Raw genomic sequence first — 122,150 nt, 5'->3', positions numbered from 1 at the left:
GCCACAGACGCCACAGGTTCTGTAACGCTCAAGCGGCCTGCCCTTAGCTAAGCCACCTGATCAAAGGTCCCCCTCCGACTAGACGCACACTTTTCCTGAAGGAAGGACAGGCACTGGCTGCTTTTCCTCTCTGGTTCCCTTGCTGGCAAGCTGACACATGCTCATAACCTAAATTGGTCAGAGATTTTTCTTTTCCATTGCCGAGGGCGCAGTGCAGCAGCCCTAGGATTTTCGCACACACCTCAGTCCTGGGGGGCTGGCCGAGGGGCTGGGGCGGGCAGCCGGCACCCTCCCGTGTGCCACGGGAGCAGACCCGCGGATTACTAACGCCACCTTCCTGAGATGCTGCCTCTGCTTCCAAAGCACTTTCACATCCATTATCCCATTTAATCCTCCCAGCAACTGAAGAAGAGGCGAGGCAGGCGGCATCGTCTCTACTTTAAAGATAAACAGAGTGGGCTCGGCAGTGAAGTGGTTTTTCCCAAGGACCCGTGAGAACACAGGGCCTGGAACACTAGTGATTCGAGGCTCCTGCAGTCTCTGCTGTGGACAGAGCAGCCGGGGAGGCCTTACACCCACCTGCTCCCACACCAGAACTGGCTCCGGGGCTCCACGGAGCTGCCAGAGAACCGGAGTCAAAGCTAGGCAAGAGAGAAGGAAGGAGCAAAAGGCTTTATTGATAAATATGCAGATATGTCTGTACACAGGGACCTGTTATGGGCCATGACCAGGCTGCAGACCCCCCACCGCTTGGGTTACAGCCAGGAGATGGCCCTGTGCAGACCCCTGCCATGACAGCACAGCCTTCCGGCCACCAGCCTGCCCCATCTCTGCCAATTGTGCCGGGGGGCAGGGAGAGGCAGAGGCCGGCCTCGGGCTCCCTGCCCCTGGGGCTCACAAGCCATCCCCTCCCCTCCAGGGGATTGGCACCGGGCCCAGGGCAGAGTCAGGGAGTGGGGGCAGGGGAAGGGGACAGCAGCTGCTTCAGACCCTGAGCAGAAAACCGGAGTGAGCACAGCCGGCAGCACCAGACGACAGATCTGGGCTCCAGGCGCCTCCGGGCTGGCCCTTGTGGCTCGAACCTGCTGCGGGAGAGAGGCAGGGTGGAACACCCCAGTTTGCCCTTCCTCTGACAAGGTTGGCAAAGCCTGTGTGAGGCAGCACTGCTTCCTGGGTGTGGGGCGCTGGTGGCCCACGGTGCCCCTGGGAGGCAGGGTCCCTTCACAGCTTGCCCAGCAGCCATCTGGCGGGAGGCGCCCTTGAGGAAAGTAACAGCACTTGGAGGCAGCAGCAGGGTGGGGGGACCTGGTGCCCAGCCGGGAGGCCTCTCAGCCCTGCGGAGGCCTCCTCGGCCTCTCCTCCCAGGGTCCGTGGGCTCATCAGTCCTGGGGTGGTGGGGGCTGGTTGATGATGACCTGGATGACAAAATCTTTCTGGATCTTGGTTTCCTGGAGTCGTGTGCGGTCTGTGAGCAGCTTCCCAGAGAAGAACCATCGCTGCCAGGACGGCTCGATGCCCTCCTGGGTGTGCAGTTGCCTCTTGAGCTGCCCCACCGTGTCGGGCAGGCTGGCGCTGAGCCTCACGTCCTTGCCTGTGGAGAGGCGCACCTTTAATGGGAACTCGCGGCGCACGCTGGGCGTGGGCTCGGGGGGCTCCAGGCTCTCCTCCTCAGTGTGCTCCAGCAACAGGTTCACAGGTGGTGACAGGCAGTAGATGGGCAGCTGGTAGCGATTGCCCAGCTCGTCGTAGCATTCACAGAGGGTGCCTGTGGGAAAAGCAGGGCAATCAGAGTCTGCCGGGGAACCCCAAAATTCCTATGTCGAAGCCCTAACCCCCAATGCTACTGTATTTGAGGATGGGAGCCTATCTGGGAGTAATTAAGGTTGAATGAAGTCATACAGTGGTGCACTGATCCAACAGGATTAGTAGCTTTATAAGAGACACTCAGGCATGCTCTCTCCCCACCACGTGAGGACATAGCAAGCAGATGGCCATCTACAAGCCAAGAAGAAGGCCCTCACCAAAACTCACATCAGCTGGCACCTAGATCTTGGGCTTCCCGGCCTCCAGAACGGTGAGACATGAATTTCTGTTGTTTAATAAGCTATCCAATCTGTGGTATTCTGTTGTAGCAGCCCGAGCAAACTAGTACACCTGTCATGGCCACCCCACAGTCCCCGAACCCTCCCCTACAGCCAAGTGTCCCTTGGACATACAGATGGGAGGAGTTCAAGGTACACTCGGGAAGATGTGGGCTGGCCTTCGGGCTCTACCAGGTACTAGCTTGTTCAATTCTGGCAAACTGCATCACTTTCCATGTTCTCATTCAACAACTCTCCCCTGCGTGTATGTGCTGGGTGCTGGGGTTACAAGGGGGAATGAAAAAGCACAGGTCTGCTCTTCACGGCTTATACCTTGGTGGGCCCCAGTTTCCTTCCTGGACTATGTATTGCACGTAGTTAATATATTTACCGTGCCTTGAGCACCTAATGAGTGCTGGGACTGGACTAAAGGATGTTCCGTGTATCTTTCTGAGTCCTAACAACCATCCTATTAGGTGGGTATCCCCCTTCATAGTTATAAGTTCCTGAGACTTTAAATTTGAGAAGCTCCCTTCTCAGGAGCACACTACTGGAAACAGAGACATTTGTTAAAACCCACGTCTGTGACTCTAGAGTTCCACTGGTACCCTCTACTTTACATGGCTCCATAAAACCGTTAGGAACTTAAATGAGATAATACAGTAGAAGCTTCTCGCTCAGTACCGAGCACATAATAATGCCCAACACAGAAGGTTAGTACCTCAGATGTTCTGAGATCCCGAAGTACCTCAGCAACTCTAGCTTGCTCCCATCACACTGCTCTGAGGTTTGTTGGTGCCTTTCTACCTCTTCATTAGACAAACAGGGACCGTGTCTCATTTTTCCTTGCGTCCCCACTCCTGGCCCATGCTCAGTAAGGGTTGCCTGAATGGACAAGCAAATAGCCACCCCGGCCACCTAGAAGCTCGGAGAAAAACTCCCGATGTGTGGCTGGCCACCGGCTCTCCTCCACCCTGAGCAGCCTGGTGGCCCCCACTCCAGCGGGGATAAAGCCCGGCCCTGCTCACTCACCATGAGGCAGGGTGATGCTGGCTCCGTCCAGGATGGCCTGAGCCAGCTCATGGTCATTGGCCTCGGCTGCATAGGCGGCGGCCTTGAGGGCGTCCCAGATCTCCTTGCGGCCCTCGAAGGCAGGTGCTGTGTCCCAGAACTCGTCCCGTTTGCTCCGCAGCTGCCCGTCGGTCATGGGGTAGTCACTCTTCCACTTCAGCCGCTCTTTCTTCAGGGGCTCGTTGCGCCCTGGGCAGGACAGAAGGGACAGGCTGAGCACCTCCAAAGCCAGGCTGCGGCCAGCCCTCTCGCCCACCCCTCACCCGTCAGCAATCTCCCAACCCTCCCCAGCAGTGGCTCCTGAACACCAGGGCCGTTTCCCACCATCAGGGAAGAGTCTGGAAACCGCACACGCCCAACCTGGGGATGTAAACTATTTTTGTCAGCAGAACATACAGTGCCTGCTATTGTTGTTTTCAGTAACTGGACCCTTTGATTATAAAGGAGTACATGTTTGGAATTTTAAAAAATCTGTAAAGAATGTTGATGTGTGATAATAAAAACTGCTCTCATTTATGGAGCCAGTTTGTGCCAGATCACAGGGCAGGCCCTTTAGTCCCACTGTTCATCTGATCCTCAAAACCCAGCAGAGGGGGAAAAGACCCAGAGGGCCTATCGTCTGCCTGAGGCCACACAAATACCGATTTAACACAAAACTTTCGTTTTTTTTTAATTTATTTTTTTAATTTTTTGGAGAGAGAGAGCACACGTGTGTGTGCACACAAATAGGGAGGGGGAGGGGAGAGGGAGAAAGAGAGAGAGAATCCCACACAGGCTCCATGGAGCCTTACGTGGGGCTCTACCCCACAACCGTGAGATCAGGACCTGAGCTGAAATTAAGAGTCGGACATTTAACCGACTGAGTCACCCAGGCGGCCAACACAAGGCTTTCTGATCGCCGAGGCCACCCTCTCACTGCCGTCTGTACCTTGCTGCCGCTGGGGAAAAAAAATTACTCAAGACTTCCACTATTCAGAAATAACCACTGTGGACACCTAAACGTATTTCCTTTTCCCCATTTTTCTCAACACAGTTGTGTGCATATTATTAAATTTCGTTTTTATATTCGTTGTTATGGAAAGGACCTAACAGTTGTTTATGCCAATATACTTTACATTACATTTAAATACTGTCAACATATACTCCCATGATTAAAAATGATAAACTGCAATGTCTTGTTATTAATGTTCTAGCATACAGTTACAAAAAGCGTATTTTTTTTTTTAAACCATAACCAACCAACCAAAAATCCCCCTGCAGCATCTGAAGAAGAAAACAATTCTGTTAAGTGTCATTTTTCTTGTTACCTAGCCCCAAGTGACTTCCAAGACAAGTCAAGACTGTGGGCAGAACCATCTCTCAGAGGCTTTGGGAGGCTCAGACATCTCAAAGCTGAAGGCAGAATAATCCACAGGAAGAAGATCTCAATCACTCAGCTCCCTCGATAAAACTCATATCCTACAGGCGAGGCACAGAACCAGAGCTGGGGTCTGCCCCCAGGCCACCCCCTCGGGCTGGGGCAGGAGAGGGCTCCTCGGGGACGACCAAGCCATCCATTCCCTACCAATTGTATGAAAGAACCCCATGCGAGCACTGTATTTATATATATTATCCTGGTTCAGCTTCACAATAGCCTTAGGCGCTAGGTGTTCATAGCTATTTCACAGATGATGGGACAGGCAGAGAGATCAAATGACTTGCCTGAGGTCACACAGTAAGTGACAGAGTGAGGATTCCACCTCAGGTCAGACTGAATCCACAAACGGCCCTCCTGCGGGTTTGCTGGCTACCAGCTACCAGCACAGACAGAAAACTCTGAAAGCCAGACATTTACTTTAAAGTGCTCCTGGGTTAGCAGAAGGAAATGCAAATCCTTTGTGGGAAAACAACTTTAAGCCAGGCCTCAAAGAATTCCCAGGATAAAGGTCCAAGGAAAATAAATGACAAGGTCATAGTTGTTTTTGTTGTGTCATTTTTAAAACTCACAACATACAACAAGGCAATATTAGCCTTGTTAGCACAAACAGTAGATGGAAGAATCAGATGGACAAAGATTTCAGATATGGGATTTATCAGACACAGACTATGAAATACCAAGTTTAAGAAATAAGTGAGTCTTGGGGCGCCTGGGTGGCGAAGTCGGTTAAGCGTCTGACTTTTGATTTTGGCTCAGGTCATGATCTCACAGTTCCAAGAGTTCGAGCCCTGCTTCAGGCTCTGCACTGATGGCGGGGAACCTGCTTGGGATTCTGCTTCTCTCTCTGCCTCCCCCCATCCCCGACCCTGCCCCCCAACTCATGCTCCCCATCTCTCTCAAAATAAATAAAAAAAAATAAGTGAGTCTTAAAAATATGAACAGGGAAAAAGAGATTATAAAGAATGACCAAGAGGAAATTAAAAGAACCATACAGGACTTCTAGAACTGAAAAACATAATACTTGAAATTTACATGGTCTAACATTTATTTTTAAATATTAAAAAAAAAATGTTTAAGGTCCACTTATTTTTGAGAGAGAAATAGAGCATGAGTGAGGGAAGGGCAGAGAGAGAGGGAGACACAGAATCCAATGCAGGCTCCAGGCTCCGAGCTGTCAGCACAGGGCTGGATGCTGGGCTTGAACTCACGGACTGTGAGATCATGACCTGAGCCAAAGTCGGATACTTAACTGACTGAGCCACACACACGCCCCCATGGTCTAATATTTTAAATCAGAATTTCCAGAAGGATACAACAGGAAGAATGAGGATGAAACAATATTCAAAGAGATCGTAAAAATGTCCATTTTCCTCTAAACTGGAGGAAATTCCTCACTGGGAATTCCTAACTGGGAGGGGTTCCCCCACCCCCTGCCCCAAAGGAACTTGGCAAGCTGATTCTAAAGTTTATATAGAAAAACAAAGCCACTGCTAGCGTAGACTGAGGTGAGAACCTGCATTACCATTACCAACACTAATTATAAAACTATAGTGGGTGCAGGACTGGAACAGGGACAGACAAATGGGCCAACAGGATAGAATAGAGAGCCCAGAAATAGACCCAGGCATATACAGAAACATGATTAAAATGAGAAGGAACATTGCAGATGGGGTGTGTGTGTAAGATGGATGTGAAATAAATCTATATATTGCTTTCTGCTCCTGGTTTCTGATAATATTTGGTCTTTCACCTGGCTCCTAATATACAGCTCCAAAACCTTTATAATGTCCTGAGTGACAGGAATGTCTGATATAGAGCTCCTAAATCCCTTAGAATTTCCTGGGTAATACAAGTGTCTTTTGTTCTAATGAGGCAGCTCTTGGTAAGCTCCATGAAAAGCTTGGAACTTGAAGCCCTGCTTCCACATTCTCTGGTGAGGGGAGAGGGGCCATAAATTGAGTTAATAATTGGCCACACCTGTGATGAAGCCTCCACAAAACCCCCAAAAGTATGGGGTTTGGAGAGCTTCCAGACTGGTAAACACATCCATGTGCTGGAAGCATGGTAGACCCCAATTCTGGAACAAAAGTTCCTATGCTCAGGACATTTCCCGACCTCCCCTCATGTATCTCTATCTGTTTATTCAGTTGTATCCTTTAAAATGTCCTTTGTAATAAATCAGCAGTACTAAGTAAACTGTTTTCCTGGGTTCTGTGAGCCGCTCTAGCAAATTCTTGAACACAGGGAGAGGGTCATGGGAACCTCTGATTTGCAGTCAAGTTGGGCATTAAGTTGTGGGTAACCTGGGGACCCACTACTTACTGAAGCTGGGGGCAGTCTTGTGGGATTGATCCCTCATCCTGTGAGGTCTGCACCAACTCTGGGTAGTGTCACAATTGAATAGAACAGTAGGACGTGAGTTGGTGTCCACAGAGAACTGGAGAATTTCTTGGTGTGGGAAAAACACCCACAAAACTGGCATCAGAAGTACTCTACGTGAGTAGAGGAGAAATGCAGGTGATTTTTCTTTACAATGAACTACTGATAAACGGTGTTAGGACTACAGGTTCTCCATACAGGAAACGATGAGACAGAATCCCTACCTCACACCAGCCACAGACATCAAAACCGGATCAATCAGAGGCTTAAGTGTGAAAGAGAAAGGAGGCACTGGAGAGACAGGTTACAGTTTTGTCCAAACATTATTTGTGGAAGTTTGGCCCAGAGTTGTTTTAGCCTGGATCAAAGAAATAGCTCTGCTTCATGATTTCTGACCCCTTCTCTCTCTAGTCCTTTAGCAAGAACTTTGATCAACCAGGATTCACAGTCATGCAGTGACACCCTGGGGTGTGGGACCTCTGGGGTGTGGGACTTCTGACCCTCTACTTGGTGACATGATTGTCTTTTTAACTTCTTAAGCCAATTTTTACAATTTTCCTATCTCCTTCCTCTTTGCCAGATGTCACTCCTTACTGTTCTCCATCTACCTGTGGCTCCTATGGGTCCAGGTCAGGTCCAGCTAACGAGCTCCTAATCTGCCAAGGGTTGAGAAAGCTTTTCAGTACTTTCAAAATCGAGAGCATCTGGTTCTAAGAAAGAGGCTTCCTAAAGAAGAAAGTGACTAGGCTCCAGGACATCTGTTGTTCCGGCTCAGATGCCCTCCCCCCCCCCCCCCCCCCATCAAATGGTCAGGTTTTGGCTCTTTTCCCGACAACTGAGTTTGCTGGACTGGTGATACCAGTACACCTGAAGTATTACCGTGTACACATGCCTCTCACTGTCTCCTTAAAATAAAAATAGCCCCGTGGCGTCCCCTTTCAAAGTCGTCACCTGAGGGATGCTTTGCTCACATACCTGGCTTTCAGAGTCCCCTCCCCTGCACACAGGCAGCAGAATGCTTTCCAACTATCATAGACCCACCCGCAGATGGACACGACGCAAGTGCGCATCTGCAACTGTTAATAGCACCTGCAGTCATCTGGGCTGCAACGATTTAAAAATTCCTCACCTTGTACGTTGGTTCTTTCAGGCTGAAAACACTAGAAAATATGAGAATGGGGTAGGGGGTGATGGTGGGAACAGGGAGCGTGGATGTAAGGAAAGGACAGCAGGAGCCAATAGTTGCCTTTGCATCTGTCATGGCACTTTGGAGCCAGTAGGGGGCAGCCACAGCACCTCTAGGCCAGGTGCTGGCTCCCTTCAACAGTGAGTCAAATACAGCATAAAAATACCCAGCAAAATTCTCCAGGCCCAAGGCAAGCATGGGTAAGAGACATGCCAAAATGTCTGGATCCCTACAATCTGATGCTTATAAATTTAGGCAAAGATACAGACAAAAACCTAAAAGGAAGCTTTTAACCCAAACATAAAAGCAAATTGATGATGAATATTTTTAATTTCAGTTACTTAAAAAAAAAACACGATGTTTTATAGTCAGTTGAGTCAAAAACATTGGGCAGTAGACAGGGTGTGAACACTCTCATATGCTACACAAATTGGTATAAACTTTCTGGAGGGCATTTGGTATGGTACCAAAAAACTCAAAAATGTGCCTCCTTTTGGCTCAGAGATTTGGTTTCTAAGAATGTATGCTAAGAAAATAATTACAAGTGTGTGGCGAAGGTTTATCCACGGAGCCGTTTCACTCGACACAGTTTTAAACAGGGAAAGTTCAAAACAAGCTCAATGCACGCCAGCAGGAGAAAGGCTAAAGAAAACCTGCGCATTCTGTAGCAGCCACTCTGTGATGCTGAGTAATGTGGAGAAGTGTCCACAAAACAGCGAAAAAAGTTTACAGAACAGCAAGTGCTCTATGCTCCAGCTTTTGCTTCTAAAAAAGAGTATGAGAAATTATGTATATTAAAAAGAATGGGAGGAAATACACCAAAATGTTAACAGTAGTTCTAGCTGATTGGCATAGTGAAAAAGAAATTTTTTTTGCTTCTATCTTCCAAGTTTTTCACAACAGGCATTTATGAGTTTGGTAATAATAATACAGTGGAAGGTGTTAACAAAGAAAAAAGGTATGTAAAGTTCCAGGGAGCAGCCACAGAAAAGTAGGAAGAGTCTGGGAAGTTGAGTGAGGGGTTTTGGTGGTGGTGGGGGGGTGGGGTGTGAGAAGCTGGAAAGCCCAAGGGCCACAGCCTCTAGGATTTCCGTTATTGGTGACTCTGGGCAATTCTGTCTAGGGGCCGGGCAGGAGCTGCTGGTTTCCGCAATGGGACCATCTGGTGGCTTGCACTTCTGTCTCTACCTGTCCTAAATAAGCGCCAGATCAAAGACGGAGTCAAAGAAACGGTCCTTATCCTTAATGAAGTGGACAGAAGGGAGATTTAAGAAACAACAAAAGACCATTCTGTAGTATAGGTGCACACCTGCACGGGGAGGTCCAAACGCCCGTGAAAGCTGTGGGTTTCTGTGATTACAGTGCACGGGAACAGCAGAAGGTATCTGTGACTGAGCAGAGAGTGTGGGTTGCTGCGTACAGAGGCAAAGCTGGAATCTCAAAGGACTGTCCAACGTACCACCTGAGTTAGGATCTTCTCAGGTGCTGGTTAGAAAGGCAGACTCCAGGGCCCAACCTCAGACCCACTGAATCAGAATCAGAGCGGTTGGGAATCAAGTACCTACTTGGTTCCACTTGTAAACACAGCAAAACAGGAGTGGGAATGGCACCATCACATAAGTTAGTTCGGCGGATCACCCCCGAAGCTGCTGCTGAGGGCCGGTTTGGAGCAATGAGGGAGGAGAGCAGCAGGGCACAATGTCTGGGTCGGAGGAGGATAATGACGGTGGACGCTGTGGTCTGGCCTGGATAATGAATGGTGTCTGGCGATACCACCCCCAAGAGAGGGCACTGAAAAGAGTGGGAGAGAACACTAAAGGTCCTTGCCAGTTTGCCTGGAGCTGCTGTGTCTCCGAGCTCATGAGCGTTTGTGCACGCCCACCACCTGCTTCGCCCTGCTTAATTCAGAAGGACGACGCCAAAGAGGGGATTCTCGAGAACCTACAGAAGGAGGACAGGCCCCGGCTGCTTCCCTCTGAACACCCCAGGGCCTCACAGCATGCCTGGCCTGGTGCAGGGTCTCAGCAAGTGTCTGCCGAGTTGAAAATGGGAGCTGATGAACACCCAGTGAACAGGGTGGCGAGCCTGATGGAGGAATCACGGCTGAGAGCAGCTGTGGGCAGGCAGGGGAAGCAGGGGAAAGGTCTGCTTTTAGGAGAAGCTAGGCCCTTTGCTTCTTGATATCATACCTCAAGAGGTCCTTATTGTGGCCTTGGGGATTGGTACAACAGAGCCACTGGGATGTGACACCAAGTCTGAGGCCAGCCAAGGGAACCAGAGATTTCCCAGGACAGTCAGTCCGCCCAAGCCAGGAGACGGCCCTATTTATACCTTCAACAATCCCCAAGCTCTATTTCCACACTCGGTTACCAAGCTCCATCCCCAGGCCCCGAACTCCAGGGATGAGGCCAACAGTGTCCTCCCCAGGAGTACTGATTATGTGACAAGTCTGGGCTTGCTCTGGCCGGTGTGAGAGATGAGGTTCCAGGCAGAAGGAGAAGGCAGGGACAAGGATCTCCCTGTCCCAACATCTTGGGCTGCAAGGGCCCTTTGGCCAGGATGCAGACTTGAATCTCTCCTTTTCCCCTCCCATCCTGGTAGTCACAGCTGGGAAGCTGGGGACTGGTAAGATGGGGCTCAAGTATGGCACCTGGCGGAGGGGTTAATAGGTCAGAAAGAACAGCAGTCCCCAGAAGAAGGATCAGCCCAGCCAGGGAAGGGTGCAGACAGGGGAAGGGGAGCCCAGGTAATCCCTTCAGGAAGCGCGGTATTTATAGTTAGACTTAGCCCAGGATGACCCTCAGAGCTGGGGTAACCTTCAAAGGGAAAGTGCTGCCAGCAGCTCTGCTAGCTGGGGCCTCCTCAGCACGGGCCCTTCTTCCCCATTCATTCCCCCTGGGCCCAGCTCCAGGGTTCAGGGAGGGAAAGGGGTGGAGCCAGTTGCTAAGCGACAAGCCAGGCTTCCTAAACTGTATCACCACCCGGGACCTGCAGGTCCCAGGTGGTCCTGGGCAGGGCTGAAGGAACCAAGGCTCCTCTGGGAGCCCTGTACCAGGCTCAGTGGCAATGCTCACAGCCCAGGGCAATTGCAGTTCTCTGTGATGAGGCTGGTTGTCCCCCCTGGGGCTGGGCTCATCTCCAGTTCATCTTTGGGGTCCCAGGGCAGGCCCAGGGTCTGGCATGCAGCAGGTCTCAGTAACTGTTTACTCAGCGAGTGAGTGAATGAAGTGAGCAGGCACTTTAGGAAAAGTGGGGAGAGCTGGAGAGGGGAGAGGCAAGATCAAAGTTGGGCAAGCAGATGGAGCTGTCTGGAAGGAATCCCTGTAAGCAAGAGAGTTAGTTAGGAAGAAAGGGGGCGGTAGAGGAGGGAGTCCAGAAGGGAACAAACCAGTTCCTGAGGTATACAGGGAGGAAACCCACTGGAGGAAGAAGGGCTGGATGTCAGAAACCATGCCCAGTGAGGGCCTGGAACCTTCTTGGCAACTGGAGAGAGTGCAGCCAAGAAAAATAAACCTGCTCAGAGGCCCCCTGCTTGGGCAGTGGGTGTGGACAAGGGGGCACACATAACTGCAGAGACAGTACGCGCTTTCACTGCACTCGCGCACAACGGACACATTTACTGGGGTGAGTTTAGGGGGAGCAGGGCCTTCATCTACTCTCTGCCTTATCCTTCCAGCCCAGGGCTCCCTGGCCCCCCGGCCAGGAGGCTCTAAGTGGCCAGACAGGACGAAAGGTGGCATTCCTGGGCCAGGCACTGACTGAACTCTTCCCCTGCCCCGAGCTGACTTCCCCCAGTCATCCCTCTGTCCCATTCCCTGGTGGAAAACTGGGCTGTCTGATCTCAACTACAAACAGAACACCCAAATCCTCAGGGACGTTTCTGGGATCTAACCTGACATACAACCAACAGCTCCTTTTCTGAGGCTACCAAATACTGTACTTCCTGAGTTAAAACATTGAGTATTTGGGAAATCACTGCACTTCTCCTTGTCTCAGGTTCATATAAATTTAAAATAACAACCACCAAAACAACAATGACAACAACAACAAAACACCCCGGCCAGTTCCTTTCTTGTAGTGAATATATTCCTATCCTTTTAAAAAAAAAAAAAAGTTTATTTATTTATTTTTGAGAGAGAGAAAGAACATAAGCAGAGGAGGAACAGAGAGAGAGGGAGAGACACAGAATCTGAAGCAGGCTCTAGCCTCTGAGCTGTCAGCACAGAGCCCAATGTAGGGCTGGAACTCATAAACTGTGAGACCAGGACCTGAGCTGAAGCTGGACACTTAACTGACTGAGCCACCCCAGTGCCCCAGTATCTTCCTTCCTATCTTCATCACATACTGATGTTTGTTCCAGGTGCACCAAAGTCCTGGCCAGAGTGTGAAAGTGGTACCAGCTCTAGAAGGAACCTTGATTACATGTTTTCTGGCAACCTAGATTATAGGTAATTATGAGTTAAGAGACACTAGCAAACCTTCTCTCTCCAATGTGGCTACCCACTTACATATGGCTTCAGACATGGAAGGGTGGGGGGTGTTGCTTCGGCTACTGACCACCCGTGTAAGCACGGGCAGACAACCTCACCGTTCTAACCTCGGTGTTCCCATCTGTAAAGAGGACGTAACCTCCATCTCATGGGACTGCTGTAAGGATCACAGAGACCACTCTACCCAATGCTTAAAAGGCAGTACTATTGTAATTAGCAATCACGCCAAGTCAATAGTGCTTATTATCACTATGCAATTAAGAGAATGAAAGGTTCCTATCCTTTTTTCCCCCGTAAAGTTGCTGTGATTTTGAAAACTTTGAAAACTCCTGCTGTAGTGAACTCTTAGTCTCCAGATCACAGTGCAGGAGGATGTAGGGGTTAAATGAGGTTAAGTTTGACAGGGACAAAGAGCGGTCTTGATGTATGCCTGCTTCCCTGTGCGGCTGCACAGCAGAGGGTCAGCACTTGTCCTGGGGCAGAAGAGGGAGGATGGTGGCTAATAAATAAAACAGGAACTCCCCAGAGGTTGCTAGAAAGGTCTCTGGTATCTGGCCAGCTCCCCTTGCTACCTCAGGACTCCAGGGAAGAGAGACAGGTCATCTCTGCCACTGTGCTTTCCACAGCCCCGCTGTCAAGGAGGGTCCCTATGGGCTTGGGGGCATGGTGGCCAGGTGCATGGAGGCCGAAAGGCACAGCCTGCCTTCTGACTCCCGGAGACTCCCTCTCACTGGGTGTCAAGTGCCACAAGGGCTTTACTCGGACATGCGCCACTCCCCCAGGCAGGTGCCCCAGAGCATGGCAGAATCCTGAAGCCAGAAGTGACCTTAAAGTCTGTTAGCCTAACCCCTTCATTTTATAGACGAGGGAACCGAGGCTCTGAGAGGTGATGTGAACTGTCCCAAATCCACAGCTTTTGCCTGTGTGTGTGTGTGTGTGTGTGTGAAGTGGGGATGGGAGGTAAATTCTTCCTGTCAAACCGCTCTGCTGCCAGTGGAAGCTGAATTATAGCTAGCTTACTAAAATGTCAGGAGTGTGAGAGGTGACAGATGCACCAATGGGAAAGCAGCAAGCAGAACGCGCCTCAGAGTGAGCATCAGCGTGGAGGAGTTTCGAGTCTGCCTGACCCTCCTGTTCTCACTAGATACGAATGGAATCTGAGAGCTGGGCCCTCCCAGCACACTGCGGCCTAACTATGCACCCAGGCCTCTGTGAGCCTGACAGAAACAGACTCTAATTCCACGTGGCTGGTTTGGGGCCTGGTGATGGAGACGGAGTTCCTACCCCACACAACGCTCCTGCCGGAGGCACTTCTGGAGACGAGGCAGTGACTGCACCAAGAGGAAGCCTATCACGTTGGATGGGCCAAGTGGTGAGAAAGTTAACAGTCTCACCGTCACCCTTCACTGAGCACCTGCTATGCAGCAGGCAGCACAACAGAGAAACACAGGGGCTGAAGGTCCATAGTCTGGAGTCAGAGGGACCTGGGTTTGAACATCGACTCCATCATAAATTAGCTACGTGACTTTGAGTAAATGACTTCAGCTTTCTAGTCTTCTAGGAAGTAGGAGGTAGTAACAGCCCACTTCTTAGGGAGGTTGGGAGGAGGAAAGATATATACATATATATTAAATTAAAAAAAAATTAACTAATACAGTCAAGAAAATTATACATAATAAATCAACTAACCTAACACTTCCGGTGTGGTCTCCCTAACACCCAGCCAGGCCAGGCTCTTGCTTCCTCAACTGAAGGCAAACACACACCCGCACCATACTTGCTACAGATTAGGCTCTTATTGCGGCCACTGAAATTGTTTTTGCCATTGTTATTATTAACATTATTATTCTGACCTAACATCCATTAGCTCTGTTCTCTGGAACAACACAGAACAAGTCACAACCTCTCTGACGGGGTTGACATTTTCCTCCTCTCCAGACGGAAGCCCACTTTTTCCTCCTCTACGGTTTCTCCGGGTTCTTTGCCATCCTGTTCACCCTCCCCTGCACTAAGCTAACTCACCGACTGGCCCAGGTGAGGGCTGCCCAGTACCACGGCGCTCTGGGCTCTTGCCTTCCTTGATCTGAGCACCGACCCCTCTGCCTCCACAACGAACACAACAAGTTTGTCCAGAACTGCTGAAGCTGGAGCTAGAAAAGACCCCATAATCCCCAACCCCACCCCACCGGCTGTGGCTCTACATTCTCTCAATCCCAGGGCTCGCTCACAGCCTGGCTTCTCCTGGGAGCCAGCCCCAAGTTACTGTCTGTCTTTTAGGTCTGTGTCTTGAGTGGGGTGAACCTGGAGTCAGCAGACCTGAGTCAGTAGACCTTTTCTACTGTGATCCATGCTGTGTGACCCAGGGCAAGGCACTTAACCTCTCCAGGCACATCTGCCAAACGCGAATGCCTCTCTCCTTTGCGCCTTACAGAGACACTGAAATGCTCCAGAGTTTCTGTGCGAAGTGATGTGGTCAAGAGCGACATGCACACAACAGATGCCTGACATCCCTGAGATCTGGAACCCCGTCTTTTTAAGGCTCATTCACTTCTTCATGTGGCTCAACTCAAGACCCACAACCTTCTGTTTGTGGACCAACAGAGAACTCGTTTGAGCACGTTCGCTCTCCCAAGCCAGGCTCAGGCCTTGCATGCAGCTGTGCCTGACTCATTCTTTCCCCTTCTTCATCTTCAGCCTGTGAATCACCAGCCCTGTCAGGCCAGTGTCCTCCCTGTTTCCTTCCCATGTGTTGCCTGGTCGCGACCTCCGTCCCTCAGGATGCAGGATGCAAGCCCTCTTCCCACCGGACCCACAGGCTCCCCTCCCCTGACCCCATGGCGCGTGAGCATTCCACATCAGCCCTGAATCACACACTGCCTCACAGGCATGTTCCCTGCGCACAGTGCTGCCCCTGCAACCTGACTGTCAGCTCCTGGAGGGCAGGCTCTCGAGAGGCAATACAGCGTGGTGTATCAAAAACATGGTTGCCTGGGACCCACCCCCAGGGACTCTGATTTCACTGCTATGGGATATGGCCTGAGCATCAGAAGGGTTTAAAAGCTCTCCCAGTGATTCTGATATATGGCCGGGGCTGAAAAGCACTGATCTGGAACCAGGCTGCCCAGCCTGGCTGGCCGCTCCGACTGTTTAATTAGGCCTCTGAGGGGGCCTGGCAGGGAGGGTGCTCAGGGAGAACCCCAGGCCTGCCTGAGGCTGACCATCTGGACAGTCTTTTCAAGGCTTGAAGTCAGACTGGTCATCAGGTAAAAAAGTGGATAGCTCAGGGGACCCTGTGCCTGGGGAAACCCAGCTGCACTGTCCAGAGGATATGGCCTAAGCTCTTGCTTGCAGAAGGGACAGGGTAAGCCAAAACAAGAGGCTCTGGAGTCAGACAGCTTGGACTAGCTACCTACTCTCCTTACTAGCAAGGAGGGCCCTTCCCCTCCTGACTCTACTCAGCCTGGAGCCTCATCTCTCATGCCTCCCACGTGTGGCCAGCACCCAGACACCCTCTTCTGTAGACACAAGATTCTTCTTCCAGAGCTGAGCCACAAACTTCTGGAGAGAAAATGTGCAGCTCCAAGGCAAGGGGGACGGTAGGAGAGCAGAGGGAGGGAGGTCCTATTTCCTAAGAAAATCTCCCACCCCCTCCCCAGCTGCTCTAGGCAAGAAGAAAGGAAAAATCTGACTCATCAGTGCTGTGTGACTCACAGGCGGACAAAACTTACTTGCCAGACTGGCAGGGAGGAGAGCCTGCTGCTCCCACCACAAGCGGGGGCCATGGGCAGGTAAAGCCCATCCTTCCATCCCCGCTCACCACCAGCTCCAGGCCTGGGTGGCTGGCCTGGCAGGAGTGCCTGGCTCAGCTTGGTCCCCCACAGCCACACCCTCTTGTGGTTGGTTTAGTAACTTACTACCAAGGGGCGGGGCTGGGAAGAGTAGAGAACTGAGGCTGGGAACACAGAGAGGTGATTCTGGAATCAGAGAAGACCTGGGCCTGACTCTTAACTCCGCCCTCTCACAGGTGTGATCACAGGCAGCAGAGCCTCTTGACCTCAGTTTCCACATCCATAAAATGGGAACAATAATTCTTAAAGGACTTTTGAGGATTAAATAAGACATTACATGTAATCTCCTAGTACTGCGTAAGGCACAAAGTAGGAGCTCAAAAATGGTAGTTTTTACTAGGCGTATAAATGCTAGATTTAGGATTATAAAGAGATTGCTTTTTACATCATTTCACTTAATGTTTACAACAACCCTGTATGGCAAACATTACTACTCTCGTTTTCCAGATGAGACACTGAGGTTCGGGGACCCTGGGGCAATGTGAAGAATCCAGTGAGGGGTTTCATATCCTCATTCCCAGCCCAGTGCTGGTCTCAGCCCCTGTCCCACATGCCACCTCCCAGGGTAACGAGAAGAAGCCCCTGGCTGTGTCGACACGCACACGGTTGACAGGCACAGCACCAGCTCTGCCTCCAACCCAGGTGGGAAGGCCTAGCTGGCAACACTACTGACCAGTCCTGCATCCAGTATGGCATTGATGCCAGTCCTGCCCTGCCTCCCACCCGGCCTGGCTCGACTCAAGCCCACGTGGTGCCTCCGGAAATTCACTCACTAATGCCTGTGTGTGTGTCAGCCTCCACCCCAGGCTGTGAGCTCCTCAAGGCAGCACCTGGTCTTGTTAGCGCTGGCATCCGAATGCCCGGCCCCTAGCCTAGAGCCAGAGAAGCAGTACAGCCGGGCTGCCAAAAGCCTCAGATTCCAAACCTGAGATGCAATGCCACTTACTTGTATGACTTGGGCCTGTTCTTTACCTCTGAGAACCTCAGTTTCCTCATCTGGAAAATGGGGCTAATACCAGTCGCTACCTTCAAGTCACGATGAGAACTATGGTGATAACTGTGCTAATAACCAGTTGTAACTATGGTACTAACAATCACGGCTACTATGTATTAAGTTCTTATGCCAGACACTGTCCTAAGCCCCTTCTATGAATCAAATCGCCCAACCCAAAGGTCATACGGCTAGGTGGCGGGCTGGTTCTGAAACCCCCACGACATACCACCACCTCTCTCCTGAGTGTCAGGTGCCTGGTATGACTTAAGTGCTCAGTACTTAGAAGCTAGTCTAGCAGATGCTTAGGAAGCATTTCTAAGACGAATCAATGAATGAACCTCTTTCAGTCTAATTTCATTTCCATCCACAAGCATTTATTATCGAGTCCTAGTCTGCGTACAGCCTCAGTTATCTGAAGTTCTGTGAAATATAAAGTATAAAAGGAACAAATAAAAAAAAATTATAAAGCAAGGCCTCCTCACCCCTCTACAGGAGGGTAACGAGATCCAGATTGCTGGAGCGAGAGGCAGTGATCCCAACCCTGTCAGTTCCATGCCCCTCCCCCTTCCTCAGGGAAGGTTCCAGTAGGGAGGTGCCAGGTCCTCAGGAGAAGAGGGGGAGGAAATGGCCGAAGGTGCTTGCTGTGCCTGGCCTTCCAGGGGTGGTTGTCTGGAAAGCCCTCAGGGCTGCCCAGGTACCTCATCCACAGCTGTTTGTTTTGGCAACGCCTGAGAGGTGCCCCGATGGGAGGGCAGGGAGCTCACAGTGGCTGATCAGCCTCTAGGAGCCGGCGCTGGCATCCATATGGAGGGGCAGGGGGAGGCAGAGCCTCTCAGTTCTCCCACACAGCACCACCCTGCCTCCAGGCCCCAAGGGCAGGCTCCCAAACTACACCAGGAGAGGGTCTCCTCAGCCAGCCGCAAGGGAGCGCTTTTCTAAGCAGCAAAACCCCTATTTCAAAGAAAACAGTGAATGGCTTTCAGAGAAGCCCACTTACCATGTGAGGCTGATAGAGTAGATCTGGTGTGGGGGTTTGGGGGTAACACCCATGGGCCCTTCCCTCCCGGCACTTCCCTGACACCTCCAGGAAACCCCAGGCTCCCAGCTGCACTGTCCACCAGGCCTCTCAGGGACAGGAACCCTTCAGGCGCGGCTCCAGGGCAGCTCTGTTCATGCAGTTATGAAGGTTGCATACCTCAGCCCCTGTGACCTGGGACAGCCCCTCTCACCCGGGACCCTACCCATTAAATGAGCAGGTGGGACTAATGGATTCAGGATGCCTTCTAGCTCTAAGACTCCATTCAAATCCACCCTGAGGAAAGGCCTGCATGGGGCTCCGGAGGGACACAAAGACAGCTAGCTAAGGCACGACGCCTGCCCTCCAAAAACTCACAGTCCCTGCAGAAAACTGCAAGGCAAACCATGTGTGTGATGATGCGAAGTGCAAGTGCACGCATGCGTGAACACACACACACACACACACACACACACACACACACACAAAAGACATACAAGATTCTTTGTAAAAAATGCTGCAAGGGTCAGAGGGGAGACTCTCAAAAACCCAAGCGGACCCTGCTGAAGTAGAAACTGCTCAGTCTCTTCCACAGTCACCTACCAGTGCTAGGCACTGTGGACATGCAGACGGGCATGACAAGTCCCTGACCGGACAAGCTCCTGTCATCATCTGGGCAGGGATGGAATCACACCAATGATGCACGACAATCCGTTTTGGTTTTGTGCTACATTATGTGTCATGCTCACTGTTTTGAAAATACTTGAATGTGTAATTTAGGAAACCTTTGTAATGTGTTACTCTGTGGCACATTAAAAAAATAAACAAATGCATAATAAATAAATGATACATGCAAATTTTGTTCAAAGAACACCCCCACCCTCACCCCCACCCCCACCCCCAAGCAGGCAAACTGCTACACACTAGAGCAGAGGTATGTGGAGAACATATTGGGAGCCCACACCCTGACCGATGGGGCCTCTTAAGCATTTGCCAAAGGGGTGGGCGGGAGCTGGGCTACATCCTCTCCACGGCTTCCAGCTCTGACCATGTGTGACAAGGACTCTGGAAATAAGCAGGCTCCAGCTGGCTGAGGGCAGGCTGGGGGCAAGCCTCACCCTCACTGCCGCATTTCTGACTTCCCACCTCCACCCTCTGCATACAGTGAACTGTCCCACTTCGGCCTCTGCTGCTGTGAGAAGAAGAGGCAGCTTCCAAACTCTGGGCCTCAGTTTCCCTCTGGGGTAACGGTGGTGGCAGAGGAGGTGAAGCATCCCTGATGGAGGGTCCAGACACAAGAGGACTAGTCACATGCAGAGCCTATCGGCTGTCTGTGGAGTCAGTCCCCAGCCCCCATTCTCTCTCTCTCTCTCCTGCCCCTGATGCTGATAGGTCTGGCCTGGGAGCAGCCCTGCTGGCCGGCACCCAAGTACACGGGACCCTGCCACCCCACCCCCAAGGTAACCCAATTCTTCCTGGTCAAATGACAGCTGGAGGTGGGGCCAGGGAGCCCAAGGCGGGAAGGGCAGTGATAACTGGCTCGCAGGGTGGTGAGGCCCAGACAAAAGGGTCATGGCCCAGATTCATTTCAACACAATTCCTCAGCACCCACTGTGTTCAAGATCCTGCCAGGCACCCAAGGGACCTGAGGAAATGAGGATGACATTTTAATTACCTTAAGCGCGTCTCAAGGTTTAAAGAGCACCTCCTCAGAGAGGCCTTCCCTGACAATCTAACTAATGGCTCCCCTATTCTCCACCCCAGCCTCCTTTCTCCTAAGCAGTGTCCATCCCAATTCTGCTGGGGTTTGCTTACTCGTTTCTCCATCTCCTCAGTGAGCAGTATGACAGCTGCTCAAAGGTCGGGCCCTGCTCTCCTCCACAGTGGCATGCAGCACTTCACTTACCGAGTAGGTCCTCAGTATTAGGTGAGTGAACGAATGAATGAATATATGAGTGACTATACCACCAGACAAACAGGAAGTGACATAAAAAACGATTCAGAGGGCTGTGGGGAAGCAAAGAAGGGAATGGGCACATCTCTGAGGCTCCATGGAGGAGGTACGACAGATATCGGGGAGCTTGGCCTGCAAGGAGGGTGGAGGAGAAGGGGTTCCAGGTGGAAGGTACAGAAGTAGCAGAGACCTGGAGTCGGGCTGGGATAACAAGAGCAGGCCAGCAAGATGGGCTGAGGCCCGGTGAGTCTGCCTGGACCCTGAGAGGTGCCCTGCTCCTTGCCCCACTGGCCTCTTACTAAACACTGGTGTGCACTCTTTGCTGATAAAGCCAGGACTACATAAACATCTGAGCACAACTCTGCAGCATGGTGAGCAGGGGTCATTCCTAAATCAAATGTTATCTGTGGCACCCACCGGCCTGCCTGCTTTCTTCTTTTCTGGTTTCCTTTGCCCCTGGCTGACTGGCTCTGGTTCTAAACATCTGTGCCACCACCAGGCACAGTCCCCTGCTAGGGGACTGAAGGGCGACTCCTAACCTTGTGATGACAAAGACCATTGATTACCACTCCCCAATCCCAGGTCTCAAAAGAATTTTTAACTACATTTAGATTATTTTTTTAAAAATGGAAATGCTCAAGCCGTATCTGTCCATTTAAGCCTCTGGTCAGCATACAAAAACTAGAGGTTCACACTGAGCTGACAGAATGCCAGAAAAGGCGTTTTTTGCTCAACCTGGAAGGTTATGAATTCTCTGTGACTCAGTTTCTCAATGTCAGGAGATGGGGCAAGAACAGAGGTAAGAGATATGGCCAGAGGGAAGAAGACTGAGTGGGAAAACCCACAGTCCCCCAATCTGTAGATCCAGGTGAGATTTCCTACACTGCACACAGTCTTCCTTCCTTAAGGGAAGAGGAGCCTGCGGGTGGTGGGGGTGGAGCCGGGCAGCGGCAATCCTGGCCAATCGAGGCTTTCAGTACAGTATTTTAGATGTTGACTTGGTGCAAAAACCTGGTGGGGGTGGGGGAGCTGCCAAGGAGGACTGGGAGCTTACCACCACTTCTGCTCTGGGCAGCAGTCTAGATCTCGAGAAACTGCCAGGGGTCAGGCGGTGGCCCCTGGAGGCTGTGTGCTTCCCAGGAAAGCCGGCAGCTGGAAATAAGCCCAAATTTATAACAGGCTGCATTAACATCTGCAAAGAAAAATCCAGGGTAACACACACCAGCCTTTCCACTGGAGGGATGGGGTGATGGGCCTTTTACTTTCGAGGGTAGGTATCTGTGTGTCTGGCATTCTTGCTGAGCACCTTTGCTGTAGATATCTTTGCAGTGTTTCCACCGCAAACATTTTCAACACATAACTAACAGGCTGTAAGGCAATTCTGCCATATAACATAAAAGAATGAAGAATAAAAGAGGAGCATTAAAAAGGGCACAATTAAACATGAAAAAATTAATAAAATTGCCATAAGGCAATTGTGCCATAAAATATCAAGTCATGAAAAATAAAAAGGACATTCATTAAAAAGGACATAACGGGACGTGGAAAATGGATAACAAAATTAAAAAGACTTTACTGCGAAATATAAAATATTTTAATACATTTAAAACTTGTGTAGATTCATGGCAATACTAAGCAAATATATATTATGGGTTGTACCTAAGCACTTGTCTTCAAAGTCTCTGTTCACAGTATTATGCTTTTTTTTTTTTAAACTAAAGTTCCTTCCTTCATTAAAGAGGTATCAAGGTCCAAATACAATTCACCCTTGAACAACATGGGTTTAAACTGCACAGGTACACTTACATGCATATTTTTTTCAATAAACACAGTACAGTATTATAAATGGATTTTCTCTTAAGATTTTCTTTTTTTTTTTTTTAAGTTTTATTTCAATTCCAGTTAGTTGACATACAGTGTTACATTAGTTTCAGGTGTAGAATATAGTGATTCAACACTTCCATACATCACCCTGTGCTCTTCCTTAAGATTTTCTTAACACTTTCTTTTCTCTAATTTATTTTATTGTAAGAACACAATACATAATACACATAATATACAAAATATGTGTTAAGCAACTTGCTTATGTTGTCGGTAAGGTTTCTGGTGAACAACAGCAGGCTATATTAGTGGATAAGTTTTTGGAGAGTCAAGAGTTATACACGGATTCCTGACTACGTAGGGGGTCAGTGCCCCTAACCCCCACGTTGTTCAAGGGTCAACATACTAGGATGCGTATTTGTTACAGAGCTTTGTATTATGTTGTGAAAGCCTTCTACACTGTTGTTTGTTCTTGGCAGATTGTCCCACGCCTGCTGACAGACGTTCCAAAGTTCTATGGGAAATACGGAGGTAATGCGTTTGTAACTGAGCTTTGGCCATTATGACTGGCATGTTACCGTTGTCTAGTACAGCCTGGTGCGCAGTCTGGCTTCACATTCTACTCCACACTTCCAGTGAGGTTTATCACCGTATTTTCTATCAAGTCCGTATACGGAGTTGTCATCACCCCCTACTTTAAGACCATCCATCTACTTGTCATGGCATAGACCACTATGAGGGCTAGCTGAGGTTTATATAGACCATTATGAGGGCTAGCTGAGGTTTACATAATATAAAACGAAGAACTTTGTCAATGGAGAAATGAAAACAAACTGTCAATCAGTTATTTTATCTTTTATGGCAAAACTGCCTTATAGTCAATTAGCTATGTAACGAAAGTGCGGTGAAAATGCTCACAGCAAAGATGTCTATGTCAAAACTATCTAGAACAATACATGTGTGTGTATATTCACTTTAAACAAGAATATTCTGTGTGTTCCTTAAGCTTTGTTTCAACATGGTTTGGTAGAAAACTTTATGAGCCTTACAGGGAAAAGCAATAAAAGATCCTTGTCATGACAAGGCTGAAATGGCTCAGCCAGGACTGTGGGTGTCTTCTACCCACAAGGCACCTCTAAAGAAAGACTCTTTCTAGCTGTCCTGGATCCAATAAAGCTCCTATTTAAGCCACTTTGAATGAATTGCACCGCAAATAAGCTATAAGGGCAGGGCTGGGCCTTACGCATCTTGAGAGCCCCAGGGCTCAAGCCAGTGTCTGGTACACAACAGGTGCTCAATAAAGGCTGAGACACGGATCAGGGAATGGATTACACGGGGAGGACCAGGGAATGGATTGCACGGGGAACGGGTCACCTGTGGGGTGATGAGAGAACAGGGCTCCTGGGAAGAGGTGAAGGTGAGACGGGAAAGGAGGCAACAGAAAGAACCTGCCAAAGGCAGAAAACGGCGGACTTCCGGGTAGAGCCGTGCTTAGGTCTTTGTCTCCGGGAAAGGCAGACAGCTGGGTGGCCAGGAAAAGCCCTGCCTGCAGAGTTTCCCAGAGTAGAAGACCGCAGGCCTGCCCCATCTGGGACAGCTGAGCCATGGCCCACATCACCTGCCCTCCCCGAGACCAGTCTGACTAGGGTTTAAGATCTGTGTCAAGCAAGAGCTGAGTCAGGCTTCAGGGGAGGGGTGGGGGGAAGGACTAGAAGAGGGCAGGGAAGACAGGTCAGGCCTCATTCTCTCAGGTGTGCTCCACCAGGGAGGTCGGGCAGAAGCAGCCTCCTCATCCTCCCCCTCTACTCCCAGGGCTTGAGAGAAAGGTAGGCTCCCAAGTTGCCAAAACCCAGGAGAAAGCAAGGCCCTGGGAAGGCTCCCTTGCAGACAGGAGACAGCTGGTAAATGTGTTAGGAGGAGACCACCTGTTTTGCCCCAAGCCTCCTCCCCACCATAGGTCCACGCAGACAGGCATGGATCCCGGCAGCAGGGTGGGGAGGCGGAGGCAGAGGCGGCAAACCCCAGGCAGCAGGAGGTATCTGTTTTCAGCACGGCCACCAAAGGGACAGGGAGGGAGCCCCGTGGGCTCAGCTCCTGCTGCTGGGCTGCTGGAAAAGGCAGCCTCTCGGTTTCAACTCAGCTGGAGGTCAAGAACTGCTGAGGCTGGCAGCCCTGCTGGGGATGCTATTTGCTTGCAAGTGAGCATCTCGTCGCCGTGGCGACCCAGGGCAGCACAAGCCAGGAGCCAGCCACAAGGCCGGGAGTGGAGCTCTCCAGGCTCTAACACTGGCCTTGACCTTTCTAGCTGGGACAGCTGATGTGAAGGAGTCCACTGCCTTCTCTGGACCTGACCATGGCCCATGCAGACTGCAAAGATGCACAGGACTCTGTCTTGCTCTCGGGAGGGCCCAAGACACACCCAGAAACAAGAACACAAAATCAGAAAGTGATGAAGGCCACAAGAGGCATGAACAAGGACTGACATGGCTTTAAAGGAGAGCTCACCTTGACAGGGAACATAAAGGGAACAAGACAGCATCAAACAAACAAGCAAACACATACCCTCTTGTGGACGACTCCAGCTGCTTGGTTAGGTCCAGAGCCAAGAGACCACAAACTTAGAGCACGTTGGTTTGGGGCGCTCCTTCTGGCTAGCTGCTTTCCCTGACCCAGTCAGTCCCCCTACTACCTGCTCCCCAACCCTTGGTGTCCCACTGGGCTGCCCTGCCCCACCTCTTGCCTGCCAGGTGGCTGACTACCCAGTCACTAATATCACAATGCCCCTTGTGGCCTTGTCCCCACCTCAGCTCAGCTTTTCTGCTCTGGACCCATCTGGAGACTACCTTGTGGTGGCAAATCCTTACCAAAATCCCATCACATTTCTAACCTGGGGTCCTGGAAACCACAAGGCAGCCTGCTTCGTGCCTAGGAATAGCCCACGGCAGTTTCTGAGGTCCCCAATCACTGGGCAGTTTCTTGGAGCACCAGAATACTGGTGTGCAGAAAGGGTCTAAGGGTCAACTTCTGGACTTGATGCGAAATCAGCCCCAGAAGCCAGCTGAAGTCTGCAGCCCAGGGCCTGGCCCCAGGACTCATAGCACTGCACACAGTCAGGGCTCCTCTGTCCAACTGCCCTTCTTTTTATTTCTTATGTGGTTTAAAAGGTGGCATAAGCTAAATGGAGAAAAAGTATGCAATAGAAACATAAAAAGAAAAAGGTTTAAGTCACCCAAATCCTAGCACTTAACAAAAACTGGCAATAGCATGTCGAGGGATTTTCTTCTGTTTTTCTCAATGCATACGCTCATTGCAGGGACCACATGGGGTGTATAATCCAATACTATTTTTATTTTTATGGTATGTCCTCGATACTATTTTTATTTTAATCTGATGCCAGCTGCCATTCCAGTGATTTGCATCCCCTGCTGCTGAACAGATTTACCTGCAGAAATTCCATGAAAATGCAGATGTTTGGGTTCCACCCCTAGAGATCAACTCAGGAAATAAAGGAAATCCAGAATAAATAAGACGGTTTTTAAAATTCTGCTGATTTTGTAGAATCATTGAATAAATATTTATTGAGCGCTCACTATCTGCTGGGCCCTGTACAGGATACATTTCTTCATAACAGAAAGCTTGCATCATTCATTCATTCATTCATTCAAGAAACATGAGTTGAGCTTCTCCTATGTACCAGACTCCAATATGGGGAACAGGGACACAATTTTAATGAGATGGGCTCTCAAGGTCAGAGGTACTAAGAGAGAGAGCCATGTCAGAAGATAATAGAAACCAATGCACAAATGCATGAGCTGCGAAATACACAGAATCATGGGGACACAGGAGATGGGATCTCACCCAGCCTGTGGCAGGTCCTGAAGTCTGCTCTGAATCTAAGGCACGAGCAGGGGTTAGCCAGGCAAAGGAAACAATATGAACAAGGGCGCAGAGGTGATCAAGGTCCGGGAAGCATAAACAGTGCTGTTGGAATGTACCATGCAAGGTAGCAAGTGGCCAGGTCACGAAGGGCCGTTAGGCCAGTGGAACAGGGTGGACATTACTCCCTAAGAGATGGGAGACCTGTAAAAAGGTGAAGCAGAAGAAGGTCATATGTTTGTGACAGCTCACTCTGGAATCCAAGTATAGGGTGGGCTTCACGGGCCTGGACTGGAGGCAGGAAGACCACTTAGGAGGGTGCTGCGTTAGCACAGGAGACATGGTGAGGGCCTGCACTCAGATTCCGTTGAGTGGCTCTTAGGTAGCAGGCAGAGTTTTAGCAGGGATGGAGATAAGGGATGGATCTGAGAGGTACTTGAACTGCACATTTACATGATTTCTAATTTTTCACACTGCATACATACAGCTTTGCACATGCTTCAGCTTATTTCCCTATGACACAGTCCTCGTGGCAGAATTTCTAGGTCAAAGGTAGGGATATTTTTAAGGTTCTTGGTGCCCTTTGCCAAATTGCTTTCCAGAAAGACCGTATCAATTTTCATTTCCTCCAGCAATGCACAAGAGTGCCTATTAGACCCTCTCAGCACCCCCGCCCCCTGCAAAGAAAGGCAGAGGTAAGCTCACATCCACCCCATCGCTACAGAGTGAATCCTCTGCTTGACCCAAACAAAATGACTACGTCCAGGAATAGGCTTTAAGAATGCACACACAGGGCACTGGGCTGAAGGGTATGTTGCTCTGGAGATAGGCTAGGGCCAGGAGAGGGGCACTCTCTCCCTGCTCCAACCTATCTTCCTGATGTTGCCAGTAATTCTCTCAGCAGAGATCATGTTGTTCCCTCTGCTCAAGAACTTTCCAAAGCTCCCCACTGCCTACAAAATAAAAGCCAAACTCCCTAGTGTAGAAATCAAGGTTTCCCCAAAATAGGATCTGCAGTACAGATTTCTATTTACTCACTTATTCCTTCAGCAAATATTTGAGTGCTTGCTGTTTACCAGGTAGTATACAAAAAGACCTTGCTCTCAGGGAGCCTCCACTCCAGTGGGAGAGACAGACAATGCACAGGTCAATATAGACGCACCAGGTATTTATATGTTATGCTAAATAAAGCAGGACAATGAAGTGATGAGGAGCACACAATTGTAGAAAGGGTGGCCAGGGAAGGCAGGTGCCAGGAGACAGGTGCAGAGGCCAAGATGGAGACAGGAGTGAGCCGTGAAGATCTCTCCCACTACACTCAGCCCACACCTGAGCCACCAACCGTGCATGGACTTCCAAGTCTCCATGTCTTTGCCCTCAGCCTTCTCTCCTGAAGATTCCCCTCCTGGCCCTATTGAAGGGGAAACACTTCTGTGCCCAGCTTGAACGTCACCGCTTCTGTGAAGCCCTCCTGTCTCCACAAGCCAAACCTGCTCACAGCACTCCACTTCCATCTCCTGGTCTGTACAACCGCCTGCATCTTAAGGCCACGCAAGGCCTTTTAGCTCTGTATCTGCCGTGCCTCACACACAAGAACGAGGAAGCTCTACGTTGGCACTTCAACCCAGTCTGGTCTCCACACTTGCCCTCTCCAGACCACACTGCCTTCCTCAGCTTCTGATGCACCCAGTTTGTACAGCCTAAAATGTGGTGTACAGATGTTCGCCAAAGAGGGAAGTGTTGTGTGCAAGTTATCGAAGAGAGAGGGCAATTACTGGCAGGGAAACATTTTTCTCTCAGCACACACAAATGAAAATACTCTCCACCTTTGAGGCAAGATTTTTGGTGGTCTATCCAAATACATCCTCACCTCCTCCTTGGAAAGAGGCAGTCCAGCTGGACTACGTTTCCCAGACTCCCTTGCAGTCAGGGTGGCCACGTGACTACATTCTTGCCAACAGAATGTGAGCCGTAGGGACACGAGCCGTAGAGGACCTGGTCCCAAGGACAGTGGGCATGCCTCCTCCACCTTCTGTTTTCCCTTCTGCTGGTCGGAACCCAAGTGGGCTGGTAACCCAGCTTCAACCACAAGGACGATGTCCTGTGATGCGGCGACAACCCAAAGGGACTGGATACCAGAATGACCACAAACTGCAGAGCTGCCCCCTCACCTGGTCTGCTCACGTCGGGGACGTCAGGGCCATTATGTGAGACAGAAAACTTAATTTCTCATTCCTTAAGCCACTGCATCATTAGGCCCCCCTTTTACAGAAAAAACAAAAACAAAAACAGCCTTACATTAGTGAATGCACTCCTGTTACAGCAATGGGATGTAAGTCTGCACCATCCTCAAACACCTTTCTCAGTGCCTATGGGGGAATGGGGAGTCCTGACCTCTGGACAACCCACGAAGATCCAGCAGGGTCAGGAGAAGAGGCGACACGAATCAGTTGTACAAGTCAGGGCAAAAGTTCTGGAAGAACACGTAAAGAGGCACAAACGGGTGGAAGAGCACCATGACGAGAGTGAGGAAAAGGCAGCAGCAGAACCCACGAGAGGGACCAGAAAGACAAAACTGGTCCTCAAGGTTTAAAAGCCTGAGTCCTGTGGGTAAGAAAGGATTTACAGGAAGAAGAACCAAATGCACACAAACATTTATTCTAGCCCCTCTGTGGATTTCCTCACACTCATCCGGCTGGCTGTCACTGGGTGGAAGAGGAGAATAAGAGAAATGGGGAAGGAGTTGGCCCAGGAGGTGGAGGCATCATCTCACTGACACCACCTCCCACGAAGGAACCAAGGAACCAGGGAAGCTGTGTCTTTGTCAGTCACGCGGGCCTCCAGAGAACAACAGTCCTGCCCTAATTCCGGGTCTGCTACACCTAGCGCCATCTCTCCTTCATCCCGCTCTGGATACCCACCAAGTCTCTCCTGGCCAGAAGGTACAAAGGTAGAAGACAGCTACTGCCTTCCCGCAGCCCCCAGGTCCCTGAATCATCAGCCCAGCCATCCCAGCTCTGCCGGGCTCGTCAAGCCCCTGACAGCTCTAGCCCAGCTTCTGGAACCATTACTAGTGAAGAAACAGTGAAGAAGACAGAGGCCCTGCAGAGGGGAGGTACAGATCAAGGGGAGGAGCTTGGGCTCTGGAGCCAAGCAGAAGATTCGCATGCTGACCCTGCCTATTAACCCGCCCTGTGACTCTGAGCAAGCTTTAGTTCTCAAATTTACAAGAGAGAGATGATGCCACCTCACAGGGCCACTGCAACGATAAACTACAGAACATATGTAGGAGAGAAGATGCTCCACAAACGCTAATTCCCTTCCATTACCCCCACATGTCCTCCTCCTTGTTGGCCTGCCGCGATCCATAAAATTCCTGTTGCCGGACTCGTCCTTCAGGATGAAGGCACTGTCGTGAAATGTCCCTGTGCCATAACATGTCACCTACTGCAAGGGCCAATTAAATGTTCTGGGCAGGCTAGCAGGCAGGCATCCAGAGTGTCTGGTGGAGGCTCTGATGTTAAAGCTCCCAGGTGCAGACAGGAGCTGCTCTGAAGTGGGGGGGATGGTTGCTGAGCCCTGAAGGAGAAGATGTTACAGAGAAAGATGATATGTTAAGGACGCTAAAGCATAAGAACTGGGAATCTCCAGGCGGGCAGAGCTGGAAGGCGGAACAGCTCAGGGGTGCCTCACAAGAAGTAAAACAGGAAAAGCAGAAAAAGAAGAGACGGGGAGGTGAAAGCCCTCGAAAGGAGAATTAGGAAGGAGTCACCAGGGTGGCCCCAGCCCCTGGCAGCAGAGACACTTTGCTGTCGTACCCTGGCCCCCCTCCAGATCCCTCCTCCGAGCTGCTATGTCCCATTCCTGGCACCATATGGCTCCTATGTGTCCATCCCCACCCTCACCCTACCAGCCAGGTACGTTCTAAAGAAGGAAGCCAAAAGCTTTGACCTTGCTGTTTGGAAAGGGCTTTCAGAATCTTGTAAAGCGTGCTTAGAGTCAGGAAGGAGGCAGAATGTACCTAAGCAGTGAAGGACAAGACTGAGCATCTCCGGGGTTGTGTTTCCCGCCCAGCCACACATTTGGGACGACCTGGACAAGGCAAATGCCCTCTCTTTGACGTTCACCACACTGTAAGAAGGGTCACCAATGCTCATCACGGACTCAAATCCCAGGAACAGAAACAGGAAAACTTCACAAAAAGAAAGCAGACCTGCTCCTGCAGAACCAGCAGGTGAGAGCCACAAAGGAGGCCTGGCTGGCCTCACCCAAGCTCATGGAGTGCAGACGCCTCTCACAAGGCCACAGTGAGGGGCAGCAAGGCAGCACACTGGGACACGCTCTGTAGAGGGCTAGCCAACGCAAGGAAGGACGGTCTCCTCATGAGAGCCATCAAAAGCTAGCTTTGCTCAAGGAAAGCCTGGCTGACCACCTGCAGGGTGCTGAGTGGAGCAAACCCCACGCTGAGTAGGCAGTGGACCACATCACCTTTACCGGCTCTTCCAGCTCTAATGTCCTGCCACACGCTCTGGCACTAAAGAGGCCAGCTCATCAATGTCTTGCAGGGCTCAACTTCAGTCAGCTGTCAGGCAGTTTACAGCCTTCTGTGGTTTACAAAGGGGCTCCCACCCACATCAACTCACTTTATGTCGTGACAGGGGCTCTAGAACCATATGGCACCCCTCTGCATCCTGGAGCCAGCCGCATGGCCACAGGAAGTCAGTGAGGCAAAAGAAAAATCAAATCAAAGGACAATCGGTGCAGTTTTGCAAACCTCTGTAGCCCTAGGAGCCCACAGGAAGTGCACCCACCCCGGTCTGCCCTCCCCTGAAATCCATCTGAGTGCCAGCCTCTGTGCCAGGGTCCAGAGACCAGGTCGTTGTGTGGCCCGTCCCACAGGGGGCCAGGCACATGCTGTTGCTACCCAGCTCCTTGGACCCGGACCCTGTCGCTGGGGCTTCAGGGAGAACAATGGAACAGGAAACAAGAGAGCTGGGCCAGGATGATCCGGGAAATCTGGGTGCTGCTGCTCGTGCCTGTCTGAGGGTGGACCTCACAGCTCCATTCAGAAAAAGGCCCTACCAGGCTAGGCCCCTGCTTCGACTTTTACACAAGCAGATCCCACTGGAGCCAGGAGGTCCTGCAGTAGAAGGTGGACTCTCCGAGGGCAGCCCTTCTAATTTCAGACTATTCTCCTTTAGGAAGAGAAATCACCCTGTGGGGAACAGAAAAACTACCTTCTTGGAACTTCTACCCACGAGTGCCAGCTCTGCTTTCTCAATTACACGACAAAATCTCCAGGTAATACTGTGTGGTAGTTAAAATCTCTCAGTAGTTATCAGTTTGGGAGCCAGACCGACCCATTCCAAATCCCAGGCAGGTGATCTCGAGTAGATCATCTGATCTAAATCCCAGTGCCCTCCTTTATTAAATAGAGACGATAATATTCTCCCCTTCGGATTATTATGAGGATTAAATGAGATCAGACATGTGAAGCCCCTACCATATACCTGGCATGCAGGAAAGACTCAATGAATGTTAATAGCACCATGACAACAGTTCCTTGGGGGATTTAAAGACCGCCTTCCCGATCTTCCTCTGCTTTGTGTTTTCTTGCTAAGTAGTCCCAGCTCCTCAAGACATGATTTCAAGTTCCCCAAACATCCCTTCGTTGCTCTGTCACTAGGCAGCTGTGACACAATGGTAGGCCCTGGGCAATGGAGCAGAAAACCTGGGTTAGAATTCAGATAGCCTTCCTGAAGAGATGCTGGAGGGGACTATTCCGTCTCCAAATCGGGCTGAGCACCTATGATGACTTAGGCATTAGGCTAAGCACTGCAGACTTACCCGCTCAAAGGAGATACAATCCCTCCCTCCAAGAGCTCATAGGTTAGCCTACTCTACATATTAATAGTCTACATGCGCCTAGAACTGAACTTGAATGCCACTTCCTCGAGCATGCCCCACTACCTTCCCCACCCACCAGAGCCTCTCTTTACCACCGTCATTTGCATGTGAGTCCATTATCCCTACCTGTGGAATGAAAGGTTGTGTGTCTCAGGTGAGAAGACAAAGAAAAAGGTTAAAAGTCCGTGAAGTTCCAAATTTACAAGATTAGCACAGAACTGGGCACAAAGTAGGGACTTGTCTTGGAAAAGCTGAACAGAAGCTGGCAGGGCCTGGGCCTTGATCTCTGGCCCAGCTTCCCCAGAACCCCCTCCTAATGGTCCTTCTCTTTTCCTGGGGCACTGTGGAAGGGACATGTGTTATGGAAAGAAGGCCAGAGCAGAACTCACCAACTACGGCGCTGACGAAGCCAGACTACAAGCGCTTGCTGGCCAGCCCAGCAGCTCCAGACTGTGCTCCAGACATGGCTTCCCTCTCCTTTCTCCTTGAAAGGAAGCTGCCTCCTCACCAGGGGAAGAAAAGCGGAGGTGGCCACTTGCTTCTTTCAGTGGCTTCTTTCTTGGAAGGCATCAAGCTCTTTTCTGTCCCAGGGCCTTCACATGTACGGTTCCCTTTACCCAGCCTGGATAAGGCCCCCACCTTGGGTTGTGCCCAGCGCCAGGACTAGGGGCCAGTGGAGGTTGAAGCCTAGCTCATGTTCACTCACCAGCCACGGGCCCTGGCAGGGCTGCCTCTGCCTAGAGCAGACACCTTTTTTTCTGATTCGCCTAAAGGTGTCACATGGACCAGCAAACAGCCCCAGCCAGGGGCAAGGTCATAGGAGACCAACATGGCTACATCACGCTCGGCGTTCAGGTGCAGCGTAGCTATCTTTCTCAGGGCCATCTTTTTGATCCAGTACCGCCAAATAATCCATTCCTCCTACCTCATAATTCTCTCCCAACACCCTCTTCTCTCCTTCATAGCATGTGTTACATTTTTATTATTTGAGCACAATCTAATTGCCCACTACTCTGAGAGTTCTATGAGCACAGGGCTGTATCTGTTTTGTTCAGCTGCATACCCTGGGCCAAGCACGGGTCCTGGCATGTAGAAACTCAATGCACGTCTGAGCTTTATGGCAGTATGTGCTTCAGATTAGCCTTGAACTCTCCAGGACTAGGCATCTACACTAATATTACCTTCATCTGGCATACTGCAGGAAGTGAGTGGCAAAGCCATTGGGTAGGCCACCCAGAGCCCCAAGAGGCTTTGGTCCAACTGAGACAAGATGGGCAGGATGCCCCCACACCGTGCACACCATCCTGCCAGCCCTCCGGTAAATACCTAGAGGACTGAAGGGCCCAGAAAGACAGGATTTGACAATCTCCTACTGGAAGATTGTGTTTCTCAGCCTTTTTAAACACACTCCCCTTTTTGATACACAGACTTCACATACACACCCCCACCCAATTTGTGGCACCCAAATTGTGCTATGCCCCACTTGAGAATTACTAGAACATCAGGCAAGAGTTTTGTCAAACTCCATTTTCAATAGCTTATGTTTTAAAAACAATACACTTCTCCAAACCTAAAATGTGATTATGATACGGAATATGCTTTTTCAGACTTCATATATACCCTAATCCCCAGAGATTTTTATTCTTTTTCTCTCTTTCTCATTGACAATCACCACTCACGGACAAGAATAGAACACAAAAGGCCTACCGCAAACAGTAGAAATGTTCCCAGTCAATACAGAATGTGTAGAAGAGGAACCTTTGGGGCATATTTCTAGCACTCTCAGAATAGAATGGCATCAGGGTCTAAGTGGGAAGAGCATCAGATGGAATCGAGAGATCAGGCTCTTATTTACTTCTAGTTTTGAAGCTCCTTTGTCAGGATAATGTCAAATTATGCTAAGACTAGGAATTTGCCGCCATAAATTGGGACAGCTATAAAATGGGACACTGGTGTGGGGGGAGTCCACAGCAAAGAGAAATACTAGGACCCCTCCCACCTGAAGGTCTACCATTGTTTAGGATATGGAGAAGAGAGAAAAAAGCACAGCTCTGAAAAAGACACCACAAGGGTTCCTTATGTGGACGAGTTACTAGTTGCAATAGTCAACTGGAGGAAAGAAGAACTTGAAATTTAAGTGGGCTGTGGGGGGTCCATGGCCCCCCACAATGGGAGGCAGGACATGGCCACAGTTAAGAAATGGGCACTGGGTGGTTGCCTGGGTGGCTCAGTCAGTTGGGCATCCGACTTTGGCTCAGGTCAGGATCTCGCAGTTCATGGGTTCGAGCCCCGCATCGGGCTCTGTGCTGACAGCTCAGAGCCTGGAGCCTGCTTCAGATTCTGTGTCTCCCTCTTTCTCTGCCCCTCCCCCGCTCACACACACTCTCTCTCTCTCTCTCTCTCTCTCTCTCTCTCTCTCTCTCTCTCAAAGACAAATAAACATTAAAAAAACTTAAAAAGAAAAGAAATGGGCATGGGAGTCAGACCCGCTCCCATTCCAGTCTTGTTCTGCCACTTACTTGTCAGTAATGTCACATTTCCCTTAACTATAAGAAGATGACAATTCAACTTCCCTCACTGGGTCATTATGAAGATTAAATGAGATAATATGGGTAAAATATTAAGCACAGTGTCTGGGAAATGGTAAGTGAACATAGAACATGTTTATAAATGTTGGCTTTATTATTTATATTACAATTATTGTTTCCCAGCAGGAATGCAGGCAGCTGGAAGGGCAGCCCAGAGGCACCTGGCAACCCTCTCATTCTCATTTCCTATTTATTGTCACAAATGACATGACCTCTGTGGTCAAGGACAAGAACAGCTGGGTAGACCAGCAAAAGACACAGCTGCTGCGCTTTAGGAAAAGTAATACTCCAAGGGGCTGGGGTTGGAACTGAGCTGGCAGGAGAATACAAAGTCTGGCTTGGGGTGGGGGTGGGGGAGCAGGTGACTCCAGCAGAGGCTCTGTGGGAGAGAAATGACTGGAAATAGCCAAAGGCGCTGGTGGGGGAGGGGGGCAGGGAGAGAAAGCAGGGGAGAAAGGTGGGCACAGGAAGCTCCCTTCCTGGAGAGAGGAAGCTACAGGTGAGCCAGAAGGAAGCCAGGAGGACAGGACTGTGGGCAGTAGGGAAAGCTGGGCCAATCCTGAGGGAGAGGCAGCTGGGAACAAAGAACCAGGCTGCTGGGCCCTACTGCGTGAATGAAGAAAGGATGGGACAGAATAGGAAGGGAGGCCACAGGCTCTCTCCTCGGGTCCCCTCCTCAAGCTCTCTCCGTTCCCCCAACTCCACGGGTCCCAGGATTTCAACCAGTATTAGGTTACCACCACCATCTACTGTCGCCATCTGGGTCCTCTTCCCTAGACTGGCAGCAAAACAGGATGTAGGTTTCATTTCCCCCTTTCCTGGGAACTTTGAAACAAGTGCTCTGTGGATTTCCCTGTGGGGAAGAGGCCCACAAGGCTCACACAGGGGAGGACCCCCCTTCCAGTTCCACTCTGAAATGTGCATGGGTTAAGCCTGACCATAGCCACCCCCTTCCCCAACTGTCTTTTTCCTTCCACCCTCCCTCCCTCAATCCTCTCTCTCTCTATCTAAAGGAGGGTTCAGCCTCCAGCCTGCCCGCTGGGCTCTCTACACACACACAGCACCAATCAGGGGAATGCTGGAAGTCATTGGGGGTGAACTCATCCTAGCTCTAATCAGTCACTCAGGGACCCCCAGACTCAGGTTCCAGATAGGCGCTCCTCTCAACACTACCCCAGGTGATTTGCAGTCAGGGAGTCTGGGTTGGCTGCGGGGAGTTTGCATCAGGTCATGTCGTCCCAGGTCCAGGAAGGAAGGCTGCCTGACCCCCCGGGGGGGGGGGGTCACCATGCAGGCTGTCACACAAGCAGCAGTAGTAACAAGGCTGCCTGCATCTGTGTGAGCCTTTTCTGAGCACAAAACATTGTCATGTACATAACCTTTGACCTTCCCTACAACTCTAGGAGGGGACTGGGCAGATATTGTTCCCATTCTGAAGATGAGGAAGCTAAGGCAACGTGTGCAGGGCCTTAGTTCCTGAGAAGCAGAGCTGGTAGGCCTGGGACCCATTCTCCAGAAGTCTCCTCCTTTACCCTGGGACTTCCCTTTCTGCTTTAAATATCCTCAGTTCTCCCAACCTAAACAACACGTACTCTGGCCATGCTGCTGCGTGAGGCTAACGACCTCTCCTTCAAAGAGCTGCCCTTCCCCAGTCCCCAGTGTTGCCAAGCCCTGCCCAATGCTCCCACCCGCTGCCTGCCACATCTTGGACCCTCCCTCTGCTTCAGCCAACCTGTCACCCATAAACTCTTTCTTCAAAAGGGCTTCTGTACCCCTGGCACTTCCACTGCCGACATGTCAGTGCAGACCCTTCCCCCGCTGCCGGAGCACTGCCGGCCTGGCCTCCTAAGTGGCTTCCGTCTTCTGTGCTGCCCCAGCCCCTCCCTAGCTGTCCTCTTTGCCCTTTGAGTCTGGAGCACCCTCTCAAGTCCCCAGCATCATCTCCTGTCCCACAGCCTAGCTTCAAAGGGGTCTTTCAGGCCTAACTGCCCCCTCCCCGAAACACACACCTCCTTGCATCTTTGCTTTACCTCAGGCTGGTCTGCCTTCCCAAGCCCTCTTCTCTTCCATCTTCAAGCCTCTACCCTCCAGTGTCCAAAAGCATCCTCTGAGTGCAGGAGACTGTCTCTTAATGCCTGTTCCACCTAAAGCCCCGAAAGGGGCAGCCTCAAATTCTGTGTGATCAGGCTCTGCACTAGTAACTTGTATCTGGGTGGTCCCGTGACCCAGAGAAGTCAAAACACAGGTTGCCAGAACTCAGCATTGGTGTGCTCCGTCTTGGAACAAGCCGATGAGCCGAGAGGAGAAGGCTGGGTCCATAGAGAGGGAAGCTAAGAGCAGACGCTCAGATGGAAGCAGAGAGGCCACCAGCCCCCAAGAGGCAGAGCTGCCTCCATTCCTGACTGCTCTCCAGCCCCAGCTCCTATGAGGCCGGCTGCCTCCATGTGATCCTGCCGGTAAACCCTTTTCCCCTGAGCTAAACTGGAGGGCCCTCTGCTCTGTGTGGAACACTGTCCATACCAGCTTGAGGAGGCCTGTCCCCTCCTGACAGCCCCAACTGGATGAGCCATATACTCAGAACAAGCAGGCTCTGCCCAAGGGTCACCTCTTTGTCTCCTGGATGGCTAGTAGGTGTTTCACGTATGCCTGGGTCCCTCCCTAGGACTAGAGCTTCTCACTAAGGCCTAGAAGAGCTGACAGCTTCGGAGCTATGGATGCAGCTCACAAGTCCCCCTCCTCTGGAGCTGTCCCCAGTCTACACACGGTCAGGAACGGCCCCTCCCATACAGGCTTTGTTGCAAGTGACACCCATCCCCTGGCTGGAGCTGAGTGGACCAAGCTGGGCGAACTGGATATGCTCCCCTGGGAATCTGGACTTGGGGCTGGGATAGCTGAGCTCTTGCAGGAATACTTGGGACTGTTTGGGCTGTGGAAACGGGGGGGTGGGGAGAGCCCAAGGAGAAGCAGAGTTGACGGAAAAGGGGAGATTCTGATGAGGTTTTTCCAGTTCCTGCTTAAGGCCAGGCAGCAGTCTTGCTGTGGGGTCCTGAGCACCCCCTGAAACCCTATAATAAATCACCTTTTTTGTTTAAGCTGGAGTTAGTGGGTTCCTGTTACTTGTAAAGGGGTCCTAACACAGCTGGGATCTCCCGTATGCTTCTCTAGGAATACAAAGTAGGTGCTCGGCAAACAAACTTGCTCAATGAAGCAAACTGGTCCCAGATCCTGACTTTCTGATTTCTGCCAAAGGCACCTCCGTGCTCTACAAATACTCCACATATAAAATGGGAAATTCAGCTCCAGGCAACTTAAATTAAATGCACTTTCCTTGCCTGAAGTGCATTATAACCTCATTTTCATCTCTTCTCTGGGACAAATGAGCACTGAAAGGAAAGGCAGGTGGGAGTCGGCCAGAGAAAACAGCCTATGGCCATAGAGCCTAGCAAGTCATACTGGGTCCGCCAACTCTGTGCTATTCCCACCTGTCCCACTGCAAAAACTCTCCTGAGATTTCTCTCCCTATACCACATCTCCAGTCTACCCAAGACAACCATCAAAATCTCCAAGACGTCACAAAGTTTGCACCCCTCCTGAGGGGTCATTTAGGCCACAGACCATCACAAGGCCAGACCCATGAATCCTAAGGCTGGAAGAAACCTCAGAGGGTTGTCTTCTGTAGTGGTTTTCAAACTGTGTGCCCTGTAGCAACAACTTCAGTGGAACCTCTGGGTCCCCAGTCTCCCTGGCGTCAATCAGTGCAGCACCTAATTTGTTACATATACCAAGCTAAGCACGAAGTGGCAGAGCTGGAAGGGAACTCTGGTCCCTGGACTCTCTCCACTGCCTCTCTCCCAAGGCTGCTTCTTTAAAGGCTCCTGGGCCTGGGCAGGGTCAGAACTCATTCCTGTGTGGGTGAGCACTGGCCGGAGAACACAGAGGGAGCAATGAAGACACAATGTGGTCCCCACTAGCTGGTATGGAGTGTGAGGTCACCCTGGCTACATCGGCGGAAGGGCAATGCAAACAGCCCGAACAATATGGAGCTGTCCTGATGCGAGTCCTCCGCTATATATAGTCTCTCCCCTGAAATGACCTCACGCAGCAGCAAGGCTTTGTGGCATGGCAAAACTGGCTATGCATCCCCAACTCCAGGGAAGAGACCTCTGCTGAAGAAACTGGATAGTAAAGAGGAAAGAAAGGGGCCTGTGGCCTGGGGGGCGGTGGGAATGCAGGTTAGGTTTCCAGACAACTCAGGAGAAATTCTTTCCCTGACCCCCACGAGCAAACGTGAGTCTCCTGTGCAGTGCGTGATGAAAGTCTGGGGTAGGGGAGCCCCTGCTTCATCAGAGGCTTCAGTCCTGCCTGCTCACAGATGGTTGGCACCCAAAGCCCTTCGTTTATCTGCACCCCACGTGCAGGGACCAGCAGAGGCTCCCTCTGATTCAAACTCGCCGTTTACTATTCGAGACCTTCCTTAACCTTGGTGTACACAGCCAATTTGATTCTGCTGCCTAAAAAAAGAAAAAAAGAAAAGAAGGCTAGAAGATAAACACCAACTAGGAGTAGGGACTCTCATGAGGTCGAGGGAGTGTGCAGGAGATTTTCTTCTTTGGGCTTTCTGGTGTTGTTCACACTTTTTATATAAACATCTACTACTTCTGCAACACAGAAAATCACACTACTTCCTTCTCTCCAGCCTGCACCCCTTACTCAAATCACTAACCCTTCTGCAACTCTCCTCACTTATCTTTAATAACCGCCCTATCCCATCTCAACTCTTTCTAAAGTGTCTATACATTGCCTTTGTCTCTGCTTGTCTACACTGCATGATTTAGCACTGGTCTATACAACATCTTGCTTAAAATGGTATCATATCTTTGTCTTTGTTCCCTCCCCAGATCAGCCATGAGCCATCATCAATGACGAGGCATACATGTACAACGTGTACACAGGTTTGAAGCAAGACAGATAGAAAAAGACATGAGAAATGGAGTCAGAGTTCCCGGGTCTGACACCAGCTCTATCTCTGACTGCGCAGGATAGACTACAGAGCAGTGGCTTGACCTCTATGAGCCAGTTCCTCCAGCTGAAATCTTTATCAGTGCCAATTCTCTTCTCCTAAAAGTTAGGAAAGATTCTGAGCAAGTCTGCCAACCCCACAGCTTTCGGAAAAAGGGACCATTTCCCCTCTAAAGCTGAGAGGCCCCAGACCCAGCTTATAAAAGAGGTCCCCGTCCATCCATACCTAAACTAGCACTGGACCAGGAGAACAGGGCCAGGAGGCTGAAATCTCTCCTGTGACACTTCCTGTGGGCCAGGGCACAGACAAGTGCCCAAGGGGTGGTGCAGTCACAAGTGGCAGGCCTAAGGCTGCCTTAAGGCTGCAGTAAAAGTACATGATGGTCAGCAATAAACCAGACATCCAGCCCCGGATCTTCCATGGGACACATGTCACAGCAGGACAGAGCTGGGCTCAGCTTCAAACAGGAGGGGTCAGCTACAGATTAAAGGGCCCAGTGTAGCTCTCCTTCTGCCTTTTGACTCCAAAGACTAGCCCATCCTGTTCCTGAGGGAGAGGCCCCAGATAACAGTGCATACAGCATGTGGATGTTTTCAAAACAATCATCTGGGGCCTTATAAAAGCCATAGTAGCAGTAAGTCCCCAGCCAAATCATGCTCCCTTTCTCCTCAACAGCCAGTCCCAGGCCAGACCGCGGCCAGACCACAAACAGGAATCTGTGAACCTGATGCGCGACCCAGAGGGAAGAAGGGCAAAGAGCAAACAGAGCTATCAGGGATGTAAACCTGGCTGTGCAGCTCCCTGAGGAGCCCGGACACTGTGTGCCATGGATCTGCCCACTAGGGCGTGGCCAGATGGAAAAAATAAAACCCAATCACAGAAGCTCCGGTATTAATTTAGTCCATCACACCGTGAGTTCCTTGAGGAAAGGAATCAACTCTTCCTGCTGTGCCTGACACCTAACGCAGTGCCTGGGACAAGGCAGATGTACGGAATTTTTAGAGGCAGTTTCCCATAGTGGTTATCGGTTCCCAATTTACAACTACTGGGGCTCAAATAGCAGTTCCTCCACTTTTTTGGGTCTTAACCTCTTTGAGCCTCAGTTTCCTCCTCTGGAAAATGGAAGTAATTATGGCTACCTTATAGGGCTGATATGAAAATTGAAGACACCAATGTCAAACACCTAGTAGGATATTTAACGCACCCATGGTAGGTTAATAAATGGGTACTGATTTCAATGATTATACTACATGGTACTGATTCAGTGATGCTGTGAGGTCTTGAGAAATGAAATGCCTGTGCCATGTGACAGTCTGTTTTGGGGGAAACACAGTGCATTCGTTAAGTAAAAAAATCAATGCCATGTGCAATATCCCATATCATAGAGGACAGTATGATTTATTTTGCAGATACTGCATGGGGCTGGGGAGAGGGGAGGAAGGCAGAACAAATCCATGAAGGTTTTGTTGTCCTTTCACGGGACAACAAAATGTACTTTCTGGCACAGTTAGGATGTGTAGTGCAAGAACTGGCAGAAGTAGACTATTTGCTAGTCATGGGTAGCAATGACGTCAGTCAGTAAACCAGCCATACCTGTTTAGGGCCCAGTGAGCCCTCAGCTGAAATTGACAAGGAGGTAGGTATTGCATGGAAGGAATGCGGGTCTGGAAATCTAAAACAGTCGTCTGGAATCCAAAACCCTCCATTTCTCACTGTGTGACCCTGCACACAATAGTGTCACTGAGCCTCTCCCCTAAAATGAGGACAGTCTTACCCTCAGTGAATTATCAGGAGGACTAGATGAAATGTGGGTAAAGTACCTACTGCAGTTCCTGCCACAGAGTTGGTGCTTAATTAATAGCAGTATATAATAACTATAAAACAACTGTTACTTAATCTAGTTGTAGGGGCTGTGTATCAACTGTGGTAAAGTGGCTCTGCTGTGGATATTGATCACTTTCCAAGAAAGTTCACGAAGGAGGTGTCTTCAGTTGACAAAGTGTATTAGAGAAATGTGCCAGGCTCCAGGAAGGAAGCCCCAGAGGACCCAGAGATGTTCTGCCAAGCTGAAGATGAGCCACAGCAAACTGAGGGCACTCCCCAGCCTTGACCTACCAAGCAAGAAATATTTACATCTGTTTTGAGACAGCCCAGAAAAGTAGCCACTGGGTGTTGCTGAAATCAGCAAGAGCTGAGAGGGTGGGGGCTGTTGCAAGAGATTTGTAACTAACAAGGGTTCTCAAGTTTTTGTGAAAGGTTCATATTTTTTAAAATGAGGCTAGATTCAAGGCTATGTCTATAATAATATCACTCTTGTGCAATTTGCTTCCAATTGGCCTTCCTGAATAAATGAGAGGAATCACAAGAATGGTAGATAACCAGGGTATAGAGCAGAAGCTAGGTCTTGTGTATGAACTTCACTGGCCTTGTATCTAACTTGGGGGGGAAGAGGTAGGTTGGGGACAGCTGGCTTAAATAATAAGTGCCAAACATGGTGACAATAGTGAGTACAATTTACCAAGTATTTTAATATTTCCCAGGCACCATTCTAAGGAGACTTAATGTACATTAACTCATTTAATCCTCATGACAATCCTACAGAGTAGGTACTGTTACTTTCATTTTACAGGTGAGCAAAGTGAGGTCCCCAATCCAAAACAACCTGCCAAGGCTACATAGCTAATGAAGTAAAGGAGTTGGAATAAAATGCAAATGAATACTAAATGAACAGAATAAGTGTAATACTGTCATAATTATCTGCCACCAAAAGGAAAAATGGTATCTTATAAATGTCCTATTTCAAAGACTCTAGATTTTGCAAATCAAAAGAAATTCACGGTCAGCCCTCGATATACACTCTGACCCCAAGGGAAGGGCCAAAGGGTGGGCAGAAGCAGATTTCCCAGGGGCACCCAGGGGAGGCTACATTCTGCTCTTCCCAATACTCTGGGCTGACCAAGAGTCAGTAGAATATAAGTTCCCAAAGGAACAATGAACTTAGCTTTGATTATTGCCAATAACAACCCATTGCCATTATTCATTAAGCATTTGCTGTGTTTGGGCACTGTGCTGATCACTTCACACACATCACCACTTGTGTAATGTAGTCCTTGACTCCCCTAAGTGGCCCGACTCTTGTCCCCATTTTACAGATATGGAAACTGAGGCTTTCCCACCATAGGGAGAAAGCAGTAGAGCCACTGCTCCTATGGCTTCTGCCTCTCTACCACTTACTTGTCAGTAATGTTGGGCACCTTGGCAACCTCAATAAATCTCAATATCCTCACCCATAAAATGGGGAAAATGATTCCTGCCCTGTCTACCTAACAGGATGGCTGTGGAGAACAAATCATGTATAGTACTGGTGAAAGCACTTTAAAAACTGCAAAATGCTGAGCAAAGTAAGAAATCATTAGTCTTATTAATTACAAACAGTGACACCTGATCCAGCAAGCACTTTGCTAATATGACTTTGTTGCCTCTTTTCTCCTGGGAATTTGGGAATAATTCAAAGTCTGCAGCCAGGGCACTCTTTTCTCCAAGTCCCTGGCATCTGAGAGTTGGAAAGTGGCAGTCCACTCTGGGAGAAGAGGGAGAAAACAAAGATGTTTGCATTCTACTTGTATTTCTCTTTAGGAACACAATCCTGGCTGAGATTTCAGCATACTCAACCCTCAAACAACATTCAACACATATTTATTGAGCATCTACAAAGTGCCAAGCACGTGATCCAAGACAATGGATTCATGTGGCTCCTAGGGTAGAGGTTGTAGTTTGGGGGTTGGGAAATTAAAGGAGGAAGGAACAGCAACAAGAAGGGAGCAGAGTGGCTATAGTCCTTGGAGCTTTGCAGGTTTTACATCAGACTTCCAGCTTCTTTTCAGAGAAGTGAGGGAGGGCAGCACAGAAGATTGAGCTCTGAGCACTGCAATTTGAGTCAAAGTGCTTAATCTGAGCTCTAGTTCCGCCTCTCCTCAGCCTCATAACCCCCAGCAATCAATTTACTTTCCTCCCCATCAGCTTTCCCATATGTAAAATGGCTAGAAATGTTCCCATAGGTAAAACAAGGACAATCGAATGAGAGGACTGGGTCTAGCGAGGTGCCTAAAGACGCTCAATAATAAACTCATTTTAAAAATGAAAACCATGTGTTCTCTTCTTCCTGTCTGGTGAAGATAAACTGTCCAAGGGCCCAAAAGCTCAGGTTCTGAGATCAGACACTTGGGTTCCAGTCCTGGCTCTGTTGTTTACAAGCTACATGGCCTTAGGCAGGAGACATTACCTTTCTAGGGCTCAGTTTCTTCATCTGTAAAAAGGTGATAATAGTGTCCACCCATAGGATGGTCGTGAGGATTAGCCAAGATCCTGCACGTGATACTCCCAGCACATGGTGAACACCAAGTAAAGGTGAGCTACTGCCAACTGTATCTCTTCCAGCCCTAAAAACAATGAAACTCTGAGTCCTCTAAGATCTAGGCTGCTGGGTGACTGGCTGGCTGCCTGGGCTTGGGCTCTGGTGCCAGCCTCCCTGAGGACACAGGTACAAATGCGGAGCCGTCGTCGTCCCCCCCACCCCACACCCTGCAGAAGGTGCTCCAGCCCCTTTCCTGACAATAAGGGACACTAGTTGAGGGGCTGGCATGGTCAGAGGTATGGGTGCACACTGTGCTTGGTCCTTCTTCCTTGTGAGCTCAGAAAGCAAGGGGCAAGACCTTGTCCCCAACAGAGAGAAGCACGTGGTTTTGAGCAGCAAACTCACCATGTCACTGTCACTACTTGCCTTTGACTCAAGCCTACATGCTCCCATCTGAACCACAGTCCTGCATCTCTCACATGCAAAAGCTAAAAAGGAAATTGGTGCCTACCCCACTCACCCCAAGTTAAGACAGAGTTAACATTCTCTGGGAGCCAGATGAGTTACAACAACACAGAGCTGCTTTACTTCACTTGAAGCCCCATCCATCCATCCATTCATCCATCCATCCATCCATCCACCCATCCATCCATCCATCCATCCATCCATCCATCCAGTCTTCTTTCCCAGCCATCAACCACCTAGTTAGAAACCCAGAAGCAAGCCAAATTCTGACTGACCAGATAAGATGTCGCAGAATCCACCCAGCCAACCTCCTATACTTCCCTCTCTGGAGGGTCCCTCAGGCTTCACTGTGAGCCCATCTGATCTTTCTCTGGGCACAATTCTAACAATCCCGGTCATCTGTTTCCTCAGGAAATCGGACAGGCTGATATTTGAGCCCAATAGATGGAATCTCAAGTGACCACTATGATCAGGTGTCACTTTACACCCATAAGGATGGCTATTATCAAAAGCAAACCAAACAAAATAAAAACCAGAAGATAACAAGTATTATTGGTGAGGATGCGAGAAATTGGAACCCTTGTCCACTGCTGGCGGAAATGTACCATGATACAGTCACAAAGGAAAACAGCACGGCAGTTCCTCAAAAAATTATACGTAGAATTCATATATGATCCAGCAATTCCGCTTCTGGATATATACACAAAAGAACTGAAAGCAGGGACTCCCAACAGATTTGTACACCCATGTTCCCAGGAGCGTTACTCACAGTAGCCAAAAGGTAGAAGCAGCCCAAGTGTCACTGACAGATGAGTGAACTAAATGTGGTACCGACATACACTGGAAAATTATTCAGCCTTAAAAAGGAAGGGAATTCTGACACGTGGTACAACATAGAAGAACCTTGAAGATATTGTGCTAAGTGAAATAAGCCTAACCCAAAAATTCAAATACTGCATCATTCTACTTCTACGAGGTACTTAGAGTAGTCAAATTCATAAGAGACAGAGGGCGGAGTGGCAGCTGCCAGGGGACGGGGGAGAGAAGAATGAGGAGTTTGTGTTTAATGGGTACAGAGTTTCAGCTGGGGAAGATGAAAAAGTTGTCGAGCTGAATGGTGGTGATGGATGTATAACAATGCAGATGTTCTTAATGTACAGAACCATCTACTAGAAAGTAGTTAACATGGTAAATTTTATGTTACGTATATTTAAGCACATTTTATGTGGGGAAATGAAAAAAAGGAGTGACTGCTGCCAGGGAGAAGACAGATTATAGGTGGAAACATGAACCCCAAAAGGACAGTGGCTGGACACCATTTAGTTTGGGCCCCACTGCCCTGCAGTCTCAGAAGCCCAGAGGCCTCACACTGATCAGGCAGGACATTGTTCTCACTCAGAGCCCAGAACAGGAATCAAGAGCCTCCCTGCACCAATGGTGCTTGGGACCCTGAGGAAGGCCAGGCTCTCCCTTAGCAATTTCCTTCTGCCTGTCACCAGTTCACCCCTCTTCTTTCAGAGATAAAGGCTTTTGACAGAAAGAAGCTTTTGTGGTTCCCACCTCCACCAAGCAGGTGCTTTGTACATACAGGTATGAACTCAACACCCCTGAGTAGCAAAGAGGAGGTTATTCATGCTCAGTGTATTTTGCTTGGAAGCCTATCATCCATTTCAGAAAGATTCCCATCCAAAAATAGTTTTTAAACATTTCTTTTATAGTTTTGCTCTTTGAAAAAAGAGTAAGCTTCAATGATCTGGTGGGGAAAATCACTGGCCATGGTTTTTGTGTGTAAAAATCCTGTGGCTAGGATAATAGAAACTTTATGAGTTCACGAAACCTCTTTTTATCCAGGATCTCACTTGATTCTTAAAACCTCTCTGGGAGGTGGGTAGGGTAGCAGTCATCCCATTGTACAAATGGGGAAACTGAGGCTCAGAGAGATCAAAGCCGCACACATAATTAGGAAGAAGCAGAGAACCAATGCTTTATTTCCCATCAATGCCAGATGAGGATCTGGGTTGGGATCTCATATTTGAGTAGACCATGCAGTCATGAAACCAATTTTCAAAACAGTGTTCATTTATTTTATCCCCATAACATCTTTCTGAAGTAAACTGCAAATAATTATCATTTTTTAAAATAGAAGATCAACTGAGCACAAAACAAATGACTTGCCCAAGATCACCACTTAAGAAAGGGCCAGACTAGACCTCCTCCCTTTTGAATAACTTGACCTTGAGCATTTCCCTACAATGCCTTGACCCCAACACACTGAAAACTTAAAGGAGCCCATGCAGTTTTTATATAGCCTGCACCACGTTTCTGTGAACTCGGCAGGGAGCAGATATACCTTTATTCTCTTTTTAATAGCTGGAAAAGAAAAAGAGGTTAAAGAAAACTTTAAGTTCCTTTCAGCTCTAAAATTCTATGATTCTAAAAATTCCTCAGCAAGTTACTTGGCAGAGAGAGGCCTGGAATCCACATCACCCGCCTTCCTGCTTCCCAGTCTGTTAGACCACCCCATCCCTGCCCTTTGAGTTAATGACTACAAATACCATGTGTATCTATCTGAGAGAGGGGTCCACAGTCAGATGCATTAAATGACATAAAATGTCAAGAAAGTGCCACTGCCCGGTTGGACCCTACTAGGGGATTTCACTCTGCTCTGCTGCCATAGCCCTTGTGTCTCCTAGCAAGAGACTCCCAAATCACAGGGAATTATATGCCAGGTATTTGAGACCTTACCCAGGCCTGGGATGACAGAGAAGCCAGTTCCAGGAACAGAATAGCACTGTGAGGCTGCAGCCTAAGTCCCCTTATTAGATGCATGCCCTAACACCTACGAGATGAGAAAGCAGTCAGGTCTGCTCATTCCTGCTTTTCTACAGACCTTCCCAACACTGTTAGGGATACACTGGTTTCATTCGACAAAGACTTATCAGGCACCTCTGTATGCCAGGCACTGCTCTATGTATCAGGGGGCAAACAAATAAAAATCCCTGACCACATGCAGTAGGAGAGGCAGCCAATGTCAGATGATGGTAACTGCCATGGAGAAAAATAAAACAGGGAAGGGGGCGGGGGGGGGGGTGGATAATGCTGACAGCAAGTAGTACAGGGAAGGGGATCGATTTATAAAAGGCTGGCCTGAGAGGGCTTGACTGAGGAGGAATGTGGAGGAGGCGAGGGAAGGAGGGCCCTGTTCAGGTACCAGGGGGTGTGGAACAGGGGCTGAAGAGCAAGAGATGGCTTAGGAAAGGTAAGCTGGTGAAAACTGTATCATGTTTTGTAGGCCAACACAAGGGCTGGGGATGAAACGGGGAGCACAGGAGCAACAAAAGCTGACTTACGGTTTTGCAGCACCACTCTCACTGCTGCGATGAAAACGGTCTGTCAGGAGACAAGGGAGGAAGCAGGAAGGTCAGTTAAGAGACTGACGGGAGCTTAGAGCAGGGCCAAAGTGTGCGGATGATGGGACTCAGGTTCTGGGTATATTAAAGGCAAAGCCAACAGGACCTATTGATTAAATGGATGTGGGGCTGAGGCAAAGGGGAGGAGTCAGGGGTGTGTTTTGGGGTAGTGTTTTGGGGGCCTGGGCAATGGAAGGATGAAATAAATCACCATGAGCTGAGCTGGGAAGACTTTGGGAAGAGCAGGAGTGGGGGGTGCGGTTTCGTTTTGTCTCGGACGTGTTAAACTGAGAAGCCTGTCAGACGTCCAATGTGTTGACCACCAGCAAAATATACAAGGCTAGAGTTGAAGAGGACGGGCTGAAATTATAAATGTGTGAGTCGCCAGCATATACAGTAATACATAACCGTACGTATTATCATACAGGATTTCCATGTATGATCACATGGAATTTGTAGGACTATAGGTTTATTTTCTCCCTCCACCCCTAAACTGTAAGCTTCATGTGGCCAAAAACCATGTCTGTTCACAGCCAGCAAGGTGCCTGGCACTCAGTAAATATTTACTGAGCAAATGGAGAAGTTGCCCAATTACTCCCTCAAGAATAGCCACAGCAGCCCACACAATGAGAAGCAGACTCTCTTGCAACCACAGTGCCAAGCCCAACCAGCTCAAAACAGGGCCCTGGGTCTGTCCACACCAGGCTTGAGATTCCAGAATGTAAGCGGATATGCCTGGCACATCACAGAGTCAGATATTTGGGTTTCAGCCCTGCCACATTCTCAAAGGGTAGAACTGGGCAAGAGACTTGCCTGTTCTACCACCTCTATTTCTCCCTGGGGTGGCTGGGGGAGGGGCTGCCTTACCCACTTCAGGGGCAGAGATATTGATCTACCCTGGGTATGTATATGTGGTGGTGGGAGCACCCCACATGAGTGAATCTTCAAGTATTCTCTGAACAGTGCAAGGACCACCCAGCACCTGGAGGGGGAACCTAGACTTTCGGGGGATGCATTATGAGTAACAGTTAAAAACTAAATAGCTAATGCGAGATGGCCTGACCAATGGGCATTATGTCTCTGTTTTACCTAACAAGTGACTAGGAAGACAGAACTAAGGCCAAAGGATGACATAACAAGGCCTGAAATTTCAACCCAATAACTTTGCAGTTTTGAACAGGTGCCTTTATGAAGATGTTGAAACAGCTCTAATGATTTTGTACAACCTTGCTCCTTTCTGAGACATTGAAAGTGTGACCTGAGAGAGGTTTTATGACTTGCCCAGTATCACCCAGCTCCAGGCCTAGGACTAGAACTCAGGTTGTAGCTCTCTGTTGATGATTTTTCCCCATTACACCAGTGGCAAAGGAAAGGTAAGAGTCACCAAGGGAGTTGAGGAGTTTTAGGCATTAGTGTTACAACATCAAACTATGTCTTTGTCAAAGGGTAAGCTGCAGATGTTACAGGAATGCCAGGTGCATGCTGTGAAGTTAAGAAGGATTCCTTCCCTCATACCAAACTTGTCATCCTACAGAGTTCCCCTTGGCTTTGGACTTTATGAATAGCTTTATTCACAGAGAGACCTGCAGAATCGAAAAAAATGATACACTAGCAGGTAAAAAAAAAATGCAGATAGATACTTCAGTAAAATGTTTACATGAAAAATCTAGATGACAGGATACAGTAGGGTTAACATTCTAAAGTCAACAAATATTTGAGTGGCTCCTCTGTACAAGTCATTGTGCTGGGTGCTGAGTGTGTGTGCATGTGTATATGTATATGGCTACATGCGTGAGTGTGAGAGACAGACACACAAGGATAAGACAGAACCCAGGTCTTCAAGGCTTGCAATGTAGTTTCTGATATAAGACTATAAACATCAAAGAAATGACTAATAATATGGAGTAGGTAATTGTTAAGTGGCATAATGTGTCTGCAGGAGTTCTCAGAAGGGGGGGTTAGAATTGTCAGGCAAGGTGCTTCTAGAAAGATAGGGGATTTGAGGCAAACCTCAAAAGGAAGAAAGGTTCTTGATAAGAAGGAAGAAATGGCAATGAGCAAACAGCGTGGCTTTAATGTCAGAGGAAGACAAAGAAATCACACCTTAAAAGAAAGGACCAGATCCAACTGAAAAGCCTTGAAAGTTAAAGTTCTTACAGAAGTGGAAAGATGCAAAAAGACTACTAAACAGCGGTGCCTGGCTGACTCAGTCAGTAGAGCATGCAACTCTTGATCTTGGGCTTGTGAGTTTGAGTCCCACGTTGGACGTAGGATTTATTTTAAAAAATAGTTTCTGTTAAAAAATTTTTTCTAAACATAGAATTATAGCGTTCAGAACAGGTTAATTTAACAAACATCTTCTGGGAGGGACCACAGTGTGCAGGCATGGGATGAATGACTGAAGATGAACTTGCCCTTGGTGGGGAACTAACTTCAGCCTGGGAGGTGGGTTGGACTTCAGATGAGAAGAGAGTGAAGCAGAGTGGAAGGGACAGGTTAGAATGACTTGCCAAGGAAGAACCAGCAGGTTCCAGCAGATGACTGACTAGGAGGCAGAGAAAGTCAGCAGAGACATCTCCAAAGTATGAAGTTAGACAACCGCAAGAATAGAAGAGTAAAGGGAAGCTTGCTGAAGGGAGAGATGCAGAGCTTGGTTTTGGAAGTGTTGAATCCAAAGGATAACTACATCAGTGTGTCCAGTGGGCATTTACAGGTATGAATCTGGAGTTTGACAGATAATAGTTGAAGATACAGTGTAGGGGTCTTCCCAGTGGAAAGAGTTGTGAGACTGTGTACAATTTCTCTGGGAGGGAGTATGAGAGAAAGAACAGAATGCCAAACTGCACCGTGGTGCACCCACACCTAGGAGGTGATGTGATAGTGAGCAGGAGTGATCAGAGAAAAAAACCAGGATAGTCTAATGCCAAGAAGGGAAGGGGGGGGGGTAGTTTCAAGTATGAGAGGGTTGTCACCAGTGAAAAATGCTACAAAATCAATTATGTGGCCTGAGCACATAAATAATAAATATTCGCTGAATAAGTGAAAGAGAGAAAGAAAGGAAGGAAGAAAGAAAGCAAGCCAGCCAGCCCTTGGGTTTGAGAATCAATTTTTCTCAATCAGAATGGACAAGGCTGCCAACAGGATGTCAATGTTAGATTTTACCCTATGACCCCCACCCCCATAAAAACACGTTTCTTCTTCCAGAAGTCATCCTGTCCACCACACAGACATCCTTCTCTGCTTCCCCCACGTTTCCCCTCATCTTCCTTCCCAGTTCCCACAACCCAAGCAACACACCTTCCGTGTCAAAGGAGACAGGAAATTCCAACTAGAGTTTCCACTTCATTAATGACTATACTATGCCTGTGGCTCCTCTTACAAAGAGGGATATGTGGCAACTGGGTGGAACAGGCCACTGCTTTCTAGCCCCAGCTGCACTGCTAACTAGCTGTGGGACTTTGGACCAGTTCTTCAACCTCTCTGGGTCAGGGCTTCTACACAGACAGGAGGAGGTAAGTCTACCTGTACTTCAGACAAGTTTTGAAGGTCCCTTTCAACTCTAAAGTATACGATTTTTATCATTCTCAGAAGGTCCTTGCAACACTCTCAGAGAAGGAAGTGAGTACAAGACCCGGGGAAACGAACGCCAGACCTCTTCCCAGGGCGAAGAGCCAGGATAGGAGGAGTGTACCAAGAAAGTGAGAAGGCGCTGCCCAGCCCTCGCGGATCACCAGGGAGCAGATCCCATCCCCAAGGCTGGGAAGGATCCCAACAAACCCGAGCGCAATTCTCACCCCACACCCCACCTTTTCTAGACTCCCAGACAGCCGGGAAGCTCTAAAAAGCCCTGCGGGAAAAATAAAGATTTCTTTCCCAGAGTCCTGCGCTGCTTTTGCCAGTTGGATTCCGGCAGACACGATTTGCAGCCCGATAATGACACAGACAGTCTTTGGAAGAGCGACAGTTCTCGCTCGCTCCGAGTTCTGGGGACGACTGGCCGCCCGCGCCGTGCCCCGACGGGCCAGCCTCCGACCCCGACCCAGCTGCCAGGCCAGCGGCGCCCCCGTCCGGGGTCCCCCTCCCCTCCGCGGCCCCGCTGCGGTCTGCAAACATTTCCTGCCCCCGCCCCCACCCTCACTCGGAGCTTCCCAGTTGGAGCGAGTTGGGCTCGCAGCCGGGTCAGCGCTCGCAGTTGCCCCAACTCGGCTCCCCCGGCCACCAGGGCTGGGGAGGGGGCTCCCGTCTGGCTCCGGAGCAGACATCGGGGAAACCCAGGCGTGAGGAGCCGTGGGAGGTCGCTTAGGAAGCCCAGAACTCGAGCGAGGAGGGGGACAACTGGCGAGGCGCCCGTGGCCCTGCTCCTTTCCTCGTCGTTACCTGCTCGCTTGCGGGGGTGTCCCGGGGCGGCCGGCCTCTCCCGGCGCTGTCTCCCCACGCAGTTGCCCATGCTGGCTCTTCAGCCGGGCCCCATGCACCGGAGGCGGCCGACTTGTCTGCTGCTCTGCGATCCTGCCCGGACGGCGGCGTCCCGGGTCAACGGCTCCTGCCTCCCGGCATCGGGCGCTCCCCGATCTCCCCCCGGGGGCGCGCTCTGCCCGGGCGCCGGCTTCGCCACAAACTTTGCGGGCGACGGGAGAGAGGGAGGTGGCCGATTCCCCAGCACAGTCCCAGGTGGCCGGGCCAGGGGGGCCCGCGACGGTGCCCGGCCGGAGACCAGCTCCGATGGAGGGGCGGAGAGAGGGGGCGGGCACCGCCGCAGCTACTCCCTGCTCGCTCGGAGCTCCCAGTAGGGGCCGGCCCCCCGGAGCCTGTCACTCACCTGCCTAACCCCGCCCTAGCCCGGCCCCGCTCCCTGCCGCCCGCTCGCGGTGCCCGCGCCTCCGCCGCCGCCCGCCCCAGGTGTGCATGTGACCGACGGCACCGCCCCCTCGGGCCGGGCCTGATTTTCTCATTGGCTTCCCCCAGGGTGTGTACCGCCCCTCGGCCCCACCCAGCCAGGTGCCCGCCCCGCCGCCCGTCTCCCCGGGAGCCGGGCCGGGAATTATTCGCTCTCAATGGCCCCCGGCTGCGTGCCCAGCAGCCGCCTTCCCTCCCCGCGCCACCGCCCCGTCTCCACGCCCCGCCCCTCGGGGAGGAACCGTCCCATCCCTCCCTGGAACTGCCTGGCCAGGAGCCGGCAGGCACGTGATCCAGGGAGCGCCCCGCCTCTTTAACCCTCCAAAGGCGATTGGCTCAGGAGGCGCGTGCGCTCAGAGGCCCATCCCGTGCCACCGCCCACTTCCCCTCCCACGGTCTCTGGTTCGCGTCATGGCCGCCGCCGCCGCTCTGGAGGCGGTGGCGCCTACAGGCGCCCTGTGGGGCCTCGTGCAAGACTTCGTCATGGGTCAGCAGGAGGGCCCGGCTGACCAAGTAGCTGCAGGTACGGCAGACGGCGCCGCGCGGCTCCCGCATAGGGCCGACAGGAGGGAGCGGCCTCAGCATAGGCGCCGGGCGGGAAGGGAGTGAGGGACAGCGGTGACTTTGAGAGATTGGTCTGGGGCTGGTTGTAAGCACCGCGTGTTTAAGAACCGTAACAAATTGAGAGTCTTGCGTCTTCCTTAAAGCGCCTTAACGCCCCTCATCTTAGTAATCACCCTGTGCGCGAACTGGGGTTACAGAGTCATTACCGATTCACAGATGAGGGAACTGAAGCACAGAGAGGACAAGAGACTGGCACATCAGGCGGGTGGGGCAGCAGGGACTCAGACCTAGGTTTTCCAGTTCAGAATCTGCTGCTCCCGCCGAGAAAGCACGTTGTTTCGCGAAGGTTGACGTGAGAAGCAGCATCTTCCGCGGCACCAGCTCCAGTCGCGTGGCATGTTGGGAGTGGCCGCGCGGCGCTATCTCTGACTGGCTGTGATGGGAGAGAGGAGGGGAGAAGCCGCTCTGGGGCGAGTTTGAGATGTTCCGCGAAGCCTCCTTAAGACTTTCCCTCCGTCTCTCGGGAAAGTTCTTGATTAATTTGCTTCGTGAGTTTTTTATGTAGTGTTTGTTTTTATCTTTTCCCCAGATCTCCGGTTTCCTGCTTTTGGCCAGTTCAGGAACCTCTTAGTTCTCACAACATATCTAAGATTTGCTTAAAACAAATTCCAGATGTCCTTGGAAGTCGGAGACTTCACTTTCAGAAAAAGGAAAAAAAAAAAAAACCAAAAAACCCTAAAGAGTTGTTGAGTGTCAGGAGGTCTTCAGACTTGTTTAAGTAATAGAATACAAAGTAATCTGAACACAGATGAGTTTTGTCTTACTTTTAGAAATTTTGCATGCTTGGGGAAAAATAAAAGACAACATTTCTCTTGAACACGGAACGTACTAACTTTTAGCGTAGGTGAGAAATGAAAAAAGTGAATTGTGAGAGAGTGTATTACTTTGGTCCTTAGCAGTTACACTTTCATTCAGTCGTCCCACCATTATTGAACACATACTATTCTCCAAACACGATACAAAGCAATAGGTATGCAAATCCAGATTAGAGTGGTTCTGTGCCCACCAGGAACTTATACTGTGGTAGGAGAGATAACCATGCAAACAGAGAGTATACCACACCAGAAAATAAGGGCTTCGTGGGTTATGTGCATGCCAGCAAGGAAGCATCAAGGAGCAAATGCTTGATGCTGCCATTCCAACAATTTTAACTTCTTACAGCTTCACGAAGCATAGTGTGTTATCAATGCCATTTCCCCCTGTGTTTTAGTATAAAAAATTTCAAACATACAGCAGAGAATTTCATAACAGACACACCTACACACAACACCTCAACCACCATTAACATTTTAACATAACTTGCTTTGTCACACATCTTTCCGTCTATTTAAAATGCAGATATCCTTCTAAATACTTCCTCCTAAATACTTTGGTAGGCATATTATTAACTAGAGTTGGTTTACAGTTTATTTTGGTGTACAGTTCATCTCCAGTGAACTGTAAAATCTTAAGTGTTTAACATTCACTTATAATGCATACACCTTCCCCCTACTGTTACATCAGTGTCATTTGTGACTATTCTTTCACATTTATACAGTATGAACACAATAATTTTGGACTTTTCAAGTTCAGAACACACTTAAGAATACAGCATGAATAAGGACTGCCAAGTTTTTATAAATATTTTATATGTGTGTACATGTATTTATATATGTGTGTGTGTGTGTGTGTGTGTATATATATATATATACACACATATATATATATAAAGAGAGAGAGCACACGAGTAAGAGAGAAAGGCAGAGGGAGCGAGAGTCTTAAGCGGGCTCCACACTTGGCGTGGGGCCTGACACCGGGCTTGATGCCACTACCCTGGGATCATGACCTGAGCTGAAATCAAGAGTTGGATGCTCAACCGACTGAGCCACCCAGATGCCCCTAAAATTTATATTTTTTGTGCTTTAAAAAAATGGCCTTAACTATTATGTACTTTAAATGTAACTCAGCTCTACTAAGACTGTAACACTAGCCCTGTTGTAATTTAGCCCTACTGACTAGGAAAGGAGGTTGATAGTAACAGATAAGTTTGAAAAGGTTTGGTGGGGTTGGATTATGCATAACCTTGGATTCCAGGCAGAGGGATTTGAATGACCTATTGTAGGTAATACAACTCATCGTAGATCCTTGAGCAGGGGAGTCATATAATGAAGGCAAATTTGAGAAGGATTAAATTGGTATTCTCAATCTGAGATCACAGCCCTGGTTAATGTTGTTGAAGGCTGACAGGGTTTTGAAACCTTCCCAAAATTAGATGTGCTTTCTAATCCAGCCTGAGTCTAGTTTTGTTAGCACTAAAGAGACCAGCTTTCTGTTCAGCCACTCACAGCAGCAACCTGTTCCATGATCACAAAGACAGCTACCACCAACTTTGTTTTGCACCTTTGCAGTGAAGTTCCTGATGAAAGTAGGTGTCAGATGTAAAGGTGCAAATGACGGGGCAGAGAAATGAACCGGTAGGTTAAGGGTTAAAGACTTCTTACACTAGCATTCAAATGTTGCACTACTTGGCCCCAGCCCTTACTCTTACCACTCCTCTCCTGGACCTTTGGTGCCTGGCGCCACCTGGATTTGCTATTCCCTGAATGCTTTCCTTCCCAGTTCCTTTCACTAGCTCCATCTGATCAAAGTTAGACCTCGGATTCAAGGTTGGCTTGAGTGCTTACTGCCTGCCCCCCAAGCATTTCCTGATTACTCCAGCCAGACATCATCTCACATTTCAAAATCTTTGTGGTATTTATTTCTCAGACACTCATTTATTAGCAGTTATTAGCAGACTTGTGTAGTAGCTGTTTCTGTATATATTTCCACGTCCTATCCTATACCTACCACCCAAGTGTCCTGGAGACTAGCATAACTAAGTATGCAGTAAAAAACTGTGTAAGTGAATGGAATGAGAGACGTTGAAGGAAGAATCTGTGGAATTTGAGGCCTAACTAGTTACAGTTGAAGGAGAGTGAGGACTCTATGGTGACCCCAAGCTTTTGAGCCTGAGGATGAACAAAGGAGAAGTCCTTTGTTCAAAAATGGAGGTTGGAAAGGAAGCTGATTTTGAAGTGTGTTATGGATATAAATTTTCTTCCTTTCAGTTATTTGGATTTTCTTTCTTTTCAGTCTTTTTGTATTGTATTTTCCCACTTTTGTGGGAGACCACTATTCCTGAAACCAAGAGATTGTTAAACAACAGTAAAACAGTTCTGAGAAATGTCTATGGCATCCTCAACTTGATTGAAACTGAGTCCTGATTGGGATTTTTCTCTCTACTGCTCCTTCACATCCTTCCCCCTTCCTCCATTGGTTGCTCCTCCAGATTCTCAAGAGGCTGCAACTCCATCAGACAGAGGTCTGATTGTACATTCTGTCAGTCTCATATAAATACTCCTTTGATGACTGCTCAGTGCTCCATATGAACTGGTGCCTTGCTGAGGGAAGTGTGGGTAGTTCGGAGGTGCTAGTAGGTCCATTTTTAGAGAGTAAGTCTTGGGCACATTGGAAAAACTTAAGCCTACTTAATGTAGGGAAAAGAACTTAACATTTGTTTTTCCTTAATGCCAGTGAGGCTACCTTTAGGAAAATTAGCCCCTTAGTAGCTTTTCTTTTATGCCAGGAGTCCGAGTGCATGATTAACGATACTTCCGGATTCAGGTAGTGTTCGTTTGGGAAAACTTAACAATGTTAAAACGTTAGTGATGGATGGTTCATAAACCCAGGAATTTTACTCCTTTCTTATGCTAACTCAGTCTCTGTTTATATCACTATGGCAACACTGAGCGTGTTACACTGTGATTGTTTTAAAGGTCTTTCTGCCCCAACAAGACTGTGGACTCCTTAAAAGCTCCCTGTCTATATTTCTGTCTCCAGCCCTAACCCCAGTACCTGATTTGTAATAGGTGCTTAATAAATATTGAATAAATAAAACAAGCACACATGACAATTTTGTTAAAGAATTATGGAGAAACATGAAAGGGAGTAATTTGAGCTGGATCTTGAAGGGTTGAATTTTGACAGGAAGGAGGCATTTCAAACCAAGGGAATATTTACAGGATTAAGGATATGGAAGAGCTTGATAAGTTGGGACATGTGAGTGAATGATAGGAGTCATGATTAAAGGTGAGGCTAGAGGGGCTTTGAGGGCTAAAGTGTGAAGGACATCAAGCCAAGGAGTCAGGTCTTAGGCAGTAAGGAGCAAAAGAGACTGGTGGGCAGGGAAGTAATTCTGCATTTTAGGGAGGTAATTCTAGATAGAGTGTGGATGGATTAAATGGCTTTTTTTAAGGGGCACCTGGGTTGCTCAGTCGGTTAAGTGTCCGACTCTAGTTTCGACTCAGGTCCTGATCTCTGGGTTCATGTGATCAAGCCCATGTCTGGCTCTGTGCTGACAGCACGGAGCCTGCTTGGGATTCTCTCTTTACCTTCCTCTGCTCCGCCCCTGCCCACCCCCCCCCCCCCCCCGGTCCCCTGCTAGCACTCTCTCTCTCAAAATAAATACGTAAACATTTTTGTAAGGCTTTTTATTTTTTTTTAAGTTTATTCATTCTGAGGGAGAGAGAGCGCACAAGTGGTAAGGGGCAGAGAGAGAAAGAGAGAGAATCCCAAGCAGGCTCCAGGCTGCCAGCTCAGAGCCCAATGTGGCACTTGAACCCATGAACCGGGAGATCATGACCTGAGCTGAAACCAGGAGTTGATACTTAACCGACTGAGCCACCCAGGTGCCCTTAGAAAAGGGCTTTTAAGAAAATTGAGGTAACCTCTTTAACCATTTTAAGTGTACAATTAATTGACTTTTAGTACATTCACAATGTTCTGCAATCATTGCCACTATCTAAAAATTCTAGGGGCGCCTGGTGGCGCAGTCGGTTAAGTGTCTGACTTCAGCTCAGGTCACGATCTCGCCGTCCGTGAGTTCGAGCCCCGCGTCGGGCTCTGGGCTGATGGCTCAGAGCCTGGAGCCTGTTTCCGATTCTGTGTCTCCCTCTCTCTCTGCCCCTCCCCCATTCATGCTCTGTCTCTCTCTGTCCCAAAAATAAACGTTAAAAAAAAAATTAAAAAAAATTCTAGAACATTTTCAGCACACCAAAAAGTGGAGGACTGTTTTGAAGGTTGTCTCTATATAGTCTGGTTAAAGGGATGGAAAGGAAGAGTCTTATTTAAAAGACATTTCTGAGGTAGACTCGACAAAACTAGAATAAAATGTTAGGTTTAGTTATGTTTGTGAAAACACCCTCAAAATACTGATTCTAGCTTTTTGCCACTGTACTCACCGTTTTCCTTACTCTTATTTCTTATTGTATAATAGCTATAAAGCTTATATAAGTAAATCTCTTCATTTTTTTCTAATTTTGTATTAGTTTTATACTTCACGTTTCTTTATGTTTGTGCTGCATTAATTCAAGATAAGATCCTTGTGAAAAGTATGAAGACCAAAGGGCTCTGCCAGGAGAGTTCACCCATAACTGGAATTCAAGGAATCACATGCCAATGGGTGTCTATTTGTAATTGTAAAACAGCCAGTTTCATAATGCTGTATACTCATGGTGAAGAAGTCTTTTTTTATTTATGAAATTTGAGGCAACCTATAGGAGAGGGAATTGACTGGTAAGGGGCATGAGGGAACTTTGTCCATTGCTGGAAATATTCCACATCTTGATTGGGATGTTGGTTACTCAAGGTATACTTTTGCTTAAACTCATCAAATTATACTGTTAATATCTGTACATTTTGCTGTATATAAATTAGACCCTTTTTTTAAATGAAAAAATTAGAGGCAACTGAATGGGGCTTATTAGGCAGGTCTCTGTCTTATAGCACTTCAGGTATTTCCAACGTTAGACCATAGCCCAGCATTCCCAGGGGACTTTGATTTTCTTGCTGAAGAAGAATGATGGTTCAGTGATGGTCTTTGCTAGTAACAGTAATCAGTCCTCTAGAGCTTCCTGTGCACAAATGCTCCCTCTGTGGCCACCACTGAAATTAGTGTTTAGATGGGGTTTTTAGCAGAGTTACCTGGTCTTTGACCAAGAGGTTCCAAAAAGGTACCCTTTTCCACCTTCCCAAACTGTGTAATACTCTTTTATAGTGTATAACCCAGAAATGAGTATCTCTGTTCACTTCAGTGTTGCCATTAAGGAATGAGGTACAGAGCCTAACTGTCAGTTCCTTGGTCTGTCCTGTTAGTCTGGCTGCTGTCCCTTCCCCCACCCTACAGCCTGGACATTTTTTCACTTGGCTGTTTCTCAGGAACAGGAGCAGCAGCTGGGCCTTCCACATCCTGGCACGAGTAGGGCTAAGAGTGCCTGATGTCTAAATTGGTGCCAGTCACGAGCTATGAATCCTGACTAGAGGGCTCCTTTTCTCAGGCATTTTGGACTTCTTACTCTAGGACCAGAGTGAGCCTTTATCTAGTTCTACTCACCCCTGTTGCTGAGACCACAAATTTAAGGGGAACTGGAAGTTTAGGAGTTTACTCAAGCTGCTTTTTCACTCTAGCTAAAGTCTAGTGTTGGTGAATGCTAACCTATTAGGTCTGACATTTAGAGGTAGGTGGGTTGGAGACCCAGAACAGGCTGCTGCAAGTAATTTCCTGATGGAGCTAGAACTCCTCTGTGGTAACCAAACCCTTAGGAAGATTGCTAAGATTTTACTCTCTGTTTCTTCCTTGAGAATATATCCTAAGAAGCTTCTGGTAGATCTGTGTGAATTACTATTGTGCTGTTAGAAATGTATTTTTAAAATAAGTAATATATTGACATGGTACAACATTTAAAAGGTACAAAAGGATACATGGAGAAAAACCTCCCTTCCCTCTCAAGATAGAATGTAGACAGTGAGGGGCACCTCGGTGGCTCAGTCGGTTAAGCATCCGACTTCGGCTCAGGTCATGATCTCACAGTTAGTGAGTTCGAGCCCCGCGTTGGGCTCTGTGCTGACAGCTCAGAGCCTGGAGCCTGCTTCACATTCTGTGTCTCCCTCTCTCTCCCTGCTCATGCTGTGTCTCTCTCTGTCTCAAAAATAAATAAGCATTAAAAAAAAATCTTTTTTAAATAAAAAAAAATATAGACAGTGACAAATGAATCTACTGTATTACTAGTATATGATGTGTCCTCACTAAAGGGAGGAGGGAGCTGATCTAAGTGATTTGGTAAAACAGTATTTTGTCTGGAGGCTAAAGACAGAATTGTCCAGGGGTGCCTGGGTGGCTCAGTTGGTTAAGTATCCAACTCTTGGTTTTGGTTCAGGTCATGATCTCATGGTTTGTGGGTTCAAGACCTGTGTCAGGCTCTGGGCTGACAGTGTGGAGCCTGCTTGGGATTCTTTATATCTGCCCCTCTCCTGCTCACGTTCTCTCTCAAAATAAATAAACTTAAAAAAAAAAAAAAAGACAAAACTGTACATAAACACACTTGGCTTTTATAAATCTGTTTCTCACAGAAGTTGACAATTTGGAAAGTAATTTATAGCTATACTAGGATTGAAAAAATAATAAATGGTAGATAATGGGAACCAGATTTCTCACTGTCAGAGAAACAAATTACAAACAACAAGGAGAGAGGCTAGAATGGACCCTGCGGTCCTGGATTATAGCTGGAGACTTTAACATGACCTTATATTTAGGTGTTTTTCTTTTTAAGTTCATTTATTTATTTTGAGAGAGACTGAGACAGCACAATGGGGGAGGGGCAGGGAGAAGGAGAGAGAGAGACTCCCAAGCAGGCTCCACACCATCAGCGCAGAGCCTGATGTGGGGCTCGAACTCATGAACCATGAAATCATGATCTGAGCCAAAACCAACAGTCAGAGGCTTAACTGACTAAGCCACCCAGGTGCCCCATGTTTAGTTTGATATATACAGGTAGAAAAATAATTAAAGATATACATGTACATATATGTATGGGTTAATACGTACATATGTGTTTCCCAGCTCTCCCTGGGACATATGTGTCTCCCAGCTAAGTGGGGCCTAGGAGCAGTGGTATCCCAATAGCAGCAAGCACAGCTATACCCAGATCTTGGTTTGTAATAGCATTCTCCAGTAAAAAGAATCAGGGTTTCTCGGAGAAAAGGCTGATTCTAGGGCTCGGATAGAGAAATTACAGGATGAGCCTATAGTATTTTGTAGTGCTAAAAAAGAAAGTACTTAAAAAATGAAACGATGTGGTGCCTGGCTGGCTCAGTTGGTAAAGCATATGACTTTTTTTTTTTAATTTATTTTTATTCCTTATTTATTTTTGAGAGAGAGACAGAGTGTATCAGGGGAGGAACAGAGAGAGAGAGAGGGAGACACAGAATCTGAAGCAGGCTCCATGCTCTGAGCTGTCAGCAGAGTCCGATGCGGGGCTCAAACTTATGAATCGCAAGTTCATGACCTGAGACAAAGTCGGACGCTCAACTGACTGAGCCACCCAGGCGCCCCCCACCCTTTTTTTTTAATGTTTATTTATTTTTAAACAACAGAGAGAGAGAGAATGTAGAGGAGGGGCAGAGGGAGAGGAAGACAGGATCTGAAGCAGGCTCTGTGCTGTCAGAACAGAGCCTGATGTGGGGCTCTAACTCACGAACCATGAGGTCATGACCTAAGCTGGCCTAAGTATCAAGAGTTGGATATTAACCAACTGAGCCACCCAGGCACCCCCAGGAGCATGTGACTCTTGATCTTGAGGTCATGAGTTCAAGCCCCACACTAGGTATAGAGATGACTTAAAACAGGGGCACCTGATGGCTTAGTCGGTGAAGTGTGAAACTCTTGATCTTGGAGTTGTGAGTTCATGCCCCACGCTGGGTATAGAGATTTCTTAAAATCGTTAAGGGGTGCCTGCATGGATCAGTCGGCTAAGCATCTGACTCTTGGTGTTGGCTCAGGTCATGATCTAACAGTTTGTGAGTTTGAGCCCCACATAAGGCTCTGCGCTGAAGGTGCAGAGCCTGGTTAGGATTCTCTCTCTCCTGCTCTCTCTGCCCCTCCCCTGCTTGTGCTCTCTCTCTCTCTCAGAAATAAATATATTAAATAAATAAATAAAATTTAAAAACTAATGAGCTGGCTGTGTTCTAATAAAACTTTATAAAAAATAAATAAATGGGGTGCCTAAGTGGCTCAGTCAGTTGGTTAAGTATCCCACTCTTGATCTCCCTTCAGGTCATGCCCTCACGATTGATAAGATAGAGCCCCACATCTGGCTCTATGCTGACAGCGCAGAGCCTGCTTGGGATTCTCCCTCTCTGCCCCTCTCCTGTTCATGCCCCCCCTCCCCCGGCTCAAAATAACTAAATGAACTTTAAAAAATAAATGGATGGGGGTGCCTGGGTGGCTCAGTCGGTTGGGCGTCCGACTTCAGCTCAGGTCATGATCTCGCGGTCCGTGAGTTCGAGCCCCGCATCGGGCTCCGTGCCGACAGCTCAGAGCCTGGAGCCTGTTTCGGATTCCGTGTCTCCCTCTCTCTCTGACCTTCCCCCATTCATGCTCTGTCTCTCTCTCTCTCAAAAATAAATAAATGTTAAAAAAAAAAAATGGATGGATGGATGGATGGATGGATGGATGGATGGATGGGACAAGTCAAAAAGACAAGTGCCAATCTAAAAAAGCTCCCTGCAGCCAAAGATAGAACAACTTGAATAGCAAAATAACCTAGTATTGGATTATAACCTGAAGTGTAAAATAAATGTACATGAGTCTATGCTGCTGTAAAATAAATGGCTGAATAAATAAAGGGGGAAGAAGAAATGAATCTTCCTTACAGAACAATTCCATATAATATAGGTAGGTCAACATATTCCTTTCTAGGAAGTGGAGGTTAATCTCTGCCTCCCCCTTGAATCTTCTAAAGAAGATAGTATGGGAAAGGAAAAATAGTACCTCTGTAGTTCACAGAACTGGCTGATACTACCTTCACCAAGTAATTTGAGCATCCAGCTTCGGCTCAGGTTGTGATCTCACAGTTCGTGACTTCAAGCCCCACGTCAAGCTCTGCACTGACAGCTTGGAGACTGGAAGCTGCTTTGGATTCTGTGTTTCCCTCTCTCTCTGTCCCTCCCCTGCTCGCTCTCTCTCTGTCTCCCTCAAAAATAAATAAACATTAAAAAATAATAATAATGAAATAAAATAAAATCACCAATAATAAATAAGTCATATTGATACCTTGTGCCCCTGGTATGATTGATATGATATGATGAGAAGGATACTTTGCCTCTGTGCTATTCTTCTCAAAACCCATGACCCCAGTCTAAACAATAGGAAAACATCAAACCCCAAATTGGGGGACATTCTATAAAGTACTTTAGGATATCGAGGTCCTTAAGGACAAGACTGAGAAACTTTCACAGACCAGAGGAGACCAAGGATTCATGATGGCTAATTGCAATGTGGTATCCTTAATTAGATCCTGAAACAGAAAAATGACATTAGTGGAAAAACTGGTAAAGTCTAAATACAGTCTAGAGTTTAATAGTAATACATTAATGCTAATCTCTAACTCTAAAATTATTTCACAGTAAAACATCTTTTTTTTTTTTTTTTAAGTCTACCTCTCAAACCCCTAGCCATCCAGTGTCCTTCCTTGGAGACAACCAATATTAGTTCCTTTTATCTTCTGGAGAAATAAATAAATGCAAATAGAAACAACCTTCCTTCCCCTTAAAAACAATGCTGTGCACTTAGTATTGTATATATTATTTTTGTACATTGTCTGGATTTTAGATCATGTCCCATTATCAGCGTGTGTGTGTGTATGTGTGTAGTATGCACTATTTTGTACTTTTACAAGGATATAGGATAAATTTTGAGAATATTCACTGAATTAAAACATATATACACTTGTAATTTTTATTAAACATATTGTCAAATTGCCTTCCATAAAGGGGTTGTACCAATTTATACTCCACTTGTAATGTGTAAGAGTGCCTATTTCTGCATACCATCACCAAACATAGGTGTGTTACAAAGTTATTTTTTATTTTTACCAATCTAGTATGTTAAAAACAAGACTTTCATAAAAACAAGACTTTCATATAGTTTAATTTGTATTTCTGTTGTGAATATGAGTATCTTCTGTAGAATGCCTGTTCATTCTTTTGGTTTTGCCCATGCTAAAAAAAATTTGTTTAATGTGCATTTATTTATTGTTGAGGGAGAGGGACAGAGCAGGAGTGGGGGAGGGGCAGAGAGAGAAGGAGACACAGAATCTGAAACAGGCTCCAGGCTCTGAGCTGTCAGCACAAAGCCTGACAAGGGGGTTCAACTCACAAACTGTGAGATAATGGCCTAAGGCAAAGTCGGATGCTTAATCGACTGAGCCACCCAGGTGCCCCAAGGTATTGCCCATTTTTAAATTGGTTGTTGATCTTTTCCTCATTGTTTTGTAGATGCTTTATGTGTTGGTTAAAAAAAAGCCCTATGTTGTAAGAATTACAAATATGTTTTTCTAGTTTGTCTTTTTAAAAAAAATTTTTTTAATGTTTATTTTTGAGAGAGAGACAGAGCATGAGTGGGGGAGGAGCAGAGGGAGAGGGAGACACAGAATCCAAAGTAGGCTCCAGGCTCTGAGCTGTCAGAACAGAGCCCAACGTGGGGCTTGAACCCATGAACCATGGGGCTCGAACCCATGAACCGTGAGATCGTGACCTGAGCTGAAGTCGGACACTTAACCGACTGAGCCACCCAGGCGCCCCTCTAGTTTGTCTTAATGATGTTTTTTGTTTGTTTTTGTCCTGCAGAAAATCCAATTTTTTAATGTAGCTGATTTTAACCAATCTTTTTTTCAAATGTTTATGTATTTTGAGAGAGCACAAGCATGGGAGTGGGAGGGGCAGAGAGAAGGAGAGAGAAGGAGAATCCCAAGCAAGCTCCACACTGTCATTGCAGACAGTGAATTCACAACCTGTGAGATCATGACCTAAGCCAAAATCAAGAGTCAGATGCTTAACCAACTGAGCTATCCACCCAGGTGCCCCTAACCAGTCTTTTTTTTTTTCAATGGCTTCTGATAATGTTAGTTTATACTTAGGAATTTTCTCATGTCTTTTTCTTTAATCCATTTGAAAAGTTTACTTTGATGAAAGATTCAAAGTCAAGACTTTTTTTCCCAAATATTTACCCAATCATTCCATCACTGTTTATTGAGTAGTCTAGTTTTCCCATTAATTGAAATTTTAAAAATCATCATCTCATATGCATTTGTATTTCTTTCTGGACTTTCTCTACTATTTCTGTACCATTGATTTCTTTGTTTAAAAGTATGAACTCATACTATGCTGGTTGTTTTTTTGTTTTTTTACTTTTATTCTAGAAATCTTCAAGTATATTCAAAAGTACACACTAAAAAAAGTATACACAAATGTATTATTGTGACTTTGAAACAATTTTTTTAAGTTTATTTTGAAAGCGAGAATGTGCAAGTTGCAGAGGAGCAGAGAGAGAATCCCAAGCAGGCTCCACACTTTTTAGTGTGGAGCCCAAATGGGGGGGGGGCAGGGAGCAGCTAGAAGCCAGATGTGGGGCTCAAACTCACAAACCATAAGATCATGACCTGAGTCAGACACTTAACCGACTGAGCCACCCTGGCACCCCATAACAATTTTTTTTTAATGTTTGTTTGTGGCATGTTAAAAATTTTTTTAATGTTTTATTTTTTTTGAGAGAGAGGACAAGTAGGGAGGCAGGAGGGTGGGTGGCAGAGAGAGGGAGACAGAATTTGAAGCAGGCTCCAGGCTCTGAGCTCTTAGCACAGAGCCCAACGTGAGGCTCATGAACCATGAGATCATGACCTGAGCTGAAGTCGGACACTTAATCGACTAAGCCATCCAGGCGCCCCTATAACAATTTTTTAATATCTGGAAGGTCTACCTTCCCTCCCTCCCCCATTGTTCTTTTTCAAAATTTGCCTAATTATGTGGGTGTTTTTTTTGCATTTTAACTTTAGAATAAGTTTATCTAGTTCCCCCCAAAATAAAAATTCTGGTATTTTCATAGAGATTGTTTAAAATTATAGATTAATTTGGGAGATCTGTTTTCTTGAGTCTTTCATGAATATGGCATGCCTATTTGTTCAAATTTTCTTTTGTGCTCCTCACTGGTGCTTTAAAGTTTTTCACTATTCAGTTCTTCACATTTTTTGTTAAGTTTATATCCAGGTATTTTTCCCTCCCCTTTTTTTTTCTATTATAAATAGGATCTTTTTTCCTTTTTGTATCATTTTACAGGGCATTTTGTGTATATATGTATATGTGAAGGTTCTTAATTTCATAATACTAATTTTGTACTCAGCTAATAAATTATTTTTTAATGTTTATTAATTTTTGAGAGAGAGAGGGAGCGCATGAGCCTGGGAGGGGCAGAGAGAGACGGAGACAAAGGATACAGAGGATCCAAAGTGGGCTCTGTGCTGATAGCAGAGAGCCCAACTTGGAGCTTGAATTCATGAACCCCGTGAGATCATGACCTGAGCTGAAGTTAGACACTTAACTGACTGAGACACCCAGGAGTCCTGTGAATTATTTTATTTGTAGTATTTCTTCAGTTATTTCTTCTGGATTTTCTAGGTATACAGTCATTATCTACAAACGATATGTTTATTTCCTTTTCAATTTCTATAATTGAAGCTGCATGTTTGAAGTGTTACAGTAATACCTCTTACGTAGAAGGGGCTCTAGGGTGCCCCTAGGGTAGGCAGGAAACATTGGTAATTAGATCCTTTCAATACTGGGACTGGGTTTATATTTTTTTCTTTTGTTTCCTCTAGATGTGAAATCTGGGAGCTATACAGTGTTACAAGTGGTGGAAGCCCTTGGGTAAGAGCCTGTGCGGTAGAGCTCCCTTCTCCCAGCCCTGCCTGTGCACTCTGAAAAGGTTATGTTGTACACTGCTGCTTTCCTGGACCTGACTGGTCCTGAACTTCTCCTACTGTAGCCCAGTACCCTCCTTTCCTCTCTGCCTCAGTCTAAGCCTGTGTTTCTCCTGAAACAAGTTTGATGCCACCTGACTTAAGTCCCTAAGGGAGGAAGGGTTGGAAGTTCCTGGATCAGCCCACAAGTTTGGAGTGAGATGGGTGGTTGAAGGCCATCAACTGTTATTTAATTAGAGCTGGGATTCCTCCTGTGCCTCTTAAAGACCTACCTGCCCCACGGGATTCTAGTCAGTGTGGATCTGACTCAGACCTGTCGTGGGCCCTGCCTGGGGATTTGCCAGGAAGCTGATCCTGCACCAGATCCTCACTATAGGAAAAGGTCTGAGGAAACAGTTGGAAGATCAGTGTTAAAACCAGATATCCAGGCACCAGAGGGAGTATGTGCTTGTTGTCTGTTGCCTGCTTTTCTCCTATTTCATACTTGGTAGACCATCTAAATTGACGTTTTATTTGCAAAGGTTAACTGTCTCAGTCAGCTTGTTTTCTGAAGCAGAAAACTAGAAAACTGGGAGGGTGGGGTGGAATGTAGGTCGCTATTATGTCTCTCTCCCACATGAGAGACCATTTGGCCTTTCTACTCATGTGTGGCCTTGGTCCATTTAAAAAAAAAAATGACTTTATTGAGATGTAATTCATATGTCACAAAGTTCATCACTTTTTGTGTATTCACAGATTTATACAACCCTCAATCAATTTTTGAACATTTTCATTACCTCAGGAACCTGATGCCCATTAGTATATGTTTTCAGTTTATCCCTGTTATGGCTTTCGATAGTGTTTCATTTTTTGCTGAAGAATAATCTGTTACATGAATATCTCACATTTTGTTTAACCATTCATCAGGTGGTAGATATCAGGGTTGTTTCCAAATTTGGGGTATTCTAAATAATGCTGATATGAACACTTGTGTGCCTTGGTCTAATTTTAAACACCAAGTTTTCCACTTCTCAACAGGTCCTTTCGACAAGATCCTATTCTATTCCTGTCAAGAATGATTTTATTTTTTCCCTTTACCCCTAGGTATAGACACCCTTATCCTTGAGATTTCAGTCAAATGTCCTAGTCATTTCTCCTTCAGAAATCTTCTACTTCCTACATTAACTTACTTAGATTTCTTCAAGTATGTTTAAATGTAATCTCTATAAGACCTATTCTGAAGATAAGTTACCTTATTGCCTCAGTCCAGGTTTTCCAATTCAGTAATCCTAAATAGTTAAAACATTTATTCTGACCATCTTACTTTGTAAACTTGCAGTTATAAAGATTCCCGCGCCCCCCCGCCCACCCCGGCCTAAGATCTTGGTTGCTCTCAGCATTTTTTTTCTTAGCAGTAATATATTTATTCTCCTGTTTGGGTAGAAGTTGCAGCTGCCCATGATCTGTTGAGCCCTGTGGGTAGCTGCTAAGCTCTGTTTCAGAGGAAGGTCACTATCATATAAGAATAAGCCAAATGCCCAATCAGCGCCTGGAGATGGATACTTCTGTTGGCAGTGGTGTCAGATGAGCCTCTAATGAATGCCAGATCAATCTGGGAATTGGCTGTTTAGATTCTGGCTTTACTGTTATCTGTAATGCTAAGTACCTACAGAACACCTTTCCTGGGCTGGATTCCATGCCCAGGGGGGTGAGTGTGACTAATTTCAAAATATTTATGCCTTCAAAAGTTTCAACAGGGTTATGTCAAGCTCTCTATATCCTACTTTCCCCCAGGTCATCTCTAGAGAATCCAGAACCCCGAACTCGGGCACGAGGAATCCAGCTTCTGTCACAGGTGCTACTCCAGTGTCACTCCTTGCTCCTGGAGAAGGAAGGTACTGGCATCACTAGTAGGAGTATCTTCCCAGATTGCTGAGCCAAGGCCTCCTCCCTTGTCTCTTCAAGCCAACTTTATAGGGAGGGAAGAAAAAAGGAAGGGCATAAGGAATCTGTGAACCACTAATTCAGTATCTTCATTCCTCACTGGTATATGTGGCAGAGAGATAAGTATTGAGGCTGAAGACACTGGGATTTCAAATGTAGCCTTAGACATTATTCATTTATTTATCTTAAAGTTTATTTATTACCGTTTATCTATTTTGAGAGAAAGAGAGAGCGTGAGCAGGGGAAGGGCAGAGAGAGAAAGGCAGAGAGAGAATCCCAAGCAGGCTCCATGCTGTCAGCTCAGAGCCGGAGGCAGTCTTGATCCCAGGAACTGTGAGATCATGATCTGCACCGAAATCAAGAATCAGACACTTTTAACTGACTGAGCTACCAGACGCCCCTCCTTAGACATTTTTTATCCTTTATAGCATAGTAGTGGGCAAACTACAGCCTATTTTTATTAATAATGTTTTGTTAGCGTATAACCACAACCATTTATTTACCTTGTTTATGCTGCTTTTCTGTGACAGCGGCCAAGTTGAGCAGAGTGGAGTAGTTGTGACCAATACTATGTCCTACAAGCCTAAAATATTTACTATCTGGCCCTTTGAGAAAGTTTGCCCATTCTGGTTCTATAGAAAGGAAGTTCTGGGGTTGTAAGTGGGTTCAAATGCGGACCTATGTGAGAATTGATAACAAAAGGTGTTCACCTATTTTCCTGACTGATCAAGGCACCCTCAAATGGGAGGGCATGGGACATATCTCTTAGTGGAGGAGAAAATTTGTAGTAAAGCCCAAACAGGAACAGCCTTTACAAAGTTTGGGAAGGAGCCTGTGTAAAATAATGGCTGCATTTCTGGTTTGTGCAGTGGTCCACCTGATCCTATTCTATGAGAACCGGCTGAAGGATCATCATTTTGTGATCCCATCTGTCCTGCAAGGTTTGAGGGCACTTGTGAGTTCTCCTTTTTTCATTACATACTGTGTTTGCAGGAGCCCTTTTCCAGTGAATTCTGTCCTTGTGTTTTGGGCTTGAGACTCCCACATCATGAGGAGCAGATGCGCAAGTGGGGAATAAACTAGTGTCAGCCAGTTTCACTTCTGTTTTTAGTCTAGAGATTACAGGTATTTTGGGGGGACTGGAATTCAGAACCAGAGTGGAAAGAGCTGTAGAGAACTAATCAACTCGAGAAAAGGGACCATGTTTCTCACTCTTAGCGCTTTTTCCTGAACCTGGATGTTGTGATTCCCACTGTAGCTAATTAGGCCTGTTTGGGGGATTCTATCTTGAAGGCTAGAATTCCCTCAGTACTCACACATTTCCTCTTCTCCCCCAGAGTCTGTGTGTGGCCCTGCCCCCAGGGCTGGCTGTCTCTGTACTTAAAGCCATCTTCCAGGAGGTCCACGTCCAGGTGAGTGATAACGGTCACTTTCGTATTCTGCTATCTCTCAGCCTTGACATAACTAGGATTAGGTAGCAAAAGATACTGCCTTCTAAGTCCTGAACTTTTTCAGATCCCTGACCATGTTTAAATGCTAGTCCTTGCTACTATATAAGGAGAAGGAGCCATGCTATTATGTCTGACCTGCATCCTCTTAAACCTAAAGAAAGTAAAGCAGACAGGTTTTGGTTATTGGCTCCCCTGCTATAACTGGTAGTCCAATAGCCATAGCCTTTCTCTGCATTTCTTCTTAGGTTCTTATGCTAGTATAAAGAGCACTGTCCACCTAGAGATTGTGAAGCAGGAAGTAATTTTGTCAGCTTAGGTATTCTTTGAGTACTTTCTTTACTTATGGTCTCTCTCACCCCAAGTCCCTGCCTCAGGTGGACCGACACACAGTCTACAGTATCATCACCAACTTCATGCGAACCCGGGAAGAAGGTAAAAGGCAGGGTTCTTTGGCAAGTCTGAAAAGCGAGCACATCCCTTTTCCCCCCATTACCAGGACTCGTGTTTAGCTTGGTAGTCATATAGGAGAGCCCATACTCTGAAAAGAATGAAGGAAAACTGGGAGGGGTCCACTCACTCCCCAGTAAAGTAAAGGAAGGATAGGGTATGGACCGATGTTTTAAATTCTTACCTCAAGGGGGCGCCTGGGTGGCTCAGTAGGTGAAGCGTGGACTCTTGATTTTAGCTTCCTGAGATGGAGCCTGCTGAGGCTTCACTAGAGGAACTTGCTTGGGATTCTCTCTCTCCCTCTCTCTCTGCCCCTTCCCCACTCATGCTCTCTCTCTCAAAATAAACTTAACCAAAAAAACCTCTTACCTCTAATGGTTATATATTGCATATCTCTTCTTCACTATGCACTCTCTCAGAATAGGAAAACAAAAAGAGTCTGCTCTGGGAAGCAGCAAAGGTGGGACAATGATAGTAGAGGGAAAACACAAGCCAGAAGAAAGCCCAGCTTTCTGTCTTGAGGAAGGATAGTGACCTGTTCTCTCCTCCCCAGAGCTGAAGGGCCTAGGAGCTGACTTCACCTTTGGCTTCATCCAGGTGATGGATGGGGAAAAGGACCCGCGAAATCTTCTGGTGGCTTTCCGCATCGTCCATGACCTCATCTCTAGGGACTATAGCCTGGGTATGCCCTTGTAGCCTTGAATTAGCTGGTTGGGGCTTGTCAGATGAGTGAAAATTGTAAGTTGACGTCATTGTTTCTCTGTTACCTTAGGACCCTTTGTGGAGGAGTTGTTTGAAGTGACGTCTTGTTACTTCCCTATTGATTTTACCCCTGTAAGTAGCACCTTTTATTCATTTGTTCATTTGTTCATTCATTGATTCATTCAAATATTCATTGAGTACCACCTGTGAGTCAGGTCCAGTTCTAGGCACTGAGGACGCAGCAGTGAACAAAGGAGACAATCTGTGCCCTTGTGAACTTACATTTTAGTAAACTGGGAATGAAGAAGCATTGGCCATCAGAGGAGGGAGTCAATTCAGCGGGTATTTGGGGCTTCCTTAAGCTCCTTAACAACGTACCTAGTGCCAAGGGCTACAGGATTGTAAAACTTGGTTCCTGCCCTTGAAGGCTAAAACATTTAAGTAACAATATGAGATTATGGACCAAAACAAGTGGCGTTCTAATTGTTCAGAGAAGACTGAGTTCATTGTGAGCTAGAATAGGCAGGAAATGACTTCACAGATGAGATGAGATTTCAGTTGGTTTCTAAGGAATGAGGATCTGATCCTGGAGTCTGAGGGGTGATCTCAGGCAAAAGAAACAAAATTGAAAAAACAAAGAAGACACAGTTCAGTGCAGTATACACAGCATGCTCTGACTATGGCCCCCTTGGACCTTCCTCCTGCTCTGCATCTTGATTTCCCTTCTATTTCCAAAAATTCAGGATCTCCTCATTGTATGGGTATGCATGCATATGTGTACTGCAAGCATTAGTGGTTTTGAAGAAATGAAAGTTCTATGACAACAAACCAACTAACATCTGAGTACTGACTCTTACTGCCTTTAAAGTTACACAGCCATCTTTGCCGTGGGGAATTGCTTACCAGCTTATTCCAGTTGACACCATGGTCCTTAGGACCACCTCTCCTGAATTTCTCTTCGTCTCTTTTATAATCAGTGTCACTTTCTAACTCACAAGAACTTGTTATGCCTTTGAAATCTTGAAAGCTCTTTGTTAGGCCACCAGGTTTCTCTTTTTTTGCTTTATTTTGTGTTTGTTTCGAAAAAATTATACATTCATATTATCCAAAACCTAAAAGGTGCAAAAGGGTGAAAAATCTATCCACCACCATTTCTTTCTTTGTTGTCAACCATTTTATCAATTAGGTCTGTATCTTATAGAACTTTTTCATCCATAACGTAAGCAAATGCTCCCCTCCCCCCACCGATGGCAGTGTATGTATGCACTTTTCCTGTACTTGGCCTTTTTCACTTAGTATATCCTGGAGAGTGTTCCATAACAGTATATAAGTTAGCTCTTTATTTTTTATGGGTGTGTAGTATTCCTTTCAATGGAAATACCTAATTAATTTCACTGGTCCTCTATAGGATAAAGGTTCTTGCTAATCTTACATTGTTACAGACAACGCTGCAACTTACATATCCCGTACATGTATCATTTCACATATATATGTGGGTAGAACAGTAGCATAAATTCCTAAAAGTAGAATTGCTGGAATACATGCATTTATAATTTGGGGGCAGGAAAGAGTATGTCATTCATTTTTCTGAAATGTAATAGAGTGAACATGATTCAGTATTTAAAAGATAGAGAGTGAAGCCCCTTTGCTGCCAACCACCCATTTTCCTTTTAAAGATGATCATTGCCCCCAACTGCTTATGTATTTTCTCGGATATTCTACACACACAAAAAAGTTATAATGATAGAATTTCTCGTTTGTGTAGATTTTTTTTTAAGAAGCTTTACACCCAACGTGGCGCTTGAATTCACGACCCCAAGATTAAAAGTCACATACTCTACCTACTAAGCTAGCCAGGTGCTCCTCAAGCAGAATTTTGTATGTTCTTCTGCACTACGGTCTGTATGGGAAGCAGAAAGCTCTTGTCAATTAAAATGAGAGACACCTGCCTTTAGGGTAACTATTTCTATCAGAAATATTTTCGGGGGTGGGGGGGGCACCTGGGGTGGCTAAGTTGGTTGAGCGTCTGGCTTTGGCTCGGGTCCTGATCTCACCATTGGTGAGTTCGAGCCCTGTATCGGGCTCTGTGCTGACAGCTCAGAGCCTGGAGCCTGCTTCGGATTCTATGTCCCCCTCTCTCTCCGCCCCACCCCTGCTTGTGCTCTGTCTCCCTCTGTCTTTCAAAAAATGAATAAACATTAAGAAAAAATTTTTTAAAGAAATATTCTTTTTGTTGTTTTTTAAATCTGTTTATTTTAGTTTCTTGTATCAGAAATATGCTTTGTGGTCTTTGCATCATCATAGTGGATCACGTCAGCATAAGTGGTGGTTCCCTTGATTTTCACTATGCATGTACACTCACTCTAGAAGCAGGGCTGGGCAAACTTTTTTTTTGTAAAGGACCAGATAGTGACTATTTTAGGCTTTCCAGACTGTCATTTCTGTCACAACTGTTCAATGCTGCTGTTCTAACAAAAATGGCCGTAGACACTGGAGTGTGGTACAGAGTATAGCAATAAAACTTTATAGACATGGAAATTTAAATTTCATATAGTTTTCATATGTCACAAGATATTATTCTTTTGGGGTTTTCTTTCCCCCAACTATTTAAAAATGTAAAAACCAGGGGATTAAGAGTACACTTATCTTGATGAGCACTGAGTATTATATAGAATTGTTGTATCACTATATTGTACACCTGAAACTAATTTAACATTGTATGTTAACCACATTGGAATTAAAAGGAAAAAAATGTAAAAACCATTCTTTTTTTTTTTTTTAGTTTTTTTTTTTTTAACATTTATTTACTTTTGAGACAGAGAGCATGAACAGGGGAGGGTCAGAGAAAGAGGGAGACACAGAATCTGAAACAGGCTCCAGGCTCCGAGCTGTCAGCACAGAGCCCGACGCGGGGCTCGAACCCACAGACCGCGAGATCATGACCTGACCCGAAGTCAGCCGCTTAACCAACTGAGCCACCCAGGCGCCCCTAAAAACCATTCTTAACTTGGCCATACGTATAGTCTCAACTGGTTGCTTCCTACTCGTTATGCAAAGTAGATATTAAATCTTCCTTTACCATCATCCTCAGGATTCCTTTATCCTTCCTCTTGGATCCGGTACCCTATTTTCCCAGGCCCACTACTGCACCTACATCTCCAAGATTAGGGACCTCTGTCTTACCCTTTCCAGAGAATTAAACGTCCAGATTCTGCTGAAGAAAGGGAGGAGCTAGGAAGCAATCTAGGTGGTTCTCTAACCCCATTCCCAATTCCAAAGGCACCTGGTACTGCCAGTTGCAAAGCTTTTTGAGTAGGCGTTTCCCAAGACTACTGAGGATTCAGACTGTTGTCTTGGCCCTGTTACGTCATTTTCTTATCCTTCTTCTTTTTAGCTTCTGAAATTTTATTGCTAACATCTCTTAACCTATTTTCCTCAACCTTTAGCTTTATGTCTTGTTGTTTTAATTATTTGTAATTTTTAATTATTATTATTTTTAAATAATCTCTACACCCAGCATGGGGCTTGAACTTACGACCCTAAGATCCAAGAGTCACATGCTGTACCAACTGAGCCAGACAGATGCCTCTAGCTTTATGTCTTTTTTTTTTTTTTTTTTAACGTTTATTCATTTTAGACACAGAGAGAGACAGAGCATGAATGGAGGAAGGTCAGAGAGAGAGGGAGACACAGAATCCGAATCAGGCTCCAGGTTCCGAGCTCTCAGCACAGAGCCCGACGCGGGGCTCGAACTCACGGACCGCGAGATCATGACCTGAGCCGAAGTCGGTCGCCCAACCGACTGAGCCACCCAGGCGCCCCTTGTTTTTTTTTTTTTTTTTTTTAATGTTTATGTATTTATCTTAGAGCATAAGCGCACACACAAGCGCAGGAGGGGCAGAAAGAGAGGGAGATACAGAATCTGAAGCAGGCTCCAGTCTCTGAGCTGTCAGTGCAGAGCCTGACACGGGGCTCAAACCCACAAACTGCAAGATCATGACCTGAGCCAAAGTCGGATGCTTAACTGACTGAGCTACCCAGGCACCTATAGCTTTATGTCTTAAAATCCTTTTGCTGTATTTTTGGTGTTTGTTTCTAAAGAGGAAAAAGAAAATCTGATACACGTCTTCAGACTGGCTTTTTGACACAGAAACCATCAATGCTTTTTATGTTGAGAGAATTATACCTTTTTTATAAGAATAAGAAAATAGAAATGTCCATCAAAGGGGAATTATTTAAATAAATTGTGGCTCAACTACACAATGAAATAGTAACAGTCACAAAACCTAATGTTATGAAAGAATAATACCACAGAAAAATGTACCTTATTAAGCAGGAAAAAAAAGATCATAAATCCGGGGCCCCTGGGTGGCTCAGTCAGTTAAGCGACTGACTTTGGCTTAGGTCATGATCTCCTGGGTCGTGGGTTCAAGCCCCATGTTGGGCTCTGTGCTGACAGCTTAGAGCCTGGAACCTGCTTTGGATTCTGTGTCTTCCTCTCTCTCTACCCCTCCCCTGCTCATGCTCTGTCTCTCAAAAATAAATAAACATTAAAAAATTAAAAAACATAAACCCTATCTTCAAAACAATTAGTTTTAAAAGTATATATATCTTAAAGGGAAAACAATGTCTTCTAACATACAGTCATAGGATATATACAAAGAAGAAAGTAACATACCAGAAAGTTGAGGTGTTTGTCTCTCAAATGATGAGATGATAGATTAGATAGAACATAAATGCCCAACAGATAGAAATTCCCAAGGAGGAACATGTGAGAGTAAGCATGTCTTCCTGCTGGGGCCTTCTATCACACTATTCTGCCAGACTGGGTATAAATATCACCCTATTCTGTAGGGCTGCCAAGTTGAATCCTGTGTCCAAGGGTGGTCTGAAGAGTTGTGCAAACCCATGGCCCTTTTCCCTTTTCCAGCCACCTAATGATCCCCACGGTATCCAGAGAGAAGACCTCATCCTAAGTCTTCGAGCTGTGCTGGCTTCTACACCACGATTTGCTGAGGTGGGTCTAGCCAAGGTTAGGTATGTAGCCTCAGCCCAAAGAAGGCTCTGAAAAAAGAATAGTAAGAGTATGGGAAAAAGAAAGATCCAGTATACGTTTTAGGGTATGGCATCCCGCAAATGTCTTAAGGCTTGTGTGGCAAGTATCTTCAGACCTTCAGAGTAGAAAACTTTACCATATCTTTGTTTAAAATAATAATCCAGTCGCTATATGGTGCTCTCTTTTGAAATCTTGTAGTGTTGCCAGCTAGCCCACTTTTCAGGTTAATTGGGAGTCTGGCCACAGATTGGCAGGAAGGTTGGTTTACAGTCACAACTCCTGATTCAACTGTAATTCTCTGATGTAGGTCCTACCCTGGGGACTGGTGGCAGTAAAGACATAGTTGGCCTTGGCACTGCTACAACATTACCCATCTCAGACTTCACTTCTTCCTTCTCTCCCACAGTTCCTGCTGCCCCTGCTGATTGAGAAAGTAGATTCTGAGATTCTGAGTGCCAAGCTGGATTCTCTGCAGACTCTGGTGAGTGGTTTCTTTCTTTCCAGGGTCCAGCTGTCTAGACGATTCAGGGGCGCTAACGAATATAGCAGAGAGCCAGGGAACATAATCCAGTGGCCTTCATGAGAGGGATAACCAGAATCTGGGCTTATATGTTGGCCTAAAGCAATCCCTCGCACCAGCTACCTAACTGTCTGGTCCCATAGTAACTGAGTGGCTGCTGAGGAAAGGCTGAACTCTATGCTTGTTTTCCATCAGTCGGGATGAACTTCCATTTTTCTGTGACCTGGATACGACTTTTGTAAAATCCTGCTGGTTCTATTGCTGAGAGCCATGCTCCTTCAGGTGCCATTCTACTGAGGTGCCTGCATGTCCTCGGAAGTCTGATTGTGTAGATAGCTGATGCCTGCGCTTTCCTTGGCAGAATGCTTGCTGTGCTGTGTACGGACAGAAGGAACTGAAAGACTTCCTCCCCAGCCTTTGGGCTTCTATCCGCAGAGAGGTGAGTGTTTATTAGATAAACTCACTACTGTTAACTCCCAGTTGCCGGACATGATGGGAAATAACACAGCCTGTCCTTTTCCCTGTTGTTGGCCTGGTTATTCAGCAAGCCAGTAAGCGGGCATACTTCTGGTTGAATGACAAGGGAAAGGGTCAGCTGTTTGATGATGGCACATGATCACCTTTGCATAGTGCCCACTTCCTGTCCTTCCATGGTAAGGAGCACAGGTCGTGGTGCATCTGGCACCATACTGAATAAGAGGGGAGAAGAAGAGACTCGGGAAAGGGGATCCCAACAGCCCCTGCTCAAAGTTGGTATCCTGTTTCTCAAAAAGTATGTGTATCAGTTCTAGTGGGACCAAGGACTTGGTGAGAATACACCCATTGAGAAGAAACTCACTTGAAGGGTTAATTTCTATGGCTGTACCCTAAAGGTTCTCAAACCCCACTCCCCAAAGGAAATAGGCAGTGGGTGGGTGGGCTCTCACCTAGTGCAGGCTCACCTCAGTAGCCATGGGATCCCTCCCTGACAGGTGTTCCAGACGGCAAGTGAGCGGGTGGAGGCGGATGGCCTGGCAGCCCTCCACTCCCTGACTGCGTGTTTGTCTCGCTCTGTGCTGAGGGCTGATGCCGAGGACCTCCTTGACTCCTTCCTTAGCAACATTCTACAGGGTAATGGGACCATGGCATCCAGAAAAGGGGTTGAATACAATAGAAAGGAGTTTCTTAAGGCCAGTGACCTTTCATGAGTAGCCCCCCATGTTCAGTGACTTGAGTGCTGGAGCTGTACTTTGATTTGAAAACAATTTGAGTGGTAACTGCTAGCAAACTGTCCGAAGTCTCAATCTCCAGCTCCTGTAGACTGCAGGGGAATCGGGCAGCATTCAGCGTACTCCCCAGGTCTGTGATGTGCTGCCTCTCTAGACTGCAGGCACCATCTGTGTGAACCGGACATGAAACTGGTGTGGCCTAGTGCCAAACTGTTGCAGGCAGCTGCAGGTGCATCTGCTCGGGCCTGTGACCATATCACCAGCAACGTACTGCCTTTACTGCTGGAACAGTTCCACAAGCACAGTCAGGTAAGGAAATGGAATCTTTTGAGGAAATGGTAGGACCCTTGCTAGGATCCTTTTCACAGAGAGAGAGCTAAGCATTGAGCTTTTCCCACATAATACATCTTGGGCTTTTCTCCCGTCAGCTTCTTCTGGTTCCCTTGTTCACTCTTTCTGACACTCTTACATAAAAGGATAATTTTCCTCACTTCCAGAGGAGCAGGACTGAAATCCTTTAAAATATTCTTTGACCGCAGTACCCCTTAAAACATTACAGAGCAACCAGCGGCGGACAATCCTTGAAATGATCCTCGGTTTCTTGAAGCTACACCAGAAATGGAGCTATGAAGACAAGGGTGAGGTCACCTTCCAGGTGTGGTGTCCTGGGGGCTGCTGAGCACTGTATTCCTATCAAGGATGGCAGGCAAGGAATGCTACAGAGAGGTACTCTAGAATAACAGCATTCCTGTTGTTCTGAGGTTGTAACACCAGAGCACACTTACCAGATGAGGCCTGTTTATTTTTTCCTAGACTACTTCCTGGACACCCAATGGATTAAGCTCTTTGAATCTTGCCCCAAGTTGTCTTTGCATCACTGCTGAGTCAGGGCTTCTCTCTAACCTGGACTCCGTCTGTCCTAGATGAAAGGCCGCTGAATGGCTTTAAGGACCAGCTGTGCTCACTGGTGTTCATGGCTCTGACAGATCCCAGCGCCCAGCTTCAGCTTGTTGGCATCCGTACACTCACAGTCTTGGGTGCCCAGCCAGGTACACTTAGGAGAAAGAGAAAAGAAAGGGTATTGGTTCCTTCCTTGCTATTTTCTGTCTTAAGAGAAGAGCAATCCTAATTCCTTGGTTCTCACTGTAAGTCTGGATGCTTTGGGATTTCTAATACGACTTTTGGAAGGGTTGTGGTGGCTACAGAGGAAGAAAGATGAGGTTTGTGTTTCCTTTTAACACAGATCTTCTCTCTTCTGGGGACTTGGAGCTGGCAGTGGGTCACCTGTACAGACTGAGCTTCCTGGAGGAGGACTCCCAGAGTTGGTGAGAATTGAAAGCAGCAAGCTGTCGCAGGGCTCTCTGCTTCTGACCCTTGGCTCTCCCTAAGGGAGTGGGCCTGTGCTTGGTAGAGCCAGAGATTTCAGGCTTCTCTTTTTTGGGGGGCATTACGAAGCCCTGTCCAACTTAGTGGTGTAGATACTTGAGTCCTGCTCTTCAGCAAGGCAAGCTTGGCAGCCCACGCCCCTGAATCTGCCCAATGGCTGGCCTAGGCAAGAGAACAGTGGGCCAGGGCTTAGCTATTGCTCATCTGCCTTGTGTCCCCAGCAGGGTGGCAGCACTGGAAGCATCGGGAGCCCTGGCCACTCTCTACCCTGTAGCCTTCAGCAGCCACCTAGTGCCCAAGCTTGCTGAGGAGCTGGGTAGAGGTATGTGTCTCTAATCTTCGGTGGCTCGCCCCTTCCCAGGGATGTTTGGGGGCCTTCATGCATGCCATCACACAGTGAAATCCTGTCTCCTGGGTTGCTTGCAGGGGAGTTAGATTTGGCTAGAGGGGATGAGCCTGCCAAATGCTCCCGGCATCTGCGCTGTCTACAAGCCTTATCAGCTATATCAACACATCCCAGTATTGTCAAGGAGACCCTGCCTCTGCTGCTACAGCATCTCTGCCAGATGAATAAAGGTAACTACCAGGAATAATCATCAAGGAGCTAGGCTGAATGGGGAACCGTAGGCACATTCAGAGTTGATGTCTCTAAGGCAGTGGTTCCATTTGGTGACTATACATCGGTAGAATCACATGGGAACCTTTAAAAAATGTTGCTGCATGGGACTCGAGAATTTCAGGCCCTACTGATTAGAATCTGCTTTAAACAAGATTTCCAGGTAACTCCTACACACCACTGTTTCAAGGTATAAGTGACAACAGTCACTGCTACTGTGAGCCTGTGCATGCCCCACCAAGGGCTCTCACTATAACTTCCTCAGCTCCCAGCTCTGCAGTGCCCAGCCCTGCAGAAGATCCAATGGATGTTCCAGCACCTGATACATCTCAGAGTGTGGCTGGAGTTTGACTCCTGACTTTGCACTTACTATAACCCTGGAAAACCATTGGTGGTTTTATTTAGCCTCCACATCCTCCTCTATAAAATAGGGGAAATGATACTTCTAGGGTTGTTGTGAAAACTGAGAAAATACGTATGAGTGCTTCTGTTGCAGAGCTGACACAGCCAGTTCTGCTCCAAAATCTGAGTAGGTAAAAAGAAACAGCCAAAAGAATGACATTTCTTGGCTCTTTATCAACCACTCTTGGACTCTTTAGTCACTCATCTTTGATTATTTTTCCCATATTCTGTATCTGAAAGATCTGGAAGTGCTTTTAAGAAAACTTTACAGAGAATACTTTGTTACTACACAGGGTATATGGTTGCAGGAACCAGTGAAGTTATTGCTGTCTGTCAGAGCCTCCAGCAGGTGGCAGAAAAATGCCAGCAGGACCTTGAGAGCTGCTGGTATTTCCATCAGACAGCTGTACCTTGCCTGCTCGCCCTGGCTGTGCAGGCTTCCATGCCAGGTAACTTTCTCCACCCTGCACCTTCTCTGTCCCTCCTCTGGGCTTCAGCCTTCCACTACTGGTGAGCAGCACTGCCACTTGGAGGCTACCACTGACATTACATTTTGTCCCAGCAGAGGCTTCTTTTGAATCCTTTGTCTCCAAAGTGAAATTTCACTTCAAGCAAAGGATGTCAACCTGACCAGTGGCAAGAATCAAAATCTACTCGTGTTAGCGAAACTCAGCAGGATGCACACCTTTTTTTCTCAATAATTGCTATGTAATTAGGTAGCATTGGGCTCTGGAATCAAGCTGACCTGGTTGGGTTTCATCTTCAACTCCACCACTTGTTAAGTGAAGATATTTAGCCTTTGTAAGCCTGTTTCCTCGCTTAAAAGGGGAAGAAATAGTGTAAAATCTGTATCACGGGGTAGTTAGTAAGGATTAAAAAAACACATGTGGTGCTTGGCAACAGAGTACATAGTGTGTATGTATGGCAGCTCCACGTATGTAGCTGTTATAATAATAATGACCCCTGACAATACATCGGTGTTATCTTTAAATTTTGGAAAAAACTAAAATAACTATTTCTGAAGTTCAGAAGATCGTAACAACTAGATTTATTTTCCACGTTGCCCAGTCTGAGGACTGCACAAAGTTCTCAAGAGCTCTCTGTAGCCCATGTTAACCATTCCTGTTTCTAGTGCCGTGCTCATGCTCAGGGCCACAGCAGTGCTGGGAGACAGGTTTAAAACTGATGCCATTGTAACTAGAGTCATGATGATGACAGGATCTAATCATCTGAACCACAGTCGTGGCCTGGTGATTGTGTGTGTGTGTGTGTGTGTGTGTGTGTGTGTGTGTGTGTTTATTTTTCAGAGAAGGAGCACTCAGTTCTGAGAAAAGTACTGTTGGAGGATGAGGTCTTGGCTGCCATGGTGTCTGTCATTGCCACTGCCACCACCCACTTGAGCCCTGAGTGAGTATAATCATTGATGTGGCTTGACCATAGGCAGGATAGCAGTCTTAGGAAGAAGCAGCAGATAGCTGCCTTCTGAGCTATCTTTTACCCAGAATCAAATGTGGAGGGAGTTGTTTTGCTGGCAAAGTAAGAGGAAGTGGCTTTTTAGCACCATGGATTAGGGGGTAGGGGAGGCACGGGCTAATGGTTCTTAGCTACAGATGTGCAGAAGAATCACCTGTGGACTATTTTTGAAATATATGTTGCATTCTCTCACCAGATTGTAAGCTTCAGAACAGGGATTTAATCGGATTCACTGCTAAATCATCAGGGCCTAAAATGGGAATGGTTCTTGGCACATAATATATGCTGAATTAGCATTTGTTGGATGCATGAATGATCATGTTCGGGCCCATTGACTCAGTGACTCTAATGTGAACCCAGGGTACTTCAGAACCCTGGCTTCTTGGTGATACCTAGTCCTCTACCCCCAGCTTAGCTGCCCAGAGTGTTGCCCACATTGTGCCCCTTTTCTTGGATGGCAACGTCTCCTTTCTGCCTGAAAACAGCTTCCCTTGCAGATTCCAGCCATTCCAGGTAAGGGTCTGATGGACCAGAATGGGGAGAATCTTGGGACTTTGCTTCAAATTTTTAGGGCTAATCTGGGATAGGTTTGGGGCAGAAAAGCCTCTTGCTAGCAGGACAGGCTTGCTAGGGTTTTTCTCCCTTTACAGGATGGCTGCTCAGGGCAGAGGCGGCTGGTTGCATTGCTTATGGCCTTTGTCTGCTCCTTGCCTCGAAATGTGAGTACATTTGGGGAGTACCGTAGTTTAACCCTGATGAGGGGGAGGTAGATCCCAAGTGACTTCTGGGCAGAAATTTGTCATAGGCTAAGCTGATCTTCTGTTTTACTCACTGGAGAGTTTAGCTCTCATCCATCTTGACCCCTGCTGCCACTTTTTCTTCTTCTTTTTTTTTCTCCTTAAGTTTATTTATTTATTTTGAGAGAGAGAGAGGCAGAGAGAGTTTGGAACTCCACATTGTCAGGCTCCACATTGTCAGCAGAGAGCCCAACGCGGGGCTCGATCCCACGAACCGTGAGATCATGACCTGAGCCGAAATCAAGAGTCGGACGCTTAACCGACTGAGCCACCCAGGCGCATCCCCGCTGCCACTTTCTACTGCGTTTCTCTCGGAGTTCAAGTGTTCTCTGCGTGCGTTACATGGTCAGGTTTTATGTAGGTGGAAATCCCTCAACTGAACCAACTCATGCGGGAGCTTGTAGAGCTGAGCTGCTGCCCCAGCTGCCCCTCCTCCTCCACTGCTGCCGCCAAGTGCTTTGCAGGACTCCTCAACAAGCTCCCTGCAGGTACTGAAATAAGGCTGGGGCGGGGAGGGGAGGGGGTGGGGGGTGCATAGGGAGCCTCCTGGAATTAATTACTGATGAAATCTTGGAAGCTCAGTCCTCCTGCCCTTTAAAAAAGGAGCTGCTAATAATATAATAGGGCCTCCTAGGGGACAGCCCTTGGGACAAGAGTCAAGACCAGAGCTGGGCAAAGCATTACAGGACATAAAAAGATAAGAAGGTTCAAGCAGAGTGCTCTGTCTAGGTCTGTCACCCTACTCCCTACAGGGAGCTCTTAGAGATCATTTTTTACTAGAAGCAGACCGCTCTTTCCGAATACCAGCACCCCTGCGTTATGAGATACTAGCCTCTCATGCTAGCATCCTAGAGCTGAGTGGGCAGAGTCACAGCCAGAATGATACTGTTCCTTTCTGATGGCCTCTCAGGGAGCTCTGTATTTAAATGATGTACATCATTTGTTGGTAAAGAAGAAATATGTAGCCTCTGCATCAGTGTTTCCTCTCTTATTTTTAGGGCAACAGCTAGATGAATTCCTGCAGCTGGCAGTGGACAAAGTGGAGGCTGGCCTGAGCCCTGGCCCCTATCGTAGTCAGGCCTTCACACTGCTTCTCTGGGTAAGGTCCCAGAATGGATTCTAGTTAGACAGTTCTGTCTGGTTAAATAAAAGTCTCTCCATTTGACCTTGAACCCTAAACATGCTTCTTGAGGTTTTGGGGTTTGAATGTCATGCATGCCCCTGTCAGACTGTTCTCTGATTACAGGTAACAAAGGCCTTAGTGCTTAGATATCATCCTCTCAGCTCATGCCTTACAGACCGGGTAAGTCTTTTCTGGAGCCAGGAGAGCCAAAGACCTAAACAGTAACTTCCCTGTTGATCCTTTTCCTCCCAGAAACCACTGCCATCCTCCTCATGGGTATTGAAGATTCATTCTTCTCTCCTGATGCACCTCTTTTCTCCAGCTCATGGGCCTCCTGGGTGATCCAGAACTAGGCCCAGCAGCAGCTGATGGCTTCTCTCTGCTCATGTCTGACTGCACTGACGTGTTGACCCGTGCTGGCCATGCTGAAGTGCGTATCATGTTCCGCCAGCGGTTCTTCACAGATAACGTGCCTGCTTTGGTCCAGGGTTTCCATGCTGCTTCCCAAGGTGAGAAGGGTCTAAAAGGCCCTAAATATATACACCTTTTCTTTACTCAGGTCACATTCCCTAAAATAATTTAAGATGTGAGAGTGCTTCTTTAGAACTACAGTGTGATCTGTACCTAAAAGGCTAAACTTCCAGAATCTTGTCCCACTCTTTTCCTTTGATAAATCTTGCTTTTTCTTAGCTTGAGGTTTTTGTTTGTTTGTTTGAACCTCTTTCTCGGCTAATGTCCCAGCTTCATCAGAGATTGGAGTTGAATGTTCAAACTGTATGTCTGAGACCAGTTTCTTCCTAAGCTTTTCCATGTTTTTACAGATGTGAAGCCAAATTACCTGAAGGGCCTGTCTCACGTACTTAATAGGCTGCCTAAGCCTGTACTCCTACCAGAGTTGCCCACGGTGAGCCCTGCAGTCAGAGCCTCAAATGGGGACTAAGTCACTGCCCCCAGCTGGTGCTAGAAACGGGGGGACAGGGAGGTGGAGGAGAAGCAGGCTTACCACATACTGCCTTTCTTCTGGCCCCTTAGCTGCTCTCCTTGCTGCTGGAGGCCCTGTCTTGCTCCGACTGTGTAGTTCAGCTCTCCACCCTCAGCTGCCTTCAGCCTCTTCTACTGGAAGCACCCCAGGTCATGAGTCTTCACGTGGACACCCTTGTCACCAAGTTTCTGAACCTCAGCTCTAGTCCCTCCATGGTGCGTTGAGCCCCAGCAACTCTTTGGCACCTACGTCTCTCCTTCACGGGTCTCCCCTCACCCCTGCCCCTTACGGTTGTGTTCCAGGCTGTCCGGATTGCTGCATTGCAGTGCATGCACGCTCTCACTCGCCTGCCTACCCCTGTGGTGAGTACCTGAGATGGCTCTTTCTGGCCTGGACACTTCTGAAAAGAGCCAGACAAGCACCTTTTTTGCCTTAGTCAAATGGGACTGACCACCCTGCTGTGTGATTGAGGTGCAAACTGCGAGGTACGCACAGACATGGATGTACCTATAGTAGAACGGCCATCCTGCCACATAGCACACTCTGGAATCACTAAAGGAGAATAGGAAGAACGTTGGTTGTTGAGTCAGAGAAGCAGCCCTTTCAGTTGCCTTGGCTGAACAAGGCTGTGGTTCTTCTAACTCCACAGCTGCTGCCGTATAAACCACAGGTGATCCGAGCCTTAGCCAAGCCCCTAGATGACAAGAAGAGACTGGTGCGCAAGGAGGCAGTGTCAGCCAGGGGAGAATGGTGAGTTTCGAAGTCATGGATGAGATGGGATTGAAATGAGCCTCATCACTGATGCCGCCAACCTTCTTTTTGCCTACAGGTTTCTGCTGGGGAGCCCTGGCAGCTGAGCCCTCGGTCCTGGCCTACGCTGTTCTGACAGACAATCTAACCTGAAATTACTAACTATCGAGCCATGTTGCCCAAGGCAGGGAGACCACTGGCCTCTGATTGCCTCTCCTCAGGCCTCTGTTGCATGGCTGTATAGGAAACATAGGAATCCTGACTTCTAATGGATTTGTCAAGTTAACTGAGTGTGAGCCTACTTGTGTTTGAGGAAAGATCTTGGTCTTAGGGCTCTTCCATTTATTTGTCAGAAAAAGGGAGATATGCTGCTGAGGGGTGAATGAATGCACATGAATGTGGCCCTGAGGACCAGGGATGATGGATGTGTGTGTACCCGCTGGAGAATAAAGATTTCTTTTGGTAATGGGGCTGTCAGGTATTTCCTCCCCCCCATTCATGCCTCAGTGGCACATAACCAGAGCACCAGTGCATAAGCTATAGGAACACTAATGACAGAGACTGGCCAAGAATTTTCAGGGTATCCACCCCTCCAAGTAGAGCATAGGAAGCATGACCAGAACACCCACTCACTAGGTCTTGACCCTGACTTTTCCCTTCCTCGCCCTAAAGTAAAGGCAATGAAAAGCTGTATATCTTTAAAAATCAAATACCTTTATTTTTCACCTTCAGCAGCATGTGAGAAGTGGCAGTGACCTCAGCAGTAGGCCTGGTGTCTTTGCCCTGTTGAGGAGCCAGGATCTCCGCTCTACCATTCAGGTGTTTTCTCAGACAGTACGTGGAAGAGATGGTGGCCAACCCCAGTGCTGGAACCTGGAGGAGGTCGGGGTCAGCACCCGGCAAGGTTGCTAGCTGCCTAATCTCCAGTCTGGGGCTGGAACTTCAGTTTGCCTGAGCTGAGTAAAGGGACATCAGTCCTAGGATTTCTCCACAACGTGCCTGGTTCCTGCAGTGGCCAGCAGATTGGTCCTTGGGTTGTCCCTGCATGGTACTCTAAGGCAGGCCCACTGATTCTTTTTGCCCAAGGATTCCAAGAAGCTGTCCTTGGAGGCCCTTGAGACAATGCAGGAAGCAGAGTGGCACACAGGTTGTGACAGACACAATCCAGCTCACACTGCCATCACAGAGGCTGAGTGAGCAGTCACCCAGGGAGGGGGGTCCCAGGTCATTCCATTCCCATGGGGCAGGTGACTGGAAGGCAACAGCACCCGAGTAAGCCAGTGCCTACAAGAGAAGATAGAATGTCCCTGAGTTCCAAGAGTTCTTGGTCTTCCTTCCTGATCCTCATTCCTCAGCAAGGAGTCAAGGTATCCTGAAGCAACTTTGGCATTAACCCCAACAGTAACAAAAGTTCTAGTATGTCCAGTGTGCCCTTCGGTGCTTTTAGAGGTTTCAAAATAAACCTCTAAGGCATCACTGCAAGGAATGACAGGCAGGAATGTAATAAGGACAGGAAAGGGGGGAAGGCAGGTACTTCTGGTCACCTAGTTATTACTGCCTTGGAGTTGCAATCTGAAAAGTGATTTACCCTGATCTCTTGGGCTAAGGGAGATAACTTCATTTTTTTGGTCTTAGGACCTCTGTTAAAAATAGACTGCTGCAGTCCCACACGTTGTTGGTTTGAACTCCAGACACTACCATACCAATGCGAGGAGATGGGTGGTCACCATATCCTACCTAGAGGTCCCTTACTGACCACTCACTGCTTTCTCAGGATTCTGTTGTGTCATCTGTAAGCCTCATGCGCGTATACCGCAGTTTTGGCCCCTAGCCCCTTTGGTTCAAATGAACAATGATCTCTACTCCCAGAGTCTGGATTTGTATTGTCCTGTAGGGTAGCCACTAGCCACACGTGCCTATTTAAACTAGTAAAAATAAAATGTCAATTTACGGGTGCATTAGCCACATTTCAGGTGTTCAGCAACCATACGTGGCTGGTGGCTAACGTCTTACACAGCACAGGAAAAGAACATTTTTTCTCTAACCATAGAGAGTTCTGTTGGACAGCACTAGTCTAGATGTTCTACTTTACCTTCCTGTGTCCACACCCAGGAATACCTTCCAGTTGTCCAAGCAGCCGTAGTTGTAATGATTCCTGAAAACCTAGAGCCAAGAGAAATACAGGTTTCTACAAACCCCTTTTATTTACTCCCCCTCCTAATTTTCAAGCCTAAATTGGCTAGCTAAAGCTCAGCCAGGTGAGTTCTGACCTTTTATGATGCCTGCCCTTGTTGGCCCTAGACTGCGACCTCTGTTTTCAGGACAGCGGGATCAGTTACCCTCCACCCCAAGCCCCCTACTCACTCTGCCCTTGGCCTGCAGCCGACGTCTCTCCTTCTTGTTGATGTGCCTTTCGATACTAGTCTCCCCTCGACTGATGAGAACAGCATGCCATACAGTTAGGGCACCCAAGGCAAGTGCTACAGAACTAAGAAAAGAGGGGCCAAGGTTGGTGGGGAGGTTACAAGTAGGTATGAAATTGAACTGAGCTGTAACAATCAGCTAGAGACCTCTCTGCTGAAGTCCCAGCCTACATCCTAGGTGAGTTCTTACTTCACTACATCTATAGAAAGCATCAATGAAAATGCGTCAACATGAGCTACGAATAAATTAGGTGAAAAGAAAGGTGGGGAAATTAAGTCTGTGTTACTAATAACAATGTACCATACTTCTTAAAATACCTGTGCTTAGGAAACTGCAGCGGGTAGTGAAAACAGCCAGGTTAGAACGGGCAGCATGCAATTCAGATCACAGTTCTCCCGTTCCCAACTGTGTATCACACAGCAACTCACTTCACCTCTCCTCTTCAGTTTTCCTCACCTGGAAAATGCAGTGCCCTACCTGGAAGCAGTTTAACTTACCTTGGCACATAACACTCCATGCTAGCATCCTTAGTGTTCCCTGCCCCAAAAGGCTGAAGAAAATGAAGCACTGACTCTTTGCCAAGCTAAGTTACACTAAGAACAGCAGCAGATGACACAGGCATGGGACCCTGCCTACACGTGGGCACTGGAAAAGGTTTTTCTGAAGCTGTCCCCCATTTAAACCATCAAAAAAGAGTGTTAAATACCTGCACAGGAACCAGAGGTAGACAAGACTCTTGTGAGTCACCCTTTCTCGGAAGGAGAAGGTGGGTGGTGGGGTCTGGTGATACGTCTAGGAAAAGAGAAGAGCAAGGTGGCTCATTTGCTGTTGATCTCCAGCACAGCCCCCAGCACCTGCAGGCAGGGAAGTGACCCAAACCCAGGATGAGAAAATAGGGAGTTAAGCCACAGAGGAGTCAGGGCAGCAGCCAGATGGGTGGGCCAAGCCCGGAGGCATCACCATGTGGACAAACACTGGGCAGAGCGGGTCTGGACAGGATGGCAAAGCATAGGAGGAGCTGACCCTGGGCCTTCAGGTTTGACAACACAAATGGGGCTCCAGGGGAAGCCGCTCTGCTCCCCAGCTAGAACTCCCTCAGTGTGTGGCTGCGATCCTCAAGAGGAGGCTGGGCCCAGGCCCGGAATGCAAGAACAAGCAAGGAAAACTTGAGTTCCACTAAGGACTAAAAGGACAGCAGAGGTTAAGTGGTATAATCGTGAGCCCAAGACGTCTCCAAATAAGGGGTCCTCACAGGCCTGGGAGAAGGCCTGGCATGGATGCCGAAAGACCAGGAGCAAAGAGTGATCAGACTGGCCCAGCCTGGTCCCTGTCCCCTGGAACCCCATTACACAGACTAACACAGACTCCTTGCTGCTCAGGCCGTCTCCAAGGCAGAGTCCCCGCTCAGCCCAAAGAAGGTGATGATGGGATAAAGAGCCCAAAACTATCACAAGCCAGGGACTTCCAGCTTGTCCCCAGGCCACTTAGTCCGCCCATGGCCCACAGCCTCCCAGAATACCCCTGGATCCAGTCTCAAGAGGCCCCTCAGCCAGCCTCTACAACTCCACTAGCAGGTGGGCCCCCGCTGCCTCAGCAACTCTACCCCCTGGCCTGAGCAGCAGGAGGCAGTGGCGTGGGGACGGCCCACCTGGTTGGCAACCGCCTGTAGTTTGTTCTTGTCGAGCTGTTTCATTTTCTAAGGGGATGGAAAACAGTGCTGGTTATACACTCAGGCCTCTAGGGTAGGGGTGCTACCAGCCCCACTCCTTAGGGACAGATTCCACACCCCAAAATTCTACTGAGCTGCCCTGCTCTAGCTATGGGCTCACCTCAATGGCAGCATAAGCTTCCCGGAAAAGGTCCCAACTTCCGTAGCTGCAGTAGACACAGCCCAGAGTCATGAAAAAGCAGAAAGAGAAGAAGTACCGATGGTTATAGTGGCCTACACAGTTGTTTAGCCAGGCTGGTGGGGGAAGGATTAAGGACAAGATCAAACACACAGCTTCAGGTCTCTCTGGTTCATTCTTGCTTCATGATGGCATCATCCAAGCACAGGGCCTCCAGTCACCAAGAACTATTTCCCGAAGGCAGGAAAATATGGGACTATTTCCAGATGTTAAAGCTTTTCAGAGCCCTCACAAGGCCCACCGGGAAATCATGAAAACTGAAATCCTTAAGCAAAACGAATCTGCCAATACTTCAACCTAGCTGGTGTCAACCAGCCATCTGTCTGGGACAGCAGAAGGGGACCGTTGGTTCTATCTGGCATGCCCAGTGGACAACCTGAAGCCCAAACATCTCTTTCCATCCCACAAACGTTAACGTGGTTAGAATAGATGCCTCGCTCCAAGATCGTCCCATAGAACCTGTAAGCCTCCTGCTTCCCTCGGAGATGGCCAGCCCCACCACTCCTCTCCTAACTTTTCATGAGCCCAGTGTTCTTTGAGGGATGCTAGAAGCCGTGGTTGTGGCCCTTCGCCCAGTGCAGGTGGCTGGAGCTAAAGGAGGCCTCATGCAGAAGAGATAATAAAAGGATACGGCAGTGATGATCCATCTTCAGCACACACCTGTGAGGGAGGGACACAGGCTCTGTTACGGTGGCCAAGGTTCTCGAGATGTCAGTGCCAATCCTTTCCTACAAGGACCAGCATCCTGCTGAGGTGGAAAGGGCACAGACTTTGAAGACAGCCAGGCCTTGCTTCAAACCCTGTTTCACTAGCTACGTGAACTAGTAGCTTGGACAAGGTTAACTCATCTCTCTGTTTCCACAAGCGATGACAATACCTAACTCACAGGACCGTTCTGAGGACCAGGCGTCATGACATGAGGGTGCACTGCCTGGTGAGAAGACTTCATAAACATCTTCTCGGACTCCAGGCCTACATTTTGCCCTAGGGCTTCAGCAAAAGGGTCAAAGCTGGGGTTCACAGCAAGCAAAGCCAAGACCCACCTATTGCAGATGCTGCAGTGGTGTGTTCGGGCTGGCTTGGGGTAAATACACTTCTTACAGATGGAGACCGTTGCGATATCATTCCTACCCTGTGCAAAGGGAGAAAAGCATCGTGACAACCGTGGCAGCGAAGCTGGGTACCTTAAAAGATACCAAGGCCCTCTCGCTCCCCCACGCCTAGGACTGGCTCTCGCAGCCTGCAGCTCTCTCCTTCCGGTATGCTCCTGTGGGGACCCACCTGGGGTGGGTATCCAGGTGGAGTGGTGATGGCCTGGTAGTAATGGAAGACGATGAGGATCAGATTCCAGTGGCTGTAGAAGAAGTGCCAGCAGAGCCGTGGCACTGAGTATGTTCGGAGGATGAGAGGCAGGACACACAGGTAGGCGATGGCCACAATGGAGCTGGTCAGCACGATCACCAACACCACGAACACCTGCCAGCACCAGTGAGGTCAGGTAGGCAGTGAGAGTTTGCCAACACCAAGAGTAGACTCAGGAATTTCCCCGGGGTAGGGGGCTGGTATGGGTCCCAAACCCAGTGTGGGTCCATCAGACATGTGTCCTTCTGCTACCCCAACACGTCCCTTTTCCTGCTCCCTGGGCATCACTCACCACCCCACACCAACGGATCACGTTGTCCACCAGCCAGTAGATAGGCTCAAAGGCAGCATCGACAGCGGTGTCACTGCCACCAAAGGAGTTGTAGAGCAGGGAGCGCAGGCAGACCTTGCCATAGCGCCAGCGCTGTACCAGGCCCCGGAGCAGAGGTGGGCAGCGGCGCCTGTAGCCCAGGAGCAGAAGCAGGCGCAGGCAGAGGCGGGCGGGGCCCAGCAGCAGGCTCCGCTGGCCCCGCATGGCTCCTAGGAGAGCATACCATTGTGAGAAGCCACTCTGGTCCTGTCCCTCCCTACCCCACCAGGGAGGAGGCCCAGAGCACCAGCTTAAAGGCAAAGACCTAAGGCCCAGCTGGGCCAGTCACCAGCTGTGAGACATAGGAAGTCACTCCACTTCTCAAGGGAATGGGTGGTGCCAATGCCCCAACCAGATTACATGGGGTAGGGTCTGGAGGTTCTGAGCGTGCAGAAGTCCTACTTACATTACACCACTGGGCGCACAGCAAATCCAAAATGATGCACTCCTAGAGTAAGGGGCCACCCACAGTAAAAGGCTGAGGGAAAGGCAGGCAGCTCCAAGCCAAAGCAGGGTTTTTTGGAGTTCTCTTTGTAGACAGACCATTGGGTGGAACACAGCTGACATGCACAAAGCTGCCACAACCACGCCTCTGTGGGCACGCCCACCACAGCAGAGGATTCTCAGGGTATCCCGCCTGCTCTAGACCAATGACCCACCTCCTAACAATTGCTCTTCACCAAGGAATGGCCAATGGGGGAGTGAGTACATCATATGTTGATCCTACATCTAGATCTTCCCTGGTGCTGAGTCTTAGCAAAAGATATTCCTTTTTCTTACTTCCTCTGAGCTGATGTTACAGGCCACCAGACCCAACCTGGTAGCATGAGAGTCCCTGTCTTCTGTCAGGACACCTCAGCTACCCTCTGCATGACATAAGATGCTCTGTCTCCAATTCCAGTCCCAGCCCCACCCCAAGGATACAAAAGCCAAGAAAACTTCAGTTTTTACGGCAGAATAACACCACAGGCAGGAAACACTGGCAGTGGGAGGGGGGCCTTCCTGCTGTGGCTCATGGAGACCAGAGAGCCTATCCTCTCAGTGATGAGTCTCCTTGGCCCAATTCTACTTCGATACTCACAAGTCTTCTCTGCAGCTGCTGCCCTTGGCCCCAAGCTACCCAACCAGCCTTCCGAGCTCTGCAAGTGCCTTCTTCTCCTCTATGTGATTTCTACCTCACCCAATAGCCACGGGAGGTCAGCTGCCCAGGTAATGTCCAGAACTAAAGTCATGGATTCCGTTGATGATAGTCTCATCAATTCTGCAGATTAAAGCCCTTACCAGAAAAGAAATTATCTGATTTCCCCCTAGGGCTACTGTGTCCTCAGCAACTCCACTGACTTATTTAAAAGGCAGCTCAAAACCCAACAGAAACTGGAGGAGGCTGCTCCACTGTAGGGATGGTTTCCGTTCAGTAACTGGAGCAAGGTACTCTCCTTGCACACTGGCTTATCACATGAGGCCTTTCAAAGAAAACACTTTGTAACCTCCTTCTACAAGTTCTGTAAATGACCTAAGGCAAAGAGGAATCCAGCAGACAAGGCTAACAGAGAAAGAGAGATGATGATTCAGTAAGGACCTACTCTCTGCATCAGGATAAAGAAACTGGCCATTCCCATCACCTCCTAGGAGCTAAGAGAATTAAGGAGCAGTGTAGAAAGGGAGTAAGTAAAAACTCAACCTTCCTACTTCCCGAGTTGGAGTCCTGTTTCTTAGAATCATGATATGACCTGAAGCATGAATTTTCTTTTTCCTTTTGAGTTTAATTTATTTATTTTGAGGAGGGAGGGGCAGAGAGAGGGAGAGACAGAATCCCCAAGCAGGCTCCACACAGTCAGCAAAGAGACTGACATGGGGCTCAAACTCACAAACCATGAGCTTATGACCTGAGCTGAAATCAAGAGTTGGATGCTTAGTGGGGCACCTGGGTGACTCAGTCGGTTAAGCGTCCAACTTCAACTCAGGTCATGATCTCACGGCCCGTGAGTTCAAGCCCTGCATTGGGCTCTGTGCCGACAGCTGAGCCTGGAGCCTGCTTCAGATTCTGTGTCTCCCTCTCTCTGCCCCTTCCCTGCTCACACTCTGTGTCTCTCTCACTCTCAAAAATGAATAAATGTTAATAAAAACTTTTTAAAAAGAAGAGTTGGACACTTAGCCAACTGAGCCACCCAGGCACCCCTTGAAGCATGATTTTTCAAAATAGTGTACAGCCAGAGTCAAATGTAAGAGTGAGCCAAAAATTTTACCTCACAACAAATCCAAGTGACGTAGACTGTCCACGCCATTGTTCATTCCCTTATGGTGGCTAATGGAAAGTTTCCTATTTGCTAAAATACTCTTTATAGCAATAACTTGCAAATAAGATGCATTCCTCACCTTTAATAAACATGAATTATATTACCATCTCTCCTGTCTCCAAAAACAAGAAACATTCCTTTTCAGATTCTCCACCTCCCATATTGTTCTCAACCACCTCTGGAATTCCTGATTGTATAGGAAATGCCTGACTTAAGGACTAGACTTACCAACTCTCATCTATCCCATAACATCATTACTTAGGGTTCAATTCTGCCCTTAAGTAGTTCTGTGACCTTGGGCAAATCACCCAACCCTGCTAGAACTCAGTTTCCTTGTGTTTCCATTCAGTGACAGGGTAGAGTTAAATGCTAAGGTCCTGTCCAGCTCTAATCCCTTAAGATTCTATATATACACTGGGTTAAGGTATAAATGAAATAGTTACAAATGCTTAGCACAATACCTGGCTCACAGAAATACTCAATAAGTACTTATTGAATGAACGGAGGATGCAGAAATGGTGAGGTTGATCAGATGTCTATCTGTGCTTACAAACAGCAGCAAGTGCACTCCTGCCAATGTGGTAACACTAAATAAGTATCTGCTACTGTCATTCTTCATGATCAGTAAAAAGCAATAGAAACCATTAGAATCACAGCACTTAAGAGCTTAAAGGGATTTTATAAAACAAATCCAACCAGAAATGAACCCAAACATGTGAACTGAAAGTTTGTAGAGCTACAGATCAGATTTGAGTGAAGAGTCTGAAGCCAACCGCCTTGCCGCTCATTTTAGCTAGTAGGGTTTAGGGGGTATGGAGATGCCAGGGAAGAGATATGTGGCCCATGGGGCCACACTTGAACATAGAGTTCCTCATTTCTCAGGAAATTGAACCACAGAATTCAAAAAATTGTGATTTTGTGTGTGTTGTGGCAAGAGCGTGAACATGGGAGAAAACAGAGCAAAGCAGAGCTTCACCTCCACCCCAAGCACAAGCCCTTAGCACTCTGATCCCTCGGTAGTAACCACAGACCATAGTGACTTCTGGCACCAGATTAGAGGGGATTAAAGGCCATAGCACTCCCCTCTTTCCAAGGCTCTAAGTCACCATCTGTTTTCCAAGGGGAAACTGGATTGGTGGGGGCTGGAGGGTTTGCACAGGTTAGGTTCCAAAGCAACCAAAAGGCAAGGGAAACTGAAATGAAAGTCATAGCAAATCTCAAGTGGACAAAGATGCTGCTCTCAGGATGTTTGCTGTCTTAAGCAATAGTTGTCAATCATCAGTAAGAGTAGCATTCTACTCATGTGCAGACTTTCGTTCCGAACTAACATATGCTTGAAAAAGTTAAGGATGGGCCCACATGACCTGAGCTCCGTTTGCGAGGATCCGACTGCAAGATCTGAAGCTGCAGTCACAAAAAGTCTTTATTTCTGAACGAGGGAGGCGTGGCCAAAGTGCGAAAGACTGGAAGTAAAAAAAACCTTGGGTTCCGGTTTGGGCTCTACCTTGAACTATCTACGAGGATCCTGAACAAGTTAAATCCTATCTCTGGATCTGAGTTTCCAAATCTGTGAAATGGGCAAGTTGGGTTGGCCTCCTTCCATGCTCCACGCTTTACAGCTGCCCGGAGGGTGCACTCAGCCAGGCAGGGCACGGCCGTGCTGGGCGGAGCAAGGAGAGAACAGGAACCCGGACTAGCAAAAAGGCCCCGAACAGGGCCCGACCCTAGAAAAAAGGGCAAGACTGGGGAGCAAAGTCCGCGGCTCCGCTCTTACCTGCCGCCTGCCGACTCCCCAGTCAGCCAAATGGAACCCCGCAGCCTCCGCCGCCGTTCCCTGTCACCCCCTCCAGCTCCGCAACCCGGCCGGGCCCGACTCAGCCCAACCAACCATCCTCTGCCAACCCCAGCACCAGCCAGCAGCCTGGGACCCGCCGCCAGCCCATCCTGGACCACAGGCGCAAGCGCAAGCGCAGGCGTGCCAGAGCCCCGCCCCCGGACTCGTCCCGGGGTAACCTGGGAAATAAAGTTTCCCGGAGGCTCCGATGATCACGTGACAAATCATACCAATTGACGCGTTTTTTACTGCAGAACTAGTCCTATACTTTAGCCAATGAGAAGTCGACTTCGTTTCCCTCCTGTGGCAGTCATGGCGCCACCCGTGAGGTACTGCATTCCGGGTAAGTGTACGGGGCCCAGAGCGAATTCTGGATGAGACAGAGGCTGGAAGGCTGGATGGCTAACACCTTCTGGGCACCCGTCACTGATGCAGCATTTTTCTTCAGGCGAACGTCTGTGTAACTTGGAGGAGGGCAGCCCGGGCAGCGGCACTTACACGCGACACGGCTACATCTTTTCGTCGCTTGCTGGCTGCCTGACGAAGAGCAGCGAGAACGGAGCGGTAAAGGGGCAACTTCCCATTTCCTCCTTCTCTTCCTTTCTTTTAGGCTTCTTTTGATTTGCGGGCGCGTCTTTAGTGCCCCGGCAGTAGAACAGCTGGTCTCTTGAAGCTGAGGTCTCCACTGCTGGGCACTTGGTCTCGCTTGGTTATAGTGCTGACACTCACAGAAGGAAGTTAGGGGACGAGCAGAGGCACGCTCAGCCCCGCAGTGAGCTGAATCTTGTCCGAAGGTCGCCTACCTCTCCGGCTGCGTTTCGCTTTATCCCTACCTCACTCTCTGCAGTCTAGTCACACTGGCTTCTTTCACTGTCACTAATGGGCTAAGCTCTGTCCTGCCACAGAGCCTTTGTACGCACGCCATCTGTTTGGAACACGCTCATCTCAGCTTATTTCGTTTCTACCTATCCTTCAGATAGCCTCTCTGGCATCATTTTATCAGAGAAGCTCTCCTAGACCCACTAGTGAAGGATAAGAGTTTTGTGAGCTTTTGTTTTGTTTCGTTAAACTCTTTAACAAAGAACTAAATTTCTGTCCTTCCGTGCCTTAATCTTTACATATAATTAAACACCCAGTTACGTGCTCCCCACTAGACTCTAAGTTGCATGAAAGCAAGCCTCACTACCATACCTTTAGTGCCTAGCACAAGGTAAATGCTCAGTAATGTTTGTTGAATGCCTGATACTCTCCTGCCTAGCTCCAGAGGCTCGTCCAGGATTAGCCCAGCATCAGATAAACAGTCTTTGAGGGAGCAGCTTAAAGACAGGTAGCATAGCAGGGGCGCCTGGGTGGTTCAGTTGGTTGAGCATCGATCCTTGTTTTCCGTTCAGGTCATGATCTCACATTTCCTGGGTTCAAGCCCCCCATCGGGCTCTGAACTGGCAGCACAAAGCCTGGCTGGGATTTCTCTCTCTCCCTCTCTCTCTGCCCCTCCCCCGGCTCATACATGTTCTTTCTCTCTCAAAAAAAAATCAATAAATAAACATTAAAAGAAAAAGACCAGTAGCATAGTAGAAAGAGGATTCAGAATGAGAACACTTAGGTACTGACTATCTAGACCTTGGTTCTGCTTTAGGTTAGAAACTTGAACTCTCTGGTTTTTAGATTCTTCCTCATATGTAAAATGAGAGACTTTTTATTTAATCAATTTTGAGAATGTCTTTAACATTTTTTTAATGTTTATTTTTGAGAGAGAGAGGTCAGTGGGAGAGGGGCAGAGAGAGAGGGAGCCAAGATCAAGAGTCAGACCCTTAACCAGCTCAGCCACCCAGGCACCCCTTTAACATTTCCAAGTTTGTTCATTTCATAGGAATAGATATCTATTGAGCATTTTTATGTGCCAGGCACAGTGTTGACCTCTAGAGAAATGGTAATGAGCCAAATACACATGGTCCCTGCTATCAAGGGGCACAGACACAAATTGTAAACAAGTAAATGTTCAAATGAATGTATGGCTACATAGGTGATGACTGCTTTGAAAGAATATTACAGGGGCGCCTGGGTGGCTCAGTCGATTGGGCATCCGACTTCAGCTCGAGTCATGATCCCATGGTTGGTGGGTTCACGCCCCGCGTCAGGCTCTGTGCTGACAGCTCAGAGCCTGGAGCCTGCTTCAGGTTCTGTGTTTCCCTCTGTCTCTGCCCCTCCCCTGCTCATGCTCTCTCTCAGTCTCTCAAAAATAAATAAACGTTAAGAAAAAAAAACAAAGAATATTACGGGTTATCATGAAAATATGTAATAGATCCACCCTAGTCAGCAGAAGTGACATTTAAACTGAATCTAAAGGATAAATAAAGAGTTGGGTGGGTGGGTAGAGCACAGTCTTGATAGAAAAAAAAAACAGGTTGAATAGAAATCCTGACATGAGAAGATATTTAATGAATTAGTGAAACTGAAAGAAGGCCAGGGAACTGAAGCGTAGTGAACAAGGGAGAGATTAATAAAAGATGAGGCTCAAAATATCTGTCTTACAGCAACAGCCAATACCATGCTCAAGGAGAAAACTACAAGTATTTCCTTAAAATAGCATTAATCAAGTATGGCCATTATTATATAACGTTTATTTGGAAATTCTAGCCAGTACAATAAAATGAGAAGGAGAAGGAAGTAGTATAACTTTGGAGGAAAGAATCCAGTTATCCATGATTCCAGACAATTGGTTATATTCCAAGAAAATCACCAAAAAGCTTGTTAGAATTGATCTGAAATTATTAGACTATACACTCTAACAGCATTCTTCCCTTGAAGAATGGTCTCTTGACCCTCCTATTGCCTAAAATTTCTAAGGCTATCTGTTCTGGGCACAAATAAGTCTGTAGTCCACCTGCCCTCGTGACCTCAGCTGTGGACCAAGGCATTGCTACATTACTTTTAAGCCACAAATACCTTTATGCAAGGCCTAGTCAGGATACTCATTTTTTTTTTTTTTTCAACGTTTATTTTTGGGACAGAGAGAGACAGAGCATGAACGGGGGAGGGGCAGAGAGAGAGGGAGACACAGAATCAGAAACAGGCTCCAGGCTCTGAGCCATCAGCCCAGAGCCTGACGCGGGGCTCGAACTCCCGGACCGCAAGATCGTGACCTGGCTGAAGTCGGACGCTTAACCGACTGCGCCACCCAGGCGCCCCAGGATACTCATATTTTATTCTTCTCTCTATAGCTTCCTGTCATTTCTGTGATGAGAGAAACAGAATCCCAATTACTACCAGATGTGGGGGCTATTGTAACCTGTAAGGTAAGTTGGTCTTAACCTCCCTGCTTAGGAAACCTGTTCGGTGGTAAAATCATGATCTTGTTGAACTGCACTATCTAATATGGTAGCCACTAGCCATATATGGCCACTTAAATTGAAATGAATTAAAATTAAAAATACATTTCCTCAGTCTCACTAGCTGCATATAGTTAACAGTTGCCCTATTGGCCAGTACAGAACACTACTATCATCACAGTGTTACTGGACTGTACTGGCCTAGAAAGTTCTGGAATAATAATCAAGGCAGCCAAGTTCAGGCACGCATACTTCTTTCACTGAGCCGATTCCCTGAGTATGCAGTTTGGGAAACAGGTGCCAAAAGGTAATAAGGAGGCCTTTTATTTTTATTAATTTTTTTTAATGTTTATTTATTATTGAGAAACAGAGACAGAGCATGAGCATGGGAGGGGAAGAGAGAGGGGGAGACACAATCTGAAGCAGGCTCCAGGCTCTGAGCTGTCAGCACAGAGCCCAACGTGGTGCTCAAACTCACAAACCACGAGATCATGACCTGAGCCGAAGTCAGATGCTAACCGACTTGGCCACCCAGGTGCCCCTAGGAGGCCTATTTTTTTTAACATCTGGAAGCTGAGATCTTTTCCTGCAGCAAAGCAAAAGGCCTTATCCTCTCTCATTCCTGTTAAATTTCAGGTCTTTTAAAGTGTTTCAGGGGAAGTAAAATTGATGCTGTACTGATCAGTAACTGAAATACATCAATACACCCTGCCCATCCCCACTTTCTGCAGGTTAACTTGTAGCTCTTAGTCGCACTCCTTGTAAATTTCTCCAGCAGAAAATTTGTGTGTTATTCTGAAAATAACTGGAGAGGCAGTGATCCAAATATTGTGCAGTAGCTGAAATGTACACTTAACTTCTGTCCACTCTGCAGGACTCTTAATTAGATCTGTTAAAGGTCTAGACTTGCTATAATGCCCTGTGTCTATTTATGTTAGTCTTCTGTGTTTTTCAAGACCTATTCCACATTTCATTGGACACCCTCAGTAACTCTATTAGGTGGCCAGAGTGACTCTCATTCCACTAGATATGTATCATTTATGCAGAGTTAAGTAAGAATCAACTTATCTTAAATTCTGTAATTAGTAAGGTTGCTTGGATTAAAATCACCCTAATTCCTACTTTCATGCTGCCTCCTTGAGTTGACAACTGCACAGACCCTAATGCTGATCTTTTCTCTGTTCCACAGGTCTCTAGCATCAATTCGCGCTTTGCCAAAGTGCACATCCTATATGTGGGGTCCACGCCACTTAAGAACTCTTTTCGAGGAACTATCCGGTAAGAAGTATTTGTGTCTTCACATTTGCCACAGCACCTGGAATGAAATAGGATAGAACAGGAGACTGGAATTTTTAGGAACCATTATGGTTTCTATACCTGCCTCTCTCTTTGTGCTTTGATTCTCTCCAGGTAGTGTCCAAAGAAAATTTTATAATGTATGAACTAGGAAACAAAGGAAAATACGAACAAGATCGGGCTTTAAATTTTTTTTTAATGTTTATTTATTTTAGAGAGAGAGAAAGAGCATGAGCAGAGAGGGGCAGAGAGGGAGAGAGAGGGATACACAGAATTTGAAGCAGGCTCCAGGCTCTGAGCTGTCAGCACAGAGCCCAACGCAGGGCTCGAACCCACTAACCACAAGATCATGACCTGGGACAAGTCAGATGCTTAACTGACTGAGCCACCCAGGTGCCCTCACAAGATCGAGCTTTAAAATGAAAAGAATTGAGCTAAGCTAGAGACTAGTGGTACAGGATGACTCGTATGAAACAAAGTAGAAGGGGGTACCTGGGTGGCTCAATTGGTTAAGCATCCAACTTTGGCTCAGGATATGATCTTGCTGTTTGTGGTTTCGAGCCCCACATCTGGCTCTGTGCTGACAGCTCAGAGCCTGAAGCCTGCTTCAGATTCTGTGTCTCCCCCTCTCTCTGCCCCTCCCCTGCTCACTCTGTCTCTCAAAAAATAAACAAACATTGAAACTAAGTAGAAGTCATTTTAGGAAATCTCTTCCTTTCTTGAATTTAATACATTTTAAAGGATTGTAAGACATGAAAAAGCTTAGTGGGTAAGGGGTACGTGGCTGGCTCAGTAAAGCATGCAAGTCTTCATGTCAGCATTGTGAGTTTGAGCCCCATGCTGGGTGTAGAGATTACTTAAAAATAAAATCTTTTTCTTTTTTTTTTAATGTTTATTTAATTTTGAGAGAGACAGAGAGAAAGAACAGGAGTGGGGGAGGGGCAGAGAGGGAGATAGAGAATCTGAAGCAGGCTCCAGGCTCTGAGCTGTCAGCACAGAGCCCGATGCGGGGCCCGAACCCATGAACTGTGGGATCATGACCTGAGCTGAAGTTGGCCACTTAACCAACTGAGCCACCCAGGCGCCCCACTTAAAAATAAAATTTTTAAAAAAAGAAATGGTTAGTGGGTGAAATAGTAGTTTTTTTTTTTCCTACAGGTTTTTTGAGAAAGGACAAACAATACTTGTGAGCTAGATAATTTAACTTCTCAGGCTCTTTCCACCCTCAGAATTCCATGTGGTTCTATAGTGCTTCTGTTCAAGCTCCCCTAAGGCAGCAAAGTTCCTTATCCTTTCCTGCCAAATCTGATCTGCTTTTCTTTAGTCAGAGGTATTGCTACAGCTGCTCTGTGTGACCCAAGAATGGGAATGTGGGTTTCTCCTCTGGGTGAGGACTGGGAATGCTTCTACCCTGCTTCTCTTGGTGGCATTTGGGTTCCAGTTATGACTTGTTCTCTCTACTCTTGTAGCTCTTTGTCTACTAGAATTTTGCAGGGTAATTCTTTCTCTTATCTTTCTCATAGATTATTAATCTTTCTGTTAATTCTTTTTTACAGCAAGGAAGATGTCCGAGCTACTGAAAAAGACAAGGTTGTTGGTTGGTTCTGTTTGTTTTTGTTGTTGTTGTTTGTTTGTTTTTCCTCTCTGATGGTCTGAGGAATATCAGTCCTTAAATTATTCTAGTGAATTTCAAACATCTGTGGGAATGTGGATCCAAAGATGCAGGGAATTTATTTCCTACTGAAAAGTGTGGAATTCACTGTCCCTTTCCTCTCCCTAGGATTTTTGTTTGCTCTATTGACCAGAAGGGACTAGTTTACTCCTTGCCTTTGAAGCCAGGTGTTTATTCATTGTTATTCTCTCAGACTTACTCTGGATTCTTTCAGAGCCAACTATAGTACCTTTTGTCCTAGTCAGATTCCTGCTCAGGTTACTGAATTAAAAATCTTTCATTTATGTGATGATGCTGTAGAAGCAATAAAAGTTGTTGATTGACTTGACTAATGATGATTTCCACCCTGTGGGGTTAAAAAGTAGACTGGCTTTACTAGAGGGATTAATAGTTTCATGTGGATCTGATATAGAGCTTTCATTTAACATTCCTGTTCTTTCTTTACAGGTTGAGATTTATAAGAGTTTCCGCCCAGGTGACATTGTCCTAGCCAAAGTGGTATCCTTTATTCCTAGCAGTCTTGTGGTCCTTTGTCAAACAAGAAGTAGAAGTGGAAAGTAGCTCAAGTGGCTGTGGGAGGGAAGATTTAAAACCTGTTTTCCTTAACCAGTGTTACATGACTAGATCTCCCTGGGTGACGCACAGTCCAATTACCTTCTGACCACTGCTGAAAATGAGCTTGGGGTAGTGGTGGCCCACAGTGAATCGGGTGAGTTGGTCCATTCTTCCACATGCTTACCTTTCCCTAAGAGTAATGGTTTGGGATCAGTCCACTGTTTTCTTTCATTACCCTTGTTTTTTAATTATTTAGGCAGCAGTATGAGTGCTGATACTACTCAGAGATTGGAATGATTCTTGTATAATTGAAAGGTCTGAGGGGGGACTCACTGCCTTAGTCAGTGGAATAAACCAGGCTTTTTCTGTATGAGGTGAGGTTCGCTAGGTAGCTTGGTGACACTTCCGTTCATACCCAGCTGAAAAGGGAAGGGTCTTAAGCAAACATTAGGGGTCCCAGCTCCAACACCAGCTCTTCCCTTCCAGGTGTCCAGATGGTTCCCATTAGCTGGTGTGAGATGCAGTGCCCTAAGACTCACACTAAAGAATTCCGGAAAGTGGCTCGAGTACAGCCTGAATTCTTACAGACCTAAGAAGCTACATTTTACCCCACGGGAGGGGTAAGCTGTTTCTAAGAGTACGTGTATGAACCCAACATCAGGATGCCATTGTTTTTATTCACACACCTCAGGTTGACCAACAACTACCTGTAGAAAAATCTGCCAGCAACTTTTACTGTCAGAATATTTTTCTTACGAACCTTGCAATGGATTTCATTCTCTTGAGTGATTCTCTTTTGGAGGTACCAGCAAATGAACTGTATAATGTTGGAAGTAATCTGTTTCTTCTGACAGTCTTACAAATACATATTTATTGCTGTGACAAAACATTTTTACTAAAAGGATTTTATGGTTTCTGTTGTCTTGAGTAGGGAAAGGAATCTAAAAAGCATCATGACATGGGGCACCTGGGTGGCCCAGGCGGTTAAGCATCTGACTCTTGGTTTCAGCTCAGGTCATAGTCTCCCAGTTTGTCAGTTTGAGCCCTGCATTGAGCTCTGTGCTGACAGCTCAGAGCCTGCTTGAGATTCTTGCTCTCAAATTTAAAAAAAAAAAAAAAACACCTCACCTCCAGTCATTTTTGCGTTTTTTATGTTCCTTTTAAGCACTTCTGCTTATTGAGTACTTCCTATGTGCCAGGCACCGGGTCAAGCACTTTAAAACATCCCCTTGTTTAGAGAGATTATGGTTTAGTGAAAATGATAGAACACGTGGTGATGCAGGGTGCATGTGAGTAGTTCTGAAAGTAATTAGGTGAATATAGTATTACTGATTAGTGGGTACTCCAGGAAACGTTAAATCTGAATTGAAAAGAGGGTCAGAGCACTGTTTCGTGAGGTGACCAGGGAAAGATCTGTAATGTGAAGTAAAAGGAATTGAAGAACTGAGGTAGTGAAATGAAGATATGCAAGGCAGACAGAAAAACTTAAGCAGAGGGCAAAAGCAGGAATGAACATGCAGGTTTGGGGATGAGGAAGAGATGAGGGTTTAAGCATGGAAAAGCTGCAGAGAGAATAGAAGGAAAGAAGAGATGTCAATTTTTTTTTAATTTTAATCTATATATTTTTAAGTTTATTTAGTTTGAGAGAGAGAGAGAGAGCACGAACAGGGGAGGGGCAGAGAGAGAAAGATTCGCAAGCAAACTCTGAGCTGTCAGCACAGAGCCCACTGTGGGGCTCAATCTCACAAATCATGAGATCGTGACCTGAGCTGAAACCAAGAGTCAGATGCTCAACCGAGCCACCCAGGCATCTCAAGATATGCCAATTCTTGAGATGTTCTTCAAGGAGCATCTGTCACTGCACACATCTTCTGTGTGTAGTAACAGTGGTTACAGGTAAACTCTGGAATCAACCCGACTGGGTTTGTATCCTCTAGCTGCTAGCCAGAATAGGTTAGGTTGTTTGTTTGGTTGTTTTTTGGGTTTTTTAAATGTTTGTTTTTGAGAGAGGTAGAGACAGAGAATTCCCAAGCAGGCTCTGCACCACCAGCCCAGAGCCTGATGCAGGGCTCGAACTCACGAACGTGAGTGAGTTCATGACCTGAGCCAAAATCAAGAGTCAGACGCCCAACCAACCGAGCTACCCAAGTGACCCTGTTCGGTTTTTTTAAATTAGAAAAGAGTATTGAGATCAATGTAGCTCCACATGCAGTTTTAAGAAACAATTCAGATACATCCCTTGTACACTTTGCCCATTTTCCCCTAATGGTGACATTGTGCAAATTACAGTATACTAAAATAATCAGCATGTTGACATTGATAGTAGTGCAAGTTTACTTTCTTTTAAAAGTCTGTTTCCTTGTCTGGAATGATATGATCTCATAGGGTTATTGTGAGGAAGAAATGCAGAAGTTCCAGTACATGGCACTATTGTTGTTATTATATTACTATTATAGATTTGATCACCTTCTAAAGTATCTGTTAAGTTCTAGGCCTTATGCTAGACATTTTGATATAGTTTAGTCCCCTTACTGATGGATATTTTAAGCTTTATAGATTTTTTTGCAGTGTTGCAGAGAAAATCCCTATACCATACATCCTTGTGCATGCCTAAGATTCTGTGGCAACAGAGATTCCTAAAAGTGGAGCGTACTGGGTCAAAGAATGTGCACATTTTAAATTTTGGTTAGATTCACCCACATTACCTTGCAGGTAGATGCTACCAGTTGATTCTCTCTACAGTGTTAGCCATTGTACTTATTTTATCTCTGAACTTCCCAGTAGCCCTGGCATGTACTAATTATGTCCACACTTTACAGAAAAGTAAACTAAGATTTAGAAAAATCAGTTAACTTGCCTTAAGTCACGCAGACATCCAAGTGGCAGAGCATTAATCTTTGTCCTGTACCTTGATGCCTTTTACCAAATATTGAATAGGATCTTGCACATGCAATTAGAGGCTCTCCAAATTGACATTGGTTCATTAATTATGAGTGCTTGTTGGACATCATTCATTCAAATATGTTGGGCAATTATTCTGCCCACCAGTGTTTCAGGAAGTAGGAGGTAAAACAGTGAACATGATAGAATCCTTTCCTTGTAGAGCTTAGATTCTAGACGTGGGCAGGGGGCGCCTAGATGTCTCAGTCAGTTAAGTGTCTTCAGCTCAGGTTATGATCTCGTGGTTCTTGGAATAAGCCCCGCATTGGGCAGTATGCTGACAGTTAAGCCTGGAGCCTGCTTTGAATTCTCTCTCTGCCCCTCCCCTGCTTATGCTTTCTCTTTCTCCGTCTCAAAAATAAGTAAACATTAAAAAAAAAAAAATTCTAATGGGGGAAGACAGGTGATAAGTAAACAAAGAAATGCTGTAATAGTGTCCTAAAGAAGAGCATTTGAAACAGTTGGGTAATAGCCTCCTCTGACCTGCTGCAGAGCAGGTTAGGTTTTCTCACTGTTGACCACTGTATTGTATCACAGCTAAGTTTATGAGCCTGTCTCCCCTTCTAGCCTGAGGTTTTAGGGCAGGATTCTGTCTTTGAGTCTTCAGTACCTGGTATTGTGACTAACACATAGCAAAAGCACCATAAAAATTTTTTTTGAGTGTTCTCATAGCTGACAGCTATGCCTAAATAGTGATGTTTAGTGATATTCACTAATCTAAAATTGGTTCTAGAGACAAGAGTTTCTCTGTGTTGGAATAGCGGTTCTCAGCCTGGGTTAGATGAACCTCAGAATTGTCTATGAAGTGGGGCAGGCACCTGGGTGGCTCTGTCGGTTAGGTCAGGCCATGATCTCATGGTTCATGAGTTTGAGCCCCGTGTCGGGCTGCGTGCTGACAGCTCAGAGCTTGGAGCCTGCTTTGGATTTTGTGTCTCCCTGTCTCTCTGCCCCTTCCCCATTTGCTCGCTCTCTCGCTCTCAAAAATAGACATACATTAAAAAAAAATTAAAAATTTTTAATTGCCTATAAAGCTTAAAAAACAACGGAACCCTAGCTCTGCTTTGGAATCTCATGAGGTGAACCCACAACAGATGTTTAGGTTTTTCTTTCAGCTCCATGGGGGATTATGATGTGCTACCCTGGGTAAGCAGTCTTAGAGGTACAGTGGTTGCTGGCCTTCTGGTAGTAATGATAAATAATGCTGGTTTTCTGTTACTTTCCTGCCACAAGAGTTCTAGTCAATGGCTGAAGACTGCTATGTCAGGATATAGAGGGACTCTGATCTAAGCTGCTCCAGTCTGACTTGGGCGAAGAGCCTCAAAGAAAATTATCAACTTTTGGTTTAAGATTCATTATAGGCCAAGTAAACTTAACATTCCACCAGACTGTTGGAGACTTATATTACTAAAGGTCATCCTAGGGTTACAGATCAAGTGAAAAACTAAACCTGAAAAGCAAGATGATTAGTATTTACATTTTAGGATAAGGACTTCTGTTCAACATCTTTCATCTGGGTTCCAGTACTTAGTAGTATATATTTGGCAAGTTTCTACATCTCTTTCAGTCTATTTCTTCTGTAAATTCGGGATACCAGCTGTTTCAGAGGTTGTCAAGATTAGAGGTTATGTAGCTGGCATAGAGGAGCTTCATGAGAGCTTAACAGACTGAGGGTGTTACTTGCTCCTAGTAGAAGAAAGGTATTATGGGGTTTCTCTTGCCTTGTAGGCTTTCATATTCATTATCTTTTAAAAAGCTTTAAAGAGAAGGAAAATGTGAGCAATGTCCCTTCCCGATTACGTATACAATGTAATAGTCCTTTTCTTCTGCATCATATGTGCCGTTTTTGAGGATGAAGTGTGAATCAAGTTTATAGATTTTAATTTTTGAGAGAGCGCACAAGCAGGGGGAGGGGCAAAGAGAGGAGGACAAAGGATCTGAATCAGGCTGACAGCAGTGAGCCTGATGTGGGGCTCAAACTCACAAACCTCAAAATCGACCTGAGCTGAAGTCAGATGCTTAACTGAGCCACCCAGGCACCAAGTTTACAGATTTTTAATAGAAAAAGGTTAGCTTTTTTAAGGTAAACAAGACTTTACCTTACGCAAAAGAAGGCATAATGGAGTTTGAGAATTTGACCACTCAAGGAGTATTCAGCCAGCACACTGAGCAAGTGCTATAGAGGCAACAGGAATGGAGGGCTCAGCCAGGAAGACCTGCCCACCCCCACACTTCAGCTCCCCAACCTAAGGTGGAAAACCCTAGTAAGACACACCCAGTTTAATGTTCAAGCTGATCTTCTCAAATGAGAGATTACTACATCACACAGAAGATATTGCACATCACTCCTTTATTATACTGATCTGGAAAAAAGATTTACTATAGTTACGCTCAAAATGAGTACTGGGCCCAGGTGGCAGGACCAAGCAACTGGAACATGATCAGAAACATATACAGTAAAAGACACGCTTGGACGTGATCAAGAGGCATTTCACTGCCATAAAACATTAAGGCAGGGGAGGGATTCTAAAACACACAGCAGGATAAACTCCTAGGCCTCAGAAGTCAAGGGGCTTCTCCCACGTTGGTGTGAGGAATGGCTTATTTTGGGATGACTGCATGTGGGAATGTTTCAACCGCAACTAGAAACCCCAGAAGGGTTTTTGGTTTGTATTATTTTATATATGTGTGTGTGTGTGTGTGTGTGTGTGTGTGTGTATATATATATATATATATATATATATATATATATATATATATACTTTTTTTTTTTCTTTTTGTAAAAGTAGATGCAACACAAAACATTTAAATTGATCCCAGTCTTCTGGAGCCAACTCTTCTGGGGTCAGAGGGGAAATGATTCTTTCATTGGAATGACTGGAGCCCCCCCAGTCAGTCACCTGACTACAGAATAGTACAGGACTGGCTCCTGGGAACACAAATAGGCTCTCTTACTTCTCATTGGTCACATCTTAGCATGGTTCCTTCCTATCCCCAACTCAATAAACAGTAGCAAAAACACCAGAGTTACTAACTCTCTACTTTTGGGTAAAAGTCTTCCCTCAGCTTGGGACTGAAGACTCATGCCCCAGAAGTGCCATTCTGACTAGACTATATGAAGAGAGTGGGTGCAAGAGACAAATGGCTAAACAAAATTAGGAGCCACTGGTCCCCATCTGCAGCTAAAACTTAAGATGCCTACAGATGTGGTCAGTGTGACATGTGCAGGGAAGAAATGTGGAGGAACAGGATGGGTAGGGAGGGTGTCCTTGGAAAAGTAGTCTGCCTGCTCGCCTTCACTTTTTGGCCTTGCCCTGGGCAGCCACAGCTTCCATGGCTTTACGCACGGTCTCTTCATCCCCCAGGAACTGCATGGGCTTGATGGGCTTCAAGTTCTTGTCCAATTCATAGACCATGGGAATACCTGTTGGCAGGTTCAGCTCCATGATAGCCTCTTCAGAAAGACCTGAAGGAAATACACACCATGATAAGCCAAGCTAGACACGAATCCATGTCCCCCCTGCAGGTGACAAAGGACTTTGGTAGGAATTAAAACAAGACACCCCTTCTGATATTTATAGTAACAGTAACAATCTGTATTATAGATCAATCACCCAAAGAATGCCTCCAATACTTAGTTCTCAGCCACTGAAAAGAAAAAAAGTATGTAAGGTGGTATACCGCAGATATCTCTCCCAAAGTGGGGTTTGGAAACCCACAGTGAAGCAGGACTATACACATCTCAAATGTCCTGTGTAGTCCATCCAGTCTGACAAAAATGAGCACATCTAGGCCTCTAGGCCCTCAGGTGAACCAATTTAAGATGCAAACTGAGGGACTATCAATGTGTCCAGCCTTTCCCTGAAGATCTCTTTTGCATGAAATAAATCCGATTTGTGGCAGTTTTGCTGTGTCCCTCCTGGAGGGCTCCCCTGAAAAATGTACATACCCTCCAGATGCTTGACAATGCCCCGAAGGCTGTTGCCGTGGGCTGCAATCAGGACCCGTTTCCCCTCCTTGATCTGGGGAACTATTTCTTCATTCCAAAAGGGCAGAGCTCTGGCAATTGTGTCCTTCAGACTCTCACAGGAGGGTAGCTGATCTTCAGTGAGGTCTGCATATCTGCGATCCTAAACAATAAAAATCCATGCTCACCAATTAGTAGTAGTTGTATCTGTTCTGCCCGTTCCTCATCCCCTAAGGTATGAATCAAAGTGATAGGTGAAGGTCTCTCACCAGGACACAGAACGGAGCTGAGAGTTTGGTCACAGAGAGAAGAATTATTTTGCTGCTCGTCCTACCACCATTACCCGCTACTGGGAAAATGAACAGTTCAAATGAAACAGAACTTAGAAGAAAAAAGGTAGGTATAAAGCTCTTCCCAATTCACTTAATCTTAATAGTTGGCTTAAGAAGGCCCTACAACTCTAAAGGGCGCCTGGGTGGCTCATTCAGTTAAATGTCCAACTTCAGCTCAGGCCATGATCTCACAATTTGTGGCGTTCGAGCCCCATGTGGGCTCTGTGCTGTCAGACCAGAGCCTGGAGCCTGCTCTTGATTTCTGTGTCTCCCCCTCTCTGTCCCTCCCCTTCTCCCTCCTTCCCTCTCTCAAAAGTAAATAAACATTAAAAAAATTTTTTTTAAAAAGGCCCTATGACTATGGATGGGTTTTATAAGGTATCGCAATGGAGATACAAAAAAGAAGATATAATTTCTTTTTAGGTAAACAAGTATCAACTAAATCTTTTTAACAAGTGAAGGCCATTCCTTGGAGAAGGAGAAGAACAATTAACTAGCATAAATTAAAAAACTCAATAGGACCAAGCAGACACTACTAAAAGCTAAAAAAGAGTGAGGCCCAGGTTCTAACACCCTGGTCCTAGGCAGAATGAGCCAAACCCCCATTTGTCCATACCTTACTGATGTTGCTGTAGAAGGGATGGTCGGGTTCCATCGGAGGTGGCGGGACATCATAGGAGCGCCTCCAGATCTTTACTTGGGCCTCACCATGCTTGGCAGCAGTTTCTGCTTTATTAAGGCCAGTCAGACCCCCATAGTGCCGCTCATTGAGGCGCCAAGTCCTCACTACAGGCAGCCACATTTGGTCAATGGCATCCAGCACTGTCCAGAGAGTCCGAATTGCTCTCTTCTGCACGGAGGTGAAGCAGATGTCAAACTCATAGCCAGCATCTGGGAATCATAAATTCAAAGTGATAAGCCAATCGGGTCCACTATGGAACCAGAGTTTTCTCACATCTAAATTTAACTAGTTTGTATACCCTAGGAAAAAAAGACAATATTCCACCTTTACAGAAGACAAAATATGTTGATTTATGTTATAGTTGACAATGTACTTTCCAGTGGTTCCCCAATAATTCATCTAACCCAAGACCTAAATGTATTGTCAGGGAGCTAACCTATGCCATCTGTGCTGCTTATCCTAAACCCCAGAATGCTGTGTTAAGCCCATTTTAAGAACTTATTTCTGCTTCAATTGTTTCAAGAAAAGGATCCTTAAAAACTTGGAATCTCTTACTAAATAATAACCAATATTTATGGAGGGCTTACCATCTGTCAAGCACTATACAAATTATTTTGTATACGTTTTATTTAGTCTTCATGACAATCCTGAGATTATAATCCTTACAACCCATTTTACCAAATGAGGAAAATAAAGACTAGAGGGATTAAGCAAATCATCCAAGGTCACAGCTGTAAATGAGAGATTAAAACCCAAGCTGTGTGACTCCAAAATCCAACTCATAACCTCCATCTCTAGCTACCTCCATATTATTCTAAACCCTAAGGATCTGTTTGTATTTTAGTTAAAACAGTCACTTCTGCCCAATACTAGTAAATATATTTCAGACCTAACCTCTTGTCTACGGGAAAACAATTTGAAACCCAACAATCAGGACACAGCAAGAGCTCTTAGAGGATGCTGATTAAAACTTCAGTACGTTGAATGAAATTGTATTTTCACTATGTAGTGGAAATCACATCAGTCTCTTAATCCACAGTGCCTTTCTGCTAGAGTCAAGTGCCAACCTGTACACACTTAGGTCAACTGTTAGACCAAGTTCAGGAGAAGCCACTCCCTGGAGAAAGCAGAAAGAGCAAATGCTGTGCAGTCTGACTCATTTAGACACGAATCTCTCCTCATACAGTAGTTATTAAGGCGTAGTGATCAAGTTATGTTGCCCCAACCACCCCAACAATTAATCTTCTTAGTTCGTGGAAGATTATCCCCCCTTCCAACTTTAAAAGGGAGATGGCCCTTTATGTAGTGTTTTCCTCCATGAGGCTACAAGGCCCTCTATGAAATTCAGCACAAACTTTCCTGGGTATTGCCTCATACTGAGGTTGCCAACAGTAATTAATGCAATGTGAAGTGAATTCTGCCAGTCGTTCAACTGAGAATGAGGCCAATAAGAACTACGCTGATGGGGGAGGGGAGGATTAATCACCAGGAAACCCATCACTACCCACAGGGGAAAAGATGACAAATCTCATCAAATCTCATCACTGAACCTCAGGACAAGTCCTAGTAGACTCCATTACCATTTCCTCCCTAACTATAAGGGGAGGAATGGCTCCCCAATAAAAGGCTGAGTCACTGGCAAGTGCAAGCCTCATCTCCCATGCTGAAAAGCTACTGGCTGTTTCACTGCAATTATTATTTCCCCTTGTGATGGAGTGCCTCCTGTTGGATACACAAATAGGTCCCCAAGAAGAAAAGCAGTTCCACTCAGGAGAACTTCCCCAATAAATAAAAGCATAGCCTAGGATATTCCCAAGTGTGGGGTGGATGGTGTGATATGTGGTGTGGACCTCATCCTCTCCCAGGAGTAAGACTGCATGGAGAAACTCAGTTCTCACTAGTTCCCTCCTGAAACGATTCAAGAGTTTATAAACCCTACTATCATTTAAAGCTCTGAAGAATTTAATATATTTAGGTTTTTTATTCACAATGGTCTTCACGATTCAGATTTCTGCTTTTAGTCTTGTTTAATATAATCATTTGTGATGCCCATAACAGATACTAATCTTTTAAATAGGATTTTTTTTTTTTTAACTAACGCTACCAACATTTACTTAGAAAGTGACATAGGGGGTGCCTGGCTGATCAGTCCGTGGAGCATGCAACTCTTGATCTCGGGGTCCTTGACTTGCAGCCCCACGTTGGATGTAGAGATTACTAAAAATAAATCAACAACAACAAAATCTTGAAATAGGGTCTGCTACTTTAAAGAGATTACAAGTTTAACCATTTGATCACTCTTTTAGGGTACAGCTGCAATTACCTTTGTCCTGGGCTAGTCATCAGCAAACCACCACAGACCCATACAGTTCTTCCTGCCAAACACAGAGAAAATGGCCTCCTTTCCCAGCTCTTTCCCTTTCCCAGCCTCTCCTAAATGTAAGTCACACCAAGCCATCTCAAAGCAGACACACAGCCAGCAGGATTACATTTCCTACACTTTCCAAACCTTTGCTTCAATTCAAAAGGATCTACGGTGAAGGCAAGAAGCTAGAAAAGAGTAACCTGAGGCCAAATACCTGTTCCACATCAGGCATCAATGACCCTTTCAAATGGCTGCTTCAACGTCCAGAGGTTAGAAGAGCGCAGGGCAAGATCTGCCCTAATTACATCAGTGGAAGCACCTCCTCAGTACAGAGGGATTCTCTGAGTTGCTGGCAGCTGAGAATGCTTCCTTATAAAAAGCATTCCAAAACCACAAAGAGCTGTTCGCCGCAGGGGGCAAGCCTGGGTAGGCGAGTTTATCTCACTGCCACTTCCACCTTTGCCCAGCGTCTACCTGTTACTCAACCCAGAATTGGAGCGAGCGGGATGGACTAGGAATAAGGAGATACGACCTTGAACAAGTCATCTATGCAATCCTCACTTTTCCCAGCTATAGAAGAGGGCCAGGGAGGGAAAGTAAGGAAGGGGATAATAATCTACTTCATGGAATCGTGCAGAGGACAACTCAAATTATTCATTCATTCACTCATTCATTCACTCAATTACATTTGTGGATGCATTCGGGGCACAAGATTCGTGGGATGCTGCTGAACAGCAAAGGCCTACATAAGCACGTGGGTTTCGTGAGGCCTGTTGTCCGCCCAGCGCCGCGTTACTCCCCCACAGCCGGGGACAAGCGTGTGGTCTGACGCTTCACGAGGATCCGCAGCAGCCTCTTGAAAAGGCTTGGTTACAGCTCCCGGAAGACACCGGCCATCCAATTTAATAACCCGTCCCCGAGTTACTGAATGCTCAGATTAGTAAATGGGAGAATTTCGCCAAGGCGGTGTCGTGGAGAATGCAGTGGGTTGCAGGGCGACCGCCCCCAGTCCTCTTCCCGGCGTGGCCCATCACACCACTGGGTGACCTTGAGCAAGTCGACAGCCCCCCCCCACCCCGCACACACACCCTGAAACCATTTTGCCAACCGCAAAATAAACTGCAGGAGAGCTGAAGCCCAAGGTCAGCCCTCTCCGCGAGGGTACGGGGGCGAGCCAGGCGGCCCTCAACCAGGGGCGCCCGCCCGAGCCTCCGCAGCCCCCACCCACAGCCCGCCCCGGCCCGTTCCTCACCTCGCAGCGCCTGCCCGCCGCGCTTCGCCTCCTCGTGCCCGGCAGGGCTCAAGTCGGCGTCGTACCAGCCGCTGAAGCGGTTCTCCAGGTTCCAAGCGCTCTCGCCGTGCCTGATCAGCACCAGCTTATAGGCGGCCATGGTGGCGGCTCGGGGTGCGACGCAGAGTGGGACTCGCTGAGATTCCGGAGTCGCTGTCCGGCCCCAGCCGCGCCTGCGCGCTCGCACTCCACCGCCCAGCTCCCGCGCACTTGCTCTTCCAAATCTTTCCACTCGCTCTGGGCGGCCCTCCGCCCGCCGGGTGTGCGCATGCGCCCCGTGCCAGCGCTGCAGCCGCCGTGGGGGAGGGGCGCGCTCGAGGGCGCCAGAGCGCATGCGGTCTCGTCCGCCTGCCCCTCGTCAGCCGCGGCGGTCACGGAGCGCACGTAAGCTCCGAAAGGCGGCGGAACTTTCACCTCGCGCCGGGGTGTGTGTGCCGGTGGTAGCGTTGAAGAGCAGCCGTGCTTTCCTTGTGTTGCCGCTATTCATAAGCCGATTGTCTTAAAGTGGCTCTTATTGTTTGAATCGCGCTTAGGTGCGCCAGGTCACACCTCGATTCGAGTCTTGACTCTTCCATTTTATTGCTTTGTGACTTTGGGCAGGTCGCTTAACCTCACCCAGCCTCATTTGTGAATGGGCATGACAAACACTTAGCTGGTGCCTGTCCACTTGGAATGTGCTCAGTAAATAGTCGTTACTATTGTTACCTCATTTTATTGGATACTGATCTATTTTACACGTAAGAGAACTGGCTCTGATCACTGGTTCCAAAGCCCTGCTCTTTACATAAACACTGGGCTGTTTGTCCCACCTCTTCGAGGGTCTCATAGCCCTCGAAATTGTGCTGTGTGCTACATTTAACGGATTGTAGACAAGTTTTTAACATGCAGTCAAAAATAAAAATAAAAAAACAAAAACGTGCCAGACAGTGTTATAAATGCTTTACAAACATAAACATTTAATCCTCCTATCCTTATAATGATCCTATGAGGCAAGTATTATATTTTTTTATTTACTGATGAGGAAATGAGCCATGAGGTAAATTGCCCAAGGTTACAGGACTTAGGATTCAAGCTGAGGCTTGCTCCCAAATCAATGTGTGCTCAGACCCAGAAAAATAAATTGTCCAAAATCACAGCTCGGAAGTAGAGGAGAAACCAAGATTCAAACCCAAGCAGTCCAATGGCCTTGGGTGCACTCTAATCACAATGCTCTTGCCTCCCTCCTCTGTAGCAGGGAGAAGATGGAATTCAGTGACCAGCCAGATGACTGGGGTGAGGTCCAGCTCTAAAAGCTACACCCAGAGTTCACAGAATCCCAGGGCTGCAAAGTGAGAACTGCCTTTGAAGGCCTCCTGTTCAAGCTCCCAGCATGGCCCACATGGGAATCCTTGAAAGACTCCCTCTTTGGAGGTTCTCCCTCTGCCTGATCCTACTTCTTGGCCATCCCAATCCTGACACCCAGCCCCTCTCAGGAAGAGCTTTTCCAGCCTTAACCTTGGCTTTTCAGACTGTACTTTTTGTCCCTCTGCCTTGGCCCTAATCCATACTCTCAGTCATGGCTCCTGCCATGTCCCTTTCTCTTCCCCCTGTTCTCTGCTTCAAGATTTCTGTGCCTTTGTGTAGTTGAGGTCTCATATTTATGCAATGAGTAGGAGATAAATAGGAAGAAACCTGAGTTAAAATGTCTCTGTTTCTGATTACCCATGGGATGTAAGATGGGTCACTCAACTTCTCATCCTCATTTTCCCCATCTGTAAACTGGGATAATAATCATATTCATAGCCACCTAAAACACTGTTGTAAGGAATAAGTGAAATGATGCATGGGAAGCGCTTAGCACTGTGTCTAACAAATAGTCATACTAATAACAATAAATATATTATTAACATTAATAATAAATGTTATTAGCAGTATGATCAAGAAGGCAAAAAAGACCGGGGCGCCTGGGTGGCTCAGCTGGTTAAGTGTCCAACTTCGGCTCAGGTCATGATCTCAAGGTTCGTGAGTTCGAGCCCCACATCAGTCTCTGTGCTGACAGCTCAGAGCCTGGAGCCTGCTTCCAATTCTGTGTCTCCCTCGCTCTCTGCCCCTCCCCCACTCACACTCTGTCTCTGTCTGTCTGTCTGTCTGTCTCTCTCAAAAACAAAATTTAAGAAAAAAATAGAAGGCAAAAAAGATCTGGGATGTCTGGGTGGCTCAGTCGGTTGAACATCTGACTTTGACTCAGGCCATATCTCCAGGTTCATGGGTTCCAGCCCTGCATTGGGCTTGCTGCTGTCAGTGCAGAGCCTGCTTCAGATCTTATGTCCCCCTCTGTCACTCCCCCACTTGCACTCTCTCTCTAAAATAAGTAAAACATTTATAAAGAAGGCAAAAAAGATTTAATAAAGGGCACCAATTCAAAGGGTATGAGTCTGGGGATCCATGGACAGATTTCCCTTCCAGCAGGATATCTAGTAGGAGATGGCTTACCCACGGGATGGGGACTAGGCAGATAACTAGGCTACTTTGGGCAGGAGGCCAAAGCCATCTGTACTGCCAGCCTTGGGAAAGAGCCTGGGGAATCCTATTTTATTCCTTCACCAACACCCTCCTCTGCCTCCAGAGGGAATCTCTCATTTCCTTGAAATTCTGGGGAACTCTGATAACTTTATGCACCTCATTTATAGGATACCTTCCTTAAATCATCAGAAGCTTTTTATGTACGCATCAGATCAACTCAACTAGAAACTCCTTGAGGACAGGAGCCACGCCTTAACTATATTATACAAAACCCCACACACCACACACACACACACATGCGCTTATGTGATGCCTTTGCCCTTGGTAGACCCCCTGAACGTCAGGGCTGAGAGAGACCTCGAAAATCCTCCACTACAACTCCCTACCTCCTGCTACCCCTAATTCACATGTGACAGTGGAGAAAAGTGAGGTGAGACATTCTAAAAGAGCAGGAGATGAGCAGGGGACCAGATTTGTCAGTGAGAAATTAGAGGTGATCCACAGGGAAGAGCCCCAAAGTTGGAGTTTGCAGTGTCAGGAAGAGAGGCAGGAGCCTGGAGAGATCTGGAGAGGGAGGCAGATGGGGGGCATTGTGGGAAGACCTTGAAAGCTTTGCAGCTGGAAGCCAGAATTCCTAGGCAGAAATGGGGATTCACTCGGCTTTAATCACAGCACCACAAATCTGGGAAGAAGCTTAGTGTCTGTCAAACCAAGGAGATCTCTCGAATGTCAGTAAAAGGTAAGGATAAACCAGTGGGTTTGGGCCTTGACTACTTACTATTTTTTTTTAATCTTAATCGTTATCTCTACTGAACACTAACGCACAGACGTTTGTCAGGGCTGACTCCTGGGCCTTTCTAAAGAACTGGGTGGAGGCAGGAGAGAATTGGTACACCCCGACAACAAAGCAGGAGTGAGGGGCTGATTGCAGCTGGGGTCCAGCTCCAGGAGGAACCTAAGGGACCTAACCAGGATCACAGCTCCTAACCAGGCCACTGCCCTCACTTTCTTCCCTGAGGGGAGCAACTGTGGCCAAGTAAGACCCTTTTCCTGGGCGGAGTGTGGGGCTGGGGATCTGCACTCCAGACTCTTCTCATCTGTCATCGCCTGGGCCAGGGGCCGTCATCAATGATGAGCCCTCATCTCCCCCCGAGGCCTCCAGTCAGCCTGGAAACCCTGAAACTCTTACGAAAAAATAGCTTCCCTTCCAGCACAGTCCTTTAATTCCCCAGGCCTGGGGAAACTCCCAAGACTGTAACAGCTGTCACCCAATCAGCTTGTTGGTTAAGCTGTTACAAAAACTCAGATAAGGATAATCAGCGGGCACAGCCCTATTATCCTGCACTGTCCCTTAAAACAATAAAGGACTCTCTCAGTCTTCCCTCCCTATTTCTTTTTTCCACAGTAGCATAACTTCCTTATCAAGCCCCGCTCTTTCGGTGAAGGACCCAATTTAGAGTTGCAGTGCGGCAAGCCAAGTTTTCTGCTGGCTGGAAGCAGGCTCCCCACTCAGCCCACAAGGCTCCCTGGCAGGACACCCCATGTCCTTACTTGTTGAACACCTTGCAAATTCATCCCCTGATGTTCAGATGTCCCCCGCTCGCCAGCTCGGCTGGCTGCTATCTGAAAAAGAGAGGATTTCTGCCTCAGAGAGTGAGTCCAGGTGATTGTAGCTAACGCCTCAAGACTGAGCAACTGAGCGACTGAGCCTGTAAGGAAAGAAGTGCTTCAAGGAGGGCGGCGGAAGCGGAAGCGCATGCTCCGGCCCCCTGCGGTCACCATCTGACAACCTACAGCAGGAATTAGTGTGGCTGGAAAAGAAAGAGGACACCACTACTGTGGACTTGTGACTTCTTACACCCTTCCTTCTCTGTCCTCAAAACCTAGCCTCGGGGGCGCCTGGGTGGCTTAGTCGGTGAAGCGTCTGATTCTTGATATCAGCTCAGGTCATGATCTCACCATTCGTGAGTTCGAGCTCCATGTCAGGCTCTGTGCTGGCAGCGCGGAGCCTGCTTGGAGTCCTCTCTCTCCCTCTCTCTCTCTGCCCCTCCCCCCCAAATAAATGAAAATAGATATTAAAAAAACAAAACAAAACCCGGCCTCAGACCTGAGTGTCTGGCCCAGCGATGGCACAAGCCCTTCTCTCTGGATTCCGGAACTCCTCTGGTCTCTAAAACCAGGAGAGGTGCCCTCTGCCTCTAGGCCCTGCATGTGGGAACTATGATAACAAAACTGCTCAGTGAGCAAACTTTTTTGACCCTCTACCTCACTTCCATAGAACTATTTTCCTAGTCTATTTCTTTGGATTAAATTCTAAGTACAAAACAGGCAGACATTTTATTATTTGGAATAGTTCACATTAAGTTTAGTGAATGACTCAGAGATCAGTGGTATTAGTTAATACAGGATCTCTGAGAAGCAGTTGTGAGACAGGATTTGCATAACATGTATTAGGGGAAATGCCTGAGACAGAGAATGGGGAGGTGACAGGCTGACAGAATAGGCGTGACCCTCTTGAAGGAAGGAGGAAAGGAAGGTTGTGTGGGTGGAAGCATCTGGACTGCAGTACATTTCTGAGGAAATTCAGTACGGCTGTTGAGGAATTCTCGAGCCAAGATCACTTGTCAGAGCAGTCCTTGCCTTTGTGTAGCTGACGCGGGGATACTAAGTCACAGCTGGACAGCCCGTGGGCAGCGTGGCTTCTGTCTGAGTGCCATGAGGGATTTCAGAGTGACAGCAGGGGCCGTGGGTCAACCAGCCGTATGAGATCTGAGGGATGTATTCTAAGGACCGTGCAAGGACATTCTATAAATTTGTCAGAAATGTTTTTTACGGGTGCACTAGTGTCTCCTTACTGACCGACCGAGGAAAGCTATTAGAGGTACCTGTCAGCCAAGGGCAAGGTGACCAGGTTTCTAATATGCCTGCTAAGGATTTTGATGGGGGTAGAGCAGGGGAGCCGGTGGCTGTCATTACTTCTGAGTGCAGTGGAGGAAATGCCTGTCTCCCAGAGGTGACAATAGGAGCCAGCTCGGGGGTGTCCAGCCTAAACAATGTGGACAAAAAAGAACAACAATCAGAAACCCACATGAGTTCAAGTGGTGAAACTCAGAGTTACCATATGAGGCAGGATTCCGTTGCCAGGTGTTTACGCAAGAGAAACAAAAGCAAATGTCCACACAAAAATTCATACACAAATGTGTATAAAAGCCTTATTCACAAAAGCCAAAAGGTGGAAACGACCCAATGTCCATCAACTGCTGAGTGGATAAATGTGTAGTATGTCCATACTGCGGCCATACAAAGAATGAAACACTGGTGCATGCCAACCTAGATGAACCTTGGAAACAATATGCAGACACAAAAGGTGACACGATGTAGGATTCCATTTCTGTGAAATGTCCAGAACACGTAAATCTATAGAGACTGGAAGTCGATTAGTGCTTGCCTGGTGCTGGGGGCTTGGGAGCTGAGAAACAAGGTGTATGGAGTTTCTCTGTGAGGTGGCCAAATGTTCTAAAATTAGCTGTGGTGATGGTTGCACATATCTGTGAAGTGAACTAAAAACATTCAATAATGTAATTTAAATGGGTGAAGTGCATGGTATGTGAATTATATCTCAATAAGGTTGCTTAAAAAAATCTGTGAGAGCCTACCCCCCCCCCCCAAAAGCCATCACTCAAGGGCAGGGAAGGGGGTGTGGGTGGAGAGCTCGGGAAGCTGAAGCCAGGAAGCAGTTCTGGGGCGGCTCCGAATCTCCTCAGGCTGCTCCAGGGATGCCCCTCAGGGTGTGGTTGGGCCAGCGCAGTGGTTCTTTTAAAAAAAATTTTTTTTCAACGTTTATTTATTTTTGGGACAGAGAGAGACAGAGCATGAACGGGGGAAGGGCAGAGAGAGAGGGAGACACAGAATCGGAAACAGGCTCCAGGCTCTGAGCCATCAGCCCAGAGCCCGAAGCGCGGTGGTTCTTACTGAGGCAACTGAGAGACTTAAAGGTGGGGTGAAGGCGAGGCCTCGGTGGCAGCTGGGACAAAAACTTTGAGGTCTGGCTTCAGGCTCCAAACTCTGTCCACAGGCACCTCACATCTCCTTCCAGGCAAGTGACTGGGAGTCAGGCTCCTAGGTCCCATTTCTGGCTTCACATGTGACCCCAAGGCCAGGGCCTTCCTGGGCTGGCAACCAACTTTTCTCCCTGATCCCCGTCTGGGAACCCCCAGCCCCAGGACCTTGGAGGGAGGTGACGGACACCAGACCTTCTTGCCACAGCCTGGACCAGGCAGAGGATCTCACCTCTAGATCCTCTGAAGATATATCCTCTTGAGCAAACATGGCCACTGTTAAAGCGAAACGCCCTTGGGAAGGTGAATGGTTTGAGCTAGCAGTCACTTGAGGGGGGAAAAATGTTCTCATTTTCCAAAGATTGTCCTGTTGCCATGGCAACGAGTATCCATCGTGCAGGGTTTTAAACCATTTAATGGATGACAGTTCATCTCTGTTTTACTGAACAATCACAATTTGCCTCAGTGACCACACTTCTGTGAGCCAGCCAATCAGCAATGGCCACACTTTGCCTCCTCTTTGTCCATCACTGACCTTCACCCCTCCAAGCACCTTATAGAAGATCCTAGTTCCCCTCGAAGAGATAGCGCCTTTCAGGCATTGCTCTGCTTGGCTTAAGTGAGTAATAGATTCAGCTTTTTGTTTCAGACATTAAGAAGTGGCCTCTTCCATAGACATATGTTCTGAAATATCCCCTTCCTGGGAGTAATTTAGCCTCACTTCTAGGGCCATTGCTCCAGTGTCATTGGTGAATTAGAAAAAAGCCAGCTCTTCTAGACAGGGCCCAACGAGGACTGGATTTCCAATCCCTCGGCTGGGAAATGAAACAGTCCACAATTTGCACAACTGTGCACAGCAACCCTGCTCACCCCTCATAACTGGTCAAGCAGTGAGTGCTGCCCATTCTACCT

General features: G+C 47.3%; 5 protein-coding genes across 18 annotated transcripts; 2 read left to right on the top strand and 3 right to left on the bottom strand.

Annotated features, from left to right (window-relative positions):
* Positions 1 to 657: 657 nt before the first annotated feature.
* On the bottom strand, positions 658 to 52,855 carry UBTD1 (ubiquitin domain containing 1). Its single transcript, XM_047824901.1, has 3 exons — positions 52,254 to 52,855; positions 3,114 to 3,341; positions 658 to 1,765 (listed from the first exon to the last, which is right to left on the bottom strand). Exons 1-3 carry the CDS (start codon positions 52,321 to 52,323, stop codon positions 1,380 to 1,382), a joined length of 684 nt encoding a protein of 227 aa, XP_047680857.1. The 5' UTR covers positions 52,324 to 52,855; the 3' UTR covers positions 658 to 1,379.
* Positions 52,856 to 53,140: 285 nt separating this feature from the next.
* MMS19 (MMS19 homolog, cytosolic iron-sulfur assembly component) lies at positions 53,141 to 86,524 on the top strand. Of its 6 annotated transcripts, none has more exons than XM_047824890.1 (31): positions 53,141 to 53,295; positions 67,121 to 67,169; positions 68,996 to 69,096; positions 70,015 to 70,100; positions 70,483 to 70,557; positions 70,959 to 71,028; positions 71,597 to 71,725; positions 71,816 to 71,877; positions 76,676 to 76,762; positions 77,208 to 77,282; positions 77,683 to 77,760; positions 78,293 to 78,431; positions 78,684 to 78,838; positions 79,089 to 79,167; positions 79,453 to 79,578; positions 79,773 to 79,854; positions 80,140 to 80,237; positions 80,342 to 80,491; positions 81,227 to 81,382; positions 82,241 to 82,340; positions 82,817 to 82,919; positions 83,057 to 83,125; positions 83,565 to 83,691; positions 84,202 to 84,302; positions 84,450 to 84,506; positions 84,649 to 84,835; positions 85,148 to 85,230; positions 85,359 to 85,523; positions 85,611 to 85,670; positions 85,958 to 86,058; positions 86,138 to 86,524. In XM_047824890.1, the coding sequence occupies exons 1-31, from the start codon at positions 53,184 to 53,186 to the stop codon at positions 86,163 to 86,165; spliced, it is 3,090 nt and encodes a 1,029-aa protein (XP_047680846.1). In that variant the 5' UTR covers positions 53,141 to 53,183; the 3' UTR covers positions 86,166 to 86,524. The 6 variants fall into 6 exon arrangements, with proteins under 6 accessions (XP_047680846.1, XP_047680847.1, XP_047680845.1 ...); XM_047824891.1 differs by having other exon boundaries at positions 80,137 to 80,237; positions 81,242 to 81,382; XM_047824889.1 differs by having other exon boundaries at positions 80,137 to 80,237.
* On the bottom strand, positions 79,447 to 96,385 carry ZDHHC16 (zinc finger DHHC-type palmitoyltransferase 16). Of its 6 annotated transcripts, none has more exons than XM_047824895.1 (12): positions 96,193 to 96,384; positions 92,044 to 92,291; positions 91,671 to 91,865; positions 91,433 to 91,521; positions 91,021 to 91,049; positions 90,312 to 90,445; positions 90,131 to 90,178; positions 89,189 to 89,274; positions 88,423 to 88,546; positions 88,151 to 88,221; positions 86,772 to 87,342; positions 79,447 to 79,583 (listed from the first exon to the last, which is right to left on the bottom strand). In XM_047824895.1, exons 2-11 carry the CDS (start codon positions 92,284 to 92,286, stop codon positions 87,228 to 87,230), a joined length of 1,134 nt encoding a protein of 377 aa, XP_047680851.1. In that variant the 5' UTR covers positions 92,287 to 92,291; positions 96,193 to 96,384; the 3' UTR covers positions 79,447 to 79,583; positions 86,772 to 87,227. The 6 variants fall into 6 exon arrangements, with proteins under 6 accessions (XP_047680851.1, XP_047680853.1, XP_047680855.1 ...); XM_047824897.1 differs by lacking the exon at positions 96,193 to 96,384 and adding an exon at positions 92,528 to 93,969; XM_047824899.1 differs by lacking the exon at positions 91,021 to 91,049 and having other exon boundaries at positions 90,312 to 90,357; positions 96,193 to 96,385.
* A 143-nt stretch (positions 96,386 to 96,528) lies between these two features.
* Positions 96,529 to 114,643, top strand: EXOSC1 (exosome component 1). Of its 4 annotated transcripts, XM_047825725.1 has the most exons (9): positions 96,547 to 96,595; positions 96,701 to 96,816; positions 99,474 to 99,548; positions 100,771 to 100,859; positions 102,434 to 102,467; positions 102,997 to 103,047; positions 103,174 to 103,258; positions 110,281 to 110,404; positions 113,329 to 114,643. In XM_047825725.1, the coding sequence occupies exons 1-8, from the start codon at positions 96,565 to 96,567 to the stop codon at positions 110,367 to 110,369; spliced, it is 570 nt and encodes a 189-aa protein (XP_047681681.1). In that variant the 5' UTR covers positions 96,547 to 96,564; the 3' UTR covers positions 110,370 to 110,404; positions 113,329 to 114,643. The 4 variants fall into 4 exon arrangements, with proteins under 4 accessions (XP_047681679.1, XP_047681681.1, XP_047681680.1 ...); XM_047825723.1 differs by lacking the exons at positions 110,281 to 110,404; positions 113,329 to 114,643 and adding an exon at positions 103,591 to 104,008 and having other exon boundaries at positions 96,529 to 96,595; XM_047825724.1 differs by lacking the exon at positions 113,329 to 114,643 and having other exon boundaries at positions 110,281 to 110,607.
* Positions 108,375 to 114,778, bottom strand: PGAM1 (phosphoglycerate mutase 1). The gene is made up of 4 exons (XM_047825721.1): positions 114,640 to 114,778; positions 110,957 to 111,231; positions 109,991 to 110,171; positions 108,375 to 109,507 (listed from the first exon to the last, which is right to left on the bottom strand). Exons 1-4 carry the CDS (start codon positions 114,776 to 114,778, stop codon positions 109,338 to 109,340), a joined length of 765 nt encoding a protein of 254 aa, XP_047681677.1. The 3' UTR covers positions 108,375 to 109,337.
* Positions 114,779 to 122,150: the final 7,372 nt, after the last annotated feature.

Source organism: Prionailurus viverrinus, chromosome D2, assembly GCF_022837055.1.
Source record: "Prionailurus viverrinus isolate Anna chromosome D2, UM_Priviv_1.0, whole genome shotgun sequence".
Taxonomy (NCBI): Eukaryota; Metazoa; Chordata; class Mammalia; order Carnivora; family Felidae; genus Prionailurus; species Prionailurus viverrinus.
This window is presented reverse-complemented; position numbering and strand designations above follow the sequence as displayed.

Excerpts from the sequence above, each read along its gene's own strand:
- PGAM1 (XM_047825721.1), bottom strand. The coding sequence starts at position 114,778 with ATGGCCGCCTATAAGCTGGTGCTGATCAGGCACGGCGAGAGCGCTTGG. Across the intron at positions 111,232-114,639 it reads CGGCGGGCAGGCGCTGCGAG|ATGCTGGCTATGAGTTTGAC; the intron begins GTGAGGAACGGG and ends TATGATTCCCAG. Across the intron at positions 110,172-110,956 it reads TCTACAGCAACATCAGTAAG|GATCGCAGATATGCAGACCT; the intron begins GTATGGACAAAT and ends TTTATTGTTTAG.
- MMS19 (XM_047824889.1), top strand. The coding sequence starts at position 53,184 with ATGGCCGCCGCCGCCGCTCTGGAGGCGGTGGCGCCTACAGGCGCCCTG. Across the intron at positions 76,763-77,207 it reads CTACACCACGATTTGCTGAG|TTCCTGCTGCCCCTGCTGAT; the intron begins GTGGGTCTAGCC and ends TCTCTCCCACAG. Across the intron at positions 79,579-79,772 it reads AGTCTTGGGTGCCCAGCCAG|ATCTTCTCTCTTCTGGGGAC; the intron begins GTACACTTAGGA and ends CTTTTAACACAG.
- EXOSC1 (XM_047825723.1), top strand. The coding sequence starts at position 96,529 with ATGAGAAGTCGACTTCGTTTCCCTCCTGTGGCAGTCATGGCGCCACCC. Across the intron at positions 96,817-99,473 it reads AGAGCAGCGAGAACGGAGCG|CTTCCTGTCATTTCTGTGAT; the intron begins GTAAAGGGGCAA and ends TTCTCTCTATAG. Across the intron at positions 100,860-102,433 it reads TCTTTTCGAGGAACTATCCG|CAAGGAAGATGTCCGAGCTA; the intron begins GTAAGAAGTATT and ends TCTTTTTTACAG.
- UBTD1 (XM_047824901.1), bottom strand. The coding sequence starts at position 52,323 with ATGGGCAACTGCGTGGGGAGACAGCGCCGGGAGAGGCCGGCCGCCCCG. Across the intron at positions 3,342-52,253 it reads ACACCCCCGCAAGCGAGCAG|GGCGCAACGAGCCCCTGAAG; the intron begins GTAACGACGAGG and ends TGTCCTGCCCAG. Across the intron at positions 1,766-3,113 it reads CAGCATCACCCTGCCTCATG|GCACCCTCTGTGAATGCTAC; the intron begins GTGAGTGAGCAG and ends CTTTTCCCACAG.
- ZDHHC16 (XM_047824895.1), bottom strand. The coding sequence starts at position 92,286 with ATGCGGGGCCAGCGGAGCCTGCTGCTGGGCCCCGCCCGCCTCTGCCTG. Across the intron at positions 90,179-90,311 it reads AAGCTTATGCTGCCATTGAG|AAAATGAAACAGCTCGACAA; the intron begins GTGAGCCCATAG and ends CCATCCCCTTAG. Across the intron at positions 88,222-88,422 it reads GGCTGCAGGCCAAGGGCAGA|GTTTTCAGGAATCATTACAA; the intron begins GTGAGTAGGGGG and ends TCTTGGCTCTAG.